General features: G+C 51.6%; 1 protein-coding gene across 2 annotated transcripts; it reads left to right on the top strand.

Annotated features, from left to right (window-relative positions):
* The first annotated feature begins 6,697 nt into the window (after positions 1–6,697).
* LOC132808888 (uncharacterized) lies at positions 6,698–119,463 on the top strand. 2 transcript variants are annotated; one of them, XM_060822302.1, is made up of 18 exons: positions 6,698–6,854; positions 15,824–16,028; positions 25,957–26,094; positions 44,408–44,512; positions 45,809–45,859; positions 47,806–47,862; positions 48,566–48,652; positions 50,550–50,673; positions 50,859–50,989; positions 51,095–51,148; positions 52,974–53,048; positions 56,793–57,068; positions 57,183–57,458; positions 57,735–58,013; positions 58,353–58,628; positions 59,247–59,522; positions 101,930–102,190; positions 118,774–119,463. In XM_060822302.1, the coding sequence occupies exons 2-18, from the start codon at positions 15,828–15,830 to the stop codon at positions 119,317–119,319; spliced, it is 3,213 nt and encodes a 1,070-aa protein (XP_060678285.1). In that variant the 5' UTR covers positions 6,698–6,854; positions 15,824–15,827; the 3' UTR covers positions 119,320–119,463. The 2 variants fall into 2 exon arrangements, with proteins under 2 accessions (XP_060678285.1, XP_060678286.1); XM_060822303.1 differs by lacking the exon at positions 45,809–45,859.
* Positions 119,464–144,179: the final 24,716 nt, after the last annotated feature.

Consider the following 144,179-nt stretch of genomic DNA (forward strand, 5'->3'; position numbering starts at 1 on the left):
TTCGATTCCAGCCTCGGGCAACTGCCTGTGTGGCGTTTGCACATTCTCCCCGCGTCTGGGTGTCCGGTTTCCTCAAACGGTCCAAATATGTGTATGTTAGGCGCATTAGTCCGGGGTAAATATAGGGTAGGGGGAATGGGTCTGGGTGGGTCGCTCTGCGGAGGGTCGCTGTGGAATTGTTGGGCCGAAGGCCTGTTTCCACACTGTAGGGAATCTATGAATGCTGTTCTTTAAAAGGAAATAGGGATAATCCAGAAAACTATAGAGTGGTGAGTCTCACATCAGTGGTTGGGAAGCTATTGAAGAGAATTCTTCGGGATAGGATGTACACACAGTTGGAAAAACATTGCCTACATAGGGACAGTCAGCATGGCTTTGGGCTGGGCAGGTCATCTCTCACTAACTTGATTGAATTTCTAGAGGAGGTAACCGAAATGATTGATGAGGGTCATGCAGTGGATGTTAGTTACATGGATCTTAGTAAGGCTTTCGATAAGGTTCCACATGGTCGGCTCACACAAAAGATTAATATGTGGGAACTAGGGTGACTTGACCGCGTGGTGGATTCAGAATTGGCTTGCCAATAGACGGCAGAGGGTAATGGTGGAAGGAAATCTGTAACCAGCCATGTTCTGTAAGGTGTCCATAACTGAACTCCAAGTGTGGCCTCACCAAACATCCTGTATAACTGCAACATAACTTCCCAACTTGTGTACTTAATGCCCTCTCTGATGAAGGCCAGTGTGGCGAAAGCCTTCCTCACTGCCCAGTCTCCCTGGGGCTCCACTTTCAGAGAACTGTGAACCTGAACTCCAAGATCCCTCTGTTCCACTGTTGCACTCCTTAAGTCCTGACCATTCATCATGAAACTCCTCTTTTGATTTGACTTTCCAAAATGTAAGTCCTCACTCGCATCTAGATTAAACTCCATTTGCCATTTCTCGGGCCCACTTCCCCAGCTGATCAAGGTCCAGCTGAAATTTCTGATAACCTTCCTCACTGTCCACGATCCCATCGATTTTAGTGTCATCACCAAACTTACTAATCATGCTTTGTACGTTCTCATCCAAATCACTGATATAGATAGCAAACAGTAGTGGGCCCAGCACCGACCCCTGAGACACTCCACTAGTCACAGGCCTCCAGTCTGACAAGCATCCTTCCACCATTACCCCCTGCTTCCTACCACCAAACCAATTGTGTACCCAATTTGCCACCTCCCCCTGGATTCCATGTGATCTGACCTTCCAGAGCAGCCAGCCATGTGGAACCTTATCAAAGGCCCAAGTGAAATCCATATAGACTACTCCTACCACCCTGTCCTCCTCAACGTTCCTGGTCACTTCATCAAAGAACTCTAATAAATTTGTGAGGCATGATCTCCCACGCACAAAGCCATGCTGACTACTCCGAATCAAACCCTGGGCTTTCCAAATGCATGTATACCTTATCCCTCAGAATCTTCTTAAGGAACTTACCCACTACAGATGTTAGGCTTACTGGTCTATAGTTCCCTCTCTCAGTTTTCAGCCCTTCTTCAATAATGGCACAATATTTTCTACCCTCCAGTCTATCAGGACCTCACCCGTGGCTATCAATGATGGAAAAATATCAGTCAGGTCCCTCGCAATTTCTTTTCTAGCCTCTTGCAGTGTTCTTGGATATATCTGGCCAGGCCCAGGAGATGTATCCACCTTCATACACATACACTTCAAACACTTCCACCTGATGAAGGAGCGTCGCTCTGAAAGCTAGTGTGCTTCCAATTAAACCTGTTGGACTCTAACCTGGTGTTGGTGTGATTTTAACTTCATACACATTATAATACATTAAACAAATGACTTGGATGGAAATGTAGACGGGTGAGTTAGTGAGATGATACAAAGATCAGTGCAATTGGGGATAGTGTTGTCAAAGGCTACAGTGGGATGTAGATCAGTTGCGGCTCTGGGTAAAAAATGGCAGATGAGTGTAATCTGAATTAATGTGATGTGCTGCACTTTGGGAGATAAAATGTTAAGGAAAAATCTACAGTTAATGGCAGGGCCCTGAACAGTATTGATGTCCAGAGGGAATCTTGCGGTTCAAGTTCAGAGCTCCCTGAAGGTGGTTCCGCAAATGGATTGGTTAGTAAAGAATGTTTACGGCATGTTTGCCATTATTGGTCGGGGAATTGAGAGCAAGAGTCAGGGTGTCATGATGCAATTTTATAACACCTTGGTTAGGTCACAAAGTTAAAAACCACACAACACCAGGTTATAGTCCAACAGGTTTAATTGGAAGCACACTAGCTTTCGGAGCGACGCTCCTTCATCAGGTGGTAGTGGAGGGCTTGATCGTATCCAAATCATGGTTAGGTCACACTTAGAGTATTCCCTTCAATTCTGAGCACCACGTTACAGGAAGGATGTGGAGGTTTTGGACAGGATGTAGAAGTGATCTATCAGGATGCTGCCTGGGTTAGAGGGTATGAGCTATAAGGAGAAGCTGGACAAACCCAGGTCATTTTCTCTGGAGCGGCAGAGGCTGAGGGGAGACTTGACAAAAGTCTATCAAAGTTTTGAGCTGCATAGAGAGTTGACGGTCAGAATCCTTTTGCCAGAGTTGAAATGCCTAATACTAGGGGGCATACATTTAAGATGGGGGGGGGAAGTTTAAAGGAGATGTGTTTTTACACAGAGAATGGTAGGAGTGGGGAACGCACTGTCAGGGTGCTGGTGGTGGAGGCAGAAATGATAGGAGCGTTTAAGGGAGTTTTAGATAGGCACATGATTGGAGGGATATGGACCAAGGGCAGGCAGAATTGATTAGTTTAATTTGGCGTCATGTCCAAGGGCCCGTTCCTGTGCTGTAATATGTATCCTTTCGGATATTTGTTCTCGCAGACCTGAGCATTGACTCTGGGAATTCCCTCTGGGAATTCCCTTGTTGGAACACAACATGCTGGGACATGAGAGGATTGTATTGGGTTGGGAATATGGTCCAGCCACTCTATAGACACGGGGATGTGTGTATGTATGGGAGCCTATGGGATGTTGATAAATAGCAGCATGACCCCATCAGAGTTGCTGTTAGGATAAGAATGGGGAGAGGGTGGAGATGAATTGCTGACAGACTGTTGAGGTCAGTGTGAAAGGATGGGGGTTAATCCAGGCTCCCTATCAGATGGTCCAGTCCGATGTGGTTCATGTATTCCATGCCCTGGGAGAACAGTGGGATAGTCACGTGGAAAGTAGGCAGAACCTGCTCCTGCTGCAGACGATGGGGGTCGATGTCACGGAGGACCTCCAGGAGGTGAAGGGCCAGCGAGCCTCACTCTTTGCCTCGGAGGCCTCCAAGATAATCTTCCGGTCCAGGGTTCGCTCGGTGGAGCAGGACGAGATGTGCTCACATTTCTTCAAGCAGGAAGAGAGCTCTGTGCTCAGCCTGAAGGAAGAAGATGGCTCGATAACGTCATCTCGGGCTGACGTCATGAGGATCAGCAGATCCTTCTATGCCAGTCTGTATGACGCGAAGCCGACCGACAGCGCGGCCTCCCAATCGTTCCTGTCCTCTATCACGGAGATCTTAGGCGACAGAACATGGGAGAGGCTGGACCAGCCACTATCTCTGGATGAGCTGACCAAGGCCCTCGAGTCCTTCGAAAAGAATAAAACTCCCGGAAGCGACAGCTTCCCGGTCGAATTCTATTCCGCTCTGTGGGACTCGATTGGCCAGGACCTGCTGGAGGTGTATGTCAGTATGCTTCGGGCAGGTACCATGAGTGAATCCATGAGGAAAGGCATCATCACCCTCATCTACAAGCGGGAGGGGGAGAGGGAGGAACTCAGAAATTGGAGACCAACCTCACTGTTGAATGCGGATTACAAAATCTTGTCAAAGGTCATCGCCAACCGGGTCAGGTCTGCTCTGGGGTCAGTTATTTAACCTGACCAAACCTGTACTGTACCAGGCAGGAAGATTGCTGAGAGTCTCGCACTCCTCAGGGATACGATCGCCTACGAGCAGGACAGAGGGTTGGACACCTGCCTGATCAGCCTGGACCAGTAGAAAGCCTTTGACAGGATATCACAATAGACAATAGACAATAGGTGCAGGAGTAGGCCATTCTGCCCTTCGAGCCTGCACCACCATTCAATATGATCATGGCTGATCGTCCTTAATCAGTATCCTGTTCCTGCCTTATCTCCATAACCCTTGATTCCACTCTCCTTGAGAGCTCTATCCAACTCTTTCTTAAATGAATCCAAAGACTGGGCCTCCACTGCCCTCTGGGGCAGAGCATTCCACACAGCCACCACTCTCTGGGTGAAAAAGTTTCTCCTCATCTCTGTCCTAAATGGTCTACCCCGTATTTTTAAGCTGTGTCCTCTGGTTCGGCACTCACCCATCAGCGGAAACATGTTTCCTGCCTCTAGAGTGTCCAATCATTTAATAATCTTATATGTTTCAATCAGATCCCCTCTCAGTCCCCTAAACTCAAAGGGTATACAAGCCCAGTCGCTCCAGTCTTTCAGTGTAAGGTAATCCCGCCATTCCAGAAATTGACCTCGTGAACCTACGCTGCACTCCCTCAATAGACAGAATGTCTTTCCACAAATTTGGAGATCAGAACTGCACACAGTACTCCAGGTGTGGTCTCACCAGGGCCTTGTACAGCTGCAGAAGAACCTCTTTGCTTCTATACTCAATCCCTCTTGTTATGAAGGCCAGCATGCTATTAGCCTTCTTCACGACCTGCTGTACCTGCATGCTTACCTTCATTGACTGGTGTACAAATCACACACGTATATGAGAGATGTTCTCTCCAAAATGGGCTTTGGGGAGGGAATCTGCCATTGGATCAGACTGCTCTACACCAACATTGTCAGTGCAGTCTCAATCAATGGGTGGGAATCAGATAGCTTCCCAGTCAGATCTGGAGTCAGGCAGGGCTGCCCTCTCTCTCCTGCCTTGTTTGGGTGCTGCATAGAGCCATTTGCCGAGTCCATCAGGAAGGATGCGAGCCTGAGAGGGGTGACTATTCCTGACAGGGGGGCCTGCAGGTTAAGGCCTCCCTGTACATGGATGACGTCGCCGTTTTCTGCTCGGATCTGCTGTCCATGCACGGACACATGTGCATATGTGACCAGTTCGAATGGGCCTCGGGTGCCAAGGTAAACTGAGGCAAGAGCGAGGCCATGCTCTTCGGGAACTGGGCCGACCAATCCTCGATCCCCTTCACCGTCAGGACCGACCACCTGAAGGTGCTGGGTATTTGGTTCAGCAGGGGCTGAGGCATGCGCCAAGTCTTGGGAGGATAGTGTTAGCAAAGTGAGGCAGAAACTGGGCAGATGGAAGCTACGGTCGCTCTCCATCGTGGGTTAAAAACCTGGTCATCAGGTGTGAGGCACTGTCATTGCTGTTATACATGGCACAGGTCTGGCCTAGTCCCAGAACCTGTGCTGCTGCAGTCACCCTGGGCCATCTTCCAGTTTATATGGAGGTCAAAGATGGACCAGATCCGAAGGGACTCGCTGTACAAAGCTCTGGGCAACGGGGGAAAAAATACCCCCAATGCAACCCTCACCCTGATGGCTACCTTTGTGTGTGGCTGCATCAAGCTGTGTGTGGATCCCTGGTACACAAGTACCAAGTGTCACTACGTACTAAGGTTCTACCTGTCCCTGGTGTTGCGAAGGATGGGCCTGGCCTCGCTGCCGCGGAACGCTCCAAGTAGTTGGACCATTCCGTATCACCTGTCCTTCGTGGAGAAGTTTATGAAGAAAAACACCTTTGACCACAAATCCATCAGGAAGTGGTCAGCACGTAGTGTCCTTGAGACCCTTCGGGGAAAGGAGAGAGCGGATCCTATCGAGCAGTTCCCTGAGCAGACTGTCAAAGCCATTTGGCAGAATGCCTCATCGCCAGAACTTTCCAACAAGCACCAAGACATGGCTTGGCTGGTGGTGAGAAGGGCTCTGCCTGTGAGATCCTTTATGCACGCCCGGACTCTCTGCCGCACCACACGCTGCCCTCGAAGTGGGCTGCGAGGGGGACGAGACTGTCACACGCCTCCTTCTGGAATGTGCCTATGCAGAAGAAGTCTGGAGAGGAATGCAGTGGTGTTTGTCGAGGTTCGTCCCGAGCAGCGCCGTGACGCAGGACTCTCTGCTCTACGGCCTGTTCCCCGGGACACACACTGAGACGAACATTAACTGTGCCTGGAGGATCATCAACTCGGTGAAGGACGCTCTCTGGGCGGTCCGAAACCTGTTGATCTTCCTGCTGAAGGAGTTGACCCCGACTGAGTGTTGCAGACTGGCACATTCCAAGGTCCAGGACGATGTGTTGAGGGACACGCTGAAGCTTGGGGCAGCTGCTGCCAAGGCACGGTGGGGAAAGCCCACCGTGTAATGTCTGCCTGCCTAAGCACAGGGGGCCGATGCAGTAAGGGGGCTCTGCTGACCCCCCTGTTAAATATGTAATTGTACAGACTCGTCTATATGAATGATTTCTGAGTCTCTGTATACCAGGAACTAGAATGTTTACAGATGTATGGCAGGACCAATTGTACAGATCAGCAAAATAGTTTATTTTTGAAATAAATAAAAATCACGTGGTTTCCCAGAATCTGCGGATCACACTCAATTCGGAGAAAATGAAACTGACTGCAGTGAGTATGTGACACTTTTGGACTGCGCCACCCCTTGTATTTCCTGCACTGTGCAGCTTATCACTGGGGACTGACTCCAACGTTCTCACTCCTGGAGAGAGCTCGGACTGAGTGAGAGGGTCTGATCCCAGCTGGATCTGTCCAGGACCAGCTTCCTGTCTCCTTGCTGCCAGCCCAGGTTACACCAGCTGTTCACCAGGTACTGCCTCCTGTGTGTGTGTGTGTGTGTGAGAGACTCAGGTACGGTCATCGAGGGCTAAAAGGAACAGCAGACACCACCTCTCCAATTCCTTATCCAGTACCGACTCCCCTGCCACATCTCTCAGTCTGCCTCTCTTCCAGGTACACTGGTACTTGGGACAGTTTTACTGTTGTCTCTGTACATATGGCTACAATTCAGAGCTGGGTTGTCTCAGTCTGATCCGACAAACATTGCAGAGACTATTAACATGACAGCGAGCCTCCCACAGTGCAGGGCTCTTGCCCCCTGTAACCTCAAATGTCAAATGTTAATAATTTCCTTTATTGAAACTGTTGAGAGCAACAGTCTTTGAAAACTACTGAAAATACGACCATCCGATCCTTCTAGAACCTGGAAATAAAAAAACCAAACGATCTCGAAGTTTTTTTATAAAACCTAACAAGAAAGGAAGACCAAAGATTCGAAGTTTTTATTAAAAAAATGAAAGATGGAATTTCACACCGTGAGTTGTTTTAAAACGATGCTCAAAAGATCAGAGTGACAAAACCCCGAAAAAAAGTCAAAGCAATCAGAGTTTTTTTTTAAAAAGCCAAAAATAAACGAAGATAAAAAGACACCAACCCAAAAATAACGAAGTCAAAGCAATTGGAGTTGTTTTCAGCAGAAGTTAACAAGGCCTGGAAATTAAAAATTCAACCCTCCCCTCAGAGTTCAGCAACTTTCAAACAGCACTGTCCATCAGTACCAAAGCACCCTCAACTTTAATTCGTTTCTACCCCTTTTAAAACATTTAACAAGACCCCCCCCCCCCGACTCAACCCTTCTCAGACCAATCCTTTCGGGCTGGACTGGAAAATAAACAGCGAGGGGGGGGGGGGGTCACGTCGGACACCACCTGAATGAGAGGAAAACCAAACACTCTTAAAATACTCAGGTCTGGAGGGTGGAATTCCTCAACACTCAATAGTGAAGGACATTTAACTCGTACACCGGCTGCTCACAATGTGTCCGAGCCAGAACGTGCCAAAAGGAAGATCTGCGCCCCCTCAAGAGGGGGCCCTCTTAGTGCGAGATCGGGCGAAGGAGCCGACAAATGCGGTCTATTCAAAAAGCAAGGTTCATTAGTTTCTTGAGTGACAATTCGAGGGATTGAAGCCTCTGTGTTCCATGCTGAAGTTGCGCAATTACATTTGAAAGTTGCACGTTATTTATATGTTTTTTTAAGAAACAGTGCAGCCTTAATTACAAGAAAGACCAATCGCATATAATAAGGTGACATGATTTACAGCAAGTTAATCCAATGATACTTTCTTTAAGAAGTGTGGGATGTGGGAAAAATAGTGTTACTTCTGCAATTCTAATTACTTATACAAAGTAAATGAACTCACACCAGTGTGTAATTGTTTCAGCCAAGAGCTGAGTCAACAAGAATGGAAACTATGTGGAGGAAATACATAATTGATTTTGTATTAGCTAAAATTATATGTCGGAATGAAATGTGACAGCAAAACAAAGGTAGATATGACAGGCGAATAGATAAGATGCTGTGAGGGGAGGGAGTTAAGCCAGATACACCTGTACAAACAGTAGGTATAAACATCTTTCCCCCCTTTTACAGGAACACAGGAACAAACCCCAATTAAAAGGGTCTTAAGGATCAATATGGTAGGGGAAGGCACAGATGGAGGGAGTAGATAATGGTGAAGAAAGAATATGCCTAACAATGACCTACAGCAGAATGAGGTCAAGCTGCCTTGTGAGGCCAGAAATAAGCATTTTGTCACAGACAAGGCTGGATAAGGCAAGAGATAAACAGGAGTAATGGGTGCCGTTCTTAGGGAAGTGGAGGATGTAAACAGGGGAGGAGCAATATAAAACAAAAGAAATCAAATTATATAAATATTGCGTATTAATTGAATTTGGGGTATGTGTGTGCCTTGCCTTATAGACACTGGACATCACACCCTCTTGCAAGAGTAAAATAAAGGACACTACTCTTCAGATTTTGTCTCGGACTGCAATTATTGAAGTGTGTGAGCTTTGTTTCACACAGAAGGATATATAGTTTATGTCAATTGTCATGCCGTGTGTTAGTTCAAGGTTAGTTCAAATGATCAATTAATGTGTCAGTATTCATCTTATGAAAACTCTCTTGTCCTCTTATCTTTGAACTGCAAGGTAATTCTACAATTCAGCCATATTTCCTCTTCCTCCGAAGGGGAGGGGTTTCCTCGTCCTTGTTTAAGTGGAGAAGGAGCATTTTCTGGGTGGAGCCAATGTCATCAATGGAAGCAATACCAATAAAAAGACCAGTTCCAACAATAGCGCCATATATAGCCATATAAATAAGCCAGTTGTACCATGAATCAAAACCCCAATCTCCCCATCCCGCACCTTCATTCATTCGGGCTGACAAAAATGCATATCTTAATAATATGCCTAGTAATGTTTTCAATAAGATCAGTGACCCCCATAATGCATTTTTCTTTAACTATAGCACATTCGCCACCTTCCTTTGCAGGTATGTAGTCAAGGGCATAGCGATTTCGTTGGACAAATAGGTGCAATTCTGAAAGTGATTTCTATCAAGGCAGCACTGCTCGCGTTTCCCAAAACCGTGTGCCCGCAAATCAAATAATTACAATTTTGGTGACTAATAATTCCTGAAGACCCTCCTAATGAAAGAACACTAAGAGCTGCATATGCCAATGAGCGAGTTTTACTTCTTGATATGGCTTAAAAATGTGTTGCTGGAAAAGTGCAGCAGGTCAGGCAGCATCAAAGGAGCAGGAGAATCGACGTTTCAGGCATAAGCCCTTCTTCAGGAAGATTCCTTTGATGCTGCCTGACCTGCTGCGCTTTTCCAGCAGCACATTTTTAAGCTCTGATCTCCAGCATCTGCAGTCCTCACTTTCTCCTTCTTGATATGACCTTTGGATTCTTCCATTCTGCACAGAGTCAGGAGAACCTGAACATTTAAGAGGGGAATTTCGATCTCGTTGCCAGGTAATTGGACAGGGTACAGTAGTTGGAAGGAGTGTTCCGACACCTACAGCACGAGGAGGACTTGCTTCATTTAGGACAAGGGAGTTAGATGCTTTATTATAACTGGGAAAAAAATCCTGGTTTAGTCTAGATAATGGAGGAACTTTCCAGTAGGAAGCAGGCCTATCTTTGTGACTAGGAGATAGTGAGGACTGCACACGCTGGAGATCAGAGCTGAAAATGTGTTGCTGGAAAAGCACTGCAGATCAGGGCAGCATCCGAGGAGCAGGAGGGTCGACATTTCAGGCATGAGCCCTTCTACAGGAATGAGGAGAGTGTGCCCAGCAGGCTAAGGTAAAAGTTAGGGAGGAGGGACTTAGGGAAGGTAGACTGTGCTTTTCCCCTCCTCCTCTGGAGCTGGGGGACATGGTTCATCAGGTAGACTGTCATTCCCCCCCCTCTGGAACTGGGGGACAAGGTTCATCAGGGAGACTGTCCTTCCCCGCCCGGGACCAAGGTGTCACTGTGTGTCAGGTAGACTGTACTTTCCCCTTTGCCCCCTTCCCCGGGACCAAGGTGTCACTGTGTGTCAGGTAGACTGTCCTTTCCCCTTTCCCCCCACCCCTGGGAACAAGGTGTCACTGTGTGTCAGGTAGACTGTCCTTTCCCCCTCTCTCTGGGACCAAGGTATCACTGTGTGTCAGGGAGACTGTCCTTTCCCCCCTCTCTGGGACCAAGGTGTCACTGTGTGTCAGGTAGACTGTCCTTTCCCCTTACCCCCCTCCCCCGGGACCAAGGTGTCACTGTGTGTCGGGTAGACTGTCCTTCCCCCACCCCCCCCGCCCCCCGCCCCGGGACCAAGGTGTCACTGTGTGTCAGCGGGACTGTCCTTCCCTCTCTCTCTGGGACCAAGGTGTCACTGTGTGTCAGGTAGACTGTCCTTTCCCCCTCTCTCTGGGACCAAGGTGTCACTGTGTGTCAGGTAGACTGTCCTTTCCCCTTTCCCCCCTCCCCCGGGACCAAGGTGTCACTGTGTGTCAGGTAGACTGTCCTTCCCCCTCTCTCTGAGACCAAGGTGTCACTGTGTTTCAGGTAGACTGTCCTTTTCCCCCACCGCCGGACCAAGGTGTCACTGTGTGTCAGGTAGACTGTCCTTCCCCCCACCCCCTCCCCCGGGACCAAAGTGTCACTGTGTGTCAGGTAGACTGTCCTTTCCCCCCGTCTCTGGGACCAAGGTGTCACTGTGTGTCAGGTAGACTGTCCTTTCCCCCTCTCTCTGGGACCAAGGTGTCACTGTGTGTCAGGTAGACTGTCCTTTCCCCTTTCCCCCCTCCCCCAGGACCAAGGTGTCACTGTGTGTCAGGTAGACTGTCCTTTCCCCCCCCCCACCCCGGGACCAAGGTGTCACTGTGTGTCAGGGAGACTGTCCTTCCCTCTCTCTCTGGGACCAAGGTGTAACTGTGTTTCAGGGAGACTGTCCTTCCCCCCCCACCCCCCCCCGGGACCAAGGTGTCACTGTGTGTCAGGTGGACTGTCCTTTCCCCCTCTCTCTGGGACCAAGGTGTCACTGTGTGTCAGGTAGACTGTCCTTTCCCCCCCACCCCGGGACCAAGGTGTCACTGTGTGTCAGGTAGACTGTCCTTTCCCCTTCCCCACCTCCCCCGGGACCAAGGTGTCACTGTGTGTCAGGTGGACTGTCCTTTCCCCCTCTCTGGGACCAAGGTGTCACTGTGTGTCTGGGAGATGGTCCTTCCCCACCCCGCCCCCCTGACCAAGGTGTCACTGTGTGTCAGGTAGACTGTCCTTTCCCCATCTCTGGGACCAAGTTGTCACTGTGTGTCAGGTAGACTGTTCTTTCCCCTTTCCCCCCCTCCCCCGCGACCAAGGTGTCACTGTGTGTCAGGTAGACTGTCCTTTCACCTCCCCCCGCCCCTCTCGGACCAAGGTATCACTGTGTGTCAGGTAGACTGTCCTTTCCCCCTCTCTCTGGGACCAAGTTGTCACTGTGTGTCAGGTAGACTGTCCTTTCCCCTTTCCCCCCACTCTGGGACCAAGGTGTCACTGTGTTTCAGGTAGACTGTCCTTCCCCCCCCCCGCCCCACTCTGGGACCAAGGTGTCACTGTGTGTCAGGTAGACTGTCCTTTCCCCTTTCCCCCCTCCCCCGGACCAAGGTGTCACTGTGTGTCAGGTAGACTGTCCTTTCCCCCACTCCGGGACCAAGGTGTCACTGTGTGTCAGGTAGACTGTCCTTTCCCCCTCTCTCTGGGACCAAGGTGTCACTGTGTGTCAGGTAGACTGTCCTTCCCCCCACTCCGGGACCAAGGTGTCACTGTGTGTCAGGTAGACTGTCCTTTCCCCCTCTCTCTGGGACCAAGGTGTCACTGTGTGTCAGGTAGACTGTCCTTTCCCCCCCACTCTGGGACCAAGGTGTCACTGTGTGTCAGGTAGACTGTCCTTTCCCCCCCACCCCGGGACCAAGGTGTCACTGTGTGTCAGGTAGACTGTCCTTTCCCCTTCCCCACCTCCCCCGGGACCAAGGTGTCACTGTGTGTCAGGTAGACTGTCCTTTCCCCTTTCCCCCCTCCCCCGGGACCAAGTTGTCACTGTGTGTCAGGTAGACTGTCCTTTCCCCTTTCCCCCCTCCCCCGGGACCAAGGTGTCACTGTGTGTCAGGTAGACTGTCCTTTCCCCCCTCCCCCGGGACCAAGGTGTCACTGTGTGTCTGGGAGACTTGTCCTTCCCCCCCTGCCGGGACCAAGGTGTCACTGTGTGTCAGGGAGACTGTCCTTTCCCCCACTCTGGGTCCAAGGTGTCACTGTGTGTCTGGGAGACTGTCCTTCCCCACCCCGCCCCCCCTGACCAAGGTGTCACTGTGTGTCAGGTAGACTGTCCTTTCCCCCTCTCTGGGACCAAGTTGTCACTGTGTGTCAGGTAGACTGTCCTTTCCCCTTTCCCCCTCTCTGGGACCAAGGTGTCACTGTGTTTCAGGTAGACTGTCCTTCCCCCCCGCCCCACTCTGGGACCAAGGTGTCACTGTGTGTCAGGTAGACTGTCCTTTCCCCCCCACCGGGACCAAGGTGTCACTGTGTGTCAGGTGGACTGCCCTGTCCCTCCCCTGGGACCAAGGTGTCACTGTGCGTCAGGTAGACTGTCCTTTCCCCTTTCCCCCCTTCCCGGGACCAAGGTGTCACTGTGTGTCAGGTAGACTGTCCTTTCCCCCTCTCTCTGGGACCAAGGTGTCACCGTGTGTCAGGTAGACTGTCCTCTCCCCTTACCCCCCTCCCCCGGGACCAAGGTGTCACTGTGTGTCAGGTAGACTGTCCTTCCCCCCCCCCCACCGGGACCAAGGTGTCACTGTGTGTCAGGTAGACTGCCCTTTCCCTCCCCTGGGACCAAGGTGTCACTGTGTGTCAGGTAGACTGTCCTACCCCCCCGCCCCTCTCTGGGACCAAGGTGTCACTGTGTGTCAGGTAGACTGTCCTTTCCCCCTCTCTGGGACCAAGGTGTCACTGTGTGTCTGGGAGACTGTCCTTCCCCACCCACCCCCCGACCAAGGTGTCACTGTGTGTCAGGTAGACTGTCCTTTCCCCTTTCCCCCCTCTCTGCGACCAACGTTTCACTGTGTGTCAGGTAGACTGTCCTTTGCCCCTCTCTCTGGGACCAAGGTGTCACTGTGTGTCAGGTAGACTGTCCTTTCCCCTTTCCCCCCCTCCCCCGGGACCAAGGTGTCACTGTGTGTCAGGTAGACTGCCCTGTCCCTCCCCCGGGACCAAGGTGTCACTGTGTGTCAGGGAGACTGTCCTTTCCCCCTCTCTCTGGGACCAAGGTGTCACTGTGTGTCAGGTAGACTGCCCTGTCCCTCCCCTGGGACCAAGGTGTCACTGTGCGTCAGGTAGACTGTCCTTTCCCCCCCACCGCGACCAAGGTGTCACTGTGTGTCAGGTAGACTGTCCTTTCCCCTTACCCCCCTCCCCCGGGACCAAGGTGTCACTGTGTGTCAGGTAGACTGTCCTTTCCCCTTTCCCCCCTCCCCCGGGACCAAGGTGTCACTGTGTGTCAGGTAGACTGTCCTTCCCCCCCCCTCCGGGACCAAGGTGTCACTGTGTGTCAGGTAGACTGTCCTTTCCCCCTCTCTCTGGGACCAAGGTGTCACTGTGTGTCAGGTAGACTGTCCTTTCCCCCCCCCCGGGACCAAGGTGTCACTGTGTGTCAGGTAGACTGTCCTTTCCCCCCCTCTCTGGGACCAAGGTGTCACTGTGTGTCAGGTAGACTGTCCTTCCCCCTCTCTCTGGGACCAAGGTGTCACTGTGTGTCAGGGAGACTGTCCTTCCCCACCCCCCTCCCTGACCAAGGTGTCACTGTGTGTCAGGGAGACTGTCCTTTCCCCCTCTCTGGGACCAAGGTGTCACTGTGTGTCAGGTAGACTGTCCTTTCCCCCTCTCTCTGGGACCAAGTTGTCACTGTGTGTCAGGTAGACTGTTCTTTCCCCTTTCCCCCCCTCCCCCGGGACCAAGGTGTCACTGTGTGTCAGGTAGACTGTCCTTTCACCTCCCCCCGCCCCTCTCGGACCAAGGTATCACTGTGTGTCAGGTAGACTGTCCTTTCCCCCCCCTCTCTGGGACCAAGTTGTCACTGTGTGTCAGGTAGACTGTCCTTTCCCCTTTCCCCCCTTTCTGGGACCAAGGTGTCACTGTGTTTCAGGTAGACTGTCCTTCCCCCCCCCCCCTCTCTGGGACCAAGGTGTCACTGTGTTTCAGGTAGACTGTCCTTCCCCCCCCCGCACCTCTCTGGGACCAAGGTGTCACTGTGTGTCAGGTAGACTGTCCTCTCCACTTACCCCCCTCCCCCGGGACCAAGGTGTCACTGTGTGTCAGGTAGACTGTCCTTTCCCCCTCTCTCTGGGACCAAGGTGTCACTGTGTGTCAGGTAGACTGTCCTTTCCCCCTCTCTCTGGGACCAAGGTGTCACTGTGTGTCAGGTAGACTGTCCTTTCCCCCCCCACCCTGGGACCAAGGTGTCACTGTGTGTCAGGTAGACTGTCCTTTCCCCCCTCTCTCTGGGACCAAGGTGTCACTGTGTGTCAGGTAGACTGTCCTTCCCCCCCGCCGGGACCTCGGTGTCACTGTGTGTCAGGTAGACTGTCCTTTCCCCCTCTCTGGGACCAAGGTGTCACTGTGTTTCAGGTAGACTGTCCTTCCCCCCCCGCCCCTCTCTGGGACCAAGGTGTCACTGTGTGTCAGGTAGACTGTCCTTTCCCCCCCTCCCCCGGGACTAAGGTGTCACTGTGTGTCAGGTAGACTGTCCTTTCCCCCCCACCCCGGGACCAAGGTGTCACTGTGTGTCAGGTAGACTGTCCTTCCCCCCCCCACCCGGGACCTCGGTGTCACTGTGTGTCAGGTTGACTGTCCTTTCCCCACCTCTGGGACTAAGGTGTCACTGTGTGTCAGGTAGACTGTCCTTTCCCCCCCACCCCGGGACCAAGGTGTCACTGTGTGTCAGGTAGACTGTCCTTTCCCCCCCACCCCGGGACCAAGGTGTCACTGTGTGTCAGGTAGACTGTCCTTTCCCCCCCACCCCGGGACCAAGGTGTCACTGTGTGTCAGGTAGACTGTCCTTTCACCTCCCCCCGCCCCTCTCGGACCAAGGTATCACTGTGTGTCAGGTAGACTGTCCTTTCCCCACCTCTGGGACTAAGGTGTCACTGTGTGTCAGGTAGACTGTCCTTTCCCCCCCACCCCGGGACCAAGGTGTCACTGTGTGTCAGGTAGACTGTCCTTTCCCCCTCTCTGGGACCAAGGTGTCACTGTGTGTCAGGGAGACTGTCCTTCCCCCCCCCCAGGACCAAGGTGTGACTGTGTGTCAGGTAGACTGTCCTTTACCCCCCCTCTCTGGGACCAAGGTGTCACTGTGTGTCAGGGAGATTGTCTTGTGTAAATGGGTGTGTTGATCAGCTGCTTATTTGTTCTCTGTTCACTTTCAGAACGATGTCCCCAGTCTCAGGTGAATCCCTGCAGCTTGTGCACATTCAGGAAGATTCGTTGCTCCTCAGTCAGGATGCTTTTCGAAGCTGTTTCTTACGAGAGGATGTGAAGGATGGTCCAGTCTGTCTGATTTCCATCATCGGGGAAGAGAGGAAAGGAAAATCCTTTCTACTCAACTATCTCCTTCGCCGGCTCCGTCATCTGGTCAGTAATAAGCTACCATCACTTCCTCTCTCACTCTGGTTGGTGACTCTGCTCATTGTTTACCTTTCCAAAAGTAGGCAGAAATAACAGCAATATATATTTGTATATATTTAAATTTGAAATTGATCCTTGTACTTTCATATCCATTTTTCTGCATCAATTTTCCCAATTTCTTTCTCTAAATCACAAAACCGTATCTCTTTCTCTCACACACCTTCTGTCATCAATCCTCATCTCAATCTTCCCCATGTCCTATTCACATCCTCAGACCAACCAGTTACTTGTTGCCAGCTGAATCTTCATTTGCACTCGGCTCTGGATTACAGCTTCTCTGTACCTTCTCCTGCTGTGCTGGGGCCAGCAGCTGTGTAAACAGCGCTTACAAATGAGTGTCAGCTTACTCACTTTCTAAATACATGCTGCACTCCTTGTTTTAAAATAAATTCTTTCTCATTTTAGCCCATCATGCAAATAAAGACAAAAGTATTAAGTCATGGTCTTTACAGAGGTCAGGTTTGTATTTGTCCCTTGTTGGTTCCCTCACCACCTGCCACAGGCCCAGCCCAACAGCTATGTCCTTTAGGACCCAACCAACTCGAACACTCATGCTGCTGCTGAGTCACTGTTGTTGGTGGACATTGAAGTCCCCATTCATACCCTTGCCATCCTCAGTGCTTCTTCCTGATTCATCAGCAGAAGGAGGATGGTATGTAGTCATTAGCAGGAGGTTTCCTTGCACGTGTTTGACCCAAAGCTGTCTGATTGCCAACCCCTCTCCCCAACACTGACTGTACTCCACTGTGTCAGTGTCACCACCTCTGTTGATGGGGCAGAACATCTGAGGATGGTGATGGTGGTGGCTGTGAGACAGTTCTCTCAGTTTTGGCACTAACCCTCAGACATTACGAAGGACATCCTTGGTGGGTCAGTGAAACAACTCTTCAGAGGTTGGCTACCCAACCCCATCATCCTTCACTTACAACTGCATGGCCTTTGACAATAGCACGGCCTCTCACTGAGTCAGGCATTCAGCAACTCCGTATCCCTGACATCTATCCTTTATGTATTAGCCTGGGCTCCCTGATGGGACCAGGTTAACAGCCCCAGTCAGGGAGCTCATATTCTGAGGTCCAACTGACTGACCTTGTTCCAGTCTCTACAGGTGATAAGGGCTGTTTCTGTCTTTGGTGTTTCTGGCACCTTTTGTCAATCCCAGGTGATCCATTTGGTTTCATTTGTTTATTGAGATTTCCTAATGGTTTATATAACTGAGTGACTTGGAGCATTTCAGAGTTCAGTTAAGAATCAATCAGAATGCTATGGGTCTGGAATCACATGTTTCCTTCCCTAAAAGACATTGGTGAACCAGTTAGGCTTTTCCATCAAATTGTGAATATTGTTAGGACTTTGTCAGGGGTAATGCACTGACAATCAAACATCATTACTCTACCATTCTCAAATTTTAAAGCAATCACCAAAATAGCCAAGTCTCACTTTTGGACTGATTTCAATGCAATCAAAAATAATCAGTTTATTGTATAATAAAACTTAGTCTTGAAATGTACGGCTTACATTTAAGCTACAATTCTGGAATTACATCCATATCTCCTCAATTCCAAACACCGACACATACACACACAACACAAAGTATTTATCAGCAGAGCTGATCGGTTTGCTGGGAAATGTAAAGACCAAGGAGAAGTACAGCACAGGAAGCCTGTTTAGATCATCATGCTCAAACTAAACTAAAAAAAACCTTCTGCCCTTATTCGGACTATATCCTTGTATTCCCTCCCTATTTGCCTCTTAAATGTCGACAACCTGCCTGCTTTCACCTCCTCTTCTGGCGGTGCGTTCCAGGCTCCTACCACCCTCTGTGTGAAAAACATCCAGATAAACTTTCCCCACTCATCTTGAACTCTTGTGATTGAAACTTCAACACTCGGGGAAAAAACCCTCTGACTATCTACCCTATTGTCGCAAAGCTGATGTGTAAAAACGATAAAATTGTAAATGGGCAACAGTGTTGTGACATCCCTTGAAAAGCTGGTGTTCGTTTTGGTGCTTAAAGATTTAAAAATGAATTTCTGTGGGTAAGCAGCTGCAAGTGCTCAAGTTGACAGTGTATCGGGGGTGATTCAGTTAGCAGGGCCAAGCAGCCTTTTTACCCAGACAACAGTTTAAATTCAGCCAATTAATTCACAAAGGCACTTGGAGACTAAGGATCAACTAAATTTAAAACGGATTGTTGTGACTCCCAGAAATCAATCGAATAATAAGAATTGAATGTGTCATGGGGCAGTATATAAAACCAAAGACAGTCAGCTGCCATCTGAAGAGATAAGACCCGCCCAGCTGTTGGAGAAAAACTATCATCCATCCATAAACGATACCAAGGCACGTTCAGCTAATATTTCAGACAGCGGCATTCGGCAGACTGAGAAGGTGTTTCAGACTGAGGGAGACAGCAGAATCAGAGGAAAGGACAAGGACTATTCTGGAAGATGTACTTTTGCTGCAGTTTTGAGAGATTATGTTTTAAGTTACTGTTCTTAGTAATTGGATTTATATAAGTAGGACCTGTATTATTGAAATAGCATCCTATTAGAATCTTGTTTTATTCAGAACTAAGTAGTGTTATGACACGGAGGTGAATTCCTCTGTTAATTAAACCAAACACCCAGAAAAGCTACCCTCACCTCGTAACCTGTTAAAATGTAATCTGACAGAGAACTTTCAAATGTAACCTGACAGAGAACTTTCAAATTCCACGATTTAAAATAAAATTGCACACCTTCAACTTCAGAACAGTAGTTAGAGAGAAATTGCTTGGTTTGTTAGTGGTTCTCTTAATTTGTTCATTGTTGGAGTGAGATAAATGAATTTTTAATTTGTTACTCATCAAGAATTCTATTTCATTTAACCACTCCTTTATAACAGATTGGGGGGTAAGAGGCAGGTTATGCCATTTGTCACCCTGACTTCATCAGATTATGAGGTAAAGTGCTCCTCGCTGGGTGTTTTGGGTTTTAATTATTGGGGGGGAGGTCGACTTCCGCTTCATAACACTGTCTATGCCTCTTATAATTTTGTTGACCTCTATGAGGGCTCCTCTCAGCCACTGTATTTCTAGTGAAAACAATCCTCGTCTTTTTAACCTTTTCACATAGGCAGTGCCCTTGAGACCAGGCAACATCCCAGTGAACCTTTTCAGTACTCTCTCCAAAGCTTCCACATTACTCTGGTAGTATGGAGACCAAAACTGCACACAATACTCCAAATGCTGCCCAACAAGGGTTTTCTATCGCTGCAACATGGTTAACCAACTCTTGTATTCCATACCATATTCTTTCTTAACCATCTTGGTCACCTGTATTGCCACTTTGAGGGAACCGTGGACCTACACGCCCAGATCCGTCTGTGTGTTAATGTTCCTGAGGGTCTGCCATTTACAGTACAATTCCCACCTGAACTTGATCCTTCATGAAAGGGAAGAAGGGAAAAACGACATTCCAGCTCACCCAGGATCTGAAAACGAAGCATAGAATGTGGTGAATTTCCAAAATGGAATTGCTGACAGCTGTAGACTGATGGAAGATCTTTATCAGGCAGGATCTGAATCTGCTTTACAAGGTAGTCACACACTGACATCTGAAAACTTTATCAGGATCTCAGAAACACATTGTGAGATGGAGAGAGACACGAAGCTCTTGGGATTTCTGCCTTATTGACTCCTGAGGCCTATATAACACAGAGGTCAAGTCCAGGAATAGATGCTAGATAACCACTCCCACAGAATGCCACATAGCCTTTCAAAGCCAGGTTTTCCAGCAATTCAGGGCCAGAACCTCATCTGTTATCTCCCTAAAAACATTTGTTTTCCTTTTCTCCAAAGTCACAAGATTTCTATGAACAGCAGATAAACCACAGCATGTTGACATTAATGTCACCATTTTGGTTAGCTCAGTTTGCTGGACAGCTGATTTGTGATTCAGAGTGATGCCTGACATAACTCCACAGAGGCCAGTATCCCATCACCAGGTCACACTTTGTTTACACATGCATAACACAAGGGACCCTCCTGTTAATACCTGTCAGCCAGGGCTTCCTGATTGGGGCTGTTAATCTGGTCCAATCAGAGAACTCCATGAGGATCCCCCCCTGGCTGACATCCTTCCCACTTGAAGTCCTGGGACGGAGGCCTGTTCTTTTTCCTGCAGCTTCTCCTGGGGTGTTTTCACATGGAGTCCAATTCCTCTGACTCTGCCTCAGTCCATGACCCACCTCTTGCATCACAGGACCTGACCTCATATCACTCATATCTCTTACCACGCAGGACCATTCCTGTCCTTGCAATCCCAAATTTCATCCTGTGAAGTAAACTGCCTCCCTCACTTAGTGGAGTTTTGTGTCTGGTATTAGTGTTCTTCATGCTGGTTCACCCCTCCCCACTCCAAGCCAGGTAAATCAGGTTTAACCTGATGTGGAGTCTTCTCCCCATTAGCAACTCTGCTGGAGCTGTCCATGTCATTGTGTCAGGGATGGTCCTAAAATCAAACAGGAACTAGGACACAAGTTTGTATTGAGTAAAAGTCTGAGCTGGTTCTTTAAGCCAGCGTTCAAAGTTTCAAGGTCACAGTGGGTCAGGCAGTATCCAGGGAGACAAAGCAAGCTAACATTTCAGCTCTAATAGAGAGTCTTCTAGACTCAAAACATGAGATTGCTCTCTCTCCATGGAATCTGTCAGATCTGCTGTGATTTCCAGCATTTATTGTTTTCAGTACAGATTCCAGCATCTGCAGTAACTTGTTCTTTCAAAGATTGAACTACTTTTGCTGCCAGACTATTGGACAATGGATGGGATGGAGCTGTCCTTACATGCTGAATGTCATGAGACTTCAGGAAATAGTTACATTCTCCGCTGGTTAATTATGGTTTATTGTCCGTTATCAACACCAGCTGGAGTCTGTGCGATGCTCACAACTTTTCAGTCATCGTCCCCGTGTTTGATGAATTAACTTTATGCACATCCAACCACTTTGAATGGGTGTCTATAGTGACTCAAGACATACAGCCCATGAAAGAACTGGCATAGTCAATGTGTTACCAAGTCTATGGTTTAGCTCGCCATTCCCAGAAATGTGGGAGAGCTGCTGGCAGTAATGTTTTGTCCCAGTAGGCGCTGCCCAATCAATGTAGCTATGTCTGCATTTTTGGAAACCCCTGGATGACCCTGGTGGAGTTCAGCTGGTATCTGGCAGTGACTTCTACTCAGGACAATCACTCTTGCTCCTCGAAATAAAATGTATGATGATCTGGTCTTGCCAGGTTCAGAAAGGTTTAAATTCTGATTGTGATGATCCTTTTATTCCCCCATCACCACCAGTGGTTGAGGTTTTGCCAGGATGGGATCTTTTTGTGTCTACAGTCTGATATTGTCAGCGGTGACCGGAAGGGTATCCAGGAAGTTTAAAACCAGAGCGAACTCTTCCAGTGGCAGCACCACCAGTGGGAGCTGGCTCAATGCACCCACATTTCCAACTTGGTCTCCTGATGATGTTCCAACTTGTAATTGTCCACACTCAGAATAAGGACCGACCATTGAAGTCAACCTGATGCTTTAGGGGACACAACCCTGTCTTCTTTAAGTAACCCTAGCAGTGACATGTTGTCCGTTATTATTATAAATTTACACCTGAATTGGTATTGGTTGAACTTCCTTACACCAAAGATGAGTGACAAACCTTTCTTCTCTATCTGGGAATATTTTTGTTCAGCATCAGCTAAAGTCTGGGAAGCATTTACTATCAGGCATTCCTCTCCGCTGGGCCACCGGTGATTCAACACCACCCCGACACCATAGGGGAGGCATCACATGTCAGCACTACATCTGGCTTGGAATCTGAGTGTGTCAAAACCTTAGACAACAATAGCTGCTTCTTCACTTCCCTAAGTATTACATCTTGGCTACAAGACCATTTCCAAGGCTGACTCTTTCTCAATAGCAGATCTAAAGATGCCAGGATGGAGGCCAGGTTATATATGAACTTTCTGGAATAATTCACCAACCCAAGGTGAGACATAAGCTCCAGTCCAGACATAGGAGCCAAGTCACCTTCAATCATCCCCACTTTATTTTCCATTGGGTATAACCCAGTCTTGTCGAGTTTGTAGGAAAAAGTGAGCACTGCAGACACTGGAGATCAGAGTTGAAGAGTATGATGCTGGAAAAGCACAGCAGGTCAGGCAGCATCTGAGGAGCAGGAGAATTGACGTTTTGGGCATAAGTCTGTCATCAGGAAGGGCTTCTGTTCGAAATATGGGTTCTCCTGCTCCTCGGATGCTGCCCGACACTTGTCGACTCTGTAACCCAAGTAAGTCACTTGGGGCACCTGGAACACACATTTTTCCCTTCTAAGGCATATGTCTGCCTGGAAGAAACATTGAAGCACTATGTCCAAGTTCTCTAAATGTTCTTTCTGGGTTTTCCTGGTTGTTAGTACATCATCCACCTGGAGTAGACCTTGTAAAATATTTTCCATCATCTGCTGGAAAATGGCACCGGCTGATGATACCCCAAAGAGCAGTCTCAATATATTAGTACAGTCCATTATGGGTATAAATTGTGGCATCCTCTGGGAATCCCCATCTAATTTTGTAATTGCAGGTACACACAGCTCACGCCCAGCTGTATGAAGGACAGTATCCCTGCCTGCCACTTTTTCATGTAAGTCCTCAGTGCGAGGGATTGGGTATATATCCATCTGCAAAAAGCATTTGTTTGAAGTCTCCACAAAGGCAAACCGATCTGTCAGGCTTCACAGTCAGTATGACCGGTGCTGCCCATTCGGCTAAATGTACCATATTGGTGATTCCTTCACTTTCCAGCCTCCTGGTTTCTGCTTCCACTTTTGCCCGTCAGGCAAATGGTACTGGGCGACCCTTGCGGAATCGTAAAATTGCTTCCTGGTCAACAGGCAAGGTGGTCTTTGCTCCTTTGATATTCCCTACACTTTCCAGAAAATGTCCCGGTATTTAATTTAGATCTCACTCGGGCAGCTATTTCTGATCAAAACATGTTGAGCCAATCCAGTTGACTCTTTCTCAACTCATTTTGCCTGATCAGGCTTGGACCTGAGTCTTTTACTACATCAATGGGAACTGAAGCAACTATTTCTCATAAGCAACTGGAACCAAAGTTGTGCCCTTAATCTGTCGGGGTTCCCCGGTATAGGTTCTCAGCCTGGTCGAGGTTTTATGCAACTTAAGGGTTGGAATCCAGAATGAATTTTGGCAATGACTGGTTCCACAATCGCTGATACATCCACACCGGAAAATCAACCTCCTTTAAAACTGGGTGAATCTTTAACCAGATGTTTAGTTTGATTGCTTAGGAACATCCAAATCAAAACCAATGTGACTGTTCCAAACCAGCTGTCAGTGGACTTTCTAGGGTGTGCACTCAATTCAGCCTCAAAAATGTTAAAGCCATTTGGCTGAGGTTTGGCTTTGTTTTGGGATTTGGCTATGAGCTGACCTCAGGACATGTCCTGAGTGAAGCAATGCAATTGCCTTCCCTCAAATGGTGTTCCCTGAGCTCAGTCAGCGTAACAAAGGCGTCCACTTCCAACAGATTACCCTGTAACCCATATGTTCCACCTGCCACATCTTTCTTATGACACAGTGTAGTGCCAGTTTGGAATCCAGTTGGGCTTCAGCTAGTTGTTTGCTTTTGCATGGTCACATCATGGATCCCAAATCCCAAATAGTGTCTCAGCATCTCACTTAGTTCGAAACCAAAATCACAAGCCTCTGTCAGTTGTCTTAACCTCACCAAAAATCCTGAAACAGGTTCCTCTGGTTTTCGAACTACTAAAAACATCTCAGAATTAGAGGAGGCATGGGGTCATAATATTCCTTCGCTAAATCCGTGAATGCTTGAAAGATTTTAGTAGCTGGTGACCCAGAGAAAGTTAAGCTCCTCATAATCAGAAAACCAGTGAGTCCGCAGGCTGTCAGTATTACCTGTTGTTTTACGTCTGCCCCAATGTCACTTGCCGGGAAAAAATACCACTTTCGTTCCCCATTCAGGGCCCAGTCTTTGACATCAGAAGTGAATAAGTCAAGTTTCCAAAATACTGTATGTTGCCAGAAATGCTGACCACAACCTCAAAGACAATTGTTGCAAGCGATTCTCTTGAGGAGCATGTTTTTCTCTCGCCACCACTGAAATAATTCCACCAACACCAGTATCCCGTTACCAAGACACCCTTTATTTACACATGCATAGTACGTGACACTGACCTCGCTAACACTCGGAGAGTGAGCAGGACCCCTGACATTCCTGTTTCAATCTGTCAGCCAGGTCTCCCTGATTGGAGTCGAAAAGTGTGGTGCTGGAAAAGCACAGCAGGTCAGGCAGCATCCAAAGGGCAGGAGAGTCGATGATTCAGACATTAGCCCTTCATCAGGAATGACATCGGTCGACTCGCCTGCTCTTCTGATGCTGCCTGACCTGATGTGCTTTTCCAGCACCACATTTTTCAAAACTCTGACTCTCCAGTATCTGCAGTCTTCACTTTGTCCTCCCTGACTGGACCAGGTTAACAGCCCCAATAAGGGATCTCATATTCTATGGCTGACCTCGTTCCAATCACTCCAGTGCCAACAGTGTGGGTTCACTTCCCACACGAGCAGAGGTTACCATGAAGGATTCTCCTTCTCAACCTCTCCCCTCACCTGAGGCGTGCTGACCCACAGCTTAAACCATAACCAGCTGTCTCTCTCAGATGAGAGAGCAGCCTAATGTCTGGTAAAACCACAGCCACTTCACTTTTACCAGCACTAACTTCAGTGACAGATCACTTCCCTTCCAGATCAGTTTTATTTCCAGGTTCCCAATGGCCATTTGCTTTCTTAGCAGAAGGTGAGGAGTGTGTGGCTGTGGGTGGGTGAACTTGAAGGGGTCTGACAAACGCTGAGGAAACATTTCCAGGCTCCAGACAAACACTCAGCTTTACAATCTCACAGTTTCCGAGGAGCATCCATCAATCACATCGGTTAATAGGAAAGGCAAATGAAATTTGGGCCTTCATTCCCAAGGGAATGGAATGTAAAAGATGAGAAGTTTTACTCAAACTATTAAAGGCTGTAGTCAGACTACAGTTGGAATACTGTGAACAGTTTTGAAGACTCTGTGTCTAAGGAAAAGTAGGCTGGTATTAGAAGCAATCCAGGGAAGGTTCACTCACTGATCCTGGGTACTGTCTTATGGAGGAGAGGTTGAGTAGGTTGGGCCTGTATTTGTTGGAGTTTGGATGAATGAGAGGTGACCTGGTTGAAACTGACAAGATCCAAAGGGAAATTGACCTTTGGGCTGTTTCCCCTGTGTCAGAGAGTCCAGGACTACTTCAGCTGTTGGGGCTGGGTAATGCTGTATATTCAAGGCTGAAATAGGTGTTTCATTAGGATGGGAATTGGAGGTGACAGGGAAAGTGGAATTGAGGATGGTCAGATCAGCCACGATCTTGTTGAGTGGAAGAGCAGACTCAATGAGCCAAATGGCCTTCTGGTGGGGTTTTTTTCCCAAATAGATCTTCATTATAAATATAGATTCACAACAATATTATCATGGCCACTGTTGTGGAGATGGGCAATTGTTTCAACTGTCATGGTGTGATTCAAAACCATTCGCCAGGCCATTCGTTGTGCCTCTAATGAACAAATTGCCTGTTTCCCTCCTCAATATCTCTCCCAGCGTGTTGGAGATTTGGAGTGACAAAAATTAGTCACGTGGCTGGAACTAGTATACTCTCTCCTGATGCCCGTCTTTAGTCTGGCTTTCTGGTCTGTTGAGTAATTCTGTCACATCAGCAAGAGGAGGTCAGTAAATTAACCTTTTTGAAACCACGACCAAATTCTCATTCAGGAATGCAAGGACCAGGAGTGGATGGGAAGACCAAATGAAGATCTGAAAGGATTTGAGTACAAGCCTGGAATAGACAGCACGACTAAAGGTGTTTTCATCTGGAGTGAACCGTTCTTCATGGACTCAGAGCATGGTAAGGTAGGTGAGAGCACATTCAATACTAAATGAGAAACATATTCTCAAACTGTTTACTATGGATGGAGGTGGGTGACAATTACCAGATAGGGAGCTGAGACATTACTGTATGTTTCGATGTTCACTGTTATTGAAGGGTTAGTAGTGAGGGAGTTCCTTACACTTGAAGGATCAGCACTGAGGGAGCTCTGCAATCAGAGAGTTTTGAGAAGATTTGGATCTCAGGTTAAGCTCAGGTTCCGCACTGTCAGAGGGTCAATGCTGAAGGAACTCCGCACTATTGGAGGGTTAGCAGTGAGAGAACATTGCACTGACGGGGTGTCAGCGCCGAGGGAGCGCCGCACTGTCAGAGCATCAGCATTGAGGGAGCCACGCACTGTGGGAGGGTCAGTGCTGAGAGAGCCCCGAGCTGTGGAGGGTCAGCGCTGAGGGAGCCCCGCACTGTGAGAGGGTCAGCGCTGAGGGAGCCCCGCACTGTGGGAGAGTCAGCGCCGAGGGAGCCCCGCACTGTGGGAGGGTCAGTGGTGAGGGAGCCCCACACTGTGGGAGGGTCAACGCCAAGGGAGCCCCGCACTGTGGGAGGGTCAGCGCCGAGGGAGCCCCGCACTGTGGGAGGGTCAGTGCTGAGGGAGCCCCGCACTGTGGGAGGGTCAGGGCCGAGGGAGCCCTGCACTGTCGGAGGGTCAGCACTGAAGGAGCCCCGCACTGTCAGAGGGTCAGCGTTGAGGGAGCCCGGCACTGTGGGAGGATCAGTGGTGAGGGAGCCCTGCACTGTGGGAGGGTCAGCACCGAGGGAACGCCGCACTGTGGGAGGGTCAGGGCCGAGGGAGCTCCGCACTGTGGGAGGGTCAGCACCGAGGGAGCCCCGCACTGTGGGAGGGACAGCGCCGAGGGAGCCCCGCACTGTGGGAGGGTCAGCGCCGAGGGAGCGCCGCACTGTGGGAGTGTCAGAGCTGAGGGAGCTGTGCACTGTGGGAGGGTCAGCGCTGAGGGAGCCCCGCAGTGTGGGAGGGTCAGGGCTGAGGGAGCCCCACACTGTGGGAGGGTCAGCGCTGAGGGAGCCCCGCACTGTGAGAGGGTCAGTGCTGAGGGAGCCCCGCACTGTGGGAGGGTCAGCGTTGAGGGAGCCCCGCACTGTGGGAGGGTCAGCGCCGAGGGAGCGCCGCACTGTGGGAGGGTCAGTGCCGAGGGAGCTCTGCACTGTGGGAGTGTCAGAGCTGAGGGAGCTGTGCACTGTGGGAGCGTCAGCGCCAAGGGAGCCCCGCACTGTGGGAGGATCAGTGGAGAGGGAGCCCCGCACTGTGGGAGGGTCAGCGCCGAGGGAGCGCCGCACTGTGGGAGGGTCAGGGCCGAGGGAGCTCTGCACTGTGGGAGTGTCAGAGCTGAGGGAGCTGTGCACTGTGGGAGGGTCAGCGCCGAGGGAGCCCCGCACTGTCGGAGGGGCAGCGCTGAGGGAGCCCCGCACTGTGGGAGGGTCAGCACTGAGGGAGCCCCGCACTGTGGGAGGGTCAGCGCTGAGGGAGCACCGCAGTGTGGGAGGGTCAGGGCTGAGGGAGCCCCGCACTGTGGGAGGGTCAGCGCTGAGGGAGCCCCGCACTGTGAGAGGGTCAGCGTTGAGGGAGCCCCGCACTGTGGGAGGATCAGTGGTGAGGGAGCCCCGCACTGTGGGAGGGTCAGGGCCGAGGGAGCTCTGTACTGTGGGAGTGTCCGAGCTGAGGGAGCTGTGCACTGTGGGAGGGTCAGCACTGAGGGAGCCCCGCACTGAGGGAGGGTCAGTGCTGAGGGAGCCCCGCACTGTGGGAGGGTCAGCGTTGAGGGAGCCCCGCACTGTGGGAGGGTCAGCGCCGAGGGAGCGCCGCACTGTGGGAGGGTCAGTGCCGAGGGAGCTCTGCACTGTGGGAGTGTCAGAGCTGAGGGAGCTGTGCACTGTGGGAGCGTCAGCGCCAAGGGAGCCCCGCACTGTGGGAGGATCAGTGGAGAGGGAGCCCCGCACTGTGGGAGGGTCAGCGCCGAGGGAGCGCCGCACTGTGGGAGGGTCAGGGCCGAGGGAGCTCTGCACTGTGGGAGTGTCAGAGCTGAGGGAGCTGTGCACTGTGGGAGGGTCAGCGCCGAGGGAGCCCCGCACTGTCGGAGGGGCAGCGCTGAGGGAGCCCCGCACTGTGGGAGGGTCAGCACTGAGGGAGCCCCGCACTGTGGGAGGGTCAGCGCTGAGGGAGCCCCGCAGTGTGGGAGGGTCAGGGCTGAGGGAGCCCCGCACTGTGGGAGGGTCAGCGCTGAGGGAGCCCCGCACTGTGAGAGGGTCAGCGTTGAGGGAGCCCCGCACTGTGGGAGGATCAGCGTTGAGGGAGCCCCGCACTGTGGGAGGATCAGTGGTGAGGGAGCCCCGCACTGTGGGAGGATCAGTGGTGAGGGAGCCCCGCACTGTGGGAGGGTCAGGGCCGAGGGAGCTCTGTACTGTGGGAGTGTCCGAGCTGAGGGAGCTGTGCACTGTGGGAGGGTCAGCACTGAGGGAGCCCCGCACTGAGGGAGGGTCAGTGCTGAGGGAGCCCCGCACTGTGGGAGGGTCAGTGCTGAGGGAGCCCCGCACTGTGGGAGGGTCAGCGCTGAGGGAGCCCCGCAGTGTGGGAGGGTCAGGGCTGAGGGAGCCCCGCACTGTGGGAGGGTCAGCGCTGAGGGAGCCCCGCACTGTGAGAGGGTCAGCGTTGAGGGAGCCCCGCACTGTGGGAGGGTCAGCAGTGAGGGAGCCCCGCACTGTGGGAGGGTCAGCGCTGAGGGAGCCCCGCAGTGTGGGAGGGTCAGGGCTGAGGGAGCCCCGCACTGTGGGAGGGTCAGCGCTGAGGGAGCCCCGCACTGTGAGAGGGTCAGCGTTGAGGGAGCCCCGCACTGTGGGAGGATCAGTGGTGAGGGAGCCCCGCACTGTGGGAGGATCAGTGGTGAGGGAGCCCCGCACTGTGGGAGGGTCAGGGCCGAGGGAGCTCTGTACTGTGGGAGTGTCCGAGCTGAGGGAGCTGTGCACTGTGGGAGGGTCAGCACTGAGGGAGCCCCGCACTGAGGGAGGGTCAGTGCTGAGGGAGCCCCGCACTGTGGGAGGGTCAGCGTTGAGGGAGCCCCGCACTGTGGGAGGGTCAGCGCCGAGGGAGCGCCGCACTGTGGGAGGGTCAGTGCCGAGGGAGCTCTGCACTGTGGGAGTGTCAGAGCTGAGGGAGCTGTGCACTGTGGGAGCGTCAGCGCCAAGGGAGCCCCGCACTGTGGGAGGATCAGTGGAGAGGGAGCCCCGCACTGTGGGAGGGTCAGCGCCGAGGGAGCCCCGCACTGTGGGAGGGTCAGGGCCGAGGGAGCTCTGCACTGTGGGAGTGTCAGAGCTGAGGGAGCTGTGCACTGTGGGAGGGTCAGCGCCGAGGGAGCCCCGCACTGTCGGAGGGGCAGCGCTGAGGGAGCCCCGCACTGTGGGAGGGTCAGCACTGAGGGAGCCCCGCACTGTGGGAGGGTCAGCGCTGAGGGAGCCCCGCAGTGTGGGAGGGTCAGGGCTGAGGGAGCCCCGCACTGTGGGAGGGTCAGCGCTGAGGGAGCCCCGCACTGTGAGAGGGTCAGCGTTGAGGGAGCCCCGCACTGTGGGAGGATCAGCGTTGCGGGAGCCCCGCACTGTGGGAGGATCAGTGGTGAGGGAGCCTCGCACTGTGGGAGGATCAGTGGTGAGGGAGCCCCGCACTGTGGGAGGGTCAGGGCCGAGGGAGCTCTGTACTGTGGGAGTGTCCGAGCTGAGGGAGCCCCGCACTGTGGGAGGGTCAGCACTGAGGGAGCCCCGCACTGAGGGAGGGTCAGTGCTGAGGGAGCCCCGCACTGTGGGAGGGTCAGTGCTGAGGGAGCCCCGCACTGTGGGAGGGTCAGCGCTGAGGGAGCCCCGCAGTGTGGGAGGGTCAGGGCTGAGGGAGCCCCGCACTGTGGGAGGGTCAGCGCTGAGGGAGCCCCGCACTGTGAGAGGGTCAGCGTTGAGGGAGCCCCGCACTGTGGGAGGGTCAGCGTTGAGGGAGCCCCGCACTGTGGGAGGGTCAGCGCCGAGGGAGCCCCGCACTGTGGGAGGGTCAGTGCCGAGGGAGCTCTGCACTGTGGGAGTGTCAGAGCTGAGGGAGCTGTGCACTGTGGGAGGGTCAGCGCCGAGGGAGCCCCGCACTGTGGGAGGGTCAGTGCTGAGGGAGCCCCGCACTGTGGGGGGTTCAGCGCCGAGGGAGCCCCGCACTGTGGGAGGGTCAGTGCTGAGGGAGCCCCGCACTGTGGGAGGGTCAGCGCTGAGGGAGCCCCACATTGTGGGAGGGTCAGCGCCGAGGGAGCGCCGCACTGTGGGAGTGTCAGAGCTGAGGGAGTTGTGCACTGTGGGAGGGTCAGCGCCGAGGGAGCCCCGCACTGTGGGAGGGTCAGCGCCGAGGGAGCGCCGCACTGTGGGAGTGTCAGAGCTGAGGGAGTTGTGCACTGTGGGAGGGTCAGCGCCGAGGGAGCCCCGCACTGTCGGAGGGGCAGCGCTGAGGGAGCCCCGCACTGTGAGAGGGTCAGTGCTGAGGGAGCCCCGCACTGTGGGAGGGTCAGTTCTGAGGGAGCCCCGCACTGTGGGAGGGTCAGCGCTGAGGGAGCCCCGCAGTGTGGGAGGGTCAGGGCTGAGGGAGCCCCGCACTGTGGGAGGGTCAGCGCCGAGGGAGCGCCGCACTGTGGGAGGGTCAGCGCTGAGGGAGCCCCGCACTGTGGGAGGGTCAGCGTTGAGGGAGCCCCGCACTGTGGGAGGGTCAGCGCCGAGGGAGCCCCGCACTGTGGGAGGGTCAGTGCCGAGGGAGCTCTGCACTGTGGGAGTGTCAGAGCTGAGGGAGCTGTGCACTGTGGGAGGGTCAGCGCCGAGGGAGCCCCGCACTGTCGGAGGGGCAGCGCTGCGGGAGCCCCGCACTGTGGGAGGGTCAGCACTGAGGGAGCCCCGCACTGAGGGAGGGTCAGTGCTGAGGGAGCCCCGCACTGTGGGAGAGTCAGTGCTGATGGAGCCCCACACTGTGGGAGGGTCAGCGCTGAGGGAGCCCCGCAGTGTGGGAGGGTCAGCGTTGAGGGAGCCCCGCACTGTGGGAGGGTCAGCGCTGAGGGAGCCCCGCACTGTGAGAGGGTCAGCGTTGAGGGAGCCCCGCACTGTGAGAGGGTCAGCGTTGAGGGAGCCCCGCACTGTGGGAGGATCAGTGGTGAGGGAGCCCCGCACTGTGGGAGGGTCAGCGCCGAGGGAACGCCGCACTGTGGGAGGGTCAGGGCCGAGGGAGCTCCGCACTGTGGGAGGGTCAGCACCGAGGGAGCCCCGCACTGTGGGAGGGTCAGCGCCGAGGGAGCCCCGCACTGTGGGAGGATCAGTGGAGAGGGAGCCCCGCACTGTGGGAGGGTCAGCGCCGAGGGAGCGCCGCACTGTGGGAGGGTCAGGGCCGAGGGAGCTCTGCACTGTGGGAGTGTCAGAGCTGAGGGAGCTGTGCACTGTGGGAGGGTCAGCGCCGAGGGAGCCCCGCACTGTCGGAGGGGCAGCGCTGAGGGAGCCCCGCACTGTGGGAGGGTCAGCACTGAGGGAGCCCCGCACTGTGGGAGGGTCAGCGCTGAGGGAGCCCCGCAGTGTGGGAGGGTCAGGGCTGAGGGAGCCCCGCACTGTGGGAGGGTCAGCGCTGAGGGAGCCCCGCACTGTGAGAGGGTCAGCGTTGAGGGAGCCCCGCACTGTGGGAGGATCAGCGTTGAGGGAGCCCCGCACTGTGGGAGGATCAGCGTTGAGGGAGCCCCGCACTGTGGGAGGATCAGTGGTGAGGGAGCCCCGCACTGTGGGAGGATCAGTGGTGAGGGAGCCCCGCACTGTGGGAGGGTCAGGGCCGAGGGAGCTCTGTACTGTGGGAGTGTCCGAGCTGAGGGAGCTGTGCACTGTGGGAGGGTCAGCACTGAGGGAGCCCCGCACTGAGGGAGGGTCAGTGCTGAGGGAGCCCCGCACTGTGGGAGGGTCAGTGCTGAGGGAGCCCCGCAGTGTGGGAGGGTCAGGGCTGAGGGAGCCCCGCAGTGTGGGAGGGTCAGCGCTGAGGGAGCCCCGCACTGTGAGAGGGTCAGCGTTGAGGGAGCCCCGCACTGTGGGAGGATCAGCGTTGAGGGAGCCCCGCACTGTGGGAGGATCAGTGGTGAGGGAGCCCCGCACTGTGGGAGGATCAGTGGTGAGGGAGCCCCGCACTGTGGGAGGGTCAGGGCCGAGGGAGCTCTGTACTGTGGGAGTGTCCGAGCTGAGGGAGCTGTGCACTGTGGGAGGGTCAGCACTGAGGGAGCCCCGCACTGAGGGAGGGTCAGTGCTGAGGGAGGCCCGCACTGTGGGAGGGTCAGTGCTGAGGGAGCCCCGCACTGTGGGAGGGTCAGCGCTGAGGGAGCCCCGCAGTGTGGGAGGGTCAGGGCTGAGGGAGCCCCGCACTGTGGGAGGGTCAGCGCTGAGGGAGCCCCGCACTGTGAGAGGGTCAGCGTTGAGGGAGCCCCGCACTGTGGGAGGGTCAGCAGTGAGGGAGCCCCGCACTGTGGGAGGGTCAGCGCTGAGGGAGCCCCGCAGTGTGGGAGGGTCAGGGCTGAGGGAGCCCCGCACTGTGGGAGGGTCAGCGCTGAGGGAGCCCCGCACTGTGAGAGGGTCAGCGTTGAGGGAGCCCCGCACTGTGGGAGGATCAGCGTTGAGGGAGCCCCGCACTGTGGGAGGATCAGTGGTGAGGGAGCCCCGCACTGTGGGAGGGTCAGCGCTGAGGGAGCCCCGCGCTGTGAGAGGGTCAGCGTTGAGGGAGCCCCGCACTGTGGGAGGGTCAGCGTTGAGGGAGCCCGGCACTGTGGGAGGATCAGTGGTGAGGGAGCCCCGCACTGTGGGAGGGTCAGCACCGAGGGAACGCCGCACTGTGGGAGGGTCAGGGCCGAGGGAGCTCCGCACTGTGGGAGGGTCAGCACCGAGGGAGCCCCGCACTGTGGGAGGGACAGCGCCGAGGGAGCCCCGCACTGTGGGAGGGTCAGCGCCGAGGGAGCGCCGCACTGTGGGAGTGTCAGAGCTGAGGGAGCTGTGCACTGTGGGAGGGTCAGCGCTGAGGGAGCCCCGCAGTGTGGGAGGGTCAGGGCTGAGGGAGCCCCACACTGTGGGAGGGTCAGCGCTGAGGGAGCCCCGCACTGTGAGAGGGTCAGTGCTGAGGGAGCCCCGCACTGTGGGAGGGTCAGCGCCGAGGGAGCGCCGCACTGTGGGAGGGTCAGGGCTGAGGGAGCCCCGCACTGTGGGAGGGTCAGCGCTGAGGGAGCCCCGCACTGTGAGAGGGTCAGCGTTGAGGGAGCCCCGCACTGTGGGAGGATCAGCGTTGAGGGAGCCCCGCACTGTGGGAGGATCAGTGGTGAGGGAGCCCCGCACTGTGGGAGGATCAGTGGTGAGGGAGCCCCGCACTGTGGGAGGGTCAGGGCCGAGGGAGCTCTGTACTGTGGGAGTGTCCGAGCTGAGGGAGCTGTGCACTGTGGGAGGGTCAGCACTGAGGGAGCCCCGCACTGAGGGAGGGTCAGCGCTGAGGGAGCCCCGCACTGTGGGAGGGTCAGCGTTGAGGGAGCCCCGCACTGTGGGAGGGTCAGCGCCGAGGGAGCGCCGCACTGTGGGAGGGTCAGTGCCGAGGGAGCTCTGCACTGTGGGAGTGTCAGAGCTGAGGGAGCTGTGCACTGTGGGAGCGTCAGCGCCAAGGGAGCCCCGCACTGTGGGAGGATCAGTGGAGAGGGAGCCCCGCACTGTGGGAGGGTCAGCGCCGAGGGAGCGCCGCACTGTGGGAGGGTCAGGGCCGAGGGAGCTCTGCACTGTGGGAGTGTCAGAGCTGAGGGAGCTGTGCACTGTGGGAGGGTCAGCGCCGAGGGAGCCCCGCACTGTCGGAGGGGCAGCGCTGAGGGAGCCCCGCACTGTGGGAGGGTCAGCACCGAGGGAGCCCCGCACTGTGGGAGGGTCAGCGCTGAGGGAGCCCCGCAGTGTGGGAGGGTCAGGGCTGAGGGAGCCCCGCACTGTGGGAGGGTCAGCGCTGAGGGAGCCCCGCACTGTGAGAGGGTCAGCGTTGAGGGAGCCCCGCACTGTGGGAGGATCAGCGTTGCGGGAGCCCCGCACTGTGGGAGGATCAGTGGTGAGGGAGCCCCGCACTCTGGGAGGATCAGTGGTGAGGGAGCCCCGCACTGTGGGAGGGTCAGGGCCGAGGGAGCTCTGTACTGTGGGAGTGTCCGAGCTGAGGGAGCTGTGCACTGTGGGAGGGTCAGCACTGAGGGAGCCCCGCACTGAGGGAGGGTCAGTGCTGAGGGAGCCCCGCACTGTGGGAGGGTCAGTGCTGAGGGAGCCCCGCACTGTGGGAGGGTCAGCGCTGAGGGAGCCCCGCAGTGTGGGAGGGTCAGGGCTGAGGGAGCCCCGCACTGTGGGAGGGTCAGCGCTGAGGGAGCCCCGCACTGTGAGAGGGTCAGCGTTGAGGGAGCCCCGCACTGTGGGAGGGTCAGCGTTGAGGGAGCCCCGCACTGTGGGAGGGTCAGCGCCGAGGGAGCCCCGCACTGTGGGAGGGTCAGTGCCGAGGGAGCTCTGCACTGTGGGAGTGTCAGAGCTGAGGGAGCTGTGCACTGTGGGAGGGTCAGCGCCGAGGGAGCCCCGCACTGTCGGAGGGGCAGCGCTGAGGGAGCCCCGCACTGTGGGAGGGTCAGCACTGAGGGAGCCCCGCACTGAGGGAGGGTCAGGGCTGAGGGAGCCCCGCACTGTGGGAGGGTCAGTGCTGAGGGAGCCCCGCACTGTGGGGGGTTCAGCGCCGAGGGAGCCCCGCACTGTGGGAGGGTCAGTGCTGAGGGAGCCCCGCACTGTGGGAGGGTCAGCGCTGAGGGAGCCCCACATTGTGGGAGGGTCAGCGCCGAGGGAGCGCCGCACTGTGGGAGTGTCAGAGCTGAGGGAGTTGTGCACTGTGGGAGGGTCAGCGCCGAGGGAGCCCCGCACTGTGGGAGGGTCAGCGCCGAGGGAACGCCGCACTGTGGGAGTGTCAGAGCTGAGGGAGTTGTGCACTGTGGGAGGGTCAGCGCCGAGGGAGCCCCGCACTGTCGGAGGGGCAGCGCTGAGGGAGCCCCGCACTGTGAGAGGGTCAGTGCTGAGGGAGCCCCGCACTGTGGGAGGGTCAGTTCTGAGGGAGCCCCGCACTGTGGGAGGGTCAGCGCTGAGGGAGCCCCGCAGTGTGGGAGGGTCAGGGCTGAGGGAGCCCCGCACTGTGGGAGGGTCAGCGCTGAGGGAGCCCCGCACTGTGAGAGGGTCAGCGCCGAGGGAGCGCCGCACTGTGGGAGGGTCAGCGCTGAGGGAGCCCCGCACTGTGGGAGGGTCAGCGTTGAGGGAGCCCCGCACTGTGGGAGGGTCAGCGCCGAGGGAGCCCCGCACTGTGGGAGGGTCAGTGCCGAGGGAGCTCTGCACTGTGGGAGTGTCAGAGCTGAGGGAGCTGTGCACTGTGGGAGGGTCAGCGCCGAGGGAGCCCCGCACTGTCGGAGGGGCAGCGCTGCGGGAGCCCCGCACTGTGGGAGGGTCAGCACTGAGGGAGCCCCGCACTGAGGGAGGGTCAGTGCTGAGGGAGCCCCGCACTGTGGGAGAGTCAGTGCTGATGGAGCCCCACACTGTGGGAGGGTCAGCGCTGAGGGAGCCCCGCAGTGTGGGAGGGTCAGGGCTGAGGGAGCCCCGCACTGTGGGAGGGTCTGCGCTGAGGGAGCCCCGCACTGTGAGAGGGTCAGCGTTGAGGGAGCCCCGCACTGTGAGAGGGTCAGCGTTGAGGGAGCCCCGCACTGTGGGAGGATCAGTGGTGAGGGAGCCCCGCACTGTGGGAGGGTCAGCGCCGAGGGAACGCCGCACTGTGGGAGGGTCAGGGCCGAGGGAGCTCCGCACTGTGGGAGGGTCAGCACCGAGGGAGCCCCGCACTGTGGGAGGGTCAGCGCCGAGGGAGCCCCGCACTGTGGGAGGGTCAGTGCTATGGGAGCCCCGCACTGTGGGAGGGTCAGCGCCGAGGGAGCGCCGCACTGTGGGAGGGTCAGCGCTGAGGGAGCCCCGCACTGTGAGTGGGTCAGCGTTGAGGGAGCCCCGCACTGTGGGAGGGTCAGCGTTGAGGGAGCCCCGCACTGTGGGAGGGTCAGCGCCGAGGGAGCGCCGCACTGTGGGAGGGTCAGTGCCAAGGGAGCTCTGCACTGTGGGAGTGTCAGAGCTGAGGGAGCTGTGCACTGTGGGAGGGTCAGCGCCGAGGGAGCCCCGCACTGTGGGAGGATCAGTAGTGAGGGAGCCCCGCACTGTGGGAGGGTCAGCGCCGCACTGTGGGAGGGTCAGGGCCGAGGGAGCCCCGCACTGTGGGAGGGTCAGCGCTGATGAAGCCCCGCACTGTGAGAGGGTCAGTGCTGAGGGAGCCCCGCACTGTCGGAGGGTCAGCGCTGAGGAAACCCCGCACTGTGAGAGGGTCAGTGCTGAGGGAGCCCCGCACTGTGGGAGGGTCAGCGTTGAGGGAGCCCTGCACTGTGGGAGGCTCAGCGCCGACGGAGCGCCGCACTGTGGGAGGGTCAGTGCCGAGGGAGCTCTGCACTGTGGGAGTGTCAGAGCTGAGGGAGCTGTGCACTGTGGGAGCGTCAGCGCCGAGGGAGCCCCGCACTGTCGGAGGGGCAGCGCTGAGGGAGCCCCGCACTGTGGGAGGGTCAGTGCCGAGGGAGCGCCGCACTGTGGGAGGATCAGTGGTGAGGGAGCCCCGCACTGTGGGAGGGTCAGCGCCGAGGGAGCTGTGCACTGTGGGAGGGTCAGTTCTGAGGGAGCCCCGCACTGTGGGAGGGTCAGCGCTGAGGGAGCCCCGCAGTGTGGGAGGGTCAGGGCTGAGGGAGCCCCGCAGTGTGGGAGGGTCAGCGCTGAGGGAGCCCCGCACTGTGAGAGGGTCAGCGTTGAGGGAGCCCCGCACTGTGGGAGGGTCAGCGTTGAGGGAGCCCCGCACTGTGGGAGGGTCAGCGCCGAGGGAGCGCCGCACTGTGGGAGGGTCAGTGCCGAGGGAGCTCTGCACTGTGGGAGTGTCAGAGCTGAGGGAGCTGTGCACTGTGGGAGGGTCAGCGCCGAGGGAGCCCCGCACTGTCGGAGGGGCAGCGCTGCGGGAGCCCCGCACTGAGGGAGGGTCAGTGCTGAGGGAGCCCCGCACTGTGGGAGAGTCAGTGCTGAGGGAGCCCCACACTGTGGGAGGGTCAGCGCTGAGGGAGCCCCGCAGTGTGGGAGGGTCAGCGCCGAGGGAGCGCCGCACTGTGGGAGGGTCAGTGCTGAGGGAGCCCCGCACTGTGGGAGAGTCAGTGCTGAGGGAGCCCCACACTGTGGGAGGGTCAGTGCTGAGGGAGCCCCGCACTGTGGGAGAGTCAGTGCTGAGGGAGCCCCACACTGTGGGAGGGTCAGCGCTGAGGGAGCCCCGCAGTGTGGGAGGGTCAGGGCTGAGGGAGCCCCGCACTGTGGGAGGGTCAGCGCTGAGGGAGCCCCGCACTGTGGGAGGGTCAGCGTTGAGGGAGCCCCGCACTGTGGGAGGATCAGTGGTGAGGGAGCCCCGCACTGTGGGAGGGTCAGCGTTGAGGGAGCCCCGCACTGTGGGAGGGTCAGGGCCGAGGGAGCTCTGCACTGTGGGAGTGTCAGAGCTGAGGGAGCTGTGCACTGTGGGAGGGTCAGCGCCGAGAGAGCCCCGCACTGTGGGAGGGTCAGCGCCGAGGGAGCGCCGCACTGTGGGAGTGTCAGAGCTGAGGGAGTTGTGCACTGTGGGAGGGTCAGCGCCGAGGGAGCCCCGCACTGTCGGAGGGGCAGCGCTGAGGGAGCCCCGCACTGTGAGAGGGTCAGTGCTGAGGGAGCCCCGCACTGTGGGAGGGTCAGTTCTGAGGGAGCCCCGCACTGTGGGAGGGTCAGCGCTGAGGGAGCCCCGCAGTGTGGGAGGGTCAGGGCTGAGGGAGCCCCGCACTGTGGGAGGGTCAGCGCTGAGGGAGCCCCGCACTGTGAGAGGGTCAGCGCCGAGGGAGCGCCGCACTGTGGGAGGGTCAGCGCTGAGGGAGCCCCGCACTGTGGGAGGGTCAGCGTTGAGGGAGCCCCGCACTGTGGGAGGGTCAGCGCCGAGGGAGCCCCGCACTGTGGGAGGGTCAGGGCCGAGGGAGCTCTGCACTGTGGGAGTGTCAGAGCTGAGGGAGCTGTGCACTGTGGGAGGGTCAGCGCCGAGGGAGCCCCGCACTGTCGGAGGGGCAGCGCTGCGGGAGCCCCGCACTGTGGGAGGGTCAGCACTGAGGGAGCCCCGCACTGAGGGAGGGTCAGTGCTGAGGGAGCCCCGCACTGTGGGAGAGTCAGTGCTGATGGAGCCCCACACTGTGGGAGGGTCAGCGCTGAGGGAGCCCCGCAGTGTGGGAGGGTCAGGGATGAGGGAGCCCCGCACTGTGGGAGGGTCAGCGCTGAGGGAGCCCCGCACTGTGAGAGGGTCAGCGTTGAGGGAGCCCCGCACTGTGAGAGGGTCAGCGTTGAGGGATCCCCGCACTGTGGGAGGATCAGTGGTGAGGGAGCCCCGCACTGTGGGAGGGTCAGCGCCGAGGGAACGCCGCACTGTGGGAGGGTCAGGGCCGAGGGAGCTCCGCACTGTGGGAGGGTCAGCACCGAGGGAGCCCCGCACTGTGGGAGGGTCAGCGCCGAGGGAGCCCCGCACTGTGGGAGGGTCAGTGCTGAGGGAGCCCCGCACTGTGGGAGGGTCAGCGCCGAGGGAGCGCCGCACTGTGGGAGGGTCAGCGCTGAGGGAGCCCCGCACTGTGAGTGGGTCAGCGTTGAGGGAGCCCCGCACTGTGGGAGGGTCAGCGTTGAGGGAGCCCCGCACTGTGGGAGGGTCAGCGCCGAGGGAGCGCCGCACTGTGGGAGGGTCAGTGCCAAGGGAGCTCTGCACTGTGGGAGTGTCAGAGCTGAGGGAGCTGTGCACTGTGGGAGGGTCAGCGCCGAGAGAGCCCCGCACTGTGGGAGGATCAGTAGTGAGGGAGCCCCGCACTGTGGGAGGGTCAGCGCCGCACTGTGGGAGGGTCAGGGCCGAGGGAGCCCCGCACTGTGGGAGGGTCAGCGCTGATGAAGCCCCGTACTGTGAGAGGGTCAGGGCCGAGGGAGCCCCGCACTGTGGGAGGGTCAGCGCTGATGAAGCCCCGTACTGTGAGAGGGTCAGTGCTGAGGGAGCCCCGCACTGTGGGAGGGTCAGCGTTGAGGGAGCCCCGCACTGTGGGAGGCTCAGCGCCGACGGAGCGCCGCACTGTGGGAGGGTCAGAGCCGAGGGAGCTCTGCACTGTGGGAGTGTCAGAGCTGAGGGAGCTGTGCACTGTGGGAGCGTCAGCGCCGAGGGAGCCCCGCACTGTCGGAGGGGCAGCGCTGAGGGAGCCCCGCACTGTGGGAGGGTCAGCGCCGAGGGAGCGCCGCACTGTGGGAGGATCAGTGGTGAGGGAGCCCCGCACTGTGGGAGGGTCAGCGCCGAGGGAGCTGTGCACTGTGGGAGGGTCAGTTCTGAGGGAGCCCCGCACTGTGGGAGGGTCAGCGCTGAGGGAGCCCCGCAGTGTGGGAGGGTCAGGGCTGAGGGAGCCCCGCACTGTGGGAGGGTCAGCGCTGAGGGAGCCCCGCACTGTGAGAGGGTCAGCGTTGAGGGAGCCCCGCACTGTGGGAGGGTCAGCGTTGAGGGAGCCCCGCACTGTGGGAGGGTCAGCGCCGAGGGAGCGCCGCACTGTGGGAGGGTCAGTGCCGAGGGAGCTCTGCACTGTGGGAGTGTCAGAGCTGAGGGAGCTGTGCACTGTGGGAGGGTCAGCGCCGAGGGAGCCCCGCACTGTCGGAGGGGCAGCGCTGCGGGAGCCCCGCACTGTGGGAGGGTCAGCACTGAGGGAGCCCCGCACTGAGGGAGGGTCAGTGCTGAGGGAGCCCCGCACTGTGGGAGAGTCAGTGCTGAGGGAGCCCCACACTGTGGGAGGGTCAGCGCTGAGGGAGCCCCGCAGTGTGGGAGGGTCAGGGCTGAGGGAACCCCGCACTGTGGGAGGGTCAGCGCTGAGGGAGCCCCGCACTGTGGGAGGGTCAGCGTTGAGGGAGCCCCGCACTGTGGGAGGATCAGTGGTGAGGGAGCCCCGCACTGTGGGAGGATCAGTGGTGAGGGAGCCCCGCACTGTGGGAGGGTCAGCGTTGAGGGAGCCCCGCACTGTGGGAGGATCAGTGGTGAGGGAGCCCCGCACTGTGGGAGGGTCAGCACCGAGGGAGCCCCGCACTGTGGGAGGGTCAGCGCCGAGGGAACGCCGCACTGTGGGAGGGTCAGGGCCGAGGGAGCTCCGAACTGTGGGAGGGTCAGCACCGAGGGAGCCCCGCACTGTGGGAGGGTTAGCGCCGAGGGAGCCCCGCACTGTGGGAGGGTCAGTGCTGAGGGAGCCCCGCACTGTGGGAGGGTTAGTGCTGAGGGAGCCCCGCACTGTGGGAGGGTCAGCGCCGAGGGAGCGCCGCACTGTGGGAGGGTCAGCGCCGAGGGAGCCCCGCACTGTGGGAGGCTCAGCGCCGAGGTAGCCCCGCACTGTGGGAGGGTCAGTGCTGAGGGAGCCCCGCACTGTGGGAGGGTCAGCGCCGAGGGAGCGCCGCACTGTGGGAGGGTCAGCGCTGAGGGAGCCCCGCACTGTGGGAGGGTCAGCGTTGAGGGAGCCCCGCACTGTGGGAGGGTCAGCGTTGAGGGAGCCCCGCACTGTGGGAGGGTCAGTGCCGAGGGAGCTCTGCACTGTGGGAGTGTCAGAGCTGAGGGAGCTGTGCACTGTGGGAGGGTCAGCGCCGAGGGAGCCCCGCACTGTGGGAGGGTCAGCGCCGCACTGTGGGAGGGTCAGGGCCGAGGGAGCCCCGCACTGTGGGAGGGTCAGCGCTGAGGAAGCCCCGCACTGTGGGAGGGTCAGCGTTGAGGGAGCCCCGCACTGTCGGAGGGGCAGCGCTGAGGGTGCCCCGCACTGTGGGAGGGTCAGTGCTGAGGGAGCCCCGCACTGTGGGAGGGTCAGCGCCGAGGGAGCGCCGCACTGTGGGAGGGTCAGCGCTGAGGGAGCCCCGCACTGTGGGAGGGTCAGCGTTGAGGGAGCCCCGCACTGTGGGAGGGTCAGCGCCGAGGGAGCGCCGCACTGTGGGAGGGTCAGTGCCGAGGGAGCTCTGCACTGTGGGAGGGTCAGCGCCGAGGGAGCCCCGCACTGTGGGAGGGTCAGCGCCGCACTGTGGGAGGGTCAGGGCCGAGGGAGCCCCGCACTGTGGGAGGGTCAGCGCTGAGGAAGCCCCGCACTGTGAGAGGGTCAGTGCTGAGGGAGCCCCGCACTGTGGGAGGGTCAGCGCTGAGGAAACCCCGCACTGTGAGAGGGTCAGTGCTGAGGGAGCCCCGCACTGTGGGAGGGTCAGCGTTGAGGGAGCCCCGCACTGTGGGAGGCTCAGCGCCGACGGAGCGCCGCACTGTGGGAGGGTCAGTGCCGAGGGAGCTCTGCACTGTGGGAGTGTCAGAGCTGAGGGAGCTGTGCACTGTGGGAGCGTCAGCGCCGAGGGAGCCCCGCACTGTCGGAGGGGCAGCGCTGAGGGAGCCCCGCACTGTGGGAGGATCAGTGGTGAGGGAGCCCCACACTGTGGGAGGGTCAGCGCCGAGGGAGTGCCGCACTGTGGGAGGATCAGTGGTGAGGGAGCCCCGCACTGTGGGAGGGTCAGCGCCGAGGGAGCGCCGCACTGTGGGAGGGTCAGTTCTGAGGGAGCCCCGCACTGTGGGAGGGTCAGCGCTGAGGGAGCCCCGCAGTGTGGGAGGGTCAGGGCTGAGGGAGCCCCGCACTGTGGGAGGGTCAGCGTTGAGGGAGCCCCGCACTGTGGGAGGGTCAGCGTTGAGGGAGCCCCGCACTGTGGGAGGGTCAGCGCCGAGGGAGCGCCGCACTGTGGGAGGGTCAGTGCTGAGGGAGCCCCGCACTGTGGGAGAGTCAGTGCTGAGGGAGCCCCACACTGTGGGAGGGTCAGCGCTGAGGGAGCCCCGCAGTGTGGGAGGGTCAGGGCTGAGGGAGCCCCGCACTGTGGGAGGGTCAGCGCTGAGGGAGCCCCGCACTGTGGGAGGGTCAGCGTTGAGGGAGCCCCGCACTGTGGGAGGATCAGTGGTGAGGGAGCCCCGCACTGTGGGAGGGTCAGCGTTGAGGGAGCCCCGCACTGTGTGAGGATCAGTGGTGAGGGAGCCCCGCACTGTGGGAGGGTCAGCACCGAGGGAGCCCCGCACTGTGGGAGGGTCAGCGCCGAGGGAACGCCGCACTGTGGGAGGGTCAGGGCCGAGGGAGCTCCGAACTGTGGGAGGGTCAGCACCGAGGGAGCCCCGCACTGTGGGAGGGTCAGCGCCGAGGGAGCCCCGCACTGTGGGAGGGTCAGTGCTGAGGGAGTCCCGCACTGTGGGAGGGTCAGCGCCGAGGGAGCGCCGCACTGTGGGAGGGTCAGGGCCGAGGGAGCTCTGCACTGTGGGAGTGTCAGAGCTGAGGGAGCTGTGCACTGTGGGAGGGTCAGCGCCGAGGGAGCCCCGCACTGTCGGAGGGGCAGCGCTGCGGGAGCCCCGCACTGTGGGAGGGTCAGCACTGAGGGAGCCCCGCACTGAGGGAGGGTCAGTGCTGAGGGAGCCCCGCACTGTGGGAGAGTCAGTGCTGAGGGAGCCCCACACTGTGGGAGGGTCAGCGCTGAGGGAGCCCCGCAGTGTGGGAGGGTCAGGGCTGAGGGAGCCCCGCACTGTGGGAGGATCAGCGCTGAGGGAGCCCCGCACTGTGGGAGGGTCAGCGCTGAGGGAGCCCCACACTGTGGGAGGATCAGTGGTGAGGGAGCCCCGCACTGTGGGAGGGTCAGCGTTGAGGGAGCCCCGCACTGTGGGAGGATCAGTGGTGAGGGAGCCCCGCACTGTGGGAGGGTCAGCGTTGAGGGAGCCCCGCACTGTGGAAGGATCAGTGGTGAGGGAGCCCCGCACTGTGGGAGGGTCAGCGTTGAGGGAGCCCCGCACTGTGGGAGGATCAGTGCTGAGGGAGCACCGCACTGTGGGAGGGTCAGTGCTGAGGGAGCACCGCACTGTGGGAGGGTCAGTGCTGAGGGAGCCCCGCACTGTGGGAGGGTCAGCACCGAGGGAGCCTTGCACTGTGGGAGGGTCAGCGCCGAGGGAGCCCCGCACTGTGGGAGGGTCAGTGCTGAGGGAGCCCCGCACTGTGGGAGGGTCAGCGCCGAGGGAGCGCCGCACTGTGGGAGGGTCAGGGCCGTGGGAGCTCTGCACTGTGGGAGTGTCAGAGCTGAGGGAGCCCCGCACTGTGGGAGGGTCAGCGCCGAGGGAGCCCCGCACTGTCGGAGGGGCAGCGCTGCGGGAGCCCCGCACTGTGGGAGGGTCAGCACTGAGGGAGCCCCGCACTGTGGGAGGGTCAGTGCTGAGGGAGCCCCGCACTGTGGGAGAGTCAGTGCTGAGGGAGCCCCACACTGTGGGAGGGTCAGCGCTGAGGGAGCCCCGCAGTGTGGGAGGGTCAGGGCTGAGGGAGCCCCGCACTGTGGGAGGATCAGCGCTGAGGGAGCCCCGCACTGTGGGAGGGTCAGCGCTGAGGGAGCCCCACACTGTGGGAGGATCAGTGGTGAGGGAGCCCCGCACTGTGGGAGGGTCAGCGTTGAGGGAGCCCCGCACTGTGGGAGGATCAGTGGTGAGGGAGCCCCGCACTGTGGGAGGGTCAGCGCCGAGGGAACGCCGAACTGTGGGAGGGTCAGTGCTGAGGGAGCCCCGCACTGTGGGAGGGTCAGCGCCGAGGGAGCCCCGCACTGTGGGAGGGTCAGTGCTGAGGGAGCTCCGCACTGTGGGAGGGTCAGCGCCGAGGGAGCCCCGCACTGTGGGAGGGGCAGCGCTGAGGGAGCCCCGCACTGTGGGAGGGTCAGCACTGAGGGAGCCCCGCACTGTGGGAGGGTCAGTTCTGAGGGAGCCCCGCACTGTGGGAGGGTCAGCGTTGAGGGAGTCCCGCACTGTGGGAGGGTCAGCGCTGAGGGAGCCCCGCACTGTGGGAGGGTCAGCGCTGAGGGAGCCCTGCACTGTCAGTCCTCTATCTGAAAGTATAAATCTCATTAAATGCAGATTCAGAGGAATTGGAAACCCTTGCAAAGAGGCAGGGTTACTGGATTGAACAATCCTTTCCCGTCTGTGTGTAATACAGGAGGGAGAATGGAGACCAATTCCCTGAATAAGACAGAGAGGCTACAAACAGAAATCAGGCCTGGAATGACTGAAAACATGTAACAAGTGCGTCTCCATTTGTTTCACAGATGGCAGTATTTCTGGTCGACACAGAAGGCTGTGATGGTCATGAACGAAAGAAAAGCCTAAGTGTTCAACTGTCAGCACTCAGTATGTTGCTGAGTTCATACATGGTGAGTAAAATGTGACCCAGTTTCAGCAAGAGACCAAGAGAGAGGAAGACCACAGCAGACTACCACAGTCCGCTCGAGCAACCAATGTGATGCTTGGAGTTTATTGTATGACAGGGTTAGCACATGGGGTGTGTTACAACAGACAGTGTGACACTCGGGGTGTGTTATAACAGTCAGCGTGACACTCGGGGTGTGTTATAACAGTCAGTGTGATACTTGGGTTGTGTTATAACAGACAGTGTGACACTCGGGGTGTGTTATAACAGTCAGTGTGACACTCGGGGTGTGTTATAACAGACAGTGTGACCCTCGGGGTGTGTTATAACAGACAGTGTGACACACGGAGTGTGTTATATCAGTCAGTGTGACACTCGGGGTGTGTTATAACAGTCAGTGTGACACGCGGGGTGTGTTATAACAGACAGTGTGATACCCGGTGTGTGTTATAACAGCCAGTGTGATACTCAGGGTGTGTTATAACAGACAGTGTGACACTCGGTGTGTGTTATAACAGTCAGTGTGACACACAGGGTGTGTTACAACAGACAGTGTGACACTCGGGGTGTGTTATAACAGACAGTGTGACACTCGGGGTGTGTTATAACAGACAGTGTGACACTCGGTGTGTGTTATAACAGTCAGTGTGACACTCGGGGTGTGTTATAACAGACAGTGTGACACTCGGGATGTGTTATAACAGACAGTGTGACACTCTGGGTGTGTAATAACAGACAGTGTGATACTCGGGGTGTGTTATATCAGTCAGTGTGACACTTGGGGTGTGTTATAACAGACAGTGTGACACTCGGGGTGTGTTATAACAGACAGTGTGACACTCTGGGTGTGGTATAACAGACAGTGTGATACTCGGGGTGTGTTATAACAGACAGTGTGACACGCTGGGTGTTTTATAACAGACAGTGAGATGCTCGGGGTGTGTTGTAACAGACAGCGTGACACTCGGGGTGTGTTATAACAGTCAGTGTGATACTCGGGGTGTGTTATAACAGACAGTGTGACACTCGGGGTGTGTTATAACAGTCAGTGTGACACTCGGGGTGTGTTATAACAGACAGTGTGACACTCTGGGTGTGTTATAACAGACAGTGTGATACTCGGGGTGTGTTATATCAGTCAGTGTGACACTCGGGGTGTGTTATAACAGACAGTGTGATACTCGGGGTTTCTTATAACAGACAGGTCACAGTTTTCCTTGGCCAGATCTAGAATTCCTTGTTACACTGTGACATCGATCATTGCAAGTTTTCTGATCACTCTCGTGCTTTAATTTTTCAGATTTTTAATGTTGCCTCAAAGATTAATCGGACAGACCTGGAATATTTAGAGGTGCTCTTTCATCGTTTTCATTTCACCTATTTTCGGCTACCTTCCTGTGTCCCTGCTCCCTGTTCATTTACACAATTTCATCAATTACATCTTGGTCTTCCCACCCCACTGTGTTTGACGGTTTGTTATTCATTCAGGTTGTCGGAAGTAGGAAAAAGTCCAGGCTTCATTCCCAGCCTCCTCAGTGAGTTAGGTAATCTCCCCCCCCCCGCCCCCCCCCCCCCCCCCCCCCCCCCCCCCCCCCCCCCAGTGTGGGATTGATTATCACCCACACACTGAGACAGGGAAAGGCCCAGGCTTCATTCCCAGCCTCCTCAGTGAGTTAGGTAATCTCTCCCCCCAGTGTGGGATTGATTATCACCCACACACTGAGACAGGGAAAGGCCCAGGCTTCATTCCCAGCCTCCTCAGTGAGTTAGGTAATCTCTCCCCAGTGTGGGATTGATTATCACCCACACACTGAGCAGGGAAAGGCCCAGGCTTCATTCCCAGCCTCCTCAGTGAGTGAGGTAATCTCTCCCCAGTGTCATGATTTGGAGATGCCGGTGTTGGACTGGGGTGTATAAAGTTAAAGTCACACAACACCAGCTTACAGTCCAACTGCTTTAATTGGAAGCACTAGCTTTCAGAGCGCTGCTCCTTCATCAGGTGGTGGTGGAGGACACAATTGTAAGACACAGAATTTATGGGAAAAGTATACCGTATGATGTAACTGAAATTAGACATTGAAAAAGACGCTGATTGTTTGTTAAGTCTCTCATCTGTTAGAATGACCATGTTTGTTTCACTTCTTTCACATGTAAGTCACAAACGTTTTTAAAAAGTTACATTCTCAGGTGAACTTTAACAATTGGTGTCAGCCTAGATAATGCGATGAAGATGTTAGTCCCCTGTGTGCTGTTGTCTGTGCCATAACGTTTAGGCTGATCCTAATCTAAAAAATGATTTAACAGAGTCTTACATGGATTCATGCAGTTTTTGAGCAAAGTACAATGTAATTCTGCAAGTACAGACTCACCCCACAAATGTACATGTGTGTGTAAATAGTGCAATGGGGTCACCTCTCGTGTGACATGAACCCAACATCCTCAACCGTGACCTTGGGTTCATGTCACACTACAGGTGACTCTATTGTACTACAGACACAGACAGACAGAGACACACACACACACACACTCAAACACACACAGGCACTCGTACACACACACATAGACACTTCTGTATACACACACACAGGCACTCGCACACACACACATAGACACTTCTGTATACACACACACACTAACACAGGCACTCGTATACACACACATAGACACTTCTGTATATACACACACATAGACACTTCTGTATATACACACACAGGCACTCGTACACACACACACACAAACACACACACACACAGGCACTCGTACACACACACATAGACACTTCTGTATACACACACACACACAAACACAGGCACTCATATACACACACATAGACACTTCTGTATACACACACATAGACACGTCTGTATATATACATACACAGGCACTCGTACACACACACACACACAAACACAGGCACTCGCACACACACACATAGACACTTCTGTATCCACACACACAGGCACTCGCACACACACACATAGACACTTCTGTACACACACACACACAAACACAGGCACTCGTATACACACACACAGACACACACACACACACAGGCACTCGTATACACACACACAGGCACTCGCACACAGGCACTCGCACACACACATAGACACTTCTGTACACACACACACACATAGACAATTCTGTATATACATATACACACACACACACACACACACAGGCACTCGTACACACACACATATAGACATTTCTGTATATACACACACACGCACACACACACAGAGGCACTGGTATACAAACACACAGTGATTGGATGTGTTGTGTCTTGCTTTCCAGATATTTCTGGACATGGCCCAACTGGTCGGAGAGGTTCTTGACTTGGATCCTATTCAGGTAATGGAGAGTGTACGATCTAGTGTCCCACTATATTGTCTTGGGTCTATGGACTGAGAGAGGGAGAGAGTTTACAGGACATCATCACAACCTCAAAATGTTTTCCATCCAAAGGAGCCCTTCCTCAGTGTAGTCACAGATGCAATGGGAGGTAATGGAGTGGCTAATTTCTGTAGAGGAAAATCCCATAAAGAGTAAGTGAGAATAGGACAGAGATGGTCTGTTTTTGAGTGCTGCTCATTGAGGGTCATCAATGTTGATACCAGCACTGTGCTGAGAATTTGCATCCCCTTCATGAGCACTCCCTCCTGATACCAGAATTCCACGTGTTTCTGGGGAGGCTTGTAGGGTCAGAATGTTCGTGTGATGTTCAACAAAAAGACAAATTTTCTACTCAGATGGACACAAATCATCACATTGCAGTATGTTAAGAAGGTCCAGAGATGTATATTAACTTTAATTTTAAACATAATAAATTATATTCACGCACTGAAACTCTCGCACTCACTCAGTCTCAGACAGATGCAATAGAAGCAGAGAAACACAGACACTTACGTACACTTTCACACACAGAGGCACACATGGACTGAAACATGAAGCAAACTGCAACTCTGAAGCATCCCACCTCTGTGACTGAATTCACAGTTAATCTCTCCAACATGGCAACGAACCAGGTTTAACCGGAATTTCTCTGTTTCACTAGCATCTGGATATCCTGGTACGTGATTGGGAATGGTCTGAAAATTACGGCCAGGATTCTGGGAAGGGATATCTGCTGGAGACAAAGAAGGTAAAGACCTAACCTGTGCATTCACTTGATGAATGTGATTGACATGCAGCTGGATTAACAGCACTGTATCTCAAGGTAGCAACTCACAGCATTGAGGTGGTCAGAAACAGTGTGAGGGAGCTGGATTAACATCTCTAGAGATACAGTCAGTAACACAGGGCCCTGGGGAGGGGAGAGGGGTTACTGAGTGACAGTGTGAGGGAGCTGGATTAACATCAGTAGGGATACAGTCAGTAACACAGGGCCCTGGGGAGGGGAGAGGGGTTACTGAGTGACAGTGTGAGGGAGCTGGATTAACATCTCTAGAGATACAGTCAGTAACACAGGGCCCTGGGGAGGGGAGAGGGGTTACTGAGTGACAGTGTGAGGGAGCTGGATTAACATCAGTAGGGATACAGTCAGTAACACAGGGCCCTGGGGAGGGGAGAGGGGTTACTGAGTGACAGTGTGAGGGAGCTGGATTAACATCAGTAGCGATACAGTCAGTAACACAGGGCACTGGGGGGGAGAGGGGTTACTGAGTGACAGTGTGAGGGAGCTGGATTAACATCAGTAGGGATACAGTCAGTAACACAGGGCACTGGGGGGGAGAGGGGTTACTGAGGGACAGTGTGAGGGAGCTGGATTAACATCAGTAGGGATACAGTCAGTAACACAGGGCACTGGGGGGGAGAGGGGTTACTGAGGGACAGTGTGAGGGAGCTGGATTAACATCAGTAGGGATACAGTCAGTAACACAGGGCCCTGGGGTGGGAGAGGGGTTACTGAGTGACAGTGTGAGGGAGCTGGATTAACATCAGTAGGGATACAGTCAGTAACACAGGGCACTGGGAGGGAGAGGGGTTACTGAGTGACAGGGTGAGGACCTGGATTAACATCAGTAGGGATACAGTCAGTAACACAGGGCGCTCGGTGGGAGAGGGGTTACTGAGTGACAATGTGAGGGAGCTGGATTAACATCAGTAGGGATACAGTCAGTAACACAGGGCGCTGGGAGGGAGAGGGGTTACTGAGTGACAGTGTGAGGGAGCTGGATTAACATCAGTAGGGATACAGTCAGTAACACAGGGCCCTGGGGTGGGAGAGGGGTTACTGAGTGACAGTGTGAGGGAGCTGGATTAACATCAGTAGGGATACAGTCAGTAACACAGGGCGCTGGGAGGGAGAGGGGTTACTGAGTGACAGTGTGAGGGAGCTGGATTAACATCAGTAGGGATACAGTCAGTAACACAGGGCACTGGGAGGGAGAGGGGTTACTGAGTGACAGGGTGAGGAGCTGGATTAACATCAGTAGGGATACAGTCAGTAACACAGGGCACTGGGGGGGAGAGGGGTTACTGAGTGACAGTGTGAGGAGCTGGATTAACATCAGTAGGGATACAGTCAGTAACACAGGGCGCTCGGTGGGAGAGGGGTTACTGAGTGACAATGTGAGGGAGCTGGATTAACATCAGTAGGGATACAGTCAGTAACACAGGGCACTGGGGGGGAGAGGGGTTACTGAGTGACAGTGTGAGGGAGCTGGATTAACATCAGTAGGGATACAGTCAGTAACACAGGGCGCTGGGAGGGAGAGGGGTTACTGAGTGACAGTGTGAGGGAGCTGGATTAACATCAGTAGGGATACAGTCAGTAACACAGGGCCCTGGGATGGGAGAGGGGTTACTGAGTGACAGTGTGAGGGAGCTGGATTAACATCAGTAGGGATACAGTCAGTAACACAGGGCGCTGGGAGGGAGAGGGGTTACTGAGTGACAGTGTGCGGGAGCTGGATTAACATCAGTAGGGATACAGTCAGTAACACAGGGCACTGGGAGGGGAGAGGGCTTTCTGACTGACAGTGTACAAGCTAACCCGTTATGGATTTTGCCAAACAGTTTCAAACTTGTTTATGCAGAAAATTCAGAGTTCCGAATCCAAATTATCTGCACCGCTGGTGAAGCTACTATCAGAGTGTGATTGCTTTCTGCTCCCCAATCCTGGAAAGAAAATCAGAAATGGTACCACCGGTCACTGGAATGGTATGTTTGGGGATTCCCTTGTGACACACAACGACTGAATGTGACCCTAATACAATGTAACGAGCAATCTGTGGCATGCCCCAGTTTGAATACATCGTATCTAACGCTCCATGTCCCCTCAGTCCCAGAGCGGGAAAGGGCTGTATCACACTCAGGTTGAATAATTTATTTATTTTCCCTGACAGACATGAGTGTGGATTTCAGGAATTCCCTTGATGATTACGCCTCTTCTGTCCTGCGATCTTTACCAACCAGTGCACGAACAGCTAGCAGGGGTTCAGTGGTGTCTGGCTTCCAGTTTTTTGAAAGAATTAAGGTATCAATCCAAACTCTGGTATAACCATTGATCATAAAGAGATGTTCTGTTTTTTATTGTCATAAATTCTGTGTAATTGTCATCTCTTTCTAATTCTCACAACAGTTGTTCACAAAAACAATTGAGAGATACTCAAAGTACATCACAACACCACTCGAGGTAAGTCATTGTGATTATTGTAGAGGTGACAAAATGAAATGGTCTGAGAGACACTAGTCAGTATCCTGATATCTCCCAGAGAGAGAGAGAGGGGACTGTGAGACACCAGTCAGTGTACAGATATCTCCCTGAGAGAGAGAGAGGGGACTGTGAGACACCAGTCAGTGTACAGATCTCTCCCTGAGAGAGAGAGGGGACTGTGAGACACCAGTCAGTGTACAGATATCTCCCTGAGAGAGAGAGAGGGGACTGAGAGACACCAGTCAGTGTACAGATATCTCCCTGAGAGAGAGAGGGGACTGAGAGACACCAGTCAGTGTACAGATATCTCCCTGAGAGAGAGAGGGGACTGAGAGACACCAGTCAGTGTACAGATATCTCCCTGAGAGAGAGGGGACTGAGAGACACCAGTCAGTGTACAGATATCTCCCTGAGAGAGAGAGAGGGGACTGAGAGACACCAGTCAGTGTACAGATATCTCCCTGAGAGAGAGAGGGGACTGAGAGACACCAGTCAGTGTACAGATATCTCCCTGAGAGAGAGAGGGGACTGAGAGACACCAGTCAGTGTACAGATATCTCCCAGAGAGAGGGGACTGTGAGACACCATGTGCGCGTGCACTCAGGCACACACAAACGCACACACACGCGTGCACACACGCACACACACACACTCCTACAGACCATCACCCACACAGATCCTCACTCATACACACACCGTCCACAATCATACCCACACATGCACCTTCTTACAGCCTTTTATACCCCATTACACTCACACACATACACACACTCTCACACATCCCCACACTCTCACTCACATGCACTCTCACACATCCTCACACTCATCCCCACATGCACACACACTCGCTCAGTCTCCCTTAGACACACACATTTAGGTTTGTGGGGTGAATTTGTACTTGCAGCATTATGTTTTATTTTGCTCAAAAAGTACATAATTCTATACAAAATGCTGTAAATTCCACTTTAGAAATGGAATCAGTCTGACCTAACACTGGGAAACAGACAGACTTTAACTTCACATCTTCAATGCATTATCAGAGCTGAGAAGACACCTATTGTTAAAAGTTGTCTTGAAAATGTAAGTTCAAACATGTTCTGGGATTTACATGTGAAGGAACCAAAACTAACATGATCATTCTAAAAGATGAAAGACTCAAGCTAAATTTGTTTAATATTACATTCCATGGCACTGCAATCCTGTTAATGTATGATTCTGCTCCACTACCACCTGATGAAGAAGCAGCACTTCAAAACCTAGTGCCTCCAAATACATCTGTTGGTCTTTAACTTTGTGTTGTGTGATTTTTAACTTTGAGAGAGAGAGAGAGGGGACTGAGAGACACCAGTCAGTGTACAGATATTTCCCTGAGAGAGAGAGAGGGGACTGAGAGACACCAGTCAGTGTACACGTATCTCCCTGAGAGAGAGAGAGGGGATTGAGAGACACCAGTCAGTGTACAGATATCTCCCTGAGAGAGAGGGGGGAATGAGAGACACCAGTCAGTGTACAGATATCTCCCTGAGAGAGAGAGAGAGGGGACTGAGAGACACCAGTCAGTGTACAGATATCTCCCTGAGAGAGCGAGAAAGAGAGAGAGGGGACTGAGAGACACCAGTCAGTGTACAGATATCTCCCTGAGAGAGAGGGGGGACTGAGAGACACCAGTCAGTGTACAGATATCTCTCTGAGAGAGAGAGAGAGAGGGGACTGAGAGACACCAGTCAGTGTACAGATATCTCCCTGATAGTGAGATGGAACTGAGAGGCTCACAAATCAGAATTTTTCGTTGATGTTTCCACAGATGATGAATGCCATTCAGGGATTGAAGCTGCGGGAGAAGCTGCTGCAGGATTTCCAAAATTTCTTCCATTGCTCAGTACGATATCTAATTACACTGATATGGGGAGAGTTTGGAGAGAGCTTTACTTTTACCTTGGAGGATGAGTGTGTTATTTTCTCAATGTCTGACCCTGTGCTGTCCTTGTCCTGGGAATGTTTGATGGAGGATTTGTAGGGGGAGCTTTACTCTGTATTGAATCCCGTGCTCTCCCTGTCCTGGGGACAGTGTAGAGGGAGCTTTACTCTGTATCTAACTCCACGCTGTCCCTGTCCTGGGTGTGTTTGATGGAGGGACAGTGTAGAGGGAGCTTTACTCGAGATCTAATGCTGTGTTATTTCTGTCTTGGGTGTTTTTGATGTGGGACAGTGCAGAGGTAGCTTTAGTCATAGCGATGTACAGCATGGAAAGAGATCCTTTGATCCAACTTATCCATGCCGACCAGATATCCTCATCTAATCCAGTCCAATTTGCAAACACTTCGCACATATCTCTGTAAATCCTTCTTATTCATGTCCTCATCCAAATACCTTTTAAATGTTGCAATTGTACCAGCCTCCACCACTTCCTCGGGCAGCTCATTCCATACACGTATCACGCTCTCCGTGAAAAAGTTGCCCCTTCGGTCCCTTTTAAATTTTAGCCTCTCACTCTAAACCTAAGCCCTCTAGTTCTGGACTCCCCATCCTCAGGGAAGAGTCCTTGTCTATTTATCCTATCCATGCCCCCTCATGATTTTGTAAATCTCTCCAAGGTCACCCCTTAGCCTCGACACTCCATGGAAAACTGCCTCAGCCTATTCAACTTCTCCCTCTAGCTCAGATCCTCCAACCCTGGCAACATCCTTGTAAATCTTTTCTGAACCCTTTCAAGTTTCACAACATCTTTCCGATAGGAAGGAGACCAGAATTGCATGCAATATTCCAACAGTGGCCCGAACTAATGTCCTGTACAGCCGCAACATGACCTCCCAACTCCTGTACTCAGTCCTCTGACCAATAAAGGAAAGCATACCAAACACCTTCCTCCTATCTGAGTAGGGCCGATCAGGGATAGCATCGGGAATTTGTGTGTGGTGCCTGAGGGGGTAGGGGAAGCCCTGAATGAGTTTTTGCTTCTGTCTTTACGAAAGAAATTAACTTTGTAGTGAATGAAACCTATGAAGAGCAGGTGTGCATGGTGGAATGGATAGAGATAGAGGAAACTGATGTGCTGAAGATTTAGTCAAACATTAAGATTGACAAGTCGCCAGGCCCGCACCGGGTTTGTCCTCGGCTGCTTTGGGAAATGAGAAATGCAATTGTTTTGCCACTTGCGAAGATCTTTGCATCCTCGCTCTCCACTGGAGTTGTACCTGAGGACTGGAGAGAGGCAAATGTAATTCCTCTCTTCAAGAAAGGAAATAGGAAAATCCCCGGCAATTACAGACCAGTAAGTCTCGTGCCTGTCATCGGCAAGGTGTTAGAAAGGATTCTGAGGGTTAGGATTTATGACCATCTAGAAGAGCATGGCTTGATTAAATGCAGTCAGCATGGCTTTGTGAGGGGCAGGTCCTGCCTCACAAACCTTATCGAGTTCTTTGAGGATGTGACTAGAAACGTTGATGAGGGTTGAGCTGTGGATGTGGTGTATGTGAACTTCAGCAAGGCATTTGATAAGGTTCCCCATGGTAGGCTCATTCAGAAGGTCAGGAGGAATGGGATTCAGGGGAACATAGCTGTCTGGATACAGAATTGGCTGGCCAACAGAAGACAACGAGTGGTAGTCGAAGGAGAATATTCTGCCTGGAAGTCTGTGGTGAGTGGTGTTCCACAGGGCTCTGTTCTTGGGCCTCTACTGTTTGTAATTTTTATTAATGACTTGGATGAGGGGATTGAAGGATGGGTCAGCAAGTTTGCAGTATAGAGTTGACAGTATAGAGGGCTGTTGTGGGCTGCAGCAGGACATTGACAGGATGCAGAGATGGGCTGAGAGGTGGCAGATGGAGTTCAACCTGGATAAATGCGAGGTGATACATTTTGGAAGGTTGAATTTGAAAGCTGAGTACAGGATTAAGGATAGGATTCTTGGCAGTGTGGAGGAACAGAGGGATCTTGGTGTGCAGGTACATAGATCCCTTAAAATGGCCACCCAAGTGGACAGGGCTGTTAAGAAAGCATACGGTGTTTTGGCTTTCATTAACAGGGGGATTGAGTTTAAGAGTTGTGAGATCTTGTTGCAGCTCTATAAAACTTTGGTTAGACCGCACTTGGAATACTGCGTCCAGTTCTGGTCGCCCTATTATAAGAAAGATGTGGATGCTTTGGAGAGGGTTGAGAGGAGGTTTACCAGGATGCTGCCTGGACTGGAGGGCTTGTCTTATGAAGAGAGGTTGACTGAGCTCGGACTTTTTTCATTGGAGAAGAGGGTATCTAATTGAGGTATACAAGATAATGAGAGGCATAGATAGAGTCAATAGCCAGAGACTATTTCCCAGGGCAGAAATGACTACCACGAGGGGTCATAGTTTTAAGCTGGTTGGAGGAAAGTATAGAGGGGATGTCAGAGGCGGATTCTTTACACAGAGTTGTGAGAGCATGGAATGCGTTGCCAGCAGCAGTTGTGGAGGCAGGGTCATTGGGGACATTTAAGAGACTCCTGAACATGCATATGGTCACAGAAATTTGAGGGTGCGTACATGAGGATCAGTGGTCGGCACAACATTGTGAGCTGAAGGGCCTGTTCTGTGCTGTATTGTTCTATGTTCTATGTTCTACCTGCGACTCCACTTTCAAGGAGCTATGAACCTGCACTCCGAGATCTCTTTGTTCAGCAACACTCCCCAGGACCGTACCATTAAGTGTATAAGTCCTGGCCTGATTTGCTTTCCCAAAATGCAACACCTCGCATTTATCGGAATTAAACTCCATCTGCCACTTCTCAGCCCATTGACCCATCTGATCAAGATCCCGTTGTAATCCGAGGTAACCTTCTTCGCTGTCCACTACACCTCCCATTTTGTTGTCATCAGCAAACTTACTAACTCTACCTCCTATGTTCACATCTAGATCATTTATATAACTTAAAAGCAGTGGACCCAGCACTGATCCATGTGTAACTCCACTGGTCACAGGCCTTCAGTCTGAAAAGTAACCCTCTACCACCACCCTCTGTCTCCTACCTTTGAGCCAGTTCTGTATCCAAATGGCTACTTCTCCCAGTATTCCATGAGATCTAACCTTGGTAACCAGTCTCCCATTGGAAACCCTGTCAAACACCTTATTGAAGGCCATATAGATCACATCCACTGCTCTGCCCTCAACAATCCTCTTTGTTACTTCTTCAACAATGCGATAAAGTTAATGAGACATGATTTCCCACGCACAAACCCATGTTGACTATTCTTAATCAGTCCTTGCCTTTCCAAGTACATGTACATCCTGTCCCACAGGATTCCCTCCAACAACTTGCCCATCACCAATGTCAGGCTCACTGGTCTTAGTTCCCTGGCTTTTCCTTACCACCTTTCTTAATTAGTCAATATCTAACCCGGTGCTGTCCCTGTCCTGGGAGTGTTTGAGGGGGGACAGTGTAGAGGAAGCTCTACTCTGTATCTAATCCCGTGCATACTCTGTTCTGGCGGTGTCTGATAATGACCGGTGCTCAGGAAGCTTTACATTGTGTCTAACTCCCAGGAATGTTTGATAGGAGCAGAGTAGAAGGAGCTTTACCCAAATCTAATCCTGTGCTGTCCCTGTCAGTGTGTGCTTTACTCTCCATTAATTGTGGTTGGTTTAATTTCAGGAGAAAGACGATGACAATTTCTGCGAGATCCTGAAAACCTCTCCAATGTCAATGAGGGACCATCTGGAGACGAAGGCCAATGAGCTGGTGGAGAAATTTAAGCAGCAACTGGAAGTGGGTGAGGAACAGAGAGAGCGTGAGGTCACGGAGTTGGATAATCTCCTGAAGAAAGAGACTGAGAACTTCTGCAAGGCTTATACGGCAAAATATAACTGGGCCATTGGCAACCTGAGGCAAACGTTGTTGGAGGAGTTTGAATGTTTCATCGAACAGCAGGTAACTCAGATCCAAAATGTACAGTGCTTGTGAATGCAATAGTATAGAGGGATCTGTGCTGACCCGGTCAGTGTGTGCTTTACTCTCCATTAACTGCATGTGGTTTGATTTCAGGAAGTAAATGACAACAATATCTCTGTGATCCTGAAAATCTCTCCAATGTCAATGAGCAACAGTCTGGAGATGAAGGCCAATGAGCTGGTGGAGAAATTTAAGCAGCAACTGGAAGTGGGTGAGGAACAGAGAGAGCGTGAGGTCACGGAGTTGGATAAACTCCTGAAGAAAGAGACTGAGAACTTCTGCAAGGCTTATACGACAAAATATAACTGGGCCATTGGCAACCTGAGGCAAACGTTGTTGGAGGAATTTGAACGTTTCATCAAACAGCAGGTAATTCAGATCCAAAATGTACAGTGCTTGTGAATGCAACAGTGTAGAGGCAGCTTTACTCTGGACCTAAGTCCATGCTGTCCCTGTCCTTGTCTCTGGGAGTGTGTGAATGGGGGACAGTGTAGAGTGAGCTTTACTCTGTATCTAACCCCTTGCTCTCCCTGTCACTGGGAGTGTTTGATGGAGGAAAGTGTAGAGGAAGCTTTACTCTGTATCTGTGCTGCCTCTGTCAGTGCGTGCTTTACTCACCATTAACAGCATGCGGTTTGATTTCAGGAGGTAGATGACGATGCTGATATCTCTGCGATCCTGAGAACCTCTGCGATGTCAATGAGGGACCGTCTGGAGATGAAGGCCAAGGAGCTGGTGGAGAAATGTAAGCAGCAACTGGAAGTGGGTGAGGAACAGAGAGAGAGTGAGGTCACGGAGTTGGATAATCTCCTGAAGAATGACACTGAGAACTTCTGCAAGGCTTATACGGCAAAATATAACTGGGCGATTGGCAACCTGAGGCAAACGTTGTTGGAGGAGTTTGAATGTTTCACCAAACAGCAGGTAACTCAGATCCAAAATGTACAGTGCTTGTGAATGCAACTGTGTATAAGGAGCTTTACTCTATACCTAACCCCGTGCTGTCCCTGGGATTGTTTGAAGGAGGGATAGTGTAGAGGGAGCTTTACTCTGTATCTAATCCCGTGTTGTCCCTGTCCTGGGAGTGTGTGATGGTGGACAGTGTAGAGAAAGCTTTGCTCTGTATCTAACCCCGTGCTGTCCCTGTCCTGGGAGTGTTTGATGGGGGACAGTGTAGAGGGAGCTTTACTCTGTATCTTCCCCTGTGCTGACCCGGTCAGTGTGTGCTTTACTCTCCATTAACTGCGTGCATTTTGATTTCAGGTAGTAGATGTCAACGATATCTCTGTGATCCTGAAAACCTCTCCAATGTCAATGAGGGACCGTCTGGAGACGAAGGCCAAGGAGCTGAAGGGTGAATTTAAGCAGCAACTGGAAGTGGGTGAGGAACAGAGAGAGAGTGAGGTCACGGAGCTGGATAAACTCCTGAAGAAAGAGACTGAGAACTTCTGCAAGGCTTATACGGCAAAACATAACTGGGCCATTGGCAACCTGAGGCAAACGTTGCTGAGGAAGTTTGAATGTTTCATCGAACAGCAGGTAATTCAGATCCAAAATGTACAGTGCTTGTGAATTCAACAGTGTAAAGGGAGCTTTACTCTGTATCTAACCCCGTGCTGTCCCTGTCCCTGGGATGGGGGGACAGTGTAGAGGGAGCTTTACTCTGTATCTAACCCTGTGCTGCCCCTGTCCCTGGGAGTGTTTGATGAGGGACAGTGTAGAGGGAGCTTTACACTGTATCTAACTCCGTGCTGTCCCTGTCCCTGAGATGGGGGGACAGTGTAGAGGGAGCTTTACTCTGTATCTAACCCCATGCTGTCCCTGTCCCTGGGAGTGTTTGATGGGGGGACAGTGTAGAGGGAGCTTTACTCTGTATCTAATCCCATGCTGTCCCTGTCCTGGGAGTGTTTGATGAGGGGACAGTGTAGAGGGAGCTTTACTCTGTATCTAACCCCGTGCTGTCCCTGTCCTGGGAGTGTTTGATGAGGGGACAGTGTAGAGGGAGCTTTACTCTATATCTAACCCCGTGCTGTTCTTTTCCCTGGGAGTGTTTGATGGGGTGACAGTGTAGAGGGAGCTTTACACTGTATCTAACCCCGTGCTGTCCCTGTCAGTGTGTGCTTTACTCTCCATTAACAGCATGTGGTTTGATTTCAGGAGAAAGATGATGACAATTTCTGTGAGATCCTGAAAACCTCTCCGATGTCAATGAGCATCAGTCTGGAGATAAAGGCCAAGGAGCTAAAGGGTGAATTTAAGCAGCAACTGGAAGTGGGTGAGGAACAGAGAGAGCGTGAGGTCACGGAGTTGGATAAACTCCTGAAGAAAGAGACTGAGAACTTCTGCAAGGCTTATACGGCAAAATATAACTGGGCCATTGGCATCCTGAGGCACGCGTTGCTGAGGAAGTTTGAATGTTTCACCAAACAGCAGGTAACTCCAATACGAATTGAACAAAGCTGTGCTACGGGACAGGGGATAGCAAGGCAGACCCAGTCAGCATCATCAACACTGGATTTGCAACAAAGTGAAATTAAAATGTTCCATGGCCCTCACAATTGCTCACTTATTCCTCAGCAAACCTTAGAGTACTAGGTCTTAGACACCAAGTTTACAACTTCAACAAAATGAAGAATTAGGTATTAATAATGTAACTTTAGCAGAATACAGATGAACAACAACACAGTCTGACTGATATCTATAATCTCTGGCCAATCTTCTTTCATCCTAACCCCCACTCTCACCAACAGCCCGACTGACCCAGTTCCAGTTCAGTCATGGTTTCAATGGTGAATACCAAGCCTTCATGAAACCCTGAGACTGAGGGTTATTATATTCCATGCATATATGACTATATATTGAATGATCTGATTTATTATCAGGTGTACTGAAATCCAGTGAAAAGCTTTGTTTATGAGCAGTACAGGTAGATCATCATCAGAAAGGATGTACAGATCAGAAAGACTTAGACAGAGGCATACAGGTTATATTGCACAGGGCATGTACTAGACGAGATCAGTGTTAGCAAGGTCAGCAATGTTTCAGGCTAGACAGTCCATTCATCGGTCTAATAACGGCCAGGAGGATGCTATCCAGGAACCTGCTGGTGCGTGTCATCAGGTTTCTGTTTCTTCTGTCTGATGGAAGAGGTTGTCAGGGATCATTACCACGCGGGGGGTGGGGGGAGGGTGGCGATGGGTCTTTGATGTTGTTGGCAGCCTTTCCGCAGCAGCGAGCCTTGTAAATGGAGTCCATGGATGGAAGGTCGGCTTCTGTGATGGTCTGGGCTGTGCACACCACCCTCTGGAGCTTCTTTCTGTCCTGGGCAGAGCAGTTGCTGTACCAGGCTGTTATGGGATAGGACACTGTGCGGTCAATGGTGCATCTGTAGACACTGGCGAGGATCCCTATGGACACGCCGAATTTCCTGAGGAAGAAGAGCCGTTGTTGTGCCTTGACCATCACATCTACGTGGGACGTCCAGAGAGGTGGTCGGTCATTGTCACTCCAAGGAACTTGACCCTCTCCACACTCTCACACTCTGCTCCCTTGATGTAGATAGGGCTATGTTCTCTTCTTTCCTTTCTAAAGTCATTGATCAGATCTTTAGTTTTGTTGATATAGAGAGAGAGGTTGTTCTCATTGCACCATGTCACCAAGCCCTCTGTCTCCCTTCTGTATTTTGACTCGTTGTTATTAGATAGCCATCTACCATGGTGGTGTCATCAGTGAACTTGTAGATAGTGTTCATTTGGTGTTTGGAAACACAGTCATGGGTGTACAGAGGGTACAGGAGGGGGCTGAGGTGGGCGGGGGGCTCTAGTGTTGAGAATTATTGTGGAGGAGGTGCAGGTCCTATCCTCAATGATTACAGTCTGTGGGTCAGAAAGCTGAGGAACCAGTGGCAGAGGGCAGAGCCCTGACCAAGGTCACAGTTTTGAGATCAGTCTGGAGGGGATAATGGTGTTGAATGCAGAGCTGTAGTCAATGAGCAGGAGTCTGACGTAGGTGTGCTTTTTGTCCAGATGTTCCAGGAATGAGTGCAGGGCTAGGGAAGTAACACCCGCTGTCAACCTGTTCCATCGATAGGCAGATTGTAGGGGATTGAGGCAGGCTGGGAGACTGGAGTTGATGTGGGCCATGCCCAGCCTCTCGAAGCACTTCATGATGACTGAGGTCAGAGCCACTGGGCGGTCATCATTAAGGCACATTGCATGTGCTTTCTTAGGTATGGGGATGATAGTGGTGGTCTTCTTGTAGCAGGAGGGGACTACAGCATGTAGGAGAGAGAGTTGGAATTCTGAAGTCACCAGTTAAAGCAAACAGCCTCCGAGACATCTAGAGATTTTTACTTATTACTTACTCTGAGGGATTCTTTCTCTGAATTTTCAAACAGTCAATAAAGAGAGAATAACTTGTAAAAGCTGTTTGTCCCTGAACATAGCAATGTCTCAGTGTGAAAACATTTACTGTAGCCTTTGAACAGTAGTGCACCTGAATTATCTGTCCAGGCCAGTTCCCAACAGCTCAGTTCTTTCAACAAGTTGCTGTTCAAAGTTCAAAGCTCAATTCTCACCCTCACCTCTCAGTTTCAAATCAAAAAGGACAAGATCAAAGTAAAACAATGATGATCTCAGAATGTGTCCACCCTCAAAAGAGTGAAATGCCATTTCAATTAACCCAGTACTATAGACCCCCAAATAGCCAGCTCCTCTTCCACCTCATATGGTTTTAACATAGAATTCACCAACATCCAAATCTCTCCACCCCCAACCTCATCCCAAGTCCAGCCCTCCCTCTCCACTCCACCCCTTAACCTGACCCTACCTGTCCATCTTCCTTCAAGGTTAATAACATGGGAACAACAAACCGATCCACTCCACCCTTCCCAATGACCAATCACAATCACCATCCCACCTACCTTTCCCCAGTCCCAGTCGCTCCCTCTATTTAATTCTCAGCCCCCTAGCCCTCCCCCAGTCCTAATGAAAGGTTCCAACCTGTAACATTGACTCCTGCGATGCTGCTTGACCTGCTGTGCTTTCTCAGCTCCACTCTTTATCCACTGTGGATTAACCACAGGAAATGCAGGCCTACAGGGTTAGGTTAGTGGGGGCAGGTCCAGGTGGAATGCTGTTTGGAGAGTTGGTATGGATTTATTGGGCCAAATGGTTTGTTTCCATTATGTAGGGATTATGTGATCGATCTATGATGAGTTAATCTTATACTGGAGAGCTCTGTTTGGGAATTGTCCAATTCTCTTTGGTTCTCATTCTTCTTTCTCATATCCTCCTCTACTTACTAGTTGACACACCTGTACATTCACATACGACATCAGAAAATGCTAGAGAAACTCAGCAGGTCTGGTAGCATCTGTGGAGAGAAACCAGAATTACAATTGAGTCCAGTAACCCTTTGTTAGGAGAGTTCTGGTGAAGAGTCACTGGACCTGAAACATTAATACTGCTTTCTCTCCACAGATGTTGCAGAGTTTGTCCAGGATTGTCTGTTTTTGTTTCAGATTTCCATCATCTGCAGCTCTTTATATTTTGTACATTCTCATTGTCTTCTGTACGATAGCACTGTTTTAATATGTTCACACGACACAATCAGGAGTAGCAATTAGATATGTACCGTCTCTAACAGGTAGGGAAACTATTGGAGAAAGTTCTGAAGGAGAACATTAATCTCCACTTGGAGAGGCAAGGTTTGATCAGGGATGGTCAGCATGTCTTTGTCAGAGGGAGATCATACCTCACAGTTGGGTTGAATTTTTCTAAGAGGTAACTAAGTGTGTAGATGAGGGTGGTGCACTTGCTAGAGTTTATGTCAATTTTCACATGGCCTTTGACAAGGCCCCACCTGATCTGATGATAAAGATGGTTAAGAGCTCCTGGGATTCAGGGAGACTGGCAAGTCACATCCAGAATTATCTTTAGGTCCAGTGACCAGAGCTCTTAATTTTAACATCGTTATGGAAAGGGATAGGACAGGTCCACAGGTTAAGGTGCTCAACTGGAGCAGGGCCAACTTTGGGGCCATTAGGCAGGATCTAGCAGAGGTCGATTGGGTGAATCTGTTTGAAGGAAAAGGAACAACTGGCAAATGGGAGGCTTTTAAAAGTGTCTTATCAAGAGGCCAAAGACTTTGGATTTAAGCTATCAGGCTCAAGTGAATCTCTAGGTTAGTGTAAAAAGTAAAGGAGCACATTTAAGAGGGAACTTAGAAGAGCAAAAAGAGGGTGAGATGGATCTGGCAGATGAGGTTAAAGATAATCCCAAGAGGTTCTATCGCTATATTAAGAGTAAATGGGTGGATCGGGAAAGAATAAGTCTCCTTAAAGGTCAGCATGGTCATGTATGTGTGGCGCCACAGGAGATGGGGGCGATTTTTAATGGATATTGAGGAGAGAATCATGGATACTAAGGAAATAAGGGAAATAAGTGGTAATGTTTAGGACTGCGTACATATTACCAGAGAGGACGTGTTTGCAGCCTTAAGGAGCATTCAGGTTGATAAGTCGCCTGGGTCTGATCAAGTCCATCCTCAGGTGTTGTGGGAGGCTAAGGAAGACATTGCAGAGATCTTTACTCCATCTTTAGCCACTGGTGAAGTGCTGGAAGTCTGGTGGGTAGATAATGTTGGTCCATTGTTTACGAAAGGTAACCAAGACAAGCCAGGGAACTACAGGCCAGTGAGCCTGACATCAGTGGTAAGCAAGTTGTTGGAAAGGATACAGAGGGACAGGATCAACCAGCATTTGGATAGTCAGGTCTCATCAGGGCTAGTTCATGTGGATTTGTGTGCAGGAAGTCATGTGAGAGATTTTTAAAGAAATAACCCAGAGGACAGATGAGAGTAAAGCAGTGGGTGTTGTCTATATGGACTTTACTGAGACCTTTAACAAGGTCCTATATGGCAGGCTAGTCATGAAGGTTAGGTCGCATGGGATCCAGGGAGAGCTAGCGAATTGGATTCAAAATTCGCTCGATGGTAGGAAACAGAGGGTGGGAAGTTGAAGGTTGTTCCTCGGGCTGAAGGCCTGTGGTTTGTCACAGGGGTCAGTGCTGGGACCTTTGGTATTTGTCATTTACATACATGATCATGGCAAGATTAGTAGGATTGTGGATGATGCAAAATTAGGAGGTATCATCGATAGTGAGAAAGGTTATAAAAAGTACAGAGGGATCTTGCTCAGATGGGGAAGTGGGCTGTGGATTGGCAAATGGAATTCAATACAGCTAAGTGTGAGGAAAGTCAAACCAAGGTAGGACTTGTACAGTAAATGGGCAGGTGTTGTGCAGTGTTATGGATCAAAGGGACGTAGCAGTACAAGTATATAGTGTAATAGAACAGGCCAGACCCCCTAAAAACATTTCAAAAATGTAGCCCAGACCCTAACTTTGCTCATTGTTTTAAGTAGATGAAAAGTGGATATTCCAGGAGAGGTGCAGCTGGTCAAACCACTCTGTTCTAAACAAAACAGGATTTATTTACAGCGAACAGAAGAGAACAGAATATAGAATGATATAACTTACCTGTCAACTCAATCGACACGAAAACGCAACTTAAATGAGTCTAGGAGCAAAGAGACCCTTCTGCAGCTGTACAGGGCCCTGGTGAGACCACACCTGGAGTACTGTGTGCAGTTCTGGTCTCCAGATTTGAGGAAAGACATTCTGACTATTGAGGGAATGCAGCGTTGGTTCACGAGGTCAATTCCCGGAATGGCGGGACTATCGTATGTTGAAAGATTGGAGCGACTGGGCTTGTATACACTTGGGTTCCGAAGGATGAGAGGGGATCTGATTGAGACGTATAAGATTATTAAAGGATTGGACACTCTGGAGGCAGGAAACATGTTTTCGCTGATGGGTGAGTCCAGAACCAGAGGGCATTTAGAACAGAGTTCAGGAGAAACCTCTTCACCCAGAGAGTGGTGGATATATAGAATGCTCTGCCCCAGAAGACAGTGGAGGCCAAGTCTCTGGATACTTTCAAGAAAGAGTAGGATAGAACTCTCAGAGACAGTGGAATCGAGGGTTTTGGGGATAAGGCAGCAACAGGATACTGATTGAGGATGATCAGCCATGATCATAATGAATGGTGATGCTGGCTCGAAGGGTGGAATGGCCTACCCCTGCACCTATAGTCTATTGTCTATTAATGATGCTGTTCTGAATACTTGCAAAACCCAGCTTGCTAACACCAAACCAAACCCTGAACTGGGAGAACTGGCCTCTCTTCTTTCATTGTACAAGTGTTTTTAAGAAAATTTCTCAAGTAGATATTTCCGACATATCAGAACCACTGCATTTATGATCCCTCTGAAAGAAAAACCAAGGACAATGTAACCTTGTTAGGGGAGCAGTCACAAGAGTTCTTTGAAAGTGATATCCCAGGTAGACAGGGTGGTGAAAGGGCATTCAGCATGCTGGCCTTCATCAGTCAAGGCGTTGAGTATAGGAGTTGGGGTGTTATGTTACATTTGTATAAGTTATTGGCGAGGCTGCACCAGGAGTATTGTGTACAGTTTTGGTCAGAGTCAAGATTAGAGCGGTGCTGGAAAAGCACAGCAGGTCAGGCTTCATCTGGGGAGCAGGAAAATCAACATTTCGGGCAAAAGCCCTTCATCAGGAATGAGGCTGGGAGCCTCAGGGGTGGAGAGATAAATGGGAGGGAGCTGGGGCTGGGGGAAAAGTAGCTGAGAGTGCAATAGGTGGATGGAGGTGTGTGTAAAGGTGATAGGCCAGAGAGGAGGGTGGAGCGGGTAGTTGGGAATGAAGATTGACAGATGGGACAGGTCATGAGGAACGGTGCTCACTTTCGCCTATAGTTTTGGTCATCCTTTTATAGAGAAGACATAGTTAAACTGGAAAGAGTGTAAAGAAGATTTAGGGGAATGATGCCAGGACTAGTAGGCCTGAGCTACAGGGAGAGGGTAGCCAGGATAGGACTGTATTCCTTAGAATGTAGGAGAATGAGGGTGACCTTATTGAGGTGTAGAAAATCATAAGGGGCAGAGATAGGATGAATAACGATAGTCTTTTCCCCCAGGGATGGGGAGCTGAAAACTAGAGGGTATAGGTTTAAGGTGAGAGGGGAAAGATTTAATAAGGACCTGAAGGTCAACGTCTTCATGCAGAGAGTGGTGAGTATATGGAATGGTGTGTGAGAGAAAGTGGTTGTGGCAGGTACAATAGCAACATTTAAAATTATATCTGCAAAGGTGCATAGATGGGAAGGGTTTAGAGGGACAAGGGTTAAATGTGTGCAGTTGGAACTAGCAGAGAGGGCACCATGGTCAGCATGGATCAGTTAGGGCCAAAGGGCCTGTTTCCATGCTGTGTTACTCTGACTCTATACAGAGCTCACATCCATTCGATTCTTCTTCCAACTGGATATTTAATCGCTGTACAACTTTCCTGGTTACATTTTTAAATTTTCAGCATTTGGGTTAAAGAGTCCCTGAAATATGTACAACGTTTATATTTAAAAAAAGCAAACAATTCTTAGCATTTTAGTTTTAAATCCGTTTATCAGATTACGAACAGTGAAAACCAAAAGTGTCGTAGTTTCCCTGTCGAACATAAACTTTTGAATTGTTGAAGAGCTATCACACCATCGATACCTCCTCTTCTATAATACAGTATCTTTTCAGATGTTGATTCAAGTATTTGCTGGAAAAATAACCCACTGCCTGCTCTATTCCAGCCTTGTCATCCTGGAAGAGCTCCCAGCCCCAAATTGCTCAGGGCTATGACTAACCGTCAGTTAAAGTTCAGTGCAGTTACAATAGGTTCACTTCCCAGCTTTTAAACAGTTACCTGGCATTTTGTTGACTGTACCATCTTCATCTGTTGTTGTAGCAAGTTGGTTAAGGGTACAGCTGTTGTACTAACATTAGGTACAGACTTGTGATAAAATCTGCACATTCCCAAAAACCCATTGTATTTCATTTTTTTTCAGGATGGGGAAGTCGATCAGAGTTTGAGCTTTGCTGTTCTGGGTGACACTTGTCCTTGTTCTACAATGTGTCCCAAATATATCAGTTTTGCAGTTACAAATTCACTTTTTCCTTGATTTAACACCAACCTGCCTGACTGTAATTGTATAATTAAATTTCCTAACTGTTCAATATGTTCCTTTCATGTCATAGAGTCCTCCAGCAAGGAGACAGGCCCTTCAGCCTAAACTGGTCCATGCTGACCAAAATATCCATCTAACCTCATTTCCCTGCACTTGGCCCATATCCTTCTCGCTCTTTCTTATCCATGTATTTATCCAAATGCCCTTTAAACGTTGTTAATGTACCCACCTCAACCACTTCCACTGGCAGCTCATTCTATATGCATACCACCCTCTGTGTGAAAAAGTTGCCCCTCAGTTCCCTTGTATCCTTTCCCCTCTAACCTGAAACTGATGCCCTCTTGTCCTCGATTCCCCAACCCTGGGAAAAAGACTGAGTGCATTCACCCTATCCATGTCTCTTCTGATCTTATACACTTCTATAGGATCACGTTCCCCTCAATATGTAAGGTAGGTCACTGAGCTGAGGGTTTGTTTTCAGACATTTCGTCACCATACTACATAACATCGTATTCTCAGAATATCTGGTGAAGTGCTGTTGGTGATATGTCCTGCCTCTCTATTTATAACTCTTGGTTTCTTAAGGTGGGTGATGTCATTTCCAGTTCTTTCTTTCAAGGGAAGGTACTTAGGGTCTCGATCGATGTGTTTATAGATGGAGTCCCCATGAGAATGCCATGCCCTTCGGAATTCTCGTGCGTGTCTTTCTTTCGCCTGTCCTAGGATGGGTGTGTTATCCCAGTCAAAGTGGTCTCTTTCTTTGTCTCTGTGTATAGAAACTAGTGATAGTGAGTCGTGTCTTTTGGTGGCCAGTTAATGTTCATGTATCCTGGTGACAAGCTTCCTGCTAGTTTGTCCGATGTAGTGTGTTTTTACAGTTGTTGCATTGTATCCTGTAAATGACGTTAGTTTTGCTGGTAGTAATTAATGGATCCTGTAGGTTCATTGGTCGCTGTTGAAGGGCGTTGGTAGATTTGTGGGTTACCAGGATGTCAAGGGGTCAAAGTAGTCTGGAAGTCATTTCTGATATGTCTTTGGTGTCAGGTAATGTGGCTATAGTTTTTGGTTGTGTTGTGTCAGCTTGTTTGGGTTTGTTTCTGAGGAATCGGTGTTTCTTGGGTATCTGCTTTTCTTGAAAACATTGTACAGATACTTTTCTTCTGCTGTTTGTAGTTCTTGGGTGCTGCAGTGTGATGTAGCTCATTGAAATAATGTCTTGATGCAGATCTGTTTGTGGGGGTTGGGATCGTGCTTCTGAAGTTAAGTATTTGGTCCGTGTGTGTTGTTTTTCTGTACACTTTGGTTTGAAGCTCTCTGTTAACTGTACGTACAACTGTCACATCCAGGAATGGGAGTCTGTTGTTATTCTCCTCCTGTGAATTTTTATATCTATCAGGATATTGTTGATAGCGTTGTATGTTTTCTCTACTTTATTCTGTTTTGTGATGACAAAGGTGTCATCCACGTAGCGAACCCAAAGTTTGGATTAGGTAGTTGGGAGGGCAGTTTGTTGAAGTGTCTGAATCACTGCTTCCACGATGAGCCCTGATACTGGTGATCCCCTGGGTGTTGCATTGACTTGTTTGTGGGTTTTGTTATTGAATGTGAAGTGGGTGGTGAGGCACAGCTTGAGGATTTTGTCTTTGCTGATGGGGTTGGTGCTGTCTGGTGTTGGTGCTCCTGGTTTTCCCAGTAGTGATGCCAGTGTATCTTTGGCCAGGTCGATGGTATCTGATGGGAATAGGATTGTAACATCAAAGGAGAACCATTGTTTTGTCCTCTTCTATCTTGGTGCCTTTGATGGTGTTCAGGAATTCTTGGGTGGAAGGAATGCAGTGGCATGAATCTTCAATGAGGTAGTTTTTGGTAGAGTTCCTTGGCTAGTCTGTTGGTGTACCAGGTGGGGAGACTGTGGGTCTGAGGAGGGCCCCAGGTTTGTTTAATGAAGGGGGAGGGAGAGATGGAGGTTCACAGAGAGAGGAATCAAAAGAGAAATAGAAGACATGGTGGCAGAGTGGTTAGTACTACTGCCTCACAGTGCCATGTACCCAGGTTCAATTCCAGCCTTGGGCGACTGTCTGTGTGGAGTTTAACACATTCTGCCTGTGTCTGTGTGGTTTCCTTGCGGTGCTACGGTTTCCTCCCACAGTCCATAGCTATGCAGGTCAGGGTGGATTGTCCGTGCTAAATTGCCCTGCCGTGCCCAGGGGTGTGCAGGTTAGGGTGGATTGTCCGTGCTAAATTGCCCATAGTGCCCAGGGATATGCAGGTTAGGGTGGATTGTCCGTGCTAAATTGCCCTGCCGTGCCCAGGGATGTGCAGGTTAGGGTGGGTTGGCCGTGCTAAATTGCCCATAGTGCCCAGGGATGTGCAGGTTACGGTGGATTGGCCCCAACGGTTCATCCACTTCACCCACACCTGACCTCAAATTCACTTGGACCATCTCAGACACCTCCCTCCCCTTCCTGGACCTTTTCATCTTCATCTCCATCTCCGGCAATCAACTGATCACCGACATGTATCAGAACCTCTCCGACTCCCACTGCTATCTCGACTGCACTCCCTCCCATCTCCTCCTCCTGTAAAACCACGATCCCTTACTCCGAATTCCTCTGCCTCTGTCATATCTGCTCCTAGGAGGAGCAATTCCACTTCATGCCATCCCAGATGGCCTCCTATATCCAGGACAACAATTTCCCTTTCCATGTGGTCAACAATGCCCTCCGACACATCTCCTCCACTTCCTGCACCTCCGCCCTTGAACCCCAACCGCAACATGGATAGAGTCCCCCTGGTCGTCCCCTTCTACCCTACTAACCTCCACATCCAATGCATCAACCTCCACCATTTCTGCCACCTACAGTCTGACCCCACCACCAAAACGATATGTCCCTCCCCACCACTATCTGCTTTTCACAGGAACTGTTTCCTCTGTGACTCCCTCGTTAGGTCTCCACTCCCCACCAACCCACCCCCACCCTCCCAATATCCAGATGCTTCCCCTGTGGCCACAGGAGGTGCAAACCTACATCCACACCTCCCCACCCGCTCACCTCTGCCCAAGTATTAAAGAAACATTACATTTCTGGCACAGATTCATGTGTATTTCCTCCAACCTGATTTATTGCATCCATTGCTCTTGATGTAGTTTTGTCTACATCGGAGGGACTGAACACAAACCCGCAGAGTAGTTTAAGGAACATTTATGGTCCCTACAATCCAATCACTGGGATCTTCCAATTGCCATCCATTCCAACCCTTCCCACTCCCCCAGACAACATGTCCATCCTGGACCTCCTCAACACAAGGCTACATGCTAACAGGAGGAAGAACACTTCCTCTTCTACCACATAGAATTCACCAACGTCCAAATCTCTCCACCCCAACCTCATCCCAGTCCCAGTCGTTCCCTCTATTTAATTCTCAGCCCCCTAGCCCTCCCCCAGTCCTAATGAAAGGTTCCAACCTGTAACATTGACTCCTGTGATGCTGCTTGACCTGCTGTGCTTTCTCAGCTCCACTCTGTATCCACTCTGGATTAACCACAGGAAATGCAGGCTTACAGGGTTAGGTTAGTGGGGGCAGGTCCAGGTGGAATGCTGTTTGGAGAGTTGGGATGGATTTATTGGGCCAAATGGTTTGTTTCCATTATGTAGGGATTCTGTGATCGATCTATGATGAGTTAATCTTATAGTGGAGAGCTCTGTTTGGGAATTGTCCAATTCTCTTTGGTTCTCATTCTTCTTTCTCATATCCTCCTCTACTTACTAGTTGACACACCTGTACATTCACATACCACATCAGAAAATGCTAGAGAAACTCAGCAGGTCTGGTAGCAACTGTGGAGAGAAACCAGAATTAAAATTGAATCCAGTGACCCTTTGTTAGGAGAGTTCTGGTGAAGAGTCACTGGACCTGAAACATTAACACTGCTTTCTCTCCACAGATGTTGCAGAGTTTGTCCAGGATTGTCTGCTTTTGTTTCAGATTTCCATCATCTGCAGTTCTTTATATTTTGTACATTCTCATTGTCTTCTGTACAATAGCACTGTTTTAATATGTTCACACGACACAATCAGGAGTAGCAATTAGATATGTACCGTTTCTAACAGCTAGGGAAACTATTGGAGAAAGTTCTGAAGGAGAACATTAATCTCCAGGTGGAGAGGCAAGGTTTGATCAGGGATGGTCAGCGTGGCTTTGTCAGAGGGAGATCATACCTCATAGTTGGGTTGAATTTTTCTAAGAGGTAACTAAGTGTGTAGATGAGGGTAGTGCACTTGCTGGAGTTTATATCAATTTTCACATGGTCCCACCTGATCTGATGATAAAGATGGTTAAGAGTTCCTGGGATTCAGGGAGACTGGCAAGTCACATCCAGAATTATCTCAGGGACAGGAGGCAGAGGGTGGTGGTTGAAGGCTGTCTGTGTGACTGGAGCCTGGTGTGCAGTGATGGAGGGGTTAGTTATTGGTGAAGGAGCAGCGCTCTGAAAGCGAGTACTCCCAAATAACTCTGTTGGACTATAACCTGGGGTTGTGTGGATTTTAACTGTGTTGCCTTCGGTAGACTATTACCAGAGAAAACTGAAAGAGATTTTCCACCACCACCTTTGCTTTGATTGTCCTGAAGGGAATAGCCTCTGGAAACCAAGTGGCCAGAACCCTGTTGGTGAGGATATTTTCATTTCCAGGTTTCCTTTCAGAAAATGGTCCCACAGAACCAATTAGTTACAGCTGAATGGTTGTTCCAAATCTCCGGCAGGAACTAAGGTGCTGCTTTAACCTTGTGTTAAGGTTTACACACTGTTTGACAATTAAGACACTTTTTACAAAAGTGTTGATGTGACTTTGACCTGGGAAATTCGTTGTTTATGGACACCTCAAGTTCCCAGATCCCCACATGTCCGGCTATATGCTCCTTGCAATATGTCCCGAAAATACCTGTGTTCCATCAGGCTGTAGCAGCAGGAGGGGAGGCAGGGCCAGGCTGTAGCAGGAGGGGAGGCAGGGCCAGGCTGTAGCAGGAGGGGAGGCAGGGCCAGGCTGTAGCAGCAGGAGGGGAGGCAGGCCCAGGCTGTAGCAGGAGGAGGGGAGGGAGGCCCAGGCTGTAGCAGCAGGAGGGGAGGCAGGGCCAGGCTGTAGCAGGAGGGGAGGCAGGCCCAGGCTGTAGCAGGAGGAGGGGACGGAGGCCCAGGCTGTAGCAGGAGGAGGGGAGGCAGGTCCAGGCTGTAGCAGGAGGGAGGCAGGGCCAGGCCGTAGCAGGAGGGGAGGCAGGTCCAGCCTGTAGCAGCAGGAGGGGAGGCAGGGCCAGGCTGTAGCAGCAGGAGGGGAGGCAGGGCCAGGCTGTAGCAGGAGGGGAGGCAGGCCCAGGCTGTAGCAGGAGGGGAGGCAGGGCCAGGCTGTAGCAGGAGGGGAGGCAGGCCCAGGCTGTAGCAGCAGGAGGGGAGGCAGGCCCAGGCTGTAGCAGGAGGGGAGGCAGGCCCAGCCTGTAGCAGCAGGAGGGGAGGCAGGGCCAGGCTGTAGCAGGACGGGAGGCAGGGCCCGGCTGTAGCAGGAGGAGGGGAGGCAGGGCCAGGCTGTAGCAGGACGGGAGGCAGGGCCCGGCTGTAGCAGGAGGAGGGGAGGCAGGGCCAGGCTGTAGCAGCAGGAGGGGAGGCAGGCCCAGGCTGTAGCAGGAGGGGAGGCAGGACCAGGCTGTAGCAGGAGGGGAGGCAGGCCCAGGCTGTAGCAGCAGGAGGGGAGGCAGGCCCAGGCTGTAGCAGCAGGAGGGGAGGCAGGGCCAGGCTGTAGCAGGAGGGGAGGCAGGGCCAGGCTGTAGCAGGAGCAGCAACAGCAGCGATTATAGTAATTATGGTGGTTGCTGGTGCATCGAAATAAGCCCAGAGAAACAGACCAAAATCAAAAATGGAAGATAATGTCTTCTAATTGAGAGAACTATTGCCCACAGTAACACTGGCTGTCCTCAAACTGAGGAGATTCTAAATCGTTGTTATTTTTCACGTGTTTAAAATTGGTGACTTTTATTTCAAAGTGTCATGGTTTCTATTTTAAGCTGATGATCCAGATGTCCGTCCGCTATGTTGACTTAGTGACCCACCTTGGAAACTGTTTAATGTTGACTTCCATGAGAATTACATTGTAAATGGAAGAGCCTTGGGAAAAGTTTCTGAGCAGAGAGATCTGGGAGTTCAGGTCCATTGTACCCTGAAGGTTGCTGTACAAGGGGATAGATTGGTGAAGAAGGCATCTGGTATACTTGTCTTCACCGGACTGAGTATTGAGTATGAGAGCTGGAGCAACAGTTAGAAGCAATTAGGACTTTATCGAAGCTCCAGGGTGTGATGGATGGTATTTATAGGGAGGCAGAAAAGCTGCAGATACAGTCCGGTGGTTGAGTTATCTCCTAGAAAGGCAGGAGGAGTAGGCAGGTAGTTAAGGAGTCTTCTGTGGCTATTCCCCATCTCAAACAAGTATGCTGTTTTGGAAAATGTAGGGGATGATGGATTCTCAGGGGAATATAGCACAAACAGCCAAGTTTCTGGTATCAAGACTGGCTCGAATGTAATGAGGGCTATGATGGTTCCAAGCGATCCCATCTAGTCAGATTCACAGACAGATGTTTCTGCGACCAGCAGCGAAAAATCAGAATGGTGTGTTGCCTCCCTGGATATCTCCGAGAGGCTGCAGAATGTTCTCAAAGGGGAGAGGGACCAGCAGGAGGAACCAACGACATTGGAAGGGAAAAGGATGAGATTCTGATGGAAGAATATAGACAGTTAGGCAGGAATTTAAAAATGAGGTCCTCAAGGGTAGTAATATCTGGATTACTCCCAGTGCTTCGAGGTAGTGAGGGTAGGAATAGGAGGATAGAGCAGGTGAATGCGTGGCTGATGAGCTGGTGTATGGGAGAAGGATTCACATTTTTGGATAATTGGAATCTATTTTGGGGTAGAAGTGACCTGTACAAAAAAGACAGATTGCACTTGAATTGGAAGGGGAGTAATATACTGGCAGGGAGATTTGTTAGAGCTTCTCGGGAGGATTTAAACTAGTAAGGTGGGGGGTTGGGACCCAGGGAGATACTGAGGAAAGAGATTAATCTGAGACTGGTACAGTTGGGAAAAGGAACGAGTCAAACAGTCAGGGCAGGCAGGAACAAAGCCGAGAACAATGTAGAACTGATGAATTAAACTGCATTTATTTCAATGCGCGAGGACCACGAGGAAAGGCAGATGAACCACTGGCATGGTTTGAAACATGGGATTGGGATATCATAGCAATTACAGAGGCATGTGTCACAAAGCTGGTCCCTTTTCTCAAAGTTACTGTGTCCTTCATTTTTTTTCTGTTCTTTGTGGTTCATTCTGTAATTTTGCTGAAAACTAGGCAGGCAACCCAGCTAATTTTCACTGGGAATATCCACTATATGGAGAGGAGAAAGTGAGGACTGCAGATGCTGGAGATCAGAGCTGAAAATGTGTTGCTGGAAAAGCGCAGCAGGTCAGGCAGCATCCAAGGAGCAGGAGAGTCGATGTTTCAGGCAAGGATTCCTGAAGAAGGGTTCATGCCCAAAACATCGACTCTCCTGCTCACTGGATGCTGCCTGACCTGCTGCGCTTTTCCAGCAGCACAATATCCACGCTACACCAAGCTAAACAAATACCAGAGGTATGGTCTGGGCTACCAGCTTAAAAATGTTTTGAAGGATGTGGTCTAGTCCACACATGGCTCAGAGATGGACAGGACTGGCAGCTTAATGTTCCAGGATAAAAAGCTACAGTAAGGATAGAAAGCGTGACGTAAGGGATAGCATTAATGCTATACTTAGGAAGGATATTCCTGAGAATACATCCAGGGACGTTATTTGGGTGGAACTGAGAAATAAGCAAGGTATGATCACTTTATTGGGATTATTTTATAGACCCCTTTCCCTCCCAATAGTCAGCAGGAAATTGAGAAACAACTTTGTAAGGCGATCTCAGTTATCTGTAAGAATAATAGGATGGTTATGGTAGGGGATTTTGTCTTTCCAAACATTTCTGGGGCTGCCATAGTGGTAAGGGTTTAGATGGAGAGGAATTTGTTAAGTGTGAGTACAATAATTTTATTTCTGATTCAGTATGTGGGTACCAACTGGAGAAAGTGCAAAACTTGACCTACTCTTGGAAATAAAGCAGGGCAGGTGACTGAGGTGTCAGTGGGGGAGCGCTTGGGACCAGTGACCATCATTCTATTAATTTTAAAATTGTGCTGGAAAAGGATCTAAAGTTGAAATCCTAAATTGGAGAAAGGCCAATTTTGACGGTATTAGGCAAGAACTTTCAAAAGCTGATTGGGGGCAGATGTTCACAGGTAAAGGGGCGGCTGGAAAATGCGAAGCCTTCAGAAATGAGATAATGAGAGTCCAGAGAAAGTCTATTCCTGTCAGGGTGAAAGGGAAGGCTGGTCGGTGTAGGGAATGCTGATGACTAGAGAAATTGAGGGTTTGGTTAAGAAAAAGAAGGAAGCATATGTCAGGTACAGACAGGATAGATCGAGTGAATCCTAAGATGATTATAAAAGCAGTAGGGGTATACTTAAGATAGAAATCAGGAGGGCAAAAAGGGGACATGAGATAATCTTGGCAAATATAGTTAGGGAGAATCCAAAGAGATTGATTAAATACATTAAGTACAAAAGGATAATAAGGGAGTAAATAGGGCCTCTCAAAAATCAGCAAGGCAGCCTAAGTGCGGAGCTGCAGGAGATGGAGGAGATACTAAATGAGTACTTTGCATCAGTGTTTACTGTGGAGAAGGATGGAAGATATAGAATTGGGAAAATAGATGGTGATATCTTGAAAAATGCCCATATTACAGAAAGGAGATGCTGGATGTCTTAAAATGCATCTCCAGGACCTGATCAGGTGTAACCTAGAACTCTGTGGGAAGCTAGAGAAGTGATTGCTGGGCCTCTATCTGAGATATTTGTATCATCGATAGTCACAGGTGAGGTGCTGGAAAACTGGGGGTTGGCTAACGTGGTGCCACTGTTTAAGAAGGGTGGGAAAGACAAGCCTGGGAACTATAGACCAGTGAGCCTGACCTCGGTGGTGGGCAATTTGTTGGAGGGAATGCTGAGGGAGAGGATGAACACATATTTGGAAAGGTAAGGACTGATTAGGAATAGTCAACATGACTTTGTGCGTGGGAAATCATGTCTCATGAACTTGATTAAGTTTTTCAAAGAAGTAACAAAGAGGATTGATGAGGGCAGAGCGGCGGTCATGATCTATATGGACTTCAGTAAGGGTTCAAAAAGATTCCTCATGGTAGACTGGTTAGCAAGGTTAGATCACAAAAGATACAGGGAAAATGAGCCATTTAGATGGAGAACTGGCTTGAAGATAGAAGGTAGAGGGTTGCTTTTCAGACTGGATTCCTGTGACCAGTGATGTGTGACAAGGTTTGGTGCTGGGTGCACTACTTTTTGTCATTTATATAAATGATTTAGATGTAAAACATAGGTCAGTTTGCAGATGGGAGGTATAATGGACAGTGAAGAAGGTTACCTCAGATTACAACAGGATCTTGATCAGATGGGCCAATGGGCTGTGGAGTGGCAGATGGAGTTTAATTTAGGTAAATGGGAGGTGCTGCATTTTGGATAGGCAATTCAGAGCAGGACTTATACACTTAATGGTAAGGTCCTGGAGAGTGTTGCTGAACACAGAGACCTTGGAATTCAGGTTCATAGCTGCTTGAAAGTGGAGTCGCAGGTGGATAGGATAGTGAAGGAGACGTTTGGTATGCTTTCCTTTATCAGTCAGAGTATTGAGTACAGGAGTTGGGAGGTCATGTTACAGCTGTACAGGACATTGGTTAGGGGCCACTGTTGGAATATTGCGTGCAATTCTGGTCTCCTTCCTATCGGAAATTTGAAAGAGTTCAAAAAAGATTTACAAGGATGTTGCCAGGGTTGGAGGGTTTGAGCTACAGGGAGAGGCTGAACATGCTGGGGCTGTTTTCCCTGGAGTCTCAGAGGCTGAGGGGTGACCTTATAGAGGTTTACAAAATCATGAGGGGCATGGATAGGGTAAATAGACAAAGTCTTTTCCCTGGGGTGGGGTAGTCCAGAACTAGAGGGGCATAGGTTTAGGGTGAGAGGGGAAAGATATAAAAGGGACCTAAGGGGCAATGTTTTCATGCAGAGAGTGGTACGGGTATGGAATGAGCTGCCAGAGGATGTGGTGGAGGCTGATATAATTGCAACCTTTCAGAGGCATCTGGATGGGTATATGAATAGGAAGGGTTTGGAAGGATATGGGCCGGGTGCTGGCAGGTGGGACTAGATTGGGTTGGGATATCTGGTCGGCACATACAGGATGGATCGAAGGGTCTGTTTCCATGCTGTACATCTCTATGACTCTCTGACTCTACACCTTTATCACTCCAGCTTCTGACCTTCCCTTCGAGCCACTGTGTTTATGTGGTGAGTCCAGCTGAGTTTCTGATCAATGATAACTCCTCAGATGTAGATAGTGGGGGGATTCAGTGATGGGAACACCATTGAGTACCTTGGGGTGGTGGTTAGTGTCTCGTATTGGTGATGGTCAGAGCCTGGCATTTTGTGGCAAAAGTGCAATCCATTGGGTGTGACATGTGCAAAAGTTTCCTTCACTTTTGTTGTCAATTCTTATTTGTCAGTATCATTTCAACAAATTGATTTTATATAAGAATGACACGCTACCAACTCTACCAATGCAAGCTTTTAGTCTGGGAGTGGGTTGTGAATCTGTCTTTCTGACTGCACAAACTTTCCTACAGTCTACACATAATCTAATTAAAGCATATGGTTTAGGAACCAATACTACAGGAGAACTCCAATTACTCTGAGTTGGTTTGATCAATAGATCCCCCAGCATGGATTACATTTCCTTTGTTATTTTGGGCTGTTTCTCTGAGATTAACCAATACAGGGCTTTTGTTTTATTGGGTCCATGTCATGTTTAGTTAATATGGCCTATCCAAGTGTATCTTTGTAAATGTCTTTGTATTTTCTGAGCAGTTTAAATATATCTCTCTGTTGACATTTCTCCATATACAATAATACAATGTCTGAATGCTCTAATATCTCCGCATTGGATAATCTGAAATGGAGAGCTCTATTTGGGAATTGTCCAATTCTCTTTGGTTCTCATTCTTCTTTCTCACATCCTCCACTACTTACTAGTTGACACACCTGTACATTCTCATACAACACCAGAAAATACTGGAGAAACTCAGCAGGTCTGGCAACATCTGTGGATGTAAAACAGTTAAATGTTTCGAGCCCAGTAAGTCTTTGTCAGGACAGTTCTGGCAAAAGGTCACTGAACCTGAAACGTTAACACTGCTTTCTCTCCACAGATGTTGCAGAGTTTGTCCAGGATTGTCTGTTTTTGTTTCAGATTTCCATCTGCAGCTCTTTGTATTTTGTACATTCTCATTGTCTTCTGTACAATAGCACTGTTTTAATATGTTCACACCACACAATCAGGAGTAGCAATTAGATATGTACCGTTTCTAACAGGTAGGGAAACTATTGGAGAAAGTTCTGAAGGAGAACATTAATCTCCACTTGGAGAGATAAGGTTTGATCAGGGAGAGTCAGCGTGGCTTTGTCAGAGGGAGATCATACCCAACAAATCAGGTTTATATTAATTTTAGCATGGCCTTTACCAAGGTCCCACCTGATAGTCTAATAAAGATGGTTAAGAGCTCCTGGGACTCGGGGTAATTTGACAAGTCACATCCAGAATTATCTCAGGGACAGGAGACAGAGGGTGGTGGTTGAGGCTGCCTGTGTGACTGGAGCCTGGTGTGCAGTGATGGGGCACAAGGATCAGTGCTGTCTCCCTTCCTGTTTCTGAGATAGATAAAGGACATCAGTGAGAATGTGGAGGGTAATGATAAGTCACTTGTAGCTGATACAAAGCTCACCAGGCTATTATCAGCGAGGAAGATGGTGTTAGGGTACAGGAGGATAGAAACGGATTGGTCAGATGGGTCGATCAGTGGCTGATAGGTTTTCACCCTGATAAATGTGAGGTGATGTACTATGGAAGAAGGGACAAGAGAAGGGGGTACTCAATGAATGGCATGATAGGGACAGAGAGATCTCAAGGTGGCATGGTGGGTTTAGGGAAGTGAATATCTACCTTTCTCGGTCATTGTGTGGATTACAAAAGCAGGGAGGTTATATTGGGGCTGTACAGGACTTTGGTTAGACCACAGCTGGTGTACTGTGTGTGGTTCTGGTCCCCACACTATAGGAAGGATGTGATTGTACTGGAGGGGGTGCAGTGGAGATTCCCCGGAATGTTGTCTGGGATGGAGCAGTTCAGCTGTGAGGACAGGCTGGATAAACTGGGAGGGTTTAATTTGGAGCAGATAAGGGTGAGCACGGTGAGCCTGAGAGAGGGGTAGAAGATTATGGAGGGGCATGGACAGAGTATATAGAAAGCAGCTGTTCCTCTTCATCAAAGTTTGGGGGAGATGTTTTTAAAATGAAAAGCAGAAGGTTTCAAGGGCATTTGAGGAATGGGTTTTTCACCCAGAGGGAGGTGAGGGTCTGGAATGGCACTGCCTGGGAGGGTGGTTGAGGTGAGGAGCCTCACAGCCTTTACAATGTACTGGGATGAGCACTTGAAATGTCATAACACTCAAGGTTACAGACCAAGAGCTGGAAAGTAGGACCACTGTACATTGATTGTAGCTTTGGATGGACAGATTCGATGGGCGGAAGGGTCTATTCCATATTGTATGACGCACGAAAAAGTATAGTTTGATTCGAGATAGTCAGCATGGCTTTGTGAGGGGCAGGTCATGCCTCATAAGCCTTACTGAATTCTTTGAGGATGTGACAAAACATATTAATGAAGGGAGAGCAGTGTATGTGGTGTACATGGTGTTTGATGACATTCCCCATGGTAGAAAGTAAGGAAGTATGGGACCAAGGTAAAATTGGTGATGTTAGCCTGTTCAGGCTGTCTCGTTCTATTCTGAAACATCTGTCTGTTTGCTTCTGGGACCAGTCTTCCAATACCCTTTTTCATCTCCTCACAATCTCTGGAAGATTCCTCTAAACCACTTTGAATGGGCAGTGTCCAATCTGGGGTTGACCACCTCAGTTGGGTTGCTGCTTTCTCAAACACCATGAAAAATGCTTCCACACATTTCTTTTCAAATCTTGGTGAGACCAACACAATCTGAAACATCTCCTGATTGAACCATAGATTATGGCTCTGGCTTTCCTCTTCTGGTTGAACTTGCTTACACTGCATGATTTGTAATTTAAATTCCCTTTGTTTCACTGTCTCCTCCTTTTGAAGGTCCTGTCTTTAATGTTCAAATGCTCTTTGAAATGCTTTCTCTTTTTCTACCCTTTGGAATTCCATCTCCAATTTTCTCAGTTCAGTTTGCATTAACTCCATCTCAGGGGTCACTGACCTATCTCTAGATCTATTTTTGATACTGAGCCTCTCTATTTTCATTAAATCCATTGTTTCATTATTATATCCATAATGTTTGTGATCTTAGCTTGCTCGGGCAAGTTTATTTCCAGTCTTCTGATTAAAAATGTCTGTTTAGTTTTAATCCTGTTCTGCAAGAATACCAGAGAGTAAAAAATGAGGTCTGCAGATGCTGGAGATCACAGCTGCAAATGTGTTGCTGGTCAAAGCACAGCAGGTTAGGCAGCATCTCAGGAATAGAGAATTCGACGTTTCGAGCATAAGCCCGAATACCAGAGAACCTTCTGACACTTTGAAAACATCTTTAACAATTTCCAGGGCCGTATTAAGGCAGTATGTCAGCTTGTTTTCAGATTAGCCACTCCAGGGTGTGAGTTGCCAATTCTAGGTGTCTGGTTTTTGCCTTTCAAACTTCAGGAACTGAGGCCCAATAATGTGAAAGGACAGGAAGAGCAAACCAGACCAAATCGGAATGATAAAACTGGATCTGCAGATATAATTTGTTATTAATCATGTGACTTCATCAGAACAAAGATGAACAAAAAGGCAATGAGATTAATATCTGCTGCCGAAACCCAGGCTTTTCCAAACACAGTTAACGGAGAATTTACAAAACAAACTAAAGCAAGTGAAATTTGCCACTTTGATAACCATTCCAACACTGATTCCAGGGAATATTTGATGGATGCAGTGTAGGGACAGCTTTACTTTTGGTTCAAAACTGTAGAGGGAGCTTTACTCTGTATCTAACCCCGTGCAGTCCCTGTCCTGGGAGTGTTTGATGGGGGGGACAGTGCAGAGAGAGCTTTACTCTGAATCTAACCCCGTGCTGTCCCTGTCCTGGGAGTGTTTGATGGGGGGGCAGTGTAGAGGGAGCTTTACTCTGAATCTAACCCCGTGCTGTCCCTGTCCCTGGGAGTGTTTGATGGGGGACAGTGTAGAGAGAGCTTTACTCTGAATCTAACCCCATGCTGCCTCTGTCCTGGAACATGGAACATGGAGCAGTACAGCACAGTACAGGCCCTTCGGCTCCTGATGTTGTGCCGAACTTTTATTCTGCTCTAAGATCCATCTACCCTACAAACTCTTCATTAGACTGTCTTCCATGTGCCTATCCAAGAGTTGCTTAAATGTCCCTAATGTATCTGACTCTACTACCACCACTGGCAGTACATTCCACACGCCCACCATCCTCTGTGTGAAGAACCTCCCTCTGACACCTCTGCACAACCTTCCTCCAATCACCTTAAAATTATGCCCCCTCACGTTTGCCATTTCCATCCTGGGAAAAGTCTCTCACTGTTCGCTCTATCTATGCTTCTAATCATCTTGTACACCTCTATCAAGTCACCAATGATCCTTCTTCACTCCAATGAAGAAAGCCCGAGCTCTCTCAACCTTTCTTCAGAAGGATTGCCCTCCAGTTCCAGCAGCTTCCTGGTAAATCTCCTCTGCACTCTCTCTAAAGTGTCCACGTCCTTCCAATAATGAGGCAACCAGAAATGAACACAATATTCCAAGTGTGATCCAAAGATGGCTCTATAGAGCCGCAGCATAACCTCACGACTCTTAAATCCAATACCCCGCCAATGAAAGCCAATGAACCACTAGGACTTCTTAACAACTCTCTCATCTTGGGTGGCGACTTTGAGGGATCTATGGACTTGGATCCCAAGATACATCTGTTCCTCCAAACTGCCAAGAATCCTGCTTTAACCCTATATTTGCATTCAAATTCCACCTTCCAAACTCAATCACTTCACACTTTTCCAGGCTGAACTCCATCTGCTACTTCTCAGCCCAGCTCTGCATCCTGTCAATGTCCCATTGCAACCTGCAACAGCCTTCTACACTATCCACAGCTCCACCAACCTTTGTGTCATCAGCAAACTTGCTAACCTGCCCTTCCACTTCCTCATCCAAATCATTTATAAAAATCACAAAGAGCAGACGGCCCAGACCAGATCCCTGCAGAACACCACTGGTCAGTGAGCTCCAGGCTGAATACTTTCCATCTACCTCCACCCTCTGTCCTCAATTGGCCAGTCAATTCTGTATCCCTGTATCCCATGTCTCCTTACATTCTGAATGAGCCTACTGTGGAGAACCTCATCAAACGCCTTGTTAAAATCCATGCACACCATGTCCACTGCTCCACCTTGATCAAGGTGTTTTGTCACATCCTCAAAGGATTCAATACGTTTTGTGAGGCATGACCTGCCCCTCACAAAGCCATGCTAATCAAGCTAAGATTTTTGTAATAATCATAAATCCTGTCTCTCAGAATTCTGTCCTGGAGTGTTTGATGGGGACAGTGTGGAGGGAGCTTTACTCTGTCTCTAACCCCGTGCTGTCCCTGTGATAGGGGACAGTGTAGAGAGAGCTTTATTCTGTATCTTACCCCATGCTGTCTCTGTCCTGGGAGTGTTTGAGTCGAGAGTGTGGTGCTGGAAAAGCACAACAGGTCAGGCCGCATCTGAGAAGCAGGACAATTGACGTTTTGGGCATAAGCCCTTCATCAGGAATGAGGCTTGTGGGCCAGGGGGCTGAGAGATAAATGGGAGGAGAGTGGTTTTGTGTTGGGGGGAGATAGGTAGCTGAGAATGGGAGAGGCAGATGAAGGTGAGGGTGAAGATGATGGGTCGGGAGGGGTATAGTGTATTGATGGGAAAGGTGATGGACTGGGATTATTTGAGGGGAGGGGAAATTAGGAAAGTGTTGAAATCCACGCTCGACTCTGATCTCCAGCTCTGCAGTCCTCACTTTCTCCTCACTGATTTTAACCTTACTGCCAAGCTTCTATCAAGGATGCCTACCTTGCAGAAGGTCATCTACTCTCTCCACAAAGATGTTAGTGAGTCCCTTTCTCACTGTACCCCTGAAGCCCTCTCCTCTGCCCTGAAGCTCTTCAGTTGCCTTGGGACCCTGCCACCACAGGGGATAAATGTGGATTTCAACAGTTTCCTCATTTCCTCCCCCCAAGTCTCCAACTCGGCACCACCCTCCTGACCTGTCTATCACCTTTCCCATCAATCAACTCCATCCCCTCCTCTCCAACCTATCACCTTCATCTATCTATCCTATTCCCAGCTACTCTCACCCCAAACCCACACCCCTCCCATTTATCTCTCAGCACATCCCTGGGCCACTAGCCTTATTCCTGATAAAGGGCTTATGCCCGAAATGTTGATTTTCCTGCTCCTCGGATGCTGCCTGAGCTGCTGTGCTTTTCCAGCATCACACTCGACTCATCTCCAGCATCTGCAGTCCTCACTTTCTCCTGGGAGTGTTTGATGGGGGACAGTGTGATGGAAGCTTTATTCTGGATCTCACCCCATGCTGCCTTTGTCCTGGGAGTGTTTGATGGGGGGATAGTGTTGAGAGAGAACTTTACTCAGTATCTAATCCCATTTTGTCTCTCCCCTTGGAATGTTTGATGGGGAACAGTGTAGAGAAAGCTTTACTCTGTATCTAACCCAGTGCTGTCCCTGACCTTGGTAATGTTTGATGGGGGGACAGTGTAGAGGAAGCTTTACTCTGTAGCTAACCCCGTACTGTTCCTATCCTGGGAGTGTTTGATGGGGGGACAGTGTAGAGGCAGCTTTACTCTGTATCTAACCCCGTGTTATCCCTGTCCCTGGGAATGTTTGATAGGAGGACAGTGTAGAGGAAGCTTTACTCTGTATCTAACCCTGTGCTGTCCCTGCCCCTGGAATGTTTGATGGGGGGACTGTGTAGAGGGAGCTTTACTCTGTAGCTAACCCCGTACTGTTCCTATCCTGGGAGTGTTTGATGGGGGGCAGTGTAGAGGGAGCTTTACTCTATATCTAACCCCATGCTGTCCCTGTCCTGGGAGTGTTTGATAGGGCTACAGTGTAGAGGGAGCTTTACTCTGTATCTATCCCCGTGCTGTCGCTGTCCCTGGGAGTGTTTGATGGGGGGACGGTGTAGAGTGAGCTTTACGCTCTATCTAACCCCGTGTTGTCCCTGTCCCTCGGAATGTTTGATGGGAGGACAGTGTAGAGGGAGCTTTACTCTGTATCTAACCCCGTGCTGTCCCTGTCCCTGGGATGGGGGGACAGTGTAGAGGGAGCTTTACTCTCTATCTAACCCCGTGTTGTCCCTGTCCCTCGGAATGTTTGATGGGAAGACAGTGTAGAGGGAGCTTTACTCTGTATCTAACCCCGTGCTGTCCCTGTCCCTGGGAGTGTTTGATGGGGACAGTGTAGAGGGAGCTTTACTCTGTATCTAACCCCGTGCTGTTCCTGAGCCTGGGAGTGTTTGATGGGGGACAGTGTAGAGGGAGGTTTACTCTGTATCTAACCCCGTCCTGTCCCTGTCCCTGGGAGTGTTTGATGGGGGGGGCAGTGTAGAGGGAGCTTTACTCTGTATCTAACCCCGAGCTGTCCCGGTTCCCGGGGAGTGTTTGATGGGGGGGGACAGTGTAGAGGGAGCTTTACTCTGTATCTAACCCCGTGCTGTCCCTGAGCCTGGGAGTGTTTGATGGGGGTGACAGTGTAGAGGGAGCTTTACTCTGTATCTAACCTCGTGCTGTCCCGGTCCCTGGGAGTGTTTGATGGGGGGACAGTGTAGAGGGAGCTTTACTCTGTATCTAACCCCGTGCTGTCCCTGAGCCTGGGAGTGTTTGATGGGGGTGACAGTGTAGAGGGAGCTTTACTCTGTATCTAACCTCGTGCTGTTCCGTTCCCTGGAAGTGTTTGATGGGGGGACAGTGTAGAGGGAGCTTTACTCTGTATCTAACCCCGTGCTGTCCCTGAGCCTGGGAGTGTTTGATGGGTAGATATGGAAAGATACAGAGTAAAGTTAAATGATCAGTGTCATACAACTGGTGAGAAATATTGAACAAACCGGGAATGCTGTTAAATCTTTAATCTTTTAAACTGAGGATACAGGGTTTGATTCATTAATATGTAAATCCCAGAATTTCTTTCAAGTCACATTCCCAAGAAAAGTGACATCTCAGCTCAGCTCACATTAAAGGTGTGAGGTTAGAGACTGCTTGTATTCCAACCCTGACTGGTTTTATTTCCAAAGTAGGAGTGAGTGCCTACAGATTGTGTGTTTTTTGAACAAAATAGAATGTATCTGCAAATACTATTCTGTAAATGCAAATTCGCCCCATTGACTTATTTGTGTGTGTGTGTGTTGTGGGGGAAGCGGTGAGAGTGTGTGTGTGTGTGTGTGTGTGTGTGTGTGTGTCAGCATGTGTGTGTGAGGGTGAGTGTGTGTGTGTGAGAGAGAGTGTGTCGTTCAGTGGGATCACCTGTAGTGTCACATGAAGCCAAGGTCCCAGTTAAGGCCCTAGGCAAAAGTGGGTACAGCAGATGCTAGAGATTAGAGTGGTGCTGGAAAAGCACAGCAGGTCAGGCAGCATCTGAGGAGGTGGTGAAGGCTCCTGCCCTAAACGTCAATTTTCCTGCTCCTTGAATGCTGCCTGACCTGCTGTTCTTTTCCAGCACCACTCTAATCTTGACTCCAGTTAAGGCCATCCCCATGGGTACTGAACTTGGCTAGCAGCCTCTGCTCGGCCACTCTGCATTGTTGCCTATCCTGAAGTCCACCTTGGAGGATGGTCACCCGAAGGTCCGAGGCCGACTGTCCCTACCTGCCTGGGAGGGAACACCCCTGTCTGGCGATTATTACATTGTTGTAGCATCTGTTTGGTCTCACCAATATACCATCCCTCAGGGCATCCTTGCCTGCAGGGTATGAGATATACAATGTTGGCTGAGTCACATGAATACCTGTGTACATGGTGGGTGGCATCCCCACATGTAATGGTGGTATCCATGTCGACACTCTGACCCGTCTTGCAGTGATGATTTGGGGACAACCCTGTCACGGTAGGTGCTGCAATACGTGTCAGTGTGTGGACATGGATACCACCATTAGGTGTAGGGACACCTCCCATGTGCAGTACCCACTTTTGCCTATGGCCTTAATTGGGACCTTGCTTCATGTGACACTACAGGTGATTCAACCAATGTTGTCTATCTCATACTCTGCAGGCAAGGATGCCCTGAGGCATGGTACATTGGTGCAACCAAGTAGGGGCTACTGCAACAAATGAATGGGCACCACACAATAATCACCAGCCAGGAGCGTGACCTCCTATTTGGAGAACACTTCAGTGGTCTGGGACATTCGACCTTGGACCTTCGGGTGACCATCCTCCAAGGCGGACTTTGGGACAGGCAGTAGCGAAAAGTGGCTGAGCAGAGGCTGTTAGCTAAGTTTGGTTCCCGCAGGGATGTCCTCAACCGAGACCTTGTGTTCGTGTCACACTCCAGGTGACCATCACTGCACTATACACACACACAGACACACACATACACACTCCAATACACACACACACTCTGACAGACACACATACTTCCACACTCACTCATGCACCCTCTCGCAGACTTAGACCCTTTACACTCACACACATACATATACATCTCTCTTACAGACACACACAACCTCCACACCCCCCCCCCCCCCCCACCCCGCACACACACACTCATTCGTTGGTGAGTTTGTACTTGCAGAGTTACACTGTACTTTGCTCAAAAACTGCATGAATCCATGTAAGACTCTGATAAATCATTTTTTAGATTAGAATCAGTCTAAACATTATGGCACAGACAGCAGCACACAGGAGACTAACACCTTCATCGCATTATCTAGGCTGACACCAATAGTTAAAGTTCACCTGAGAATGTAACTTTTTAAAAACGTTTGTGACTTACATGTGAAAGAAGTGAAATGAACATGGTCATTCTAACAGATGAGAGACATAACAAATAATCAACGTCTTTTTCAACGTCTACTTTCAGTTACATCATACGTTTCCCATAAAGTCTGTGTCTTACAATTGTGTCCTCCACCACCACCTGATGAAGGAGCAGCGCTCTGAAAGCTAGTGCTTTCACACAAACCTGTTGGACTATAACCTGGTGTTCAAGAAGTGAGAACAGTAACAGAGATGGCAGATGAATATACGTTGGTGCATCAGGCAAAGTTCAGCTTCCAGCAAGCACTCCATCCTGTGAGGGATAGAAATTGGGAGAAGGGGAGATCCTACAGTACAAAAGAAAGAGTAAAATACATTCGTAATGAAAGGCTGTGGGAAAAGATGTGGGGAAAGAAGCTAAGGCAGTGCCATTAATGAAAATAGTAAAGGAAACCCCCCAAAAAAATCGAGGATCCAAAAGAGAGTGCCCAGCCTAGGCAGGAGCTGAGTGTGGAGTTAGTGCCTGATCTCTATAAAGAATTCATCACTATGGGTAAAGTTTAGTTAGAAAGAACAGGGGAAGAAGGTCAAGAAGTTATAATTTTGAGAGATACAGGATCTACTTGGTCACTAATAGTAAGAGATGAATGTATTTGGACTCTTTCTGACATGTTACCTGAGAGTGTGGTCATTTGTGAAAAAGATGGACAGAAATGTGACGTTCACCTGTGTAAGATCAGATCAGAGTGTCAACTCTGGACTGGGGAAGTAAAAGTGTCAGTTCCAGGAATCCACTTTGTTCTTGGGAATCATTTAGCAGGATCTAAGGTGGGAGTGACACCCTTTGTTGTGGAGAAGCCTAAGGAAAACCTTTGTATTTTGTCTTGGGCGGCACAGTGGAACAGTGGTGAGCACTGCTGCTTCACAGCACCAGGGACCCGGGTTCAATTCCAACCTCGGGTACTGTCTGTGTGGAGTTTGCACATTCTCCTTGTGTCTGCGTGGATTTCCTCTGGATGCTCCGGTTTCCTCCCACAATCCAAAAGATGTGCAGAGTAGGTGAATTGGCCATGCTAAATTGCCCATAGTGTTCAGGGATATGTGGGTTCGGTGCATTTGTCAGGGTAAATGTTGGGGAATGGGTTTGTGTTGGATACTCCTCCGAGGGTCAGTGTGGAGTTGTTGGGCCGAAGGGCCTGTTTTCACACTGTAGGGATTCGAAGAAAAAAGTCAAAGAAGACCAAGAAACTGAGGAGTTAAAAGAAAACTATCCTGGTATTTTCCCAAACTGTGCAGTAACCAGATCCCACCGTCACAAATCGCAGCACCAAACAGAAACTAAAGAGAAAGATTAAGGAATTGAGGTTTAGTCAGTGGACAACCTGTTTGATGTAATGGTGCAGGAAAATCCTGAACAGGCAGAGGGTCAGGCAGAAGTATTTAGTCCTGAAAGGCTAAGGGACTTGCAACAGAAAGACAAGATGATAAAAGATATATGTGTGGATGGATTCTCCAAAAAGGAGTCAAAGAATATTCCTGAAGATTATTATCTGAAGAATGAGCAAAGTTAAAAATCACACAACACCAGGTTACAGTCCAACAGGTTTAAATGGAAGCACTCTAGCTTTCAGAGCGCCGCTCCATCATCAGGTGGATAAAGGAGCGTCACTCTGAAAGCTAGTGCTTCCATTTAAACTTGTTGGACTATAACCTGGTGTTGTGTGATTTTTAACTTTGTACACCCCAGTCCAACACCGGCATCTCCAAATCATCTCTGAAAGATAGAATCCTAAGGTGGAAATGGAGACCACGGCAGGTTAGTGCAGAGGAGAAATGGGCCGACAGGTACCAGATTGTGTTGCCGGTAGCATAGACAGGAGGTGTTATAGGATGTACTACCTGTAGGAGGTCACTGAGGGGGACAAAAGCCTCAGGCTAAGGTACACAAATATTTTTATTGGCCTGGAATGCACCAGGATGTGGTTAACCTACATGCCAAATGGTAGGTAAGCCACAGGTGGTAATAAAATAGTACCTTTGTTGCCAATTCCTACATTCAAATTACTTTTCATGTGGGTTATAAATGAATGTGTAGGTCCCCTCCAGAGAACTCGAAGAGAGAAATATATGGAGAAACAGGGTGTTAGTTACTGCCTCGCAGAGTGAGGAATCAAATCCAAATGATATGGATTTTGAGGTGCCTCAAAATATGTTAAAAAATGTGAAGTCCTTGAGGAGTGGGATAGATTATTAAGCTATCTGTCTCAGGAGCAAAGAACACAGTTAAAAGGTTTGTTACAATAGCATGAGGACATATGTAGGAATCAGATGGGGAGGACTAATGCTCTTATACATGAAGTAGACGTAGAGAATGCTGTTCCAATAAAACAACACCCCTATAGGCTTAATCCTTTCAAAGCCGGATGGAGGTGGAGGCTATGCTTGAGGAGGACATCATCGAACCAAGCCAGAGCGAGTGAAGTTTGCTTGGTTATCTTAGTTCACAAACTGGATGGGACTTGTCGATTTTGTGTGGATTATCGGAAGGTCAACGCTGTTACAAATTCAGACTCCTATTCCATACCAAAATTGGAGGACTGTATCGAGAAAGTTGGACAAGCCAATTACGTCATCAAGTTGGAGTTACTGCATGGTTACTGGCAGGTACCTTTATCAGAGGCGGCGAAAGAAATTTCTGCGTTTGTAGCCCCAAATGGGCTATATCAGTTCAAAGTGATGCCCTTCTCCAACAAACGAAGAACACACCCTCCACATTCCAAGCACTCATGAACAGAGTTGTAGCTGGGCTAACAAACTTACTGTCCATTTGGACGATGTAGTGATCTTTAATAAGATCTGGAAAGATTACTTGGTACAGTTGGCAGAGTTCATTGAATGACTACAAGAAGCAGAACTGGTGATAAACGTAAATAAAACTGAATTCACGAAAGCAGAGGTGACGTTCTTGGGGTATAACATTGGTCATGGAAGGTTGGCCCCACAGAACGCAAAGACAAATGCCATTGAGGAATGTCCACGCCCAACCGCGAAGAAAGAGCTGATTTGATTCTTGGGACTAAACAGAAGTTTGTTCCAATATTCAGCAGTATAGTGGCACTGTTAAACGATTTGCTGAAAAAGAACAAAAAGTTTCGGTGGACAGAACAATATCAGGAGGCATTCGACCATTTAAAAGCAATATGAACCCCTGCTCCAATTTGAGTCACTCCAAACATTTCTATAGTCCTTCAAAGTTGCCATCAGTGCTAGTGACCGAGGAGTTGAAGGTGTATTGCTACAGGAAGATTACTACTCTGCTCATCCTACTTTTTAGCTTCCAACCTAACTCCCCATATTCTCTTTCCGGCTCCTTTTCCTAGCCTTATCATTGCACCAATATATATCACTACTTTTGGCTGCTCACCTTGTTCCTTAAGAACCTGTGGATGGACCTTTACTCTGTATCTAACCCTGCCCCTGGGAGTGGTTGATGGGGGGGGGGGGACAGTGTAAAGGGAGCTTTACTCTGTATCTAATCCCGAGCTGTCCCTGTCCTGGGAGTGTTTCATGGGGGGACAGTGTAGAGGGAGCTTTGCTCTGAATCTAAACCTGTGCTGTCCCTGTCCCTGGGAGTGTTTGATGGGGGAACAGTATAGAGGGAGCTTTACTCTGTATCTAACCCCGTGCTGTCCCTGTCCCTGGGAGTGTTTGATGGGGACACTGTAGAGGGAGCTTTACTCTGTTTCTAACCCCGTGCTGTCCCTGTCCCTGGGAGTGTTTGATGGGGACACTGTAGAGGGAGCTTTACTCTGTATCTAACCCTGTGCTGTCCCTGTCCCTGGGAGTGTTTGATGGGGGACAGTGTAGAGGGAGCTTTACTCTTTATCTAACCTCGTGCTGTCCCTGTCCTGGGAGTGTTTCATGGGGGGACAGCGTAGAGGGAGCTTGATTCTGAATCTAAGCCTGTGCTGTCCCTGTCCCTGAGACTGTTTGATGGGGAACAGTGTAGAGGGAGCTTTACTCTGTATCTAACCCTATGCTGCCCCTGTCCCTCGGAGTGTTTGATGGGGGTACAGTGTAGAGGGAGCTTTACTCTGTATCTAACACTGTGCTGTCCCTCAATTGGGAGGATTTGATGGGGGACAGTTGTTAGGACGGGCTACCGTCCCCGTGTTCGTTTGGAGGAGAGAAACACTGGATCTGATTCAAAATATAAGCTGGTTTAATGAGAGAGAGCCGTACAAAATACAGTGAGATTTGCTGCTCACTGGAGAAAGCGCTTTCTGATCTATTGTTCTCTTTGTCTAGCTTTTTAGCCCCCTCGCATCCCAGTGCTACATCCTTATTTGGTAGGATGCGGTATACTCTTATGGGATTGGTCCCAAAGCTGATAACATTCTGTTACCTCAGTATGAGCTACGTGAAATCTAACACGGTTTCAATGTCCTGTTATCTGTTCACCCTCCCTGGGGCCTCTTCAGGCTATGCCATCAGCTTTTCAGTCTGTTCTTAGTGTAACATAATGGCTTACTGTTGTCTAGTGAAGCTAACAATTTCCAGACTTGCTAATACTACCTTACGTGAGCACTACCTAACAATAAAGTTTCTTACACTGCCTAACCTTAATAATGGATCCCAACACTCCCTCCCTTGGCCTCGAAAGAGGCCACACAAAATACAGCAGTTCGCGCGCAGCAGTCAGGACCCGGACGGTCGGTGAGCGCACCTCCGTCGCTCCTTTGCAAGACCGACCATTTAGTTAAACCCGGCTTGTCTGACTCTAGGGAGACATAGTTATAGGGGATAGGAGTCCCTAAGCAGCATACAACTACACAAAGCATTCCGCGCCGCAAAATCCCTACTCTATGCGCCTCTCCAGTAAGGCACGAGAAGCAGTGAAATAATACATAACAGACATAAGCACTCAAAAGTTGTAAACATATACAAAAAGCCACCTCAAAACCAACAAAACGATTACTGAGTATGATAACAAAAGCGAAGAGAACCAGAGGAAAACACAAAGTGGATGAGTTAGGACGCCTGCAGAATGAAGGTCTGCTGTCCAAAGAACACCCAATTGTACAACCTCCCAGTAAACTCGGTCGTATTATACCATGACATCTTAAAATAAATTTTCAAACTACTGACATAGTGTCAAATCTTTTTGCAATAGGATTCAATGAGCTCTCCTTCCTTCCCAAAGGTTTGTTGTTAAGTCGGTTCTGGAAGATGACACAAAACTGGCATTTTCCTTTGTCAAAAATACAGTGAATACAATGTCAAACTGCTGGGTCCACGATTTTCCTTATATCAAGCTGCTTTGCAAGCCAGAAACTTGACCAGATTCCCGACACGGATACAAAGGCCAGGCATCTGCTAAAACCACATGACCACAGGACATTATTCTGAAGGTCAATGCACGACTGTGCCTGTCTTAGGTTGTCCCTCACTCGAGGAATCTTACCAGTCATTGGCTAACCAGTCACCTTCACTTGACCAATAAAAACCCACATCCATTTTACAGCTGTCAAGTACGGACACGGGCAGTGGTAACTGGCTTATCATTGTGAACAGTGGCCGTCGAGACCAATCGAAGCCATTTAGGAGTACCAGATGATGGCTAGGAATCTCTTGAGTGAACAATAGTCTCTTGAGTCTCAAGGCATATAGCATTTCACAATCTCTAACTGCAGCATAAAAGCACAAATTTACCTGTTGTCAATTTGAACGGGAAAGAGAGAAGAAAAAAAAATACACAACTAGGGGGTCTCTGCACCTCAGCCCTCACATTCTGAGGCCCTAATATGGGAAGGATTAGAAATGAGAGATACAGTTATAAAGTAAAATCATAAGTTGTCCCGCGCTTCTCTCTCAGGCATATCTCCTCCATTCCCTCTGATACCGATCCCGTAATCTTTCCATGGGGTGCCCCCATCACAGGTTCCTCCAGCACCGCTGCCTGGTATGCGGGTGGGGGGTTATCCTTTCCCGTCAGGGCATGGTCGATCGTTCGTGTCACAAGCGTCCTGATACATGGTATACAACAACAACCACAGGTAATAAAGATAGCAACAGAAATGCATAAACCAAGGGCCAGCTGTCCCAGCACAGTTCCCCATCTACCGAATGTGCTATTCAGCCAATCTATGACTGGCGTTTTTAACCCCTGACTGCTCAGAAATGATGCCAGTTGTTGTTCCCTTCCCTGTCGTTATCATAAACGGAATGGCTCTTTCTTCCCTTTATAGATCAGGACACTCCCGCCCAAAATGCCCTATCCTTCCACAATAATGGCATCCTGCCTGTGGAGACCTTCGTCTCTGCCCCTGTCGCTCAAACTCTCTATCAAATGCTCCTCCATGTCTCTCCCTACTCCCTTTCTTCTCTGCCCTACATGCTATCACTCGCTGCTCCGGTTGCTCACTTTTGGCTGCATTCTTCTCCTAATTACCTCATCAACCGCAGCTACCATCATTTACGCATTCTGCTCCTGTCGCTCGCCCTTTCTCTCTTTACAAACACTTTCTGTGCCCCTCCTAACAATGCGTGATGACAAAATGTTCAAGAACAAACCTTTCAGCTCAGTGAGTAAACTTAGAACCTGAGCTACATATCTTCTCAAAAAACTGCAAATAAACTTCCTTTCTGAAAGATAGTCCTAATTTACTAAACTAGGTAAGATTCACATGTGATCTGTTGTTGAATCTCAGAAGAGATTAGCGTCTGGTATTTGTACTGTAACCCATACCCATTATCCATTCACAAATTAATTACAGACCCATAAGCTCCTCCTTCAACAGGGGTAGGGTCATCTTCCAGTTTTTTGAAATCTTGTACTAAATTCATATCCAGTACTTAATAGTGAACAAGGGGAATAAGTCCCTTACTCTTAACCACAACTAAAATTTAGTGAATGAAAAGGCTAAAGTTAATCATAGCTGTCTTTGTACAGCCTACTAGGTATGTGTCCAGATGCTTAATAACGAAGACCTGTTCAAAGTATTAAAAAGGTTTTAGCCACCATCAGATCTGCATAATTGAAAAAATGAAGAGAAAGTGCTTGACTTGAAGTCTGTAGGAATATAAATGCAACATTTAGTACACAGTGTTATATTACCAATATGGAAAAATCTATCTGATTTCTTATCTCACCTTTCCTAGAACCGTCACAACCAGGTTTGGAATTGTGGAATTAAAATTAGGTGTTTGACCACAGTTGTATTAGGAATTGGCACAAAATCTGTGTGACCAGGACTGAATCCCTCCTGTTAGTGAATAGCTGTGAAAAGTACTATAAAACAACCAGAAATTTAAATCCAGACTTTGCAATACAGAAATATAATATTACTCTATCATCCAAGCATCCTTAAGACTTAAAATTTATTCCTCTTCAGAAAATCCCATTTCCCTCTAGAACTAAATTTCGAATCAACCTTGTGCAAATAAACCATTTAGCAAAATTGATACCATAATGATGTCATTCACTGTAGAGTGCGAAGCTTGAATAGATAGAGGTTTAACACCCATTCCACGCAATAAGCTCAGCTCAGAATCTAAGCAAAACCGATGGCAGAATATTGGCATCTCAAAATCATTGATTACAGAGGCTAAAGCAGTAGCACCATGGATCATGCAAAAAATGCTTGCCTGCAGGTCTTAGAAAAGATAGACATAGAGACCTACCGAACTTCCCCCACAAAACTAAATATTAAATTGAGAGAGAAATAAATGCTGTTTGATTATTTTGATAAACTGCGAACAACTCCGGATGGTGCAAATGTCCTGTTAACACAAACAAAAGATCGAGAAAATAGAAAAAATAACAAAACGCATTGAAGTAGAAAACCATCTGGAGAGGGAGGGAGGAAAGAACAGCAGCAGGTTTCACTTTCCGTAACACCATGCCTTCAACAGACGAGCGCTCCAGTATCCCCATATAAGTTTCCTTTTTTCCTTAGTAAATAGTATATTTAAATTAGACATTAAACCAGCCCACATTTACATACTGGGTTTTTATCATAGATTAATCTGTTCTGAAAATCCTATCAAATTCTCAACCAAGACCGTTATTTCCTCTTATATGTTCCGACCTCCCCACTAGTGAGGGGAACACACACTCACCTAATCTCCTCGTTTTCTATCGGTACTTTCCAAAGGGGACAAATCATTACGTTCTTCCATTTTCTTTTCTTCTAAGAAATATTGCAATGTCCTTAGATTCCCACATCCTTAAACACCAATTTACCAATTCATGCTTGTCTTACTTTAATGCCTGTAACTAACTTGTAAGCATATCTATATATTTACGTCCATTTATCCAGTATTCAATTTTCAAAATGTAAAATGCATATAGTTACCAATTTTGAAGACCATTGTGATCACTCAGTTTTAGTTCCCCATTTTAGATCCAAAATTAGTTTTCTTAAGTACTTCTGGTCAATCATTACTCAATTAAAATACTTTAGGTCGTAAAAATAATCAGAGCTGTCTTACAACAATTTGTCAATTCAAGTTAAAAACTTCTAACGCATGCACAATGGTCGAATCCAAGGTCACAGATAATAACCATGGAAACTTTCGTTTTTTACAATTACCCACTGTCGAATGAAACTTCGACTGTCCTTCATATATTGCTTTTATGTAAAAATAAAAGAGGTTAGTAAGAAAAGTAGTTAGGGAGTCATGACTCATAAAAGAACAGAAGTTATTAGCCTTAAAAAATCATGTTAAGCTCACATAAAAAGAAATCACTTTAAACAGCAGTCCCGGAACTCAAGCTCTAGAAACAAAAAACAAGAATTCAATCACCAAGCAAACAGATGCATCTAAATCATGTTAACATAAAACGAAATCACTTTAAACAGCAGTCCTGGAACTCAAGCTCTAGAAACAAAACTTACTCATTCAATCACCAACAAACCAATGTGCATTCAAACCAAATCACAAATGGTTAAATGTTTTGCTAGCTATACTCGCGCTCTCTCTCTGTTTGCACAGTCCTTTGTGAATCCCCTTACCCCTAACCCTTATTTCTCGCATTCCTTCTATCCGTCCTTCTCTTTGTTCCTCTTCCCTTTGTCTCCGTCACCTTCCCTTTTGCTTTATCTGTCTCTGTTCGTTCTGAAGCTTCAGTTTGTTATTTTGGTTAAAAGAAAAATTAACTCTGTCTGCAACTTGACCATGAAGTCACTGTCAACATAATACTGGGTCCAGGGCACTACATATTTTGGCTCTATATTATTTAATTTTTAAAAATCTCAATGTCGCTTATACAACTGTGAATTAAACTCAATGGGAGTTCCCTAGCCAATCAGAGCCCTCCATTGCTGAATGGGAGTTCCTCGTCCAATAGAGAAAAAACACACACAGACCTGGCTGCCGCAGTCCATTGAAAAAAAGATCACAGAAATTCACACCCACTTGAGAAAAGCAATCAAACTGCCGGCTGTGCAAACAGAAACCCCTTGAGAAAAAAATCATTATAAACCACAAGCAATTTCACCCCGGTGGCAATGGAAACCAGAGAGAAAAAAATTGGAAGTCAATGACTGCCCAGACCATGCAGTATTTATACATTAAAACATATTCACAATTTATTTGGAAGTTGTACTTGCTATGAATTGACACAGGGAGGACATAAAAGGGAACTTTATAGGTTCAGGAATTATACCAAAGTTCAAAGGTTTTTTTTTCTTGTAACGTTTTAAAAACTTTACTCACGCAAAATAGAGCGTCTGAGCTATAGCCAAATCCCACTATACAAATACTCTAATCTCTGGACTAGAAATTGCTTCGCTTATAATCCTTATCTGTAGTGACTGCAGCTTTAATATTTTATTTTGAAATTGAATCAACAATTAGTAATTTAGAACATTAATTATTAAAATCAGTTTGTATTTCATCACAGATTACTAAATTCCATATTAATTTAGTTGCATTATTGTCTTTATTCCTACAATATAGATATTTCAAGCTTTTTGGACCCTATCCAATAAGATGCACTCTAAACAAGATATTTTTTTGAATATTAATTTGTTTTCTGACGTGTTACCTGGTGTGATAAATTTTGAGCACGATTACCTGCTGTCTCTTCTATATTTATAAGAACATTGGAAGAGTTGGATGGAAAACTCTTTCTCTACTAGAACATATTCAAATTCACAAAAATTGCCAATATAAATAGTAATAAGTTTTACTTGGTATTTACATCATTTGTTATTCTAAATATGTACATTATGTATATCTGTATTTACAAGAAGGTTTATACAAAGTGCATAAACCGCATCTCATCAGGCTTTCTAAAAAAAAAGCATAATCTTAGGGTCATGGAAATGAGAGATTCCTCGCAATCCCCACCTGTACTCCTCAGAGTACAATAAATCTAGTATTCCTTACATTTTTTTTATTCTTTGCCGAGATCCAAAAACTCTTTTCTGCCTCTCCTGCCCTCTGGGGTCTTCTTTCATAACACCTCATTACTCTTTCACTTGCATAGTTGATTTAAAAGCCTGCCCCCCCCCTTGTTTCTGTTTCTATCTTTCTTTGTCACTATCTCCGTCATTTCCCACTGTAAGCTGTTGTCAAAAATAAATTTTCCTGCTGTCCACCTTTTAATACTTTCATTTAAACATAAAAATTTCTCCCAAAAAAAATGGGGATCAGCCTTATCAGATACCACCTAATCTTTTCTCCCTCTCTCAATATCTATTAAAATTCTATCCTGAAAGAAAATCACGTTAAGCATTCATGAAATTATAATCAAAAATAGCACACTGAATCAAATGACAGGCAACAAGTTTTAAACATAAAACTATTACCAAACAGATGAATTCAAGCCAAAGCACAAAGTGTTAAACTGCTTGTTAGCTGAGAATGCCTTCAGCCAGTCTCTCTCTTTCACACAAACACACTGCCGGCACATCAGCATTCACTCTCTCTCTCTCTCTCTCTCTAGGGCAACAATGCAAACTTCTCTCACAGACTTTCACACACAAACTCATCTTCTCTCACAAACTTTTACAAACACAGAAACACTTATACACACATACAGACGTTTACACACCCAGAGACTCTATCTTTCTCATAGACAACGTCCCTCTCACACACACACAGTCGCTCTGTCCGTAACTGTGTGTCTGTCTCTGTCCCCGGTCCTCTGTCTTTTGTCTCTCTCTCCACCACGGAACTCCTGGGTGTCGGGCGCACGAATGCACCACCTCGACTCCTGACAAAACCAGTCCCGATCAGCGCTTGTCCACCGGTCAAGGGAAGTATATATTTTACTCCCCAGTCCTTAGTGCAGGAGGGAAGCCTATGCTTTACCCGACTTCGTCTTGCGCGGGGTGAAGCCTACGCTTTACCCGACTTCGTCTTGCGTGGGGGGAAGCCTACGCTTTACCCGACTTCGTTTTGCGTGGGGGGAAGCCTACGCTTTACCCGACTTCGTCTTGCGCGTGGGGAAGCTTAAGCTTTACCCGACTTCGTCTTGCGCGGGGGGAAGCTTAAGCTTTACCCATAACAATACTTTCAGCGCCCACCTAGAGGACTTTTTCTCTTTAAAACACTAACCACCTCTAGGACTTTCAGCGCCCACCTAGAGGACTTTTTTTTCTTTAAAACACTACCCACCTCTAGGACTTTCAGTGCCCACCTAGAGGACTTTTTTCCAAAACAATAATACTCACCACCCCTAGGAATTTCAGAAACCGCGCGGCCGGGATGACCCTTCACCTAGGGGACTTTTCTTCATAAATAAACGGTCCGACTCTCTCTCGGGCTGCCAAGCCCACAATTTCGGTTGGCAAAGAGTTGTGAGACGCCGAGCAAATAAGAATTTAGCGTATTCAAATCCCTACTGGAGATCTTTTTTGAAAAAGGCGCCTCCGAGCCTGATTAGAAGTGGCCGGCCGTTCGGCGACCACTCAATCCCTGCCAACAGGCGTGTCTCCACTCCCTCCACACGTTCGGGGTCACCAAAATCTGTTAGGACGGGCTACCGTCCCCGTGTTCGTTTGGAGGAGAGAAACACTGGATCTGATTCAAAATATAAGCTGGTTTAATGAGAGAGAGCCGTACAAAATACAGTGAGATTTGCTGCTCACTGGAGAAAGCGCTTTCTGATCTATTGTTCTCTTTGTCTAGCTTTTTAGCCCCCTCGCATCCCAGTGCTACATCCTTATTTGATAGGATGCGGTATACTCTTATGGGATTGGTCCCAAAGCTGATAACATTCTGTTACCTCAGTATGAGCTACGTGCAATCTAACACGGTTTCAATGTCCTGTTATCTGTTCACCCTCCCTGGGGCCTCTTCAGGCTATGCCATCAGCTTTTCAGTCTGTTCTTAGTGTAACATAATGGCTTACTGTTGTCTAGTGAAGCTAACAATTTCCAGACTTGCTAATACTACCTTACGTGAGCACTACCTAACAATAAAGTTTCTTACACTGCCTAACCTTAATAATGGATCCCAACACAGTGTAGAGGGAGCTTTACTCTGTATCTAACCCTATGTTGCCCCTGTCCCTGGGAGTGTTTGATGGGGGTACAGTGTAGAGGGAGGTTTACTCTGTATCTAACCCCATGCTGGCCCTGTCCCTGGGATGGGGGGACAGTGTAGAGGGAGGTTTACTTTCTGTTCAGATCATTAGAGTCCAGCCCATTATGTTCCTCCTTTCTCCCCTAAACCTTTGATCCCTTTCGCCCTGAGCACTGTAATCTTTCTTCTTCATAAAAATGTTTCATACTTTGCCCCCGATCCTTCCATGCAGTTAAGAATTCCACAGGGTCCCCACTCACTGGGTAATGTCATCTCTCCTCAACTGTGTCCTTCTCCTGTTTTCTTTAGACCGTGACCCTGGTTCTGGATGCCTCTGGTCTTGTGAAACACCCTTCCTACCTTTCCCCAGTCTGGTCCTGTTCGAACTTTATGGATGTGTATAAGATCACTCCATCACCTCCACCACCGTTATTCTCCTGAACTCCCAGTGAATAGAATCCCAACCGATCTGGTCTCTCTTCATATGCCACTCCTCCCATCTCAGGAATCAGTCTGGGAAACATTTCTTGCACTCCCTCCACAGCCAGAACATCCCTCCTGAGATATGGAGACCCAACCTGCACACACCACACTTCAAGGGTGTTGCACTCTGTCCAATTGCAGCAAACTATCCCTGCTCCTGTCCTCTCTGTATGACCCTCTCTTACTCAGTGTGCTGTTTCTGTTTTGTTCAGGAGCGTAATGTTGACTTTACTCTGTATCTAACCCTGTCCTGTCCCTGTCCCTGGGAGTGTTTGATGGGGGGGACAGTGTAGAGGGAGCTTTACTCTGTATCGCACCCCGTGCTGTCCCTGTCCCTGGGAGTGTTTGATGGGGGACAGTGTAGAGGGAGCTTTACTCTGTATCTAACCCCGTGCTGTCCCTGTCCCTGGGAGTGTTTGATGGGGGACAGTGTAGAGGGAGCTTTACTCTGTATCTAACCCCGTGCTGTCCCTGTCGGTGGGAGTGTTTGATGGGGGACAGTGTAGAGTGAGCTTTACTCTGTATTTAACCCTGTGCTGTCTCTGTCCCTGGGAGTGTTTGATGGGGGACAGTGTAGAGGGAGCTTTACTCTGTATCTAACCCCGTGCTGTCCCTGTCCCTGGGAGTGTTTGAGGGAGGACAGTGTAGAGGAAGCTTTACTCTGTATCTAACCCTGTGCTGTCCCTGTCCCTGGGAGTGTTTGATGGGGTACAGTGTAGAGGGAGCTTTACTCTGTATCTAACCCCGTGCTGTCCCTGTCCTTGGAAGTGTTTGATGGAGAGACAGTGTAGAGGGAGCTTTACTCTGTATCTAACCCCGTGCTGTCCCTGTCCCTGTGAGTGTTTGATGGGGGGACAGTGTAGAGGAAGCTTTACTCTGTATCTAACCCCGTGCTGTCCCTGTCCCTGGGAGTGTTTGATGGGGGACAGTGTAGAGGGAGCTTTACTCTGTATCTAACCCTGTGCTGTCCCTGTCCCTGGGAGTGTTTGATGGGGGGACAGTGTAGAGGGAGCTTTACTCTGTATCTAACCCTGTGCTGTCCCTGTCCCTGGGAGTGTTAGATGGGGGGACAGTGTAGAGGAAGCTTTACTCTGTATCTAACCCTGTGCTGTCACTGTCCCTGGGAGTGTTTGATGGGGGACAGTGTAGAGGGAGCTTTACTCTGTATCTAACCCCGTGCTGTCCCTGCCCTGGGAGTGTTTGATGGGGGGACAGTGTAGAGGGAGTTTTACTGTGTATCTAACCCTGTGCTATCCCTGTCCCTGGGAGTGTTTGATGGGGGGACAGTGTAGAGGGAGTTTTACTGTGTATCTAACCCTGTGCTATCCCTGTCCCTGGGAGTGTTTGATGGGGAATGGTGTAGAGGAACCTTTCCTTACAGTTTGAAAGAGTAATGGTGACTTTGATCTGGATCTGAATCCCTGTTGGAACCGCGGTGGGAATGTTTGAATTAATGAGTATGGAGGGAAATTCACTCTGTCCATTTGTTTCTGTTCATCAGGACTTTAGAGACGATCGCATGATATTTAGAAACAGTCCGAGTTCTGTCTCGAACCTATTGAACAAGAAGCTATGTGAGCTCTGTGACGAGTTTGAAAGGTTTCTGAACAACTACACAGGGAATGGCGTACCTGATCTGAAAGGAGTACTACAGGAGGAGCGAGATACCTTCATGAAAACTTATCAGGCAAAATTTGACCAGGCTGTTCAGAGAAAAATTAAGGAGAAAGTTGAAGATCTTTGTGCTTATTATGACAAGAAGGTAATGTGGATAACATTGTGTTACCTTAATTCCATACCTAACCCTGTCCTGTTCCTGTCCTGGGAGTGTTTGATGGGGGGACAGTGTAGAAGGAGCTTTACTCTGTATCTAACCCCGTACTGTCCCTGTCCCTGGGAGTGTTTGATGGGGGGACAGTGTAGAAGGAGCTTTACTCTGTATCTAACCCCGTACTGTCCCTGTCCCTGGGAGTGTTTAATGGGGGACAGTGTAGAGTGGGCTTTACACTGTACCTAACCCCTCGCTGTTCCTGGGATTGGGGATAGCATAAGGGGAGCATTACTCTGTACCTCACCACATGCTCTCCCTGTCATCGGAGCATTTGACAGGGGGACAGTGTAGAGAGGACTTTACTCTGCATCTCATCCCATGCTGTCCCTGGGGTGCGGGACAGTGTAGAGTTTGATTTACTCTGTATATAATACCATGCTGTGCCTGTCCTGGGATGGTGGGACAGTGTAGAGGGAGCTTTACTCTGTATCTAACTCCATGTCTGTCCCTATCCTGAAGGCTGTTCGCTGGGGGACAGTGTAGGGAGAGCTTTACTCTGTATTTAACCCCATGCTCTCCCTGGGATGGGGAACAGTATCGAGGGAGCTTTACTCTGTACCTAACCCCATACTGTCCCTGTCCTGGGAGTGTTTGATTGGGTGACAGTGTAGAGGGAGCTTTATTCAGTATCTATACCCATGCAGCCCCTGTCCTGGGAGTGTTTGATGGGGGGACAGTGTAGAGGAAGCTTTACTCTGTAGCTAACCCCATGCTGCTCCCTGTCCTGGGAGTGTTTGATTGGGTGACAGTGTAGAGGGAGCTTTACTCTGTATCTAACCCCGTGCTGTCCCTGTCCTGGGATTGTTTGATGGAGGGACAGTGTAGTGGGAGAGCTCTACCCAGTATCTGACCACTTGCAGACCATGTCCTGTAGCGTTTGATGGGGGACAGTGTAGAGGAAGTTTTCCTCTGTATCTAACCCTGTGCTGTCCCTGTCCTGTCCCTGTCCTGAGCGTGTTTGCTGGAATGTACAGTATAGAGGGAGCTTTACTCTATATCTAACTCCCTGCTCTATCTGGAATGGGGGACAGTGTAGAAGTACCATTACTCTGTATCTAACCCCGTGCTGTCCCTGTTCTTGGGGTGTTTGATGGGGAGATAGTGTATAGACAATAGGTGCAGGAGTAGGCCATTCTGCCCTTCGAGCCTGCACCACCATTCAATATGATCATGGCTGATCATCCTTAATCAGTATCCTGTTCCTGCCTTATCTCCATAATCCTTGATCCCACTCTCCTTGAGAGCTCGATCCAACTCTTTGTTTAATGACTCCACAGACTGGGCCTCCACTGCCCTCTGGGGGCAGAGCATTCCACACAGCCACCACTCTCTGGGTGAAAAAGTTTCTCCTCATCTCTGTCCTAAATGGTCTACCCCGTATTTTTAAGCTGTGTCCTCTGGTTCGGCACTCATCCATCAGCGGAAACATGTTTCCTGCCTCCAGAGTGTCCAATCATTTAATAATCTTATACGTCTCAATCAGATCCCCTCTCAGTCTTCTAAACTCAAGGGTATACAAGCTCAGTCGCTCCAGTCTTTCAGTGTAAGGTAATCCCGCCATTCCAGGAATTGACCTCGTGAACCTACGCTGCACTCCCTCAATAGACAGAGTGGCTTTCCTCAAATTTGGAGATCAGAACTGCACACAATACTCCAGGTGTGGTCTCACCAGGGCCCTGTACAGCTGCAGAAAGACCTCTTTGCTTCTATACTCAATCCCTCTTGTTATGAAGGCCAGCATGCTATTAGCCTTCTTCACTACCTGCTGTACCTGCATGCTTACCTTCATTGACTGGTGTACAAGAACCCCCAGATCTCTCTGTACTGCCCCTTTACCTTAATTGATTCCATTTAGGTAGTAATCTGCCTTCCTGTTCTTGCCACCAAAGTGGATAACCATACATTTATCCACATTAAACTGCATCTGCCATGCATTTGACCACTCTCCTAACTTGTCCAGGTCACCCTGTAATCTCCTAACATCCTCCTCACACATCACCCTAACACCCAGCTTAGTATCATCAGCAAATTTGCTAATGTTATTACTAATGCCATCTTTTATATCATTAATATATGTTGTAAAAAGCTGCGGTCCCAGCACTGATCCCTGCGGTACCCCACTGGTCACCGCCTGCCATTCCAAAAGGGAGCCGTTTATCACTACTCTTTGTTTCCTGTCAGCCAACCAATTTTCAATCCAAGTTAGTACTTTGCCCCCAATACCATGCACCCTACTTTTACTCACTAACCTCCTATGTGGGACTTTATCAAAGGCTTTCTGAAAGTCCAGGTACTTTACATCTACTGGATCTCCCTCGTCCATTTTCAGAGTAACATCCTCAAAAGATTCAAGAAGATTTGTCAAGCACGATTTCCCCTTCATAAATCCATGCTGACTCTGTCCTATCCTGTTACTACTATCCAGATGAGCCGTAATTTCATCCTTTATAATAGACTCCAGCATCTTTCCCACCACTGAGGTCAGACTAACTGATCTATAATTTCCTGTTTTGTCTCTCCCACTTTTCTTAAAAAGTGGTACAGCATTAGCCACCCTCCATTCCTCAGGTACCGATCCCGAATCTATCGAATTCTGGAAAATAATCACCAACGCATCCACGATTTCCCGAGCCACCACCTTCAGTACCCTGGGATGTAGACCATCAGGCCCCGGGGACTTATCAACCTTCAGACCTAACAGTCTCTCCAACACTAATTCCTGGCAAATATAAATTCCCTGAAGTTAAGGTCCTTCAGCCACTGTTACCTCAGGGAGATTGCTTGTGTCTTCCCCAGTGAATACAGATCTGAAGGACCAATTCAATTCTTCTGCCATTTCTTTGTTCCCCGTAATGTATTCCCCTGTTTCTGTCTTCAAGGGCCCAATTTTAGTCATAACCATTTTTTTTTGCCTTTCACATACCTAAAAAAGCTTTTACTATCCTGCTTGATATTATTGGCCAGTTTACCTTTGTTCCTCATTTTTTCTCTGCATATTTCCTCTTAGTAATCCTCTGTGGTTCTTTAAAAGCTTCCCAGTGCTCTGTTTTCCCACTTAGAGGGAGCTTTACTCTGTATCTAACCCTGTGCTGTCCCTGTCCCTGGGAGTATTTGATGGGGGGACAGTGTAGAGGGAGCTTTACATTGTATCTAACCCTGTGCTGTCCCTGTCCCTGGGAGTATTCGATGGGGGGACAGTGTAGAGGGAGCTTTACTCTGTATCTAACCCCGTATTGTCCCTGTCCCTGGGAGTGTTTGATGGGGGGACAGTGTACAGGGAGCTTTACTCTGTATCTAACCCTGTGCTGTCCCTGTCCCTGGGAGTGTTTGATGGGGGGACAGTATAGAGGGAGCTTTACTCTGTATCTAACTCCCTGCTCTCCCTTGAATGGGGGACAGTGTAGAAGTGGCATTACTCTGTGTCTAATACTGTGCTATTCCTGTCCTGGGAGTGTTTGATGGGGGGAACAGTGTCGAGGGAGCTTTATTCTGTATCTAACCCCGTGCTGTCCCTGTCCCTGGGGGTTTTGATAGGGGGACAGTGTAGAGGGAGCTTTATTCTGGACTTAACCCCTTGCTGTCCCTGGGATGGGGGGACAGTGTAGAGGGACCATTACTCTGTATCTAACCCCGTGCTGTCCCTGTCCTTGGGAGTGTTTGATGGGGACAGTGTCGTGGGAGCTTTACTCTGTATCTAACCCCATGCTGTCCCTGTCCCTGGGAATGTTTGATGAGGGAACAGTGTACAGGGAGCTTTACTCTGTATCTAACCCTGTGCTGTCCCTGTCCCTGGGAGTGTTTGATGGGGGGACAGTATAGAGGGAGCTTTACTCTGTATCTAACTCCCTGCTCTCCCTTGAATGGGGGACAGTGTAGAAGTGGCATTACTCTGTGTCTAATACTGTGCTATTCCTGTCCTGGGAGTGTTTGATGGGGGGAACAGTGTCGAGGGAGCTTTATTCTGTATCTAACCCCGTGCTGTCCCTGTCCCTGGGGGTTTTGATAGGGGGACAGTGTAGAGGGAGCTTTATTCTGGACTTAACCCCTTGCTGTCCCTGGGATGGGGGGACAGTGTAGAGGGACCATTACTCTGTATCTAACCCCGTGCTGTCCCTGTCCTTGGGAGTGTTTGATGGGGACAGTGTCGTGGGAGCTTTACTCTGTATCTAACACTGTGCTGTCCATGGGAAGGTGGACAGTGTAGAGGGAGCTTTAGTCTGTATCTAACAGTGTGCTGTCCCTGGGATGGGAGGACAGTGTAGAGGGACCATTACTCTGTATCTAATCCCGTGCTGACCCTGGGATGGGGGACAGTGTAGAGGGATTATTACTCTGTATCTAACCCTGTGCTGTCCGTGGGAAGGTGGACAGTGTAGAGGGAGCTTTACTCTGTATCTTACACTGTGCAGTCCCTGCGATAGGGGAAAGTGTAGAGGGACCATTACTCTGTATCTGACCTTGTTCTGTCCCTGGAATGGGGGAACAGTGTAGAGGGACCATTACTCTGTATCTAACACCATGCTGTCCCTGGAATGGGGGAACAGTGTAGAGGGACCATTACTCTGTATCTAACACCATGCTGTCCCTGTTCTGAAGACTGTTTGCTGGGGGAAAGTGTAAGGAGAACTTTACGCTGTATCTAACCATGTGCTGTTCCTGTTCTGGCTCTTGGGGACAGTGTAGATTTTGCTTTACTCTATATCTAACCCCATGCTCTCACTGAGATGTGGGACAGTGTAGAGGGACCATTACTCGGTATCTAACCCCATGCTCTCCCTGGAATGGGGGACAGTGTAGAGGAGGGATTACTCTGTATCTCACCCCATGCACTCCCTTCTTGGAGGTTTTGATAGGGGGACAGTATTGAGGGAGCTTCACTCTGTACGTAACCCCTTGCTGTCCCTGGGATGGGGGACAGTGTCTAGTGACCATTACTCTTTATCTTACCCCGTGCTGTCCCTGAGTTGGAGGACAGTGTAGAGGGACCATTACTCTATATCTAACCCTGTGCTGACCCTGGGATGGGGGACAGTGTAGAGGGACCATTACTCTGTATCTAACCCCATGCTGTCCCCAGAGATGGGGGACTGTGTAGAGGGACCGTTACTCTGTATCGAACCCCACGCTGTCCCTGTCCTGGGAGTGTTTGATATGGGACAGTGTAGAGGGACCTTTGCTCTATATCTAAACCAATGCTGTCCTTGGATGGGGAACAGTGAAGAGGGACCATTACTCTGTATCTAACTTTGTGTTGACCCTGGGATGGATGGACAGTGTAGATGGACCATTACTCTATCTCTCACCCTGTGCTGTCCCTGGGATGTGGGGAGAGTGTAGAGGGACCATTACTCTGTATTTAACCCCATGCTGTCCCCAGAGATGGGGGACTGTGTAGAGGGACCGTTACTCTGTATCGAACCCCACGCTGTCCCTGTCCTGGGAGTGTTTGATATGGGACAGTGTAGAGGGACCTTTGCTCTATATCTAAACCAATGCTGTCCTTGGATGGGGAATAGTGAAGAGGGACCATTACTCTGTATCTAACTTTGTGTTCACCCTGGGATGGATGGACAGTGTAGATGGACCATTACTCTATCTCTCACCCTGTGCTGTCCCTGGGATGTGGGGAGAGTGTAGAGGGACCATTACTCTGTATTTAACCCCATGCTGTCCCTGGGATGGGCGAACAGTGTAGACAAACCATTATTCTGTATCTAACCCTGTGCTGTCCCTGGGATGGGGGACAGTGAAGAGGGACCATTACTCTGTATCTAACACTGTGCAGTCCCTGTCCCTGGGAGTCACACTACAGGGTCAGGGACAGCACGGTGTTAGATACACAGTAAAGCTCCCTCTACACTGTCCCCCATCAAACACTCCCAGGACAGGAACAGCACAGGGTTTGATACAGAGGAAAGCTCCCTCTACACTGTCCCCCCATTCCAGGGACCATGACAGCACGGGGTTAGATACAGAGTAATGGTCCCTCTACACAGTCCCCATCAAACACCTCCAGGGACCGTGACAGCACGGGGTTAGATACAGAGTAATGGTCCCTCTACACTGTCCCACATCCCAGGGACAGCACGGGGTTAGATACAGAATAATTGTCCCTCTACACTGTTCCCACATCCCAGGGACAGCACGGGGTTAGATACAGAGTAATGGTCCCTCTACACTGTCCCCCATCAATCACTCCCAGGATCAGGGACAGCACAGTGTTAGATACAGAGAAAAGCTCCCTCCTCTACACTGTCCACCCATCAAACGCACTAACCCTGTGCTGACCCTAGGATGGGGGAATGTAGAGGGACCATTACTCTGTATCTAACCCCATGCTGTCCCTGCGATCGAGGGACAGTGTAAAAGGGACCATTCCTCTGCATCTAATCCTGTGCTGTCCCTGTCCCTGGGAGTGTGTGATGGGGGGACAGTGTAGAGGAAGCTTTACTCTGAATCTAACCCCGTGCTGTCCCTGTCCTGGGATGGTGGGGACAGTGTAGATTTAGCTTCACTCTATATCTAACACTCTATATCTCTCACCGTGAGACATTGTAGCGAGAGCTTTACTCTGTATCTAATCCCTGTGCCTGGGAGTGTTTGATGGGGGACAGTGTAGAGGGAGCTTTACTCTGTATCTAATCCCGTGCTATTCTTGTCCCTGGGAGTGTTTGGTGGGAGACAGTGTAGAGGGAGCTTTACTCTGTGTCTAACCCCGTAGTGTCACTGTCCCTGGGATGGGAGACAGTGTAGAGGGACCATTACTCTGTATCTAACCCCGTGCTGTCCCTGGGATGGGGGAACGGTGTAGAGGGACAATTATTCTGTATCTAACCCTGTGCTGTTCCTGGGATGTGGGACAGTGTAGAGGAGCTTTACTCTGTATCTAACCCCGTGCTGTCCCTGCCCTGGGAGTGTTTGATGGGGAACAGTGTCGAGGGACCATTACTCTGTATCTAACCCTGTGCTGAGCCTGGGATGGGGGACAGTGTAGAGGGACCATTACTCTGTATCTAAGCACGTGGTGTCCCTGGGATGGGGACATTGCAGAGGGACCATTACTCTGTATCTAACCACGTGCTGTCCCTGGGATGGGGGACAGTGTAGAGGGACCATTACTCTCTATCTAACCCCGTGCTATCCCTGGGATGGGGGAACAGTGTCGATGGACCATTACTCTGTATCTACCCTCGTGCTCTCGCTGGGATGGGGGACAGTGTAGAGGGACCATTACTCTGTATCTAACTCTGTGCTGACCCTGGGATGGGAGGACAGTGTAGAGGGACCATTTGTCTGTATCTAACCCTGTGCTGACCCTGGGATGGGGGCAATGTAGAGGGACCATTACTCTGTATCTAACCCTGTGCTGCCCCTGGGATGGGAGACAGTGTAGCGGGACCATTACTCTGTATCTAACCCTGTGCTGTCCCTCTCCCTGGGAGTGTTTGATGGGGACCGTGTCGAGGGACCATTACTCTGTGTCTAACCCTGTGCTGTCCCTGGGATGGGGGGAACAGTGTCGAGGGTCCATTACTCTGTATCTAACCCCATGTTGTCCCTGGGATGGGAGACACTGTAGAGGGACTATGATTCTGTATCTAACCCAATGCTGTCCATGGGATGGGTGAAACAGTGTAGAGGGACTATTACTCTGTATCTAATCCCATACTGTCGTTGGGATGGAGGGACAGTGTAGAGGGACCATTACTCTGTATCTAACCACATGCTGTCCCTGTCCCTGGGAATGTGTGATGGGGGGACAGTATAGAGGGAGCTTTACTCTGTATCTAACCTGTGCTGCCCCTGTCCTGGAAATGATCGATGAGGGGACAGTGTAGAGAGAGCTTTACTCTGTATCTAACTCCCTGCTCTCCCAGGAATGGGGGACAGTTTAGAGGAGGGATTACTCTGTATCTCACCCCATGCACTCCCTTCTTGGAGGGTTTGATAGGGGGACAGTATTGAGGGAGCTTCAGTCTGTACCTAACCCAGTGCTGTCCCTGGGATGGGGGACAGTGTCAAGGGACCAAAACTCTGTATCTAACCCCGTAGTGTCCCTGTCCGTGAGTGTGTTTGATGGAGGACAGTGTAGAGGGAGCTTTACTTTGTGTCTAACCCCGTGCTGTCCCTGGGATGGGGGAACAGTGTCGAGGGACCATTACTCTGTATCTAATCCTGTGCTGTCCCTGGGATGGGAGACACTGTAGAGGGACCATTACTCTATATCTAACCATGTGCTGTCTCTAGGATGGGGGCACAGTGTAGAGGGACCATTACTCTGCATCCAACCACGTGCTGCACCTGGGATGGGGGGGACAGTGTAGAGGGGCCATTAGTCTGTATCTAACCCTATGCTGTCCCTGGGATAGGGGAAACAGTGTAGAGGGACCATTACTCTGTATCTAACCCCGTGCTGTCCCTGTCCCTGGGATGGGGGGGGGACAGTGTAGATGGACCATTACTCTGTATCTAACCACATGCTGTCCCTGGGATGGGGGGGACAGTGTAGAGGGACCATTACTCTGTATCTAACCCTGTGCTATCCCTGTCCCTGGGAGTGTTTGATGGGGGACAGTGTAGAGGGAGCTTTACTCTGTATCTAATCCAGTGCTGCTTTTGTCCCTGGGAGTGTTTGATGGGAGACAGTGTAGAGGGAGCTTTACTCTGTATCTAACCCCGTAGTGTTCCTGTCCTGGGAGTGTTTGATGGGGGACAGTGTAGAGGGAGCTTTACTCTGTATCAAACACCATGCTCTCCCTGTCCCTGTAGTGTTGGTTGGGGCCTTGGTGTAGAGGGAGCTTTACTCTGTATCTGACCACATGCTCTCGCTGGGATGGGGAACAGTGTAGAGGGATCATTACTCTGTATCTAACCCTGGGATGGGGGATTGTGTTGAGGGACCATTACTCTGTATCTAATCCTGTGCTGACCCTGGGATGGGGGACAGTGTAGAGGGACCATTACTCTGTATCTAACCCTGTGCTGTCCCAGGAATGGGGGACAGTGTAGAGGAGGGATTATTCTGTATCTCACCCCATGCAGTCCCTTCTTGGAGGTTTTGATAGGGGGACAGTATTGAGGGAGCTTCACTCTGTCCCTAACCCCGTGCTGTCCCTGGGATGGGGGACAGTGTTAAGGGACCATTACTCTGTATCTAACCCCGTGCTGTCCCTGTCCCTGGGATGGGGGGGACAGTGTAGAGGGACCATTACTCTGTATCTAACCCTGTGCTATCCCTGTCCCTGGGAGTGTTTGATGGGGGGACAGTGTAGAGGGAGCTTTACTCTGTATCTAACCCCGTGCTGTCCCTGTCCCTGGGAGTGTGTGCTGGGGGAACAGTATAGAGAGAGCTTTACTCTGTATCTAACCCCGTGCTGTCCCTGGGAGTGTTTGATGGAGGGGACAGTGTAGAGGGACCATTACTCTGTATCTAACCCCGTGCTGCCCCTGTCCCTGGGAGTGTTTGATGGGGGGGGACAGTGTAGAGGGACCATTACTCTGTATCTAACTCCCTGTTTTCCCTGGAATGGTGGGGACAGTGTAGAGGGACCATTACTCTGTATCTAACCCCGTGCTGCCCCTGTCCCTGGGAGTGTTTGATGGGTGGGACAGTGTAGAGGGACCATTACTCTGTATCTAACTCCCTGTTTTCCCTGGAATGGTGGGGACAGTGTAGAGGGACCATTACTCTGTATCTAATCCTGTGCTGACCCTGGGATGGGGGACCGTGTAGAGGGACCATTACTCAGTATCTAACCCTGTGCTGACCTTGGGATGGGGAACAGTGTAGAGGGACCATTACTCTATATCTAACCCTGTGCTGAGCGTGAAATGGGGGACAGTGTAGAGGGACCATTACTCTGTATCTAACCCTGTGATGTCCCTGGGATGGGGCAACAGTGTCAAGGGACCATTACTCTGTATCTACCCTCGTGCTCTTGCTGGGATGAGGGACCATTACTCTGTATCTAACCCTGTGCTGTCCCTGGGATGGGGGACAGTGTAGAGGGACCATTACTCTGTATCTAACCCTGTGCTGACCTTTGGATGTGGGACAGTGTAGAGGGACCATTACTCTGTATCTAACCCTGTGCTGTCCCTGGAATGGGGGACCGTGTAGAGGGACCATTACTCTGTATCTAACCTTGTGCTGTCCCTGGGATGGGGGAACAGTGTCGAGGGACCATTACTCTGTATCTACCCTCGTGCTCACGCTGGGATGGGGGACAGTGTAGAGGGACCATTACTCTGTATCTAACCCTGTGCTGTCCCTGGAATGGGGGACCATGTAGAGGGACCATTACTCTGTATCTAACCCTGTGCTGTCCCTGGGATGGGTGGACAATGTGGAGAGACCATTACTCTGTATCTAACCCTGTGCTGTCCCTGGGATGGGGGAATAGTGTCGAGGAACCATTACTCTGTATCTACCCTCGTGCTCTCGCTGGGATGGGGGACAGTGTAGAGGGACCATTACTCTGTATCTAACCCTGTGCTGTCCCTGGGATGGGGGGACAGTGTAGAGGGACCATTACTCTATCTAACCCTGTGCTGACCCTGGGATGGGAGACAGGGTAGAGGGACCATTACTCTATATCTAACCCTGTGCAGTCCCTGTGCCTGGGAGTGTGTGATGGGGGGCAGTGTAGAGGAAGCTTTACTCTATATCGAACCCCGTGCTGTCCCTGAGATGGGGGCAGTGTAGAGGGAGCTTTACTCTGTATCTCATCCCATGCAGTCCCTTCTTGGCGGTTTCGATAGGGGGACAGTGTTGAGGGAGCTTCACTCTGTACCTAAACAACAGATGTCCCTGGGATGGTGGGCAATGTAGAGGGACCATTACTCTGTATCTAACGCTGTGCTGTCCCTGTCCCTGAGTATGTTTGATGGGGGACAGTGTAGTAGGAGCTTTACTCTGTATCTAACCCCGTGCTGTCCCTGGGAGTGTTTGATGGAGGGGACAGTGTAGAGGGACCATTACTCTGTATCTAACCCCGTGCTGCCCCTGTCCCTGGGAGTGTTTGATGGGGGGGGACAGTGTAGAGGGACCATTACTCTGTATCTAACTCCCTGTTTTCCCTGGAATGGTGGGGACAGTGTAGAGGGACCATTACTCTGTATCTAACCCCGTGCTGCCCCTGTCCCTGGGAGTGTTTGATGGGTGGGACAGTGTAGAGGGACCATTACTCTGTATCTAACTCCCTGTTTTCCCTGGAATGGTGGGGACAGTGTAGAGGGACCATTACTCTGTATCTAATCCTGTGCTGACCCTGGGATGGGGGACCGTGTAGAGGGACCATTACTCAGTATCTAACCCTGTGCTGACCTTGGGATGGGGAACAGTGTAGAGGGACCATTACTCTATATCTAACCCTGTGCTGAGCGTGAAATGGGGGACAGTGTAGAGGGACCATTACTCTGTATCTAACCCTGTGATGTCCCTGGGATGGGGCAACAGTGTCAAGGGACCATTACTCTGTATCTACCCTCGTGCTCTTGCTGGGATGAGGGACCATTACTCTGTATCTAACCCTGTGCTGTCCCTGGGATGGGGGACAGTGTAGAGGGACCATTACTCTGTATCTAACCCTGTGCTGACCTTTGGATGTGGGACAGTGTAGAGGGACCATTACTCTGTATCTAACCCTGTGCTGTCCCTGGAATGGGGGACCGTGTAGAGGGACCATTACTCTGTATCTAACCTTGTGCTGTCCCTGGGATGGGGGAACAGTGTCGAGGGACCATTACTCTGTATCTACCCTCGTGCTCACGCTGGGATGGGGGACAGTGTAGAGGGACCATTACTCTGTATCTAACCCTGTGCTGTCCCTGGAATGGGGGACCATGTAGAGGGACCATTACTCTGTATCTAACCCTGTGCTGTCCCTGGGATGGGTGGACAATGTGGAGAGACCATTACTCTGTATCTAACCCTGTGCTGTCCCTGGGATGGGGGAATAGTGTCGAGGAACCATTACTCTGTATCTACCCTCGTGCTCTCGCTGGGATGGGGGACAGTGTAGAGGGACCATTACTCTGTATCTAACCCTGTGCTGTCCCTGGGATGGGGGGACAGTGTAGAGGGACCATTACTCTATCTAACCCTGTGCTGACCCTGGGATGGGAGACAGGGTAGAGGGACCATTACTCTATATCTAACCCTGTGCAGTCCCTGTGCCTGGGAGTGTGTGATGGGGGGCAGTGTAGAGGAAGCTTTACTCTATATCGAACCCCGTGCTGTCCCTGAGATGGGGGCAGTGTAGAGGGAGCTTTACTCTGTATCTCATCCCATGCAGTCCCTTCTTGGCGGTTTCGATAGGGGGACAGTGTTGAGGGAGCTTCACTCTGTACCTAAACAACAGATGTCCCTGGGATGGTGGGCAATGTAGAGGGACCATTACTCTGTATCTAACGCTGTGCTGTCCCTGTCCCTGAGTATGTTTGATGGGGGACAGTGTAGTAGGAGCTTTTCTCTGTATCTAACCCCGTGCTGTCCCTGGGAGTGTTTGATGGGGGACAGTGTAGAGAGAGCTTTACTCTGTATCTAACCCCGTGCTGTCCCTGTACTGGGAATGTTTGATGAGGGGACAGTGTAGAGGGAGCTTTACTCTGTATCTAACCCAGTGCTGCCCCTGTACTGGGAATGATTGATGAGGGGACAGTGAAGAGGAAGCTTTACTCTGTATCTAACTCCCTGCTCTCCCTGGAATGGGGGACAGTGTAGAGGAGGGATTACTCTGTATCTCACCTCATGCAGTCCCTTCTGGAAGTTTTCAAGGGGGACAGTGCTGTCGCTGGGATGGGGGGACAGTGTAGAGGGATCATTACTCTTTATCTCACCCCGTGCTGTCCCTGTCCCTGGGAGTGTTTGATGGGGGGGACAGTGTAGAGGGAGCTTTACTCTGTATCTAACCCTGTGCTGTCTCTGGGATGTGGGAACAGTGTAGAGGGACCATTACTCTGTATCTAACCCCGTGCTGTCCCTGTCCTTGGGGGTGTTAGATGGGGGAACAGTGTAGAGGAGGCTTTACTCTGTATCTAACACCATGCTGTCCTTGTCCCTGGAGTGTTGGATGGGGCCTTGGTGTAGAGTGAGCTTTACTCTGTATCGAACCCTGTGTTGACCCTGGGATGGGGGACAGTGTAGAGGGACCATTACTCTGTATCTAACCCCGTGCTGTCCCTGTCCCTGGGAGTGTTTGATGGGGGGACAGTGTAGAGGGACCATTACTCTGTATCTAACCCCGTGATGTCCCTGGGATGGGAGACAGTGTAGAGGGACCATTACTCTGTATCTAACCCCGTGATGTCCCTGGGATGGGAGACAGTGTAGAGGGACCATTACTCTGTATCTAACCCCGTGCTGTCCCTGTCCCTGGGAGTGTTTGATGGGGAAACAGTGTAGAGGCAGCTTTACCTTGTATCTAACCACATGCTGTCGTGTGTCCCTGGGAGTGTTTGATGGGGGGACAGTGTAGAGGGAGCTTTACTCTGTATCTAACCCTGTGCTGCCCCTGTCCTTGGAATGATTGATGAGGGGACAGTGAAGAGGGAGCTGAAAATGTGTTGCTGGTTAAAGCGCAGCAGGTCAGGCAGCATCCAAGGAACAGGAAATTCAACATTTCGGGCTAAAGCCCTTCATCAGGAATGAGGAGGGTGTGTCCAGCAGGCTGAGGTAAAAGGTAGGGAGGGGGGACTTGGGGGAGGGGCGATGGAGATGTGATAGGTGGAAGGAGGTCAAGGTGAGGGTGATAGGCCGGAGTGGGGTGGGGGCGGAGAGGTCAGGAAGAGGATTGCAGGTTAGGAGGGCGGTGCTGAGTTCGAGGGAATCGACTGAGACAAGGTGGGGGATGGGGAAATGAGGAAACTGGAGAAATCTGAGTCCATCCCTTGTGGTTGGAGGGTTCCCAGGCGGAAGATGAGGCACTCTTCCTCCAACCGTCGTGTTGTTATGGTCTGGCGATGGAGGAGTCCAAGGACCTGCATGTTCTCGGTGGAGTGGGAGGGGGAGTTAAAGTGTTGAGCCACGGGGTGGTTGGGTTGGTTGGTCCAGGCGTCCCAGAGGTGTTCCCTGAAGCGTTCTGCAAGTATGCGGCCTGTCTCCCCAATATAGAAGAGGCCACATCGGGTGCAGCGGGTGCAGTAAATGATGTGTGTGGAGGTGCAGGTGAATTTGTGGCGGATATGGAAGGATCCCTTGGGGCCTTGGAGAGAAGTGAGGGGGGAGGTGTGGGCACAAGGTTTGCATTTCCTGCGGTTCCAGGGGAAGGTGCCGGGAGTGGAGTTTGGGTTGGTGGGGGGGTTGTGGACCTGACGAGGGAGTCACGAAGGGAGTGGTCCTTGCGGAACGTTGATAGGGGAGGGGAGGGAAATATATCCTTGGTGGTGGGGTCCGTTTGGAGGTGGCGGAAATGACGGCGGATGATATGCTGTATATGGAGGTTGGTGGGGTGGTAGGTGGGGACCAGTGGGGTTCTGTCTTGGTGGCAGTTGGAGGGGCGGGGCTCAAGGGCGGAGGAGCAGGAAGTGGAGGAGATGCGGTGGAGGGCATCGTCGATCACGTCTGGGGGGAATCTGCAGTCCTTGAAGAAGGAGGCCATCTGGGCTGTACGGTGTTGGAACTGGTCCTCCTGGGAGCAGATGCGGCGGAGGCGAAGGAATTGGGAATATGGGATGGCGTTTTTGCAGGGGGCAGGGTGGGAGGAGGTGTAGTCCAGGTAGCTGTGGGAGTCAGTCGGTTTATAGTAGATGTCTGTGTTGAGTCGGTCGCCCGAGATAGAAATGGAAAGGTCTAGGAAGGGGAGGGAGGAGTCTGAGACAGTCCAGGTGAATTTCAGGTCGGGATGGAAGGTGTTGGTAAAGTTGATGAACTGTTCAACCTCCTCGTGGGAGCACGAGGCAGCGCCGAGACAGTCATCGATGTAGCGGAGGAAAAGGTGGGGGGTGGTGCCAGTGTAGTTGCGGAAGATGGACTGTTCCACATATCCTACGAAGAGACAGGCATAGCTGGGGCCCATGCGGGTGTCCATGGCTACTCCTTTAGTTTGGAGGAAGTGGGAGGATTGAAAAGAGAAGTTGTTCAGGGTGAGGACCAGTTCAGTCAGTCGAAGGAGGGTGTCAGTGGAAGGGTACTGGTTGGTGCGGCGGGAAAGGAAGAAGCGGAGGGCTTTGAGTCCTTCGTGATGGGGGATGGAGGTGTACAGGGACTGGATGTCCATCGTGAAGATAAGGTGTTAGGGACCGGGGAAGCGAAAATCATGGAGGAGGTGGAAGGCGTGGGTGGTGTCCCAAACGTAGGTGGGGAGTTCTTGGACTGAAGGGGACAGGACCGTGTTGAGGTACGCGGAGATGAGTTCGGTGGGGCAGAGGCAGGCTGAGACAATGGATCGGCCGGGGCAGGCAGGTTTGTGGATTTTGGGCAGGAGGTAGAAACGGGCAGTGCGGGGTTGTGGGACTATGAGGTTGGAGGCGGTGGATGGGAGATCCCCTGAGGTGATGAGGTTATGGATGGTCTGGGAGATGATGGTTTGGTGGTGGGAGGTGCGATCATGGTCAAGGGGGCAATAGGAGGAGGTGTCCGCGAGCTGGCGTTTGGCGTCAGCGGTATAAAGGTCAGTACGCCAAACTACTACCACACCTCCCTTGTCTGCTGGTTTGATGGTGAGGTTGGGGTTGGAGCGGAGGGAGTGGAGGGCTGCACGTTCTGAGGGTGAGAGGTTGGAGTGGGTGAGAGGGGTGGACAGGTTGAGTCGGTTAATGTTGCGGAGGCAGTTGGCTATAAATAGATCGAGGGCGGGTAAGAGGCCAGCATGGGGTGTCCAGGTGGATGGGGTGTGTTGGAGGCGGGAGAAGGGGTCGTCCGTGCCTACTTTTACAACCAAGACTCCCGCCCACCCTCTGACGACCCCTTCTGGGATGGGGGGACTGTGTAGGGGGAGCTTTACTCTGTATCTAACCCCGTGCTGTCCCTGGGAGTGTTTGATGGGGGGACAGTGTAGCGGGAGCTTTACTCTGTATCTAACCCTGTGCTGCCCCTGTCCCTGGGAATGATTGAGGGGGGACAGTGAAGAGGATGCTTTACTCTGTATCTAACCCCGTGCTGTCCCTGGGATGTGAGAACAGTGTAGAGGGAGCTTTACTCTGCATCTAACCCCGTGCTGTCCCTGGGAGTGTTTGATGGGGGGACAGTGTAGAGGGAGCTTTACTCTGTATCTAACCCCGTGCTGTTCCTATCCCTGGGAGTGTTTAATGGGGGACAGTGTAGTGGGAGCTTTACTCTGTATCTAACCCCGTGCTGTCCCTGTCCCTGGGAGTGTATGATGGGGGGACAGTGTAGAGGGAGCTTTACTCTGTATCTGACCACGTGTTCTCGCTGGGATGGGGAACAGTGTAGAGGGAGCTTTACTCTGTATCTAATCCTGTGCTGTCCCTGTCCTGGGAGTGTTTGATGGGGTGGACAGTGTAGAGGGAGCTTTACGCTGTATTTTATGCTGTGCTGTTTGTTGTCTCTCTAGAGTGATAGTGTCTGGAAGATAACGAAGACAACAGGAAATGCGATGAGGGATAAGCTGGAGAGGAAGACGATGAAACTCACAGCAGAGTTTGAACGGAGTGTGACCGGAAATGAGGAAGAAAAGAGAACGGCCTTAGCGGGGATGGAGACTGGAATGAAGGAAACGGTCCGACGTCTGTCTGAACACTTTGATAACGAACGCAGTGATGTTTTGTTAGCTATGGGGACTGCAGTGGCGGTAGGTGCTGTGGCAGCAGTTGGGGCAGGTGGAGTTGCGTCTGTTGTGATAGGAAGGGTTGCAGCTACTGCTGCAGTTGCTGTTGGGCCTGGAGCTGTTGTTGGAGCTGCTGCTGGAGCTGGAGCTGCTGGAGCCGAAGCTGCTGGAGCTGGAGCTGCTGCTGTTGGAGCTGCTGCTGGAGCTGGAGCTGCTGGAGTTGGAGCTGCTGCTGTTGGAGCTGCTGCTCGTGGAGTTGTTGCAGCTGTTGCAGCAGTTGGAGTGAGCTACGTGGTGGCTAAAGCGCAGCAGAAACCTGAGAGGAGAACATAGAGATATAAGAGGGTCTGAGTGATTTCAGACACAGTGGGTGTTACTCTGGGTTTGAGAGCAGACACCCACATCAGTTCCTCTCAGTAAGTTTCTGTCTGTATGCATTGGTGTGATATAAACTCATTAAAAACCATTCCCAGTAAATGTCACTGTTTCAGACTGAGCTCCTTGTGAATCACTCGTCTCTCATTGTTGATAGTTTTCAAAGCTGACAGTGGACACAGACTGACACCATTCCAACAACATCTCCCAATATCCACAAATCCACTGGATACACACCTTCACATCATCATGGTATAAACTTATTATCTTCAACATGTGTGCTCCACACTGAGGGAGGGTCAGCGCTGAGGGAGCTCCGGACTGTGGGAGGGTCAGCGCTGAGGGAGCCCCGCACAGTGGGAGGGTCAGTGCCGAGGGAGCTCCGCACTGTGGGAGGGTCAGCACTGAGGGAGCCCCGCACTGTGGGAGGGTCAGCACTGAGGGAGCCCCGCACTGTGGGAGGGTCAGCGCCGAGGGAGCCCCGCACTGTGGGAGGGTCAGCGCTGAGGGAGCCCCGCACTGTGGGAGGGGGTTTACAGAGATAGGGAGGGGGTGAAGGGGGGTTAAAAATGAGGTCTGCAGATGCTGGAGATCACAGCTGCAAATGTGTTGCTGGTCAAAGCACAGCAGGCCAGGCAGCATCTCAGGAATAGGGAATTCGACGTTTCGAGCATAAGCCCTTCATCAGGAATAAGAGAGAGAGAGCCAAGCAGGCTAAGATAAAAGGTAGGGAGGAGGGACTAGGGGGAGGGGCGATGGAGGTGGGATAGGTGGAAGGAGGTCAAGGTGAGGGTGATAGGCCGGAGTGGGGTGGGGGCGGAGAGGTCAGGAAGAGGATTGCAGGTTAGGAGGGCGGTGCTGAGTTGAGGGAACCGACTGAGACAAGGTGGGGGGAGGGGAAATGAGGAAACTGGAGAAATCTGAGTCCATCCCTTGTGGTTGGAGGGTTCCCAGGCGGAAGATGAGGCGCTCCTCCTCCAGCCGTCGTGTTGTTATGTTCTGCCGGTGGAGGAGTCCAAGGACCTGCATGTCCTCGGTGGAGTGGGAGGGGGAGTTAAAGTGTTGAGCCATGGGGTGGTTGGGTTGGTTGGTCCGGGCGTCCCTGAGGTGTTCTCTGAAGCATTCCGCAAGTAGGCGGCCTGTCTCCCCAATATAGAGGAGGCCACATCGGGTGCAGCGGATGCAGTAAATGATGTGTGTGGAGGTGCAGGTGAATTTGTGGCGGATATGGAAGGATCCCTTGGGGCCTTGGAGGGAAGTGAGTGTGGAGGTGTGGGCGCAAGTTTTACATTTCCTGCGGTTGCAGGGGAAGGTGCCGGGAGTGGAGGTTGGGTTGGTGGGGGGTGTGGATCTGACGAGGGAGTCACGAAGGGAGTGGTCCTTGTGGAACGCTGATAGGGGAGGGGAGGGAAATATATCCCTGGTGGTGGGGTCCGTTTGGAGGTGGCGGAAATGGCGGCGGATGATACGCTGTATATGGAGGTTGGTGGGGTGGTAGGTGAGGACCAGTGGGGTTCTGTCCTGGTGGCGGTTGGAGGGGCGGGGCTCAAGGGCGGAGGAGCGGGAAGTGGAGGAGATGCGGTGGAGGGCATCATCGATCACGTCTGGGGGGAATCTGCGGTCCTTGAAGAAGGAGGCCATCTGGGCTGTACGGTATTGGAACTGGTCCTCCTGGGAGCAGATGCGGCAGAGACAAAGGAATTGGGAATATGGGATGGCATTTTTGCAGGGGGCAGGGTGGGAGGAGGTGTAGTCTAGGTAGCTGTGGGAGTCAGTCGGTTTATAGTAGATGTCTGTGTTGAGTCGGTCGCCCGAGATAGAGATGGAAAGGTCTAGGAAGGGGAGGGAGGAGTCTGAGACAGTCCAGGTGAATTTCAGGTCGGGATGGAAGGTGTTGGTAAAGTTGATGAACTGTTCAACCTCCTCGTGGGAGCATGAGGCAGCGCCGATACAGTCATCGATGTAGCGGAGGAAAAGGTGGGGGGTGGTGCCAGTGTAGTTGTGGAAGATGGACTGTTCCACATATCCTACGAAGAGACAGGCATAGCTGGGGCCCATGCGGGTGCCCATGGCAACTCCTTTAGTTTGGAGGAAGTGGGAGGATTGAAAAGAGAAGTTGTTCAGGGTGAGGACCAGTTCAGTCAGTCGAAGGAGGGTGTCAGTGGAAGGGTACTGGTTGGTGCGGCGGGAAAGGAAGAAGCGGAGGGCTTTGAGTCCTTCGTGATGGGGGATGGAGGTGTACAGGGACTGGATGTCCATGGTGAAGATAAGGTGTTGGGGACCGGGGAAGCGAAAATCATGGAGGAGGTGGAGGGCGTGGGTGGTGTCCCGAACGTAGGTGGGGAGTTCTTGGACTAAACGGGACAGGGGGAGGGGGGTTACAGAGATAGAGAGGGGGTAACAGAGATAGGGAGGGGGTTTAGGGGGTTACAGAGATAGGGAGTGGGGTGTAGGGGGTAACAGAGAGAGGGAGGGGGTGGAGGGGGTAACAGAGATAGGGAGGGGGTTTAGGGGGTTACAGAGATAGGGAGGGGGTGGAGGGGGTAACAGAGATAGGGAGGGGGTTTAGGGGGGTTACAGAGATAGGGAGGGGGGTGTAGGGGGGTTACAGAGATAGGGAGGGGGTGTAGGGTGTCACAGAGATAGGGAGGGGGTGTACGGGGTCACAGAGATAGGGAGGGGGTGTAGGGGGTAACAGAGATAGGGAGGGGGTTTAGGAGGTTCCAGAGATAGGGAGGAGGTGTAGGGGGTTACAGAGAGAGGGAGGAGGTGTAGGGGGTTACAGAGAGAGGGAGGGGTGTAGGGGGTTACTGAGATAGGGAGAGGGTGTAGGAGGTTACTGAGATAGGGAGGGGGTGTAGGGGGTAACAGAGATAGGGAGGGGGTGTAGGGGGTAACAGAGATAGGGAGGGGGTTTAGGGGGTTACAGAGATAGGGAGTGGGGTGTAGGGGGTAACAGAGGGAGGGGGTGGAGGGGGTTACAGAGATAGGGAGTGGGGTGAAGGGGGGTCACAGAGATAGGGAGGGGGTGTAGGGGGGTTACAGAGATAGGGAGGGGTGTAGGGGGTCACAGAGATAGGGAGGGGGTGTACGGGGTCACAGAGATAGGGAGGGGGTGTAGGGGGTAACAGAGATAGGGAGGGGGTTTAGGAGGTTCCAGAGATAGGGAAGAGGTGTAGGGGGTTACAGAGAGAGGGAGGAGGTGTAGGGGGTTACAGAGAGAGGGAGGGGGTGTAGAGGGTTACTGAGATAGGGAGAGGATGTAGGGGGTTACTGAGATAGGGAGGGGGTGTAGGGGGTTACAGAGATAGGGAGGGGGTGTAGCAGGAGTTACAGAGATAGGGAGGGGTGTAGTGTGGTCACAGAGATAGGGAGGGGGTGTAGGGGGGATACAGAGATAGGGAGGGGGTGTAGGGGGTTACAGACATAGGGAGGGGGTGTAGGGGGTTACAGAGATAGGGAGAGGGTGTAGTGTGGTCACAGAGATAGGGAGGGGGTGTAGGGGGGTTACAGAGATAGGGAGGGGGTGTAGTGTGGTCACAGAGATAGGGAGGGGGTGTAGGGGGGTTACAGGGATAGGGAGGGGGTGGAGGAGGTTACAGAGATAGGGAGGAGGTGTAGGGGGTTACAGGGATAGGGAGGGGTGGAGGGGGTTACAGGGATAGGGAGGGGGTGGAGGGGGTTACAGAGATAGGGAGGGGGCGGAGGGGGTTACAGGGATAGAGAGGTGGTGTAGTGGGGTTACAGAGATAGGGAGGGGGTGTAGGGGGGCTACAGAGATAGGGAGGGGGTGTAGCAGGAGTTACAGAGATAGGGAGGGGTGTAGTGTGGTCACAGAGATAGGGAGGGGGTGTAGGGGGGATACAGAGATAGGGAGGGGGTGTAGGGGGTTACAGACATAGGGAGGGGGTGTAGGGGGGTTACAGAGATGGGGAGGGGGTGTAGGGGGTTACAGAGATAGGAAGGTGGTGTAGCGGGAGTTACAGAGATAGGGAGGGGGTGGAGTGAGGTACAGAGATAGGGAGGGGGTATAGGGGGTTACAGGGATAGGGAGGGGGGTGTTGGGGGTTACAGAGATAGGGAGGAGGTGTAGGGGGTTACAGGGATAGGGAGGGGGTGGAGGGGGTTACAGGGATAGGGAGGGGGTGGAGGGGGTTACAGAGATAGGGAGGGGGCGGAGGGGGTTACAGGGATAGAGAGGTGGTGTAGTGGGGTTACAGAGATAGGGAGAGGGTGTAGGGGGTTACAGAGATAGGGAGGGGGTGTAGGGGGGCTACAGAGATAGGGAGGGGGTGTAGGGGGTTACAGGGATAGGGAGGGGGTGGAGGGGGTTACAGAGATAGGGAGGGGGTGTAGGGGGGCTACAGAGATAGGGAGGGGGTGTAGGGGGTTACAGAGATAGGGAGGGGGTGTAGCAGGAGTTACAGAGATAGGGAGGGGTGTAGTGTGGTCACAGAGATAGGGAGGGGGTGTAGGGGGGATACAGAGATAGGGAGGGGGTGTAGGGGGTTACAGACATAGGGAGGGAGTGTAGGGGGTTACAGAGATAGGGAGAGGGTGTAGTGTGGTCACAGACATAGGGAGGGGGTGTAGGGGGGTTACAGAGATAGGGAGGGGGTGTAGGGGGTTACAGAGATAGGGAGGGGGTGTAGCGGGAGTTACAGAGATAGGGATAGGGTGTAGTGTGGTCACAGAGATAGGGAGGGGGTTTAGGGGGTTACAGAGATAGGGAGGGTGTTTAGGGGGGATCACAGAGATAGGGAGGGGGTGAAGGGGGGTTACAGAGATAGGGAGTGGGGTGAAGGGGGGTCACAGAGATAGGGAGGGGGTGTAGGGGGGTTACAGAGATAGGGAGGGGTGTAGGGGGGGTCACAGAGATAGGGAGGGGGTGTACGGTGTCACAGAGATAGGGAGGGGGTGTAGGGGGTAACAGAGATAGGGAGGGGGTTTAGGAGGTTCCAGAGATAGGGAAGAGGTGTAGGGGGTTACAGAGAGAGGGAGGAGGTGTAGGGGGTTACAGAGAGAGGGAGGGGTGTAGGGGGTTACTGAGATAGGGAGAGGGTGTAGGGGGTTACTGAGATAGGGAGGGGGTGTAGGGGGTTACAGAGATAGGGAGGGGGTGTAGCAGGAGTTACAGAGATAGGGAGGGGTGTAGTGTGGTCACAGAGATAGGGAGGGGGTGTAGGGGGATACAGAGATAGGGAGGGGGTGTAGGGGGTTACAGACATAGGGAGGGGGTGTAGGGGGTTACAGAGATAGGGAGGGTGTGTAGGGGGTTACAGAGATAGGGAGAGGGTGTAGTGTGGTCACAGAGATAGGGAGGGGGTGTAGGGGGGTTACAGAGATAGGGAGGGGGTGTAGGTGGTTACAGAGATAGGGAGGGGGTGTAGCGGGAGTTACAGAGATAGGGAGAGGGTGTAGGGGGCTTACAGAGATAGGGAGGGTGTGTAGGGGGTTATAGAGATAGGGGGTTTAGGGGGGATCACAGAGACAGGGAGGGGTAAAGGGGGGTTACAGAGATAGGGAGGGGGTAGGGGGGTTACAGAGATAGGGAGGGGGTAGGGGGGTGACAGAGATAGGGAGGGGGTGTAGGGGGTTACAGAGATAGGGAGGGGGTGTAGGGGGTTACAGAGAGAGGGAGGGTGTGTAGGGGGTTACAGGGATAGGGAGGGGGTGTAGGGGGTTACAGAGATAGGGAGGGGGTGTAGCGGGAGTTACAGAGATAGGGAGAGGGTGTCGTGTGGTAACAGAGATAGGGAGGGGGTGTAGGGGGTTACAGAGATAGGGAGGGTGTGTAGGGGGTTATACAGATAGGGAAGGGGTTTAGGGGGGATCACAGAGACAGGGAGGGGTGAAGTGGGGTTACAGAGATAGGGAGGGGGTAGGGGGGTGACAGAGATAGGGAGGGGGTTTAGGGGGATCACAGAGATAGGGAATGGTGAAGGGGGGTTACAGAGATAGGGAGGGGGTGAAGGGGGTTACAGAGATAGGGAGGGGGTGTAGCGGGAGTTACAGAGATAGGGAGAGGGTGTAGTGTGGTAACAGAGATAGGGAGGGGGTAGGGGGTGACTGAGATAGGGAGGGGGTGTAGTGTGGTCACAGAGATAGGGATGGGGTGTAGGGGGGATACAGAGATAGGGAGGGGGTGTAGGGGGTTACAGACATAGGGAGGGAGTGTAGGGGGTTACAGAGATAGGGAGAGGGTGTAGTGTGGTCACAGACATAGGGAGGGGGTGTAGGGGGGTTACAGAGATAGGGAGGGGGTGTAGGGGGTTACAGAGATAGGAAGGTGGTGTAGCGGGAGTTACAGAGATAGGGAGGGGGTGGAGTGAGGTACAGAGATAGGGAGGGGGTAGGGGGTGACAGAGATAGGGAGGGGGTTTAGGGGGATCACAGAGATAGGGAATGGTGAAGGGGGGTTACAGAGATAGGGAGGGGGTAGGGGGGTCACACAGATAGGGAGGGGGTGTAGCGGGAGTTACAGAGATAGGGAGAGGGTGTAGTGTGGTAACAGAGATAGGGAGGGGGTAGGGGGATGACTGAGACAGGGAGGGGGTGTAGTGTGGTCACAGAGATAGGGAGGGGGTGTAGGGGGGTTACAGGGATAGGGAGGGGGTGTAGGAGGTTACAGGGATAGGGAGGGGGTGGAGGGGGTTACAGGGATAGGGAGGGGGTGGAGGGGGTTACAGGGATAGGGAGGGGGCGGAGGGGTTACAGGGATAGAGAGGTGGTGTAGTGGGGTTACAGAGATAGGGAGAGGGTGTAGGGGGTTACAGAGATAGGGAGGGGGTGTAGGGGGGCTACAGAGATAGGGAGGGGGTGTAGGGGGTTACAGAGATAGGGAGGGGGTGTAGCAGGAGTTACAGAGATAGGGAGGGGTGTAGTGTGGTCACAGAGATAGGGAGGGGGTGTAGGGGGGATACAGAGATAGGGAGGGGGTGTAGGGGGTTACAGACATAGGGAGGGAGTGTAGGGGGTTACAGAGATAGGGAGAGGGTGTAGTGTGGTCACAGACATAGGGAGGGGGTGTAGGGGGGTTACAGAGATAGGGAGGGGGTGTAGGGGGTTACAGAGATAGGAAGGTGGTGTAGCGGGAGTTACAGAGATAGGGAGGGGGTGGAGTGAGGTACAGAGATAGGGAGGGGGTAGGGGGTGACAGAGATAGGGAGGGGGTTTAGGGGGATCACAGAGATAGGGAATGGTGAAGGGGGGTTACAGAGATAGGGAGGGGGTAGGGGGGGTCACAGAGATAGGGAGGGTGTGTAGAGGGTTACAGCGATAGGGAGGGGTGGTAGGGGGTTACAGGGATAGGGAGGGGGTGCAGGGGGCGTCACAGAGATAGGGAGGGGTGTAGTGTGGTCACAGAGATAGGGAGGGGGTGTAGGGGGGCTACAGAGATAGGGAGGGGGTGTAGCAGGAGTTACAGAGATAGGGAGGGGTGTAGTGTGGTCACAGAGATAGGGAGGGGGTGTAGGGGGTTACAGAGATAGGGAGGTGGTGTAGGGGGTTTCAGGGGTAGGGAGGGCGTGTGGGGGGTTACAGGGATAGGGAGGGGGTGTAGGGGGTTACAAAGATAGGGAGGTGGTGTAGGGGGGTTACAGAGATAGAGGGGGGGTGTAGGGGGATGACAGAGATAGGGAGGGGATGTAGGGGGTTACAGAGATAGGGAGGGGGTATAGCGGGAGTTACAGACATAGGGAGGGGGTGTATGGGTGTTACAGAGATAGGGAGGGGTGTAGCGGGTTACAGTGATAGGACGGGGGTGTAGGGGGATAACAGAGATAGGGAGGGGATGTAGGGGGTTATAGAGATAGGGAGGGGGTTTAGGGGGTTACAAAGATAGGGAGGGGGTGTAGCGGGGTTACAGAGATAGAGGGGGTGTGTAGGGGATAGAGGGGGTGTACGGGATAGAGTGGGGGTGTAGGGGATAGAGGGGGTGATGGATAATCTCCAGAGATCCGGCTGTATTGAACACCGGATTGGGAAGGGAAGCAGGATCATTTCCGTGGGACAGGATGGCCCTGGCAGTTGGGAAGGTCCCTGTTTCTCGATGTGACCTTGTTAAACGTTCCCGTTCTTCCAGGGAGCTGGAACAGCTGCTGTCCCACGCTGCTGCTCAGGGAATGTCCGCGGCCCAGGACCTGCTGGACCGGCTGCACGGGAATCCCGCACGCTCCTGAGTCCCAGGCCTTTCCTGACGGATCCACTGGGACAGCTTCTAGCTCCGTGTGCCATCCCTGTCTGCTGCTGGTTCCCTCTTGGTGTCACTCCAGCCTCCGCCTTCACGTTCCCATTCCCCCATCTCCGGCCTTGCACGTCTTCCTCCTCTCCGGTTCTGCCCAAGCCCTCGGGACAAAACAGGCCCTTCGGCCCCACCCCACCCGTGCCGGCCCCAGATATCCCCGACCTAACCCAGTCCCCGTTTGCCAGCACTCGGTCCCTATCCCTCTAAACCCTTCCTGTTTCCCCCCCCCTCCCCATGATCAATGTTGGCATTGCCCCAGCCCCCACCACTGCCTCTGGCAGCTCGTCCCACACACCCACCACCCTCTGCGGGGAGGGGGAAAAGTTGCCCCTCATCTCCCTTTCGGAGGGAGTGAGGACTGCAGATGCTGGAGATCATTCCTGGAGAAGGGCTCGTGCCCGAAACGTCGTCTCTCCTGCTCCTCAGATGCTGCCTGACCTGCTGCGCTTTTCCAGCAACACATTTTCACCCCAGCTCCCTTTGCCCTCTCATCCCCTAAACCTCTGCCCCTCTAGCTCTGGTCTCTCCCCCTGGGGGGGGGGGGGGTGGGGGGTGTGGGGGGTAGGGGAAATGGCCTCTTCTACATGACCTCCCAATGTGACCTCCCAACTCCTACACTCAACGCACTGACCAATACAACCACAACGTGACCCTCCCAACTCCCACACTCAACACACTGACCAATACAGCCACAACGTGACCCTCCCAACTCCTACACTCAACGCACTGACCAGTACAGCCACAACGTGACCCTCCCAACTCCCACACTCAACACACTGACCAATACAGCCACAACGTAACCCTCCCAACTCCTACACTCAACGCACTGACCAATACAGCCACAACGTGACCCTCCCAACTCCTACACTCAACGCACTGACCAATACAGCCACAACGTGACCCTCCCAACTCCTACACTCAACGCACTGACCAATACAGCCACAACATGATCCTCTCAACTCCTGCACTCAACGCACTGACCAATACAGTCACAACGTAACCCTCCCAACTCCTACACTCAACGCACTGACCAATACAGCCACAACATGACCCTCCCAACTCCTACACTCAACACACTGACCAATACAGCCACAACGTGACCCTCCCAACTCCTACACCCAACGCACTGACCAATACAGCCACAACGTGACCCTCCCAACTCCTACACTCAACACACTGACCGATACAGCCACAACGTGACCCTCCCGACTCCTACACTCAACGCACTGACCAATACAGCCACAACGTGACCCTCCCGACTCCTGCACTCAACGCACTGACCAATACAGTCACAACGTAACCCTCCCAACTCCTACACCCAACGCACTGACCAATACAGCCACAACATGGCCTCCCAACTCCTACACTCAACGCACTGACCAATACAGCCACAACGTGACCCTCCCAACTCCTACACTCAACGCACTGACCAATACAGCCACAACATGATCCTCTCAACTCCTGCACTCAACGCACTGACCAATACAGTCACAACGTAACCCTCCCAACTCCTACACTCAACGCACTGACCAATACAGCCACAACATGACCCTCCCAACTCCTACACTCAACACACTGACCGATACAGCCACAACGTGACCCTCCCAACTCCTACACTCAACGCACTGACCGATACAGCCACAACGTGACCCTCCCAACCCCTACACTCAACGCACTGACCAATACAGCCACAACGTGACCCTCCCAACTCCTACACCCAACACACTGACCGATACAGCCACAACGTGACCCTCCCAACTCCTACACTCAACACACTGACCAATACAGCCACAACGTGACCCTCCCAACTCCTACACTCAACGCACTGACCAATACAGCCACAACATGACCCTCCTAACTCCTACACTCAACACACTGACCAATTCAGCCACAACGTGACCCTCCCAACTCCTACAATCAATACTCTAACCAATAAAGGAAAGCATATCAAACACTGCCCTCACTATCCTATCTACCTGCGACTCCACTTTCAAGGAGCTATGAACCTGCTCTCCAAGGTCGCTTTGTTGTATCCCCTGTATCCGAGGATGGGTGTGCTGGCATTGGAGGGGGTCAGAGGACATTAGATTAGATTACCTGCAGTGTGGAAACAGGCCCTTCGGCCCAACAAGTCCACACCGACCCGCCCTGACCCATTCCCCTACATTTACCCCTTCACTAACACTACGGGGCAATATAGCACGGCCAATTCACCCTAACCCGCACATCTTTGGACTGTTGCCATTCTGTACACCTCTAAGATTCGATGCCTTGTCAAATTTCAAACTCACACACATCATTTACTGCATACACCGCACCCGATGTGGCCTCCTCTATATTGGGGAGACAGGCCGCCTACTTGCGGAACGTTTCGGGGAACACCTCTGGGACACCCGGGCCAACCAACCCAACCACCCTGTGGCTCAACACTTCACCTCCCCCTCCCACCTCACCAAGGACATGCAGGTCCTTGGACTCCTCCATCGCCAGACCATAACAACACGACGGCTGGAGGAAGAGCGCCTCATCTTCCGCCTGGGAACCCTCCAACCACAAGGGATGGACTCAGATTTCTCCAGTTTCCTCATTTCCCCTGACCCCACCCCCCGACCCTCGAACTCAGCACCACCTTCATAACCTGCAATCTTCTTCCTGACCTCTCCACCCCCACCCCACTCCGACCTATCACCCTCACCTTAACCTCCTTCCACCTATCACATTCCCAACGCCCCCCCTCCCCCCAAGTCCCTCCTCCCTACCTTTTACCTTAGCCTGCTGGGCACACCCTCCTCATTCCTGAAGAAGGGCTAGTGCCCGAAACGTCAACCCTCCTGCTCCTCGGATGCTGCCTGACCTGCTGCGCTTTTCCAGCAACACATTTTCAGCCCCGATCTCCAGCACCTGCAGTCCTCACTCTCTCCCAAGACGACCACGAGAGGTCAAGCTGAAGGAGGGAAGGGGACTGAGTCGGTCCTGCATGGCCGAGACGTTGCCAGGGAACAAGGAAGAGAGGCTGTCGCCTCCCCAACATCCTGATCAAGTTAAAAACAGAAACATCCTTCTGCTAGCGTCTTATGGACTTATTGTTACAAATGTGTACTGTCCCAGCAAAAATAAAGACGTGGAGCTCGGTCAATCTTTTATTTGCAGCTATTGGGCTGCAAACAGATCATTATTTTTCCCCGTGTGTGAAAGGGTAACGCAGAATCCCAGGGCGATGCCTGGAGGCAACTCCCGCGGTCTTCAATCGCCCCCTGTGCTCCCCACCCACATTCCCAATGGTGACCGTCAGAGGAAGGGCTAAAGCAACTTCTACTTTTTATCCCGGTGACTCCTCCAGCCCCTGATGGCTGCAAAGTGTGGAGAAGCGCAAACCTCCCGCCTCTGAGTGAGATCCCGAGATCTATACGGAAGCCTGTAACCTGATCTCAAAATGGTCGCTGCTTTTTCCACTCACTTGGAATTAGCTTTGCAGCAAATTCCAAATTAGGGGAATTGAAGGGAACCTTGTTTATTTTGTGTTGGGATTTTCCCATGAGTCTTTGCAGCTGTCACTCCAAAAGTAAGGGTGGAGGGGCAGAATGGCCTCATCCTGCTGCCTCAGTCCGACCAGCCCTCGGTATCGCATGTTCCAGTCATCCTTCTCAATCTCCATGGGAGACAGACAGAGAGAGGGAGAAAGAAAGAGAGAGCGCGATCACGAGCAGAGTGAAAGAAGGATAATACGAAAGAGAGAGGCAGAGAAAGAAAGAATGAGACAGACAGAGAGTGAAAGAGAGAGTAGACGACAGACGTGAGAGAGAGACTAGGAATGAACAGAGGTCAAGAGGAGCAGGGAGTAAGAGCACGAGACAGAGAATAGAGAACGATTGAGAGACAGGACGGGAAATGGGAATGGAAAGAAAGAGAGTGGGGGAGAGAAAATGAGAGAGAGAGAGGGTAAAGTAATGAGCAGAGTGAATGAGGCAGGAGGGGGAGAGAGAGGGGGAATGGGGAAGGTGAGGGTGGGAGGGGGAGACAGGGGGGGAATGGGGAAGGTGAGGGAGGGAGGGGGAGACAGAGGGGGGAATGGGGAAGGAGAGGGAGGGAGGGGGAGACAGAGTGGGGATGGGGAAGGAGAGGGAGGGAGGGGGAGACTGAGTAAAGTTCTCTCTACTCTTTGAAATCGGACGTAAATCTCCCTGAATTCTAGAAACAGAAATCTCCTTTAAACTCCTTTAAACAGAGAGTGAAGCTTCCTCCACTCCTTAACACAGGGGAGATAATCTGTAATCCCGCAGATGTGAGACTCTCTTACACACACACTCTCACAGACACACACACACACACTCACACACGCACACACAGACACACACACAGACAGACACAGAAACACACACAGTCACACACGGACACACACACAGAAACACACACTGACACACTGACACACACACAGTAACACACACACAGAAACACACACTGACACACACACTGACACACACACAGTAACACACACACTCACACCGACACCACACAGACACACGCACACTCACACACATAGACACACAGACAGACACACACCCACACACATGGACACACACACACACCCATACAGACACTCACACACAGACACACACACTCACAGAAACAGACACTCACACACAGACACACACACTCACACACATAGACACACACACTCACGCACATAGACACACACACACAGACACACACCCACACACAGACACCCACACCGACACACACAATCACACACAGACACACACACCTACGCAAACAGACACCCACACACAGACACACACAGTCACACAACCATGCAGACACATACACTCACACAGACACACAAACACATACCCATACACACAGACACACACACTCACACACACATCCACACAGACACACATAAATACACACACACACAGACACACACCCTCACACACACACACCGACACACAAACACAGACACACATACTCACACACAGATACACACACTCACACACAAACACACACCCAGATACCCACACACACTCACACACAGACACAAACACACACACACGCAGACACCCACACCCACACAGACACAGAGTCACACAGACACACACCCACACTCACACAGACACACACACTCACACACAGACACAAACACACATAAAAACACACTCGTACACACAGACAGACAGACAAACACATACACAGACACCCACACACCAACACACACACTCACACACAGGCACACACCCACACCGACGCATAAACACAGACACACAAACACAGACACTCACATACAGACAGACACAAACACACCCCCATACACACAGACACCCATACACACTGACACAGACACACACATCTACACAGACAAAAAGACAGACACCCGCACACAGACACACACACTCACACACAGACAGACACACACACCCAGACACGCAAACATAAATACATACTCACACACAGACACACACCCATACACACACACAGACACATACACACACACACTCATAGACACACACATCTACATAGACAGATAGACACACACACACACATACACACAGACACTCGCACAAACACACACCCACATACAGACACACACAATCACAAACACACACCCACACAATCACAAACACACACCCACACACAAACACACAGACTCTCACACGCACACACTCACACACACCCACACAGACACACACTCACATACAGATACACACCAACACACACAGACACATACCCACACCCACACAGACACACAAACTCACACAAAGACACCCACCCACACCCACACAGACACACACCCACACCCACGCAGACACAGATACTCACACACAGACACAAACACACCCCATACACACAGACAGACACACACACCTACACAGACACACGAACACACACCCATACACACAGACACATACCCACACCCACACAGACACACTCACACCCACACAGACACATACCCACACCCACACAGACACACTCACACCCACACAGACACACACACACACCCACACAGACACACACACTCACAGACACACACCCACACAAACAGACACTCACACACACAGACACAAACACACACAAAAACACACCCATACACACACACAGACACACACCCACACTGACGCACAAACACAGACACACTCACACACCCACACAAACACAGACACATGCAGACCCACACTGACACACCCACACACAGACACACACCCACAAATACGCACACCCACACCGACACACACCCACACCCATCCAGACACATACACACACCCATACACACAGACACATACTCACTCACACACACACACACTCACAGACACCAACACACACACAGACACATACACCCATACACACAGACAGAGATACACACACCCACATAGACAGACACCCACACAGACACCCACACACCAAAACACACACTCACAGACACACACCCTCACACACACAGACACAGAGCCAGGACTGGGGGCTGGGGGATTTATTCCCACTGGGAGTGGGAGAGCTGTCTCTGACGGACCAGCTCCCAGGCTGACTCCGCGCTGGCGAAATAGAACCGGCTCCAGAACTCGACATCGTCTTCCGGGAGATCCAGCGGACGCCGGTTGGTGGGGTGGGAGGGGCCCGGCCTGGGGACGGAGACTGGGGGGAGGTGGGGTGCAGCACTGCGTAACACGCCAGGTCCTCTGTCTCCAGGTCGTAGTAGGGTGGGTGCTGCCTGCCCAGGGAGAGGCCGGGCCCCCATCCTGGAGGGACGGACGCAGCCACTGCCGACGGGCGGGGGAGAGGCTGAGGGCCCCCAGGGCGGGGTGCACCCGCAGAGGGGGGGGGCACGGAGGGAGGGCTGCCCGGGCTGGGGGTGAGCCCACCAACTGCCCCCTCCTCCCCCTCCTCACGTTCCTTAACCCCACCCCACCCACCGCCGGGTACCTCACCCTCAGGGGGGAGAGAGACAGGGAGCGAGGAGGGGGTCATCGCCACCTCCAGGGTGGGGGCAGACTCCGGGCTGGAGGACATGACAGGGTACGGGTGGGGGTGGGTGGCAGTGTACAGATATCTCCCTGAGAGAGAGAGGGGGGACTGAGAGACACCAGTCAGTGTACAGATATCTCCCTGAGAGAGAGAGAGAGAGGGGACTGAGAGACACCAGTCAGTGTACAGATATCTCCCTGAGAGAGAGGGGGGACTGAGAGACACCAGTCAGTGTACAGATATCTCCCTGAGAGAGAGAGGGGGGACTGAGAGACACCAGTCAGTGTACAGATATCTCCCTGAGAGAGAGAGGGGGGACTGAGAGACACCAGTCAGTGTACAGATATCTCCCTGAGAGAGAGAGGGGGGACTGAGAGACACCAGTCAGTGTACAGATATCTCCCTGAGAGAGGGGACCGAGAGACACCAGTCAATGTACAGATATCTCCCTGAGAGAGAGAGAGGGGACTGAGAGACACCAGTCAGTGTACAGATATCTCCCTGAGAGAGAGGGGGGACTGAGAGACACCAGTCAGTGTACATATATCTCCCTGAGAGAGAGAGAGGGGACTGAGAGACACCAGTCAGTGTACAGATATCTCCCTGAGAGACAGAGAGGGGACTGAGAGACACCAGTCAGTGTACAGATATCTCCCTGAGAGAGAGAGAGAGGGGATTGAGAGACACCAGTGTACAGATATCTCCCTGAGAGAGGGGACTGAGAGACACCAGTCAGTGTACAGATATCTCCCTGAGAGAGATCGCGGGGACTGAGGGACACCAGTCAGTGTACAGATATCTCCCTGAGAGAGAGAGAGGAGGGACTGAGAGACACCAGTCAATGTACAGATATCTCCCTGAGAGAGATCGCGGGGACTGAGAGACACCAGTCAGTGTACAGATATCTCCCTGAGAGAGAGAGAGAGAGAGAGAGAGAGAGGGGACTGAGAGACACCAGTCAGTGTACAGATATCTCCCTGAGAGAGAGAGAGGGGACTGAGAGACACCAGTCAGTGTACAGATATCTCCCTGAGAGAGAGGGGACTGAGAGACACCAGTCAGTGTACAGATATCTCCCTGAGAGAGAGAGAGAGGGGACTGAGAGACACCAGTCAGTGTACAGATATCTCCCTGAGAGAGAGAGAGGGGACTGAGAGACACCAGTCAGTGTACAGATATCTCCCTGAGAGAGAGGGGACTGAGAGACACCGGTCAGTGTACAGATATCTCCCTGAGATCAGAAAGTTAAAGTGGAATGAGCAGAGACCCTGTTTGATCAGGTGGTTGACACAACCCAGGAGCAAATGGATGACAAAGCAGAGATATCTTTAGCTCAGATAGATTAACTGAGTTACAGCAGAAAGATGAACATTTAAAGCGATTGTGTCAAAAGGCATTCCTGGATAAAGAAGCCAAATGTATCCCTGAATGCTACTATCTTAAAATGATGTCTTAACGAGGAAATGGAGACCATCACAAATTCAGGCAGATGAAAATGGGCAGAAGTTCATCAGGTCGTATTACCAGTGGGTTATTGACCGGAAGTGTTGGGAGTGGTGCAGTAGGGGGTCATTTAGTGAGAAAAACTCAAGCTAAAATACACAATCATGTTTATTAGTTGGTCTAGACAAGGATAGAGTTGAATTTTGCCAGGTAATTGGAAACCCACAGGCAATAATAAAACCCACACCTTTAATATCTATTCCTGCATTTGATGAGCCATTTACAAGAGTCGTAATTATGTAATATTAGCTCGCTGAGCTGGAAGGTTTGTTTTCAGATGTTTCGTCACCACTGACTAGGTAACACCATCACTGAGAATCTTCGGTGAGACGCTGGTGGGACGTCCCATCCCTCTATTTGGCAAAAGTGAGGACTGCAAATGCTGGAAATCAGAGTCTAGATCAGAGTGGTGCTGGAAAAGCACAGCAGGTCAGGAGCATCCGAGGAGCAGGAGAATTAACGTTTCGGGTAAAAACCTTTCATCAGGAATAGAGGCAGGGAGTCTCCAGGGTGGAGAGATAAATGGGAGGGGGGTGGGGGGCTGGGGAGATGGTAGCAGAGTACAATGGGTGGATGGGGATGGGGATGGAGGTGATAGGTCAGAGAGGAGGGTGGAACGGATAGGTGGGAAGGAAGATTGGTAGGTGGGACAGGTCATGAGGATGGTGCTGAGCTGGAAGGTTGGAACTGGGGTAAGATGGGGGAGGGGACATGAGGAAACTGGTGAAGTCCACATTAATGCCCTGGGGTTGAAATGTTCCGAGGCGGGAGATAAGGCGTTCTTTCTCCAGGCGTCGGGTGGTGAGGGAGTGGCAGTGGAGGAGTCCCAGGACCTCCACGTCCTCGGCAGAGTGGGAGGGGGGAGTTGAAATGCTGGGCCATGGGTTGATTCTTGCGGGTGTCCCGGTGTTGTTCCCTGAAGCGCTCTGTGAGAAGGCGTCCAATCTCCCCAATGCAGAGGAGACCGCATCGAGAGCAACGGACACAATAAATGAGATTGGTGGATGGGCAGGTGAAACTTTGATGGGTGTGGAAGGCTCCTTTGGGGCCTTGGATGGAGGTGAGGGAGGGACATCTTTATATTTACAGATCTTGGTTTCTTAGTGTGGTGATGTCACTTTTTTTTCAAGGGAAGGTAGAGTCTTAATTGACTGCACAAAACAAAAAATAGGAATCAGTATTTTTGAGCAATGTTGGATGTGTCCACTAGATTTCCAGAGGTACAGGTTCGAGCGGAGATTAAACACATACTCCAAGATGACCTGGTTGAAGTGAGTTACAGTGACTGGAGCTCACTGATAGGAACAGTGCCCAAAACCAGATGGTACCCAACAGTTATGTGTGGACGATTGCCAAGTCAATGCCATTACAAAGACTGGTGCATGTTCGATTCCGCATTTGGGAGACTGTATTGACAAGGTAGGGCAAGCAACTTGTATATTTCTAAGTTGAACTTGCTCAGAGGATACTGGTGGGTACCTTTGTCCAAAAGAACAAAGACAATTTGGGCTTTCGTAACGCCAAATGGACTGGATCAGTTTAAAGTCATGCCATTTGGAATGAAAAATGCGGCAGCCACATTTCAATAAGGTCATTGCCAGATTACCCAATGGTGTCATATACATATAGATGACCTGGTGAATTTTAGTCACAAGTATAAAGGAACGTTTGCAACATTTATCAGAATTGGACAGATGATCCCACAGGATGCAAGAACAAAGGCAATTGAAGACGAGACCATTGACAAAAAGCACAAGCGCTACGATTCCTGGGGTTGAGTGGAGTTTATCGAAAACTCATCCCAAACTTTAGCAGTGTGGCTGCTCCACCCACTGAATTGCTAAAGAAAGGTCAGAAGTTTGAGTGGATAGCAGACTGTAAGAAGGCATCTGACAGCTGAAAACTGTGTCAACCGAAACCCCAGGAATAGCCACACCTAATGATGCAAAGCCATTCAAGGAGGCTAACGCTGGAAGTGATGTGTGTGTCAGCGCTGTGTCTCACAGGAAGACGACGAGAAAATACAAAGATGCAGCAGCTGTTTCTCCACAAAATTGAGCATTGTTCAGCGGAAATATTTGAGAGTTGACAAGAGACTTTGAGCTTGGTGTTTGGTGTTGCAACATTTCAATGTTTATGTTCCCAGTATTGTTTCTGAGACAATCATACACACTGATCATAACCCACTGAAGTTTCTGGAGAAATTTAAGGACCAAAAACGCCAGGCTGTTGAGATGAAGGGGTGTTAGACCAAACCTAAAAGTTCTGAACTGGGAGAGCTGGCCACGAACAACCTCTGCTTCCAACCATCAAATAGATTTGTTTCCAATTTGCCAGCTTGCCCTGGACGCCATGTGATCTAACCTTCTGCAGCAGCCAACCATGTGGAACATGATCAAAGGCCTCACTGAATACCATGTTGACAACATCTATCGTCCTGCCCTTGTTAGCCTTTCCAGGTCACTTCATCAAAGAGCTCATAACAAATTTGTGAGGCATGATCTCCCACTCACAAAGCCATCTTGACCATTCTCAATCAAACCCTGTCTTTACAAACGCATATCTTATCCCTCAAAATCTTCTCAAGTAACTTACCCACCACAGATGTTTGGCTGTCTGGTCTATAGTTCCCAGGCTTTTCTATGCATCCCCCTCTTGAATAATGACACAACATTCGATACCCTCTTGTCTTCTGGAACATCACCTGTGGCAGACAATGTCGTAAAAATATAAACCGACTGACTCCCACAGCTCCCTAGACTACACCTCCTCCCACCCTGCTCCCTGTAAAAACGCCAGCCCATATTCCCAATTCCTTCGCCTCCGCCGCATCTGCTCCCAGGAGGACCAGTTCCAATACCGTACAGCCCAGATGGCCTCCTTCTTCAAAGACCGCAATTTCCCCCCAGACGTGATCAACGATGCGCTCCACCGCATCTCCTCCACTTCCCGCTCCTCCGCCCTTGAGCCCCACCCTCCAACCGCCACCAGGACAGAACCCCACTGGTCCTCACCTTCCACCCCACCAACCTCCATATACAGCATATCATCCGCCGTCATTTCCGCCACCTCCAAACAGACCCCACCACCAGGGATATATTTCCCTCCCCTCCCCTATCAGTGTTCCGCAAAGACCACTCCCTCCGCGACTCCCTCGTCAGGTCCACACCCCCCACCAACCCAACCTCCACTCCCGGCACCTTCCCCTGCAACCGCAGGAAATGTAAAACTTGCGCCCACACCTCCCCCCTCACTTCCCTCCAAGGCCCCAAAGGATCCTTCCATATCCGCCACAAATTCACCTGCACCTCCACACACATCATTTACTGCCCGAAACGTCGATTTCGGCTCATGCCCGAAACGTCGATTCTCCTGCTCCTCGGATGCTGCCTGACCTGCTGCGCTTTTCCAGCGACGCATTTTTCAGCTCTTGCAAAAATATCAGCGAACGTCCCCACAATTTCTTGTTTCGCGTCTGGCAAGGTGGTTGGATACATCTGATTTGTCAAACATAGGAGAGTTCCACAATATGGGAACTCCATCATTGTAATGAGAAGTCAGCACTGAGCCTCCAACAGTGCCACAGTCATTCAGCATTCACTCTCCGACAGTGCAGTGAGCCCTCCGCACTGACCCCGTGTCAGTGTGACCCTCCCTCAGCACTGACCCCGTGTCAGTGTGAGCCTCCCTCAGCACTGACCCTGTGTCAGTGTGACCCTCCCTCAGCACTGACCCCATGTCAGTGACCCTCCCTCAGCACTGACCCCGCGTCAGTGTGACCCTCCCTCAGCACTGACCCCGCGTCAGTGTGACCCTCCCTCAGCACTGACCCCGTGTCAGTGTGACCCTCCCTCGGCACTGACCCCGTGTCAGTGTGACCCATCCTCAGCACTGACCCCGTGTCAGTGTGACCCTCCCTCAGCACTGACCCCGTGTCAGTGTGACCCTCCCTCAGCACTGACCCCATGTCAGAGTGACCCTCCCTCAGCACTGACCCTGTGTCAGTGTGACCCTCCCTCAGCACTGACCCCATGTCAGTGACCCTCCCTCAGCACTGACCCCGCGTCAGTGTGACCCTCCCTCAGCACTGACCCCGCGTCAGTGTGACCCTCCCTCGGCACTGACCCCGTGTCAGTGTGACCCTCCCTCGGCACTGACCCCGTGTCAGTGTGACCCTCCCTCAGCACTGACCACGTGTCAGTGTGACCCATCCTCAGCACTGACCCCGTGTCAGTGTGACCCTCCCTCAGCACTGACCCCGTGTCAGTGTGACCCTCCCTCGGCACTGACCCCGTGTCAGTGTGACCCCCCCTCAGCACTGACCCCGTGTCAGTGTGAGCCCCCCTCGGCACTGACCCCGTGTCAGTGTGACCGTCCCTCAGCACTGACCCCGTATCAGTGTGACCCCCCCTCAGCACTGACCCCGTGTCAGTGTGTCCCTCCCTCAGCACTGACCCCGTGTCAGTGCTGACCCTCCCACAGTGCGGGGCTCCCTCAGCGCTGACCCTCCGACAGTGCGGGGCTCCCTCAGCGCTGACCCTCCCACAGTGCGGGGCTTCCTCAGCGCTGACCCTCCGACAGTGCGGGGCTCCCTCAGCGCTGACCCTCCCACAGTGCGGGGCTTCCTCAGCGCTGACCCTCTGACAGTGCGGGGCTCCCTCAATGCGGACCCTCCCACAGTGCGGGGCTCCCTCGGCGCTGACCCTCCCACAGTGTGGGACTCCCTCAACGCTGACCCTCCCACAGTGCGGGGCTCCCTCGGCACTGACCATCCCACAGTGCGGGGCTCCCTCGGCACTGACCCTCCCACAGTGCGGGGCTTCCTCAGCGCTGACCCTCTGACAGTGCGGGGCTCCCTCAATGCGGACCCTCCCACAGTGCGGGGCTCCCTCGGCACTGACCATCCCACAGTGCGGGGCTCCCTCGGCACTGACCCTCCCACAGTGCGGGACTCCCTCGGCGCTGACCCTCCCACAGTGCGGGACTCCCTCAGCACTGACCCTCCCACAGTGCGGGGCTCCCTCGGCGCTGACCCTCCCACAGTGCGGGGCTCCCTCGGCACTGACCATCCCACAGTGCGTGACTCCCTCGGCACTGACCATCCCACAGTGCGTGACTCCCTCGGCGCTGACCCTCCCACAGTGCGGAGTTCCCTCAGCATAGACCCTCCCACAGTGCGGGGCTCCCTCGGCGCACACCCTCCCACAGCGCGGGGCTCCCTCGGCGCTGACCCTCCCACAGTGCGGGGCTCCCTCGGCGCTGACCCTCCCACAGTGCGGGGCTCCCTCGGCGCCGACCCTCCCACAGTGCGGGGCTCCCTCGGCGCTGACCCTCCCACAGTGCGGGGCTCCCTCGGCGCTGACCCTCCCACAGTGCGGGGCTCCCTCGGCGCTGATCCTCCCACAGTGCGGGGCTCCCTCGGCGCACACCCTCCCACAGTGCGGAGTTCCCTCGGCGCTGACCCTCCCACAGTGCGGGGTTCCCTCAGCGCTGACCCTCCGACAGTGCGGGGCTCCCTCAGCGCTGACCCTCCCACAGTGCGGGACTCCCTCAACGCTGACCCGCCGACAGTGCTGGGCTCCCTGAACGCTTACCCTCCCACAGTGCGGGGCTCCCTCGGCGCTGACCCTCCCACAGTGCGGGGCTCCCTCGGCGCTGACCCTCCCACAGTCCGGGGCTCCCTCGGCGCTGACCCTCCCACAGTCCGGGGCTCCCTCAGCGCTGACCCTCCCTCAGTGTGGAGCACACATGTTGAAGATAATAAGTTTATACCATGATGATGTGAAGGTGTGTATCCAGTGGATTTGTGGATATTGGGAGATGTTGTTGGAATGGTGTCAGTCTGTGTCCACTGTCAGCTTTGAAAACTATCAACAATGAGAGACGAGTGATTCACAAGGAGCTCAGTCTAAAACAGTGACATTTACTGGGAATGGTTTTTAATGAGTTTATATCACACCAATGCATACACCACTGAGAGGAATTGATGTGGGTGTCTGCTCTCAAACCCAGAGTAACACCCACTATGTCTGAAATCACTCAGACACTGTTATATCTCTGTGTTCTCCTCGAAGGTTTCTGCAGCGCTCCAGCCAACAGCATAGCCTGCTGCAGCCCCAGCAGCTCCAGCCCCAGCAGCAGCTGCAGCAGTAACAGCAGCACCTCCTATTACAACAGGCGCAGCTACAACTGCCCCTGCTGCCAGAACAGCTCCCAACACTGCAGTCCCCACAGCTGGCCAAATATGACTGTGTTTGTTATCAAAGGAGTCAGACAGATATCGGACCGTTTCCTTCATTCCAGTCTCCATCCGCGCTAAGGCCTGTCTATTTTCTGCCACATTTCCGGTCAGACTCCTTTTAAACTCGTCTGTGAGTTCCTTCGCCTTCGTCTCCAGCATTTCTCTCATCGCTTTTGCTGTTGTCGTCATTCGATTCCAGCCACTGTCAGTCTAGAGAGACAACAAACAACACAGCTTAAAATACAGCGTAAAGCTCCCTCTACACTGTCCCCCCCATCAAACACTCCCAGGGACAGGGACAGCACGGGGTTAGATACACAGTAAAGCTCCCTCTACACTGTCCCCCCCATCAAACACTCCCAGGGACAGGGACAGCACAGGGTTAGATACAGAGTAAAGCTCACTCTACACTGTCCCCCATCCCATGGACAGCACAGGGTTAGATACAGAGTAATGGTCCCTCTACACTGACCCCCATATCAAGGGACAGCATAGGGTTAGATACAGAGTAATGCTCCCTCTACACTGTCCCCATCAAACACTCCCAGGGAAAGGGACAGCACGGGGTTCGATACAGAGTAAAGCTTCCTCTACTCTGTCCCCCCATCACACACTCCCAGGGACAGCACGGGGTTAGATACAGAGTAAAGCTCTCTCAACAATGTCCCCCCATCAAACACTCCCAGGGACAGCACGGGGTTAGATCCAGAGTAAAGCTTCCTCTACACTGTCTCCCCATCAAGCACTCCCAGGACAGGGACAGCATGGGGTTAGATACAGAGCAAAGCCCCATCTACACTGTACCCCATCTCAGGGTCAGCATGGGGTTAGGTACAGAGTAATGGTCCCTCTACACTGTCCCCCCATCCCAGGGACAGCACGGGGTTAGATACAGAGCAATGGTCCCTCTACACAAACCCCCGTCCTAGGGACAGCACGGGGTTAGATACAGAGTAAAGATTCCTCTACACTATCCCCCATCTCAGGGTCAGCATGGGGTTAGATACAGAGTAATGGTCTCTCTACACTGTGCCCCATCCCAGGGAAAGCACAGGGTTAGATACAGACTAATGGTCCCTCTACACTGTCCCACATCCCAGGGACAGCATGTGGTTAGATACAGAGTAATGGTCCCTCTACATTGTCCCACATCCCAGGGACAGCACATGGTTAGATACAGAGTAATGGTCCCTCTACACTGTCCCCAATCCCAGGGACAGCACAGTGTTAGATACAGAGTAAAGCTCCCTCTACACTGTCCCCCCATCAAACTCTCCCAGGGACAGGGACAGCACGGTGTTAGATACAGGGTAAAGCTCCCTCTACAATGTCCCCCATCCCAGGGACAGCACTGGGTTTGATATAGAGGAATGGTCCCACTACACTGTCCCCCATCCCAGGGACAGCACGGGGTTAGATACAGAGTGAAGCCCCCTCTACACTGTACCACATCCCAGGGACTGCACGGGGTTAGATACAGAGTAAAGCTCTCTCTACACTGTCACGCCATCAAACGCTCCCAGGGACCGGGACAGCACGGGGTTAGATACAGAGTCATGGTCCCTCTACACTGTCCCCCCATATCAAGGGACAGCATAGGGTTAGATACAGAGTAATGATCACTCTACGCTATCCCCCGTCCCAGGGACAGCACGGGGTTAGATACAGAGTAATGGTCCCTCTACACTGCGCCCCGTCTCAGCGACAGCATGGGGTTAGATACACAGTAAAGCTCCTTCTACACTATCTCCCCATCAAACACTCCCAGGGACAGCGACAGCATGGGATTAGATACAGAGTAATGGTCCCTTTACACTATGCCCCAGCCCAGGGACAGCACAGGGTTAGATACAGAGTAAAGCTCCTTCTACACTA

Source organism: Hemiscyllium ocellatum, assembly GCF_020745735.1.
Source record: "Hemiscyllium ocellatum isolate sHemOce1 chromosome 41 unlocalized genomic scaffold, sHemOce1.pat.X.cur. SUPER_41_unloc_9, whole genome shotgun sequence".
NCBI classification, from domain to species: Eukaryota; Metazoa; Chordata; class Chondrichthyes; order Orectolobiformes; family Hemiscylliidae; genus Hemiscyllium; species Hemiscyllium ocellatum.

Bases quoted from the DNA above. Each gene is read 5' to 3' on its own strand.
- LOC132808888 (XM_060822302.1), top strand. From the start codon at position 15,828: ATGTCCCCAGTCTCAGGTGAATCCCTGCAGCTTGTGCACATTCAGGAA. The intron at 53,049-56,792 runs GTACGATATCTA...GTTTAATTTCAG, and splicing joins AAAATTTCTTCCATTGCTCA to GAGAAAGACGATGACAATTT. The intron at 58,629-59,246 runs GTAATTCAGATC...GTTTGATTTCAG, and splicing joins AATGTTTCATCGAACAGCAG to GAGAAAGATGATGACAATTT.